Source organism: Anolis sagrei, chromosome 5 (assembly GCF_037176765.1).
Source record: "Anolis sagrei isolate rAnoSag1 chromosome 5, rAnoSag1.mat, whole genome shotgun sequence".
Lineage (NCBI taxonomy): Eukaryota > Metazoa > Chordata > Lepidosauria > Squamata > Dactyloidae > Anolis > Anolis sagrei.
Genome location: NC_090025.1, coordinates 146,661,458 through 146,805,636, shown reverse-complemented (window position 1 = coordinate 146,805,636; position 144,179 = coordinate 146,661,458). Strand labels below are relative to the sequence as shown.

The 144,179-nt window shown below is 39.2% G+C and overlaps 2 protein-coding genes across 2 annotated transcripts; one reads left to right on the top strand and one right to left on the bottom strand.

Moving 5' to 3' along the window:
* Positions 1-45,747: 45,747 nt before the first annotated feature.
* Positions 45,748-72,570, top strand: CSRP2 (cysteine and glycine rich protein 2). Its single transcript, XM_060777423.2, has 6 exons — positions 45,748-45,854; positions 61,052-61,170; positions 65,524-65,692; positions 69,220-69,349; positions 70,238-70,331; positions 71,437-72,570. Exons 2-6 carry the CDS (start codon positions 61,059-61,061, stop codon positions 71,511-71,513), a joined length of 582 nt encoding a protein of 193 aa, XP_060633406.1. The 5' UTR covers positions 45,748-45,854; positions 61,052-61,058; the 3' UTR covers positions 71,514-72,570.
* A 4,221-nt stretch (positions 72,571-76,791) lies between these two features.
* Positions 76,792-134,391, bottom strand: ZDHHC17 (zinc finger DHHC-type palmitoyltransferase 17). The gene is made up of 17 exons (XM_067469102.1): positions 134,261-134,391; positions 116,233-116,336; positions 111,778-111,900; positions 109,731-109,808; positions 107,884-108,028; positions 105,641-105,705; positions 103,958-104,120; positions 96,370-96,495; positions 93,925-94,067; positions 93,220-93,320; positions 90,313-90,437; positions 88,735-88,797; positions 87,201-87,294; positions 86,187-86,270; positions 83,322-83,479; positions 82,232-82,326; positions 76,792-80,076 (listed from the first exon to the last, which is right to left on the bottom strand). The coding sequence occupies exons 1-17, from the start codon at positions 134,321-134,323 to the stop codon at positions 79,938-79,940; spliced, it is 1,869 nt and encodes a 622-aa protein (XP_067325203.1). The 5' UTR covers positions 134,324-134,391; the 3' UTR covers positions 76,792-79,937.
* Between the last annotated feature and the right edge of the window lie 9,788 nt (positions 134,392-144,179).

The following is a 144,179-nucleotide window of genomic DNA, read 5'->3' as shown; positions in this document are numbered from 1 at the left end:
TTAAAAATTCGTAAAGCCTTGGCTGCATGGTAATAGTTGTTCTTAACTGTACCATAATGGCCATAATAACTGTACCATAATATTTCAAATTTTGTTATATAGTGTTATGAACAAATTAAACCTAAACCTTAAAGCAGAAATAACTGTTACATTTAATTTACAACATATACATAACTTTGAAATGAATCATGCCAAATTTTGAATGTTTTAAGGCTGAGGAAGGGAAAATTCATCATAACCTTTTTAGGTTTTGCGGCGATGCTTTCTTCTAACATCATACAGTCCATGTGACAGATTCTTTGTATTCCTGGATGCACACTGTAAGAAGATGTGTACCAATGTACACTCCATTAAGTACTATACACAAAGCATGAAACTACAGCGGACATATGACATGGTCAGAAGTACTAATGAATATTTTCCCATTTTATTGTGTTGCAGTTTGGAATTGCTGCTGTTCACTGAATCAATTTATCATGAATTTGAATTAGGTTCACCAGAGCCCCTGGTGGCGCAATGGGTGCCATCACAACTCTTGTGATGGCAGGATTGCTGACCGAAAGGTTGGCGATTCGAATCCAGGAAGCAGGGTGAGCTCCCGTCTGTCAGCTGCAACCCCATATGGGGACATGAGAGACGCCTCCCACAGAATGGTAACGCATCCGGGTATCCCCTGGGCAACGTCCTTGCAGATGGCCAATTCTCTCACACCAGAAGCAACTTGCAGTTTCTCAAGTCACTCCTAACACAGAAAAAAACCTTTGAACGCCAACAGAATACCACATATCTAATTATAAAACATTGCACTTTCCTAACATCAATTGAATACAGGTAGACAGAGAGAGACATTAGCATCATACATTTGTTTCAAATCCTCATGTATTTTGGAAAAGTTCAAAACTACCTCTATGCAGTTTGCTTCAGGATCCCTATGTAGGTTTATGAGTAGATGAATAGAACCTGTTCAAATGGTTTATGTAGAGATAACTAACTATTCAGAGTGTGTTTATTCCCTATAAACCCTCCTGAGTTCCACAAAATTCTTCACATTCTATCAATGCCTAACATATCTAGCTGGGTAGCTGTCTTTTTGAGGTTGTTAGATATGGCTTTCTCATGCAACCCTCTCCTGAAATCAATGAAGGAATTTGTTAAATTCATACTTGTTAGATTGGATCCCTTGTTGGCTGATAAGTTCGATGGAAGTATTTAGACTGACTGGAGAATTGATTTAAGTATTTGTTAAGCATTTCCCTGCTTACCATGGGCCCTACTCTAATCTATTAAAAAAGACATAAAAAACCATTTTAACCTGTTTGAGAAGAGATGAAAAACAAATTTCACAGAAAGTTTTCAGACCAGTTTTCAAAACCAAAGGCCAGATGGAATAATTCGATTTTAACTTTGAACCAGAAGTTTGAAAGAGATGGAGACATCTAGAAAATGAACTTTTGAATCTTCTCTTGGCCATAAAAGCCAAGGGCAAATCTTAGCCTCAAAGAAAAGCAGTAGTAAACCCACTCTGACCAAAACTTGTCAAGAAAGCTCTGTGATAGGTTCCCCCTATAATTACTCCAAGTCAGAAATGACTAGAATGTACACTACAACAAACAATAACAGCAACATGTTGTCAAAGGCTTTCATAGTCACAATCACTAGGTTGCTGTGAGATTTCCAGGCATATGGCCATGTTCCAGAAGCATTCTCTCCTGATGTTTCACCCACATCTATGGCAGGCATCGGCAGAGGTTGTGAGGTCACAATTTCTGAGGATGCTTGCCATAGATGTGGATTATACGTCAGGAGAAAATGCTTCTGGAATATGGCCATATAGCTCAGAAAACTCACAGTAACCCAGTAACAGCAACCTCTGTGAGATTCTGGGGTCCTTCACAATATACAATTGTAGTACAATATACAATTCCACTTTAACTGCTATGTCAGTATCTTATGGAATCCTGGGATTTGCAGTTTAGGAAGGGGTATTTAAAATTATCTGTCCAAGAGTCCCAAGCTACAAACCCAAGATTACACAAGTAGCCATAGAAGCTAAAGCAAAATCACAATTCTGCATTTGTAATTGCAGTTGTATCTAATGTGACTGTAGTTTTTCCCAAAATAAATTTTCATAAGTTAACCTAACTTTCCCTTGAATTCCATATGATATATCAAGGTAACCTCCAAGTAAGCTTTAGAATTATAGCATACAAATAGTCTTTGAATGTTTCTAATCAATTCTTACCTCACACATCCAAGTCATGTACATTTAGAGCCCGTTGTGTACTCAGGTACCATTCATTATATAATTTCCCATTTGGTGGGTTCACTCTAGATTCTATCTAATCAATAATATTGAAACAAACTAACAAAAAATAACAGAAAGAGGAAAACCTTACACTACAAGTTGAGACATGGAGCAGTGCAATGATGATCTTCCATAGAATGGAGCACAGAATAGGAAGTGCAGGTGTTGAACATTTGTCCTTGAGTTGAGCAAAACTTGAAAATCATTTAAAGATGAAGTACTTTCCAAACTAATAGTCATATTTTCCTTTAAATGTAAGCATATTAGGCCCTACATTAGAAAATGTCGACCATTTCCGCTACCTTGGCACCCACCTCTCCACAAAAGTCAACATTGATACTGAAATACAATACCACCTGAGCTCTGTGAGTGCAGCATTTTTCCAGATGAAGCAGAGAATGTTTGAGGACCTGTAGGGATACCACGGTGCTAGTTTATAAAGCTAATGTCCTCCCAACCCTGCTATATGCCTGTGAAACATGGACTGTCTACAAATGTCACACTCAACTCCTGGAACGATTCCATCAGTGTTGCCTCCGAAAAATCCTGCAAATCTCTTGGGAAGACAGGGAGACAAATATCACTGTGCTGGAAAAAGCAAAGACCAACAGCATTGAACTGAGGCTCCTACGCCATCAACTCTGCTGGCCTGGCAATGGTGTCTGAATGCTCAATCACCCTCTTCCAAAGCAGTTACTACACTCCCAACACAAGAATGGAAAACCTAATATTGGTGGGCAGGAAAAAAGATTTAAAGATGAGCTTAAAGCCAACCTTAAAAACGGTGGCAAAGATACCGAGAACTGGCAAGTCCTGGCCCTTGAGTGCTCTTAAATGGACGTCAGCTGTGACCAGCAGTGCTGCAGAATTTGAAGAGGCATGAATGGAGAGCGAAAGGGAGAAGCATGCCAAGAGAAAGATGTGTCAAGCCAACCCTGACTGGGACTGCCTTCTGTCTGGAAACCAATATCCTCACTGTGGAAGACCATGTGGATCAAGAATAAGGCTCCACACCTACATATCCACCACCAAAACACTACACTTGGAAGGCTATCATACTCAGACAATGAGGGGTCGCCTAAGTAAGTAAATAAGTACATTTCCAGAGATGTCTTTTCATGAATGGAAGTGCTATTCCTGATTTTTGTCAAGGGAAGTTGGTCAGGAGAGTAACCCAAAATCCATAGCAGCACCTATTTCTTGTGCAAGATGTTATATTAGGCTGAATGAACACAGAGGGTGCAACTACACCACTGAATTAATGCGGTTTGACACCATTTTGACTGCCATGGTTCAATGCCATGGAATCCAGAGAGCTGTAAGTTGTCAGGTACCATAATTCCATAGCACTGAGCTGTGGTGGTTAAAGATAGTGTCAAGCTACATTCATTCTGCAGTGTAGATGCACCCAAAGTCATTCTGAAGGTCATTTTGGCATCTGCCAGAATTTGTACTCTACAGCTTGCATATCTTCCGTTGCTTATTTCTCCCATGGCAACACATATAAACCTCCAATACTCTGCGGAACAATATAGCAAGAAATCTTCCTTTTTAGTTTAATGTCTTGCAGAAAAATTCACGGAAAAGTATTTAAACATTTTATACTTTTGTTCACAGTCCTTTGGATCTAAGCTATTATATTCTATAATTGCAATTCCGGTAATGTTTTGGATTCAGGCATTTGCTCTCATCCTGAACATTTGCATGATTTTTAATTTTGTACTCTGGTGGCGAAGGAATAACCTGCACATCTTTGATAGCGCAATGATACTGCAAAGTGAACAAATGGAAGTAGAATTGAGTGGTTTTTCTATGGTGGAACTTTTCATATAATCTCCTTTACATTTTGAGGATTTACAGCTAGCACAGAGAGTTGACGAATTACACCTTCATCCTCTATTACACAAAAAAGGTCCCTTCGTGAGAGGATTTAATGACTGCTAAGATTCATTAGCAAAGGTAATTTTAGCCTAATTAGCCTTCTAATGTATCTGTTATCCCTTGCAGGAAGATGCCCTCAGAAATTAGTAAAATAGGTTATAATTTATGTTAATCACCTTAATCTGATTTGTCTTTAATTATACATGGAATGTGGGAATCTAATTAAAAATGAAGGGTATTCTGGAAAGGTCCAAAACTTACATAAATGAGTGGTATGTTTTCTTTCCTTTAAAATCATGAAAAGGATTAGTTTCTGCATGTGTAAATGGAAGAATAGTTCAGTCGCAGAGAGGCAAAATTACTATCTCAAAAACTTTGGTATAAGTTCCTAAATTCATAATCCTATGTAAGATATGTCATTCACAGAAGATGAGGAGTTGAGCCATTGTATGTCCATTATCTTGTAATTTTGCTGTAATGGGATACAAATTCTGGTGTTATTGAATTTCTCAGTATAGCCCAAGTGTATAATTAACATTTCATTTCAACATCTGTGTAGCACCTTCTGGACTTTAACACCATTTTTCAAGTAAATAATTACAATACCATTGGCCATATTAAATAGATTTTATGAGCTGATAACTTTCGCATGGTCCCTGCAGACTTGTTTTTTATTTGCAGAGAGGAAAAAATAACTGCACTGATCCATTAAAGTTATTTTCAAAACTCTGCTGGGGACATTTGACCCCAAGTTAGGAGCAAAGCAGAAAACGAGCAAATTACTGTATATACTCGAGTATAAGCTTAATTTTTCAGCCCTTTTTTTGGGGCTGATAAAGCCTTCTTCAGCTTATATTCGAGTGAGGGTCCTGGCGGGAAAATGTGGGGATGACAGAAGCCCTTCATTCAGCCCCACACCTTCCCATAGAATCCTCACCTCTCCACACAGCAACCCTGTTGGGTCGCTGTGCCAAGAGAGGAGGAGAGAGTGCACTCCTTCTCCTCCTCTCTTGCATGCTTTCCTCTCCTCCCATAGTGACCCAGCTGGGTTGCTGTGCCAAGAGGGGAGGGGAAGCTGGGCACCTTCCTCTCCTCAGTCCTTCCCACTTCCCCTCCCACCTCAGTCCCCCCCCCATTTTCCAGCAGCCCTTTCCCACCCCAGTCTTCCCTTTTTCTAGTTTCCCCCTTCCTACCCCAGTCTTTACTATCCCCAGCCCCTCTCGCCCACTTTTCCAGCTCACTTTCCTTCACAGCCTTTCCCAGGTTCCAGCCTCTCTTTCCCATTTCAGTTTCGCCCCCTTTCTCACCTCAGTTTCCCACTTTCCCAGCCCCTCTTTCTCACCCTCCTCTTTCCCACTTTCCTAACCTCCTTTTCCACCTCAATCTTTCTCATGTCTCCACTTGCCCCCTTCCCACTCCCATATTTCCATCTTTCCACTCCTTCTTTTGCATCCCAGTTTTGCTCATTTTGCAGTCTTCCTTTCCCACATCCCAATCTTTTCCAGCTGCCCCTCTTTCCTACCCAAAATCTCCCACCTTTTCCCATTCTATCCTGGGGTCTTTCCCACTTTTCCAGCCCCCTTTTCCATCCTAACCTTTCCCAGTTTCCAGCCCCCCTTCCCACTCCAATCTGTCCTACTTTTCCAGCTACCCCCTTTCCACCTCATTCCCCCACTTTTTCAGTCATCCCTTCCCATTTATTTTTGAAATTCACCAGTAGTTGCTGCATTTCCCACCCTCTGCTTGTACTCTAGTCAATAAGTTTTCCCAGATTTTGTGGTAAAATTAGGTCGGCTTATACATGAGTATACACGGTATTTCTTTTTTAGAAGGAATGATAGTAAACATGGGACAGTAGCATGTGGAAACTTTAAAGGCGTTGAGAAAATGCTACTAGAGAAGGTGACAGACACACTTTTGAGGGACACAGTTCCTTTATGTTTCAAAGCACAAATTCAGCAAGAGTAGAGTTCCCTATTGCTGTATCCACACGCCAAGAAAACTTCCAACGGTTCTATGTACATTGTCACAATGATGCCATATGCACAAGGGACTTGCAAAGGAGTGGAAGAAAAAAGAACTTGTAGGCAGTCTTATAGCTAGCAGAAACCCCCTTTAAAAGATATATACACAATTGCTCAGTTGGATATATGCAGCTAAAGATTATAGACAACACAAAGGTCTCTTAGAAGAAGAAAAAAACCCTTCAGACAGGCAGGAAACCAGAGTACAGTCTTTCTTAAAACAACATTCATTGCTGGCTATTACTTTATGCTGGTTTGTGATGTGTAGTTCAGACAGGTCTTTTCCCTCTGTTGCCTGCATTTCGTATCTATCTCTGCCCATATTGATTTCTCGGTTATCTCTGTTAAGCTCAGTCTTCAGTGCAGGTCAGGAAAGGCCAAAGGCAAAAAGGAATGGCTGACTGTGAAACTCAAAAGTGTCTCTTGAAAGTCAACCATTCATGTCCCTTCTAGTAGTCATATTACCTTTTCTGCTTGCAAAACAATCTTGTATTGGTTAGAGGAGAGTAGACAAACTGAGAATCATACTGTGAAGTCAACATCTGCTAATCTCTTCAGGAGAATACAGAATACACAACAGGGAGTGTATCGAGGTTTGTACTCCAAAAGCTGATGTTGGGGTTTTTAAAGCAATCAAAAACAGAAAAGCAGAAAAGCAGAAAAGCAAGGAAGCGAGCAAGCAACAAGCAACCTACCCAACCCAAATTTGGCAGGCTTAGTTTATTTGTCTGTTTAGCATATGGTCATAATAAGATCGTGATTACATTAATTGTTGTCCAAATGAAACAGAAATTTGGTTTAAATCACATGACAAATATTTGTTTGTAAGGCAATAATTTGAGGGATGCTTCAGCACTTCTTTAATAATATTGAGCAAAGCTTAACTTTAATGACTTGGGCTATGATCCAGTAAATACTTACCTGGGAATAAGCACAACTGAATTCCGTGGGACTTACTTCTGAGTGCACAAACATAGATTTGTGCTGTCAACTATTTAAATACTGAATATGTTTCTCCAAATCAATTTCTCACAGGGTTGCTGTGAGTTTTCCGGGCTGTATGGCCATGTTCCAGATGCATTCTCTCCTGACATTTCACCCACATCTATGGCAGGCATCCTCAGAGGTTGAGGAGTCTGTTGGAAACTAAGTAAGTGGGATTTATATATCTGTGGAATTTCCAGGGTGGAAGACAGAACTCTTGTCTGCTAGAGGCATGTGTGAATGTTGCAATTTGCCACCTTGATTAGCATTTAATGCCATGCAGTTTCAAGGCCTGGCTGGTTGCTGCCTGGGGGAATCCTTTGTTAGGAGGCATTGTCAGCTGGCCCTGATTGATTCTTGTCTGGAATTCCCCTGCTTTTTGAGACTTGCTCTTTATTTGCTATTCTGATGCCTTCCATAGATATGGGTAAAACGTCAGAAGATAATGCTTCTGGAACATGGCCATACAGCTCAGATTGCTCACAGTAATCCAGTTATTCTGGCTGTGAAAGCCTTAGAAAACACATTGATTTCTCACACATCTTAATTTCTGCTTGTACAAGGGTTGAATGAAAAGTAATGCCTCCACCTTAGTAACTCCTCAACAGATGGCAGTACTGGTATGCGGCAGGTACTGGCTTGTTCAGTAGACTCTCCTCTACAGTTCCATTTTGGCGGGAAGTCTTAGCATTGAATGGTTGTGTTGTTAAAGTGCAAAGTATGGAACCCTGCGCAGACAGTCAGTCAATGCGACTTAAGCAATGTGCAGTCATTGAATTCTTGACAGCAGAAGGTGTCACCCCAAAGGAGATTCATCAGAGCATGCAAGCTGTTTGTGGTGATTGTGTTGATGTGAGTACTGTGCGTCGTTGGGTGAGTAAGTTTAAAGATGTTGAGGTGACACCTTCTGCTTTCAAGAATTCAATGACTGCACGTTGCTTAAGTTGCATTGACTAACCGTTTGCTCAGCATTCCATACTTCGCACTTTAACAACACAACTCTTCAATGCTAAGGCTTCCCACCAAAATGGAACTGTAGAGGAGAGTCTACTGAACAAGCCAGTACCTGCCGCATACCAGTACTGCCATCTGTTGAGGAGTTACGAAGTTGGGGGCATTACTTTTTATTCAGCCCCCGTAGATATCTATCTACAACAGCATTAACTGCCATGTTTTCTCTTAGCTGAATGTCTGTAACCACATGGATATGGAACACTGGTGGAGTTTGGGGAACAGAGACCTTGACATTTGTGAGTTGTTGTTGTTGGGATTTATAGTTCACCTATACAATAATATAGATGGGTTCCTGAATGAAATACATATAACAAAAATGCCACTTGTATAACATAAACAATGATATAATTCAACAACAGTATATAAACATGCTGCACTGTTAACCTCACAGCGACAACAAACAATATGGTGCAAACTTTTAGTACAGTCGTATCTTCTTATAAGTAGCTTGTGGATCAGCCGACCACGACCGGTTTCGGCCTACCTCAGGCCTTCCTCTGGTGGACTATAATTAATGTACAAATCAATGTTTTACTACAGTAGCATACACATAGAACATCTGTATCATTAAATATCATAAGTTACAATACACTTTAGTACTTCCAAAGTTATACACTTGAACAATAATACATTTGATAATACATTTGAATAATTACAAAATATACACTTGAAAGTATGTTCTCCTCGGGAGATACAATTTTTTTTTGTTGGTATCTACATAAAAGGAACGAAATGTGGCTATAATTTTTGTAAATTACTAGAATGGTTATTTTGTAGAAATATTACAGTATTTTACACATAAGAGAGGGTACTCACATGATACTCTGCTCTAAGTTGAGTTCTGGCTGCGAGTATGGGAAAGGTCTTTGGTATCCCTCCATTTAAAGGGAAAAGAACTATTTCAGGTGAAGCTCAGTTGGAGCCATAGGAGCAAGGGTTGTGAACAGCAACCACCAGATGGCACTGTGGGTGCTCTCCATGTATTTAAGAAGGGATGCATAGTACAATAAAGGTCCAGAAATTATGTGTATCAATTGTACAAATTTGGTTCATTCAAACCATGTGGGTATTCTGTCCTTAATCTAAAAATCCAGTATGCTTCTCTCCGTAGAAGTTTGTTGTGGAAATCAATTTGTTGGGAATGAGTGACCACTTCAAGGATATGGATCTTAAAGTATTCTGGGCTATGGTGTAAATCATCAAAGTGTTTGTAGAGTATAGACTCCCTGGAATGGTTTCTGATTTTACTCCTGTGTTCAATTTTGTAAGTATTCAAATGTATTATCAAATGTATTATTGTTCAAGTGTATAACTTTGGAAGTACTAAAGTGTATTGTAATTTATGATATTTAATGATACAGATGTTCTATGTGTATGCTACTGTAGTAAAACATTGATTTGTACATTAATTATAGTCCACCAGAGGAAGGCCTGAGGTAGGCCGAAACCGGTCGTGGTCGGCTGATCCACAAGCTACTTATAAGAAGATACGACTGTACTAAAAGTTTGCACCATATTGTTTGTTGTCGCTGTGAGGTTAACAGTGCAGCATGTTTATATACTGTTGTTGAATTATATTGTTGTTTATGTTATACAAGTGGTATTTTTGTTATATGTATTTATAGTTCACCTGCAATCAAAGAGCATTGTGAACCCCACCAATGATAGAATTGGGCCAAACATTCCACACAGAATCCCGATGACCAACAGAAAATACTGTGTTTTCTGATGGCCTTTGTAGAGCCCTCTGGCACCCCCCTCGCAATTCCCTCCTCAGGTTGAGAAACACTGCAATCGGCCTTTGCTTCATGTTGCTCTACAGATTATAATAAGCAAGTAAAACAAACACACACACACACTCCACAGCAAAATATATTTGTCATACTAATTATTCAAGTATCTCCTTACTTTTGTAGAAGTCAATTTGTTTCTATAATAATATCAATATCCATTAAAACATGCCATTTTAACAAATGTTCTTTCCATTTATTGAGGTTTTTATGGATAAGACTGTTTAAGTAGGTGCGATCAGATTTAGAATTGAAAGCATGAGCCCCAGGCAGGCACCAAGGTGACTTTGTACTTTCTCCAAGAAGTCAAATATGGAATACTCATAGTTCCAAATCTAATCACACCTCTGAAGGGAGTTTACATGAAAAGTTTCCACCAAAAAAATGCACTGAGTGAACTCAAAGACTGATGAAAAACTAGAATACAAACAAAGCAGTGATGTGGTGAATGTAACTGTAGATGGCATTTGGCACCACTGTTAATAGTCATATTGTTCTCCACTGACTAAAAATTACCACTTAGGCTCTGGAAAACATGTGCCTTTGGGAATCCATTTATTCCAAAGCATTATCAAATCCACTTTACAATTAGCGGCAAATTATCATTCACGCCTTTGGAATTTATTGTAAAAAAAGAAGATGATTATTAATAAAGTTCCTTGTAGTAGTCACAATACTACAGAGTTCCTATGACGTATGGGAATCCTGCCACAAATTAGCAATCTGTTCTGACAATGAATATGAAAGGCCAGCATTTACACAGGCAGCAACTGTGCTCAAAAAAGCAGTCCTGTGCTGTGATAGGGCTGTCAGTCAAGAACTTGGCAAATGGGAACCAATTAAACATCCCTTTACCCTGCGAGGTACATCTATAAGCAGTTTATCTCTCTAAGTGAATTAATCCCAGTGGTTAATCTGTTAATCCTGATGCTCTCCAGTCAGTCTGTGCTAAGCACATTGCTCTCCCATCCAGGACCAGTATTATTGGCATGCCAGGATGGGCTGAAGGGGCTTGGAAAAGATCCTGTAACAGCTACATACAGCAGTTCTTATGGATGGGGAGAATGGAGGCTGAGTTCCAGAGCCAAAATGTATTAGCAGTTAGAGAATGTCCTTCCAAATGGGCAGGAAGCAGATATGAAGGGATTCCATCCTACTATAAACCAGTGGGAAAAGAGCATTCTGGAACTGTGATATAAGAAAAAAAAATAAGCCTAATTAAATAAGCCTCTGCAATGCTGAATTTGTCCTTTTTAATTATCATCGGTATAAATGACATCACATCTCAGATTATTATTATTATTATTATTATTATTATTATTAATGTTGTTGTTTATTTGTTCAGTCACTTCTGACTCTTTGTAACCTTATGGACCAGCCCACGACAGAGCTCCTTGTCAGCCATCACCACCCCACCCACCCCATTCCTTCAAAGTCAAGCCAGTCACTTCAAGGATCACATATCCATCTTGCCCTTGGTCAGCCCCTCTTCCTTTTTCCTTCCATTTTCCCCAGCATCATAAGCTTTCCTTTCTTCTCATTATGTAGCCAAAATATTTCATCTTTGCCTCTAATATCCTTCCCTCCAGTGAGCAGTCAGGCTTTATTTCCTGGAGTATGGACTGGAGTAACCAATTTCCTGGAACCAGTCCCTGTATTGCAGTGGTTCTCAACCTGTGGGTCCCCTAATAGTTGGTAAACTGGCTGGGATCTCTGGGAGTTGTAGGCCAAAACACCTGGGGACCCACAGGTTGGGAACCACTGCTATAGTACAATGGTTCTCAACCTTTAAAAAAAAAAAAACAGGGACCAATCTCCAACATTAGTACCAAAGGGGTTATGAATCAGTTTTTGGTCAACTTTAGTTTGGTTATTTGGGGTGCTAACTCAATAAATTTCATTGGATAGACCACATCAGTTCTAGTTTCTGATACAGAACATATGCCATCCAGTAGTTGCCATCTACTCATTGACAGAAAATCATATTTAATAGGCCTCGGCACTATAAGAGGGTTTTGCAAGACCAGTCACTCTCGTTGCAACGGTGTAATAACAATGAGGCCCCAGACCATATTTTAGTTCTTGTGGACCACTGGTGGCTAAGGTGGCTCAGACTATTGGGAGTTATCGTTCAATAAGATCTGGATAGTGTAGTTAATAGTGTTTGCAGAAGATTGGGGAAGAGTTTTTAATAACTGGGCTTTTATTCATACATAGATATTATTCATACATAGTTATATTATATCCACATGTTATGATAGCTTGCTTTAAAATCTACATTTAACGCCTTCATAACATCATTACATTTAGCTTGAATTTCATGTACTGTGCAAGGGAGTCCATTTGTAAACAGACATGCACATTATGTGAGATAAGGTGCTGATAATAAGGGTTTCTCTCTGAATCTTCCTCTGTTTTTAGTTTCAGGGAAAAGGAGAAGAGAAAACCAACTGATCTTAGCTTCTAGAAAGTATGAATTGCTAAGTGTATAACCTTTTTGCCTTGAGTAGAAAACTAGACATCTCCTGGGCACACATTTACACAAACCTTCCTAAGTGACCTGGGGTATGATCTCTAGAAGGTGACATATCAGCTGAGCCTGGATAAGAAGAGATTGACACATGAGGAAGTTCGTGGATACCTTCTTTTTCTATAACGTTGTGTGTATATATATGGCAGGAATGTCACCAACAGGATTCCTGCCCAAATGATATATGCATGAATTGTGCCATCCATGCTTTCCATCAAAAATAAGTGATAAGGACTCCTAGCAGGAAACACGTGATTTTATGAGATACCTACTACTCTTTTGAATTAAGTTTCTCTCTATTCAAAACCAAAGCAATATAATTCATCATTGCATCGACAAAGATAATTAAATTGGGTTTATTAATGCAACACAAAAGTAATTTTAGCAGTTCTGAATAAGGGGGAGGGGAAACTTTTCTGATGTAGACTGCTTCTGTCAGTAATTTGATTAATGTGAAACCTACAAAGGCAACAATGTTCTCCAGAAATCTTGATTAGCTGTCACTGGTACCTCAAAGTTAATGACTGATAATGATTTATTAACAATTGTGGCTAACCCTAAATGAGTTCCTTTAGCAATTGGATGAAATTATATAGGAAATTACCGTGCTGTGGCATGTTAGATAATTGATTCCCCAAGTGTACATTTATACAGTAGATGAAAATTGCACCAGACTTTCAAAAAAGCATGGCAATTATTAGAACTAATGACTCTTGGAACTTATGATCTCGTTTACCTTTCAGTTTGTTCTTCTGCTGTAGACCAACCTAATAAAGACAGCAGCATCCTGTTGAGCAACATCTAATGATGACGATCAGCTTAGCTCATCATGTGTCTGTCTCATGACTACAAAAAGTATTTTCATATTACCTGGCCATTGTCTGATTTTAGGACAAGATATATCACTGCAGGAACTCTTTATAAATAATATTTGTGTTCTAACAGCAGCTGATGAATGGGATCGATAATTTGTCAGTTAGCCTGTGTACAGTGGGTAGGATACAGGGGCAGACGTCCAATGATTGGGGGGGGGGGGGAGTAATCTAGCAAAATGGAGGAGGAAAAAACTCTCCTCTCCAGCACAGTTTCTTGTTCACTAACAAAATGGTTTCTGGAAGATACTTGAACATTTCAACAGGAGAAATACCAGTACATTCTGGCATTACTCCCACAATATACTAATTATTTCAGGAGAAAGAAAAAGGATAGTGCATCATGGTATGCTCCCATATGAGCTTGCCAGAAATTTTAATTTTTTCAGAAGAGGCCCTGTTACATGCTCCAACATCTCATGAAGTTAAGTTGGTGGGCACATGGGAAAGGGATATCTCTAGTAGCACCATGACTGTGGAACATCCTACCCAAGAAAGTTAGGCTGGCCCAATCTCTTTCAAGCTTCCAATCAGCTGCCAAAACTGGCTTGGTATTCAGTATTTTAAATTGCTGTTTTTATGGATGTAAAACTGGATTCCAGGTTTGTTTTTAGACTGATTTTAGCAGTTATTAACAAGTATTTTACTATGTTTTTAAAATTTCCTTTATATTTTTATTATTTGAATTGATTTTTATTTTGTTCATTTCCTTGGAAGCTCTCATGGGCTGGGAATCAATACAAAAATCAAAAGCTAAAATCTGGGCAACTGATGTCCTTTAAATGTGGATTAAGGACATCTAGTGATCACTACTTGTGGTACATATAGGTATGTACATTATGGCCCTCATCACATTGACAATTAGAAAGCGGGGGAAAGCAAGAGAAAGTGGAGGGAACTATATTAATTTGTTACCTACCATCTTTCCTTGTCTTCTGGGATGGTTGGCCATCCCACGTCCTTTTCTGTCCTTTCCCTGCTTGCCAGCTCCTGATAACTGAGGACTCTTCTACACAGCCATATAACCCAGAATATCAAGGTAGAAAATCCCACAATATCTGCTTTGAACTGGGTTATCTGAGTCCACACTGCCATATATTCCAGTTCAAGCAGATAATGTGGGATTTTATTCAGCTGTGTGGAAGGGCCCTATGTCTTCTCTCCATTTTAACACACTGGCAACACGGATTCCCATGGGCAGCCACTGGAAGTGGCCGTGCATTGTGGGATGGCCTACAGGGGACTCCATTTTGCCAGCAAGACTACATGGGATGAAGTTGAATGTATATGGCATCTATATGGTTGTGAAAGCTAGGCAATAAAGAAGGCTGACAGGAAGAAGATCAACTCATTAGAAATGTGGTGGTTGAGGAGAGTTCTGCCAATAGGGTAGATTGCTAAAAAGACAACTAAATGGATCCAAGAGCAATTCAAGACTGAATTCTCCCTAGAAGCCAATATAACTAAACTGGGATTGTCATACTTTGGCCACATCATTGGAAGACACAACTCACTAGAAAAGTCAATAATGCTTGGTAAGGAAGTAAGAGAAAATCGAAGATTAGACTTTATAAAGAAAGCCACAGCTCTGACATGACCAATATTGTTGATCATTGGGGTTTATTGAGTTCATTCATAGCATTGCCTGAAATCAAAGTTGACTTGGCAGTAAACAACAAATTGGTACATGTGCCGCTGCTATACATTGTCACGTAATCTTTCACACTTACGTGGGAGTTAGCTCCATTTGAACAGAATAAGATTTATATCTGGTTGCACCTACATTTGCTGTCTTATACTACCCAAATTATTTTGATATTTTTATTCATTATTGTAGTTATTTACTATTTTTCCAATATTATTAGCAACTTTAGTGGCCCTATTTTGGATCTGAAAAACAGAGTAAAAGTAAAGGAACATAATTTTTGAAAAGTGCTACATAAATTGGAGAAAAAATGAATTAATATGAAAAGCATTAAAATGTCAGTCCTAAATAAGAACGATTTAACAATGACGTTTTTCACCATGCATTCGAGGCCTGAATGGCAAAATTTGTTCCCAGTTTTAAAGGTGAGTCACACAGGAAAAAATGTTCTAATTATTTAACCACTACAAGCAAGCATTGTTACAGCATGTCAGCTGTCGTTTTAGTGCGCACTCTTTGGATTCAGAATTTATGAGGGCTTCAAGGAAAACTTGCCTGAGCATACCAAAAGGAAAAAAAAAAGGCCCACACAAACTGCATTAAAAGTAAAAAAGAAACAAATGAAAATGGAACAAATGGGAATTTCATGGTGAATCAGACCAACTGTATGCTATTCAGCAAGCTTCCTTACAGCCCTGGGTCACTATTTTGGGGGAAAGGTAGAATATAAATATAACAACAAGAACAACCGAGATCCCCGCCTTGCCTAGTAAGTTAGCTACAAATGTGTAACTAAATGTGTGTCTACACTGTGTAAACTTAATGCAGTTTGGCACCAGTTTGGACTCTATGCCATGGGGGATGGGAATCATATTACCATGGTATTTAGTCCTGTAGAGTTACAAAGTACATTGTTCTGGGTTGTTGGAGATGATAGTCAGAGGAGATGATAGTCAGAGGTCATCTTCTGGACTCAGGAACTGGGATATAACTGAAGAAAAAAACCCCAAAACACGTGGAATTGAGGCTGTCAAATTTGCCTGGGTTGAATTCCTTCAGTGATCGGGAGTTAGGGACATTCATGGGTGGTTCCCTACCAAGTGGATCTTGGACTGGTGCTGATCCTTAAGCCATTGGCTGCCTGTTGGTTCCTTGAAAGTTTCAAAGAAAGAAACAACTATAGCCAATGTACAAAGTGTCAGTCATTGGCACATTAGAAATAGAAAATTTCTTGAGAAGCATTGGCCTAGTCCAGGCATGGGCAAATTTGAGCCTTCCATGTGTTTTGGACTTCAACTCCCACCATTCCTAACAGCCTCAGGTCCCTTCCTCAGGGGGAAAGGGAAGGGGCCTGAGGCTGTTAGGAATGGTGGGAGTTGATGTCCAAAACAATTGGAGAGAGGGCCCATGTTTGCCCATGCGTGGTCTAGTTTATGAAATATTGGTTTTTAAGGTGCTAGAAGATTCTAGATCGTTTTCTTTAATCTCTACAGTGCTGCTGATTTCTTGTGAGGATAACATTTTGCCTTTTACTAGTGTGTGTTTGTAACAGAGTCTGATTCAAAACCTATTCAGAGAATCATAATATTTTTGTGAAAATCCTGTGCAAATATCTATTGTTATGAATAATAAAGAGTGCCTCTTATAAACAATTATCTGGAAGCTGAATTGAACAGTAATGAATTGAACTAAATGCAAGTGATACTTCATTTCTGAGTAAACATAAAAAGCACTGTGAAAAAAGAGCTATAAATTTAAGAGGTTATACTTGTTATGGTATATCTCACATTTAAACAGTTAAGATATTAACTAGAGAATATTAACAATTTCATTTGCCTACCAGAAATGGAAAGATAAGGACATTATTATCAAGAAAAGAGTTTCAAATTAATGGTATACGAACTGCATTCCAGGAATTGTGATTTATTATAGTATGAATTCTGCTGCAGGAATTCATTTTGACTGAATGATGTGATTCTTGTTTTTATCTACCTATTTTATCTATTTTATCTATGTTGTACCCTGCCTCTTGGAGAGGCAGATTATTTATTTATTTATTTATTTATTTATTTATTTATTTATTTTACTGGCACAAAGACACAGTATGTCTATTATTATTATTATTATTATTATTTGATACACAACAAGATTAGTACACAGCAAACAAGATCACTATGCTGGCTTTTGTATTGGATCACACATCAAACACTTCCCAAGTGTCTAGGACTGTGTGATGTATCAGCAAATAAAGTGTACAGATCTGAGTAGAGTGGCCTTTTGCAGCTGACAGATGGTAATTTTATCAGCTCTGATTGTTTTTAAATGCAGGCCAAGGTCTTTAGGCACTGCACCCAATGTGCTGATCACCGCTGGGACCACCTTTACTAGCTTGTGCCAGTGTCTTTGCAGTTCAGTCTTTGCAGTTCAGTCTTTGTAACAGAGTCTGATTCAAAACCTATTCAGAGAATCATAATATTTTTCTGAAAATCCTGTGCAAATCGTGTGCAAATACGACTCCAGCCCACCTTACTTATCTGAACGTATCTCTCTCTATGTTCCACCTCGCAATTTAAGATCTACTGGGGAGGCCCTGCTCTCGGTCCCACCAGCATCACAAATGCGTCTGGTGGGTACGAGGGACAGGGCCTTCTCAGTGGTGGCCCCCGCTTGTGGAATTCGCTCCCCAGTGAGATTAGATCGGCGTCCTCCCTCCTCACTTTTAGGAAAAAACTAAAGTCATGGTTTTGGAGCCAGGCTTTCGGCTAGTGGACATAGCAGCACTTTAGACACTGAACTGGACCACAGGATTATGACAATTGATTTTATTAGACGACTATGTTAGTATATGAGACTGTGATTTTAATTACTGTAATTGTTAATTTTCTATGTATTTGATTTTATGTTGTTGTACTGATATAATGGCATTGAATTGTTGCCCATGTAAGCCGCCCTGAGTCCTTCCTCAGGGGTGAGAAGGGCGGGGTAGAAATGATGTAAATAAATAAATCCTCATATCATGTAAGCTTTTCCAGTTGCTTCTTGTCGATTCTGCTGTCACCTGGGATTCTTTGTTGTTGTTGTTGTTGTTGTTAAAAGCTTAATAATAATTTAATATTAAAGGATGAATCTGCACTTTAAAATTAATGCATTTGAGACCAATTTAACTGCCATGGCTCAATGCTATAGAATCATAAGAGCTATCTAGTGAGGTGTCAGCACTTTTTGGCAGAGAAGGCTAATGACCTTCTAAAAATACAATTCCCATTATTCCATAACATAAGCGATGGCAGTTAAAGTGGTGTCATAATGCATTGATTCTATAGTATAGATGCATTCCAAACAAGCCAAAATCAAAGTTGTCAGCAGATGAACTCTCAAAATGTTCATTTAAAACGTTTAAATTATATATATTTTTTAGTTTTGCCAGAAGAGCAGAGATCAAAAGGAGACCTTGCTATTTATGGTGAGAGTACTCAACAGTTCTGTGTCGGGATATGTTGACTTCTGGTAGGAATACATATGCTGTGTTGTTCTCAAAGCCATGCTCCTTAATGGTTTTGATGATCCTCAATACCTTGAAATTAGACAATATTAATAAGGGCTTATATTGACAAAAGTTTATTTCACTTAGTTTACCAAGTTTTTACCAAGGACTTATATAAGTGTGTCTATTATGCTATGGTTTCATTTCTTCTGCTTTTTTAAAAAAATCTAGCGTAATACTTTTCCCTCTTTTTACTGATTTTCTTGACTTAGCCTTGACATTTTCTTTATGTTTGTGTGTGCATGAATTCATTACTTATTGACAGATACAAGAGTTGTTTTGGTTTGGTTTTGAAATGTCTTATTTGATTGTTTTATCACATTGGACAATGTTACTACATTAAGTATGTTTACTTTTTAAAATTGTTTTCAGTCTTGATTGCCATGATAAAATTTCAAAAGAAAGCATTAATACAATTCACAGCCTTAAACAAATATTGAGAAAAGAAAAAGAAGAAACAAATACCAGTTACTTTCCCAAACACGTCTATTTTGATTTCAACAAACACAGGGAAAAAAATCAGCTCAAACAAACAAAAACAAAACCCTAATAGATACTTTAATCTGGCAGAAAAATACTGACAGCATCCAAGTGGAAGTCGCACGCCATTCTCTCAATAGTAGGAAGGCACCCCATACCTGGCACATAGTCAAAGTACATAAAATGAGTGACATCCACATTGATCACCAAGAGAAAGTTCAAAACAATGAGCTTAATTGGCATCAGCTTTTGGGAATTAAATCAAACTGACAGACCTGCAATGACAAGTAGCACAAACGGCAACAGTTACTGAGCCAGTGAACAGTACAATAGAGCAATTTGGCCAAAGAGCAGAGCCATAGACAAATGTCATCTGAGCTTAGATGTCTTCCAGAACACTCAAGAACTTTCTGCTAATAAGAAATAGGAAGTCTTTGACCAATCTGAAATGAAATCATTGCTCTCAAGTCCCAATAATGTTTTCCCCTTAAGGCCCTGGTAAACTATAATGGTCCATCCATCAACCTAATTACCAAGAAGTTACTTCCTATCCTCTTCTTGGATCTTCTTAAACCAGTAGTTCTCAACCTTCCTAATGCCGTGATCCCTTAATACAGTTCCTCATGTTGTGGTGACCCCCAACCATAAAATTATTTTCGTTGCTACTTCATAGCTGTAATGTTGCTACTGTTATGAATCGTAATGTAAGTATCTGATATGCAGGATGTATTTTTCTAGAAATAATGTTTGTAATCAAATTGGTGAATGCTGCAACTCAATCCATAAAAGTCAAAACTACAGATGTGGAGGAATGACTGTATTTATTTTAAGCAGAGAACACAGAAACAACAATTGCTTGACAAAGTCATTGTTAGTATCCTCTACCTAGAAAAGGGGCCTGTGGCATCACAAAAGACAGAAACACCTTGGATCCCAAAAGGAGTTACTGTGTTGCTGACTTTAAATCTTTCTGCCCTTTGTCTCAGTTCCTACATGGCTAAGAAAAGGAGTGGCCCTCCAGTCCATTTAAACAACAACTTATTCAAAATGTAATGTCATGTCCCATGAAGACCTCCATTATTTACCCCTAGTTATGACCTTTTTCATTAGAGAGATTAATATTTTATGTACAGTTTTTTGGGGGTCAGTCAAGATAGCCTCTTTGCATTTGAAGCCTCTGTTGCCCTGCCCCTTTAAAAAAAATCCCCTCAGGGGTGGAGCCTCAGGCAAAGCACTTCTGGTTCTTGGAAGAGTCTGCCTTTTTGTTACTGGAAGATGAAGAGAGAGGAAGGATGAAGGTCTACAAAATAGCACATCCAGAAGAAGTTGTGTGAGCTGCATTCAAGTCCAGTCAAAGTTAAATATTGAGACCATCCTAGAGACAGTTGAACACCATACAAGAAAGAGATGATAAGAAGAAATAAAGATTCAAGTGCCTCAGGTCGGCCAGAACTGTGTCGATCTCTCAAAGACCTTACCTTTCCTGAGTAGTGAGACTCAGGAGGAGAAAAAGTCTAAAATCCTTGACAGTTAATACATTCTTGTTTGATTCAACTACATAGTCTCCAAAATGTTCCCTGCACAGCTAGTTCACCATCCAAGTAGTTCTGATAGCGTGGGGGCGGAACATGTAAGCTTGTAATTCCATCACCAAAACTTTTCTTCTATATGATTTTTAACATCTGACGAAGAAGCCAGTAGAGCTGCAGAAGCGTATATAAAGTACTTTGTGCATTTTAGTGGGCAATCAAATGAACTTTCTGTAGTAGATTTTGTTTTATTTTGGGGGCAAGTTTCGTTCAAGCTTTCTAAGAAAGGGCCGTAGAGTCTCCACCATCTTGCTACACCATTTGTGTTGGCTGCTCCTTGGGTGAATAATATTGGTACCAGTCCTATAAATGGGAAGCAGAATCCTGCAATGTTCATGCTGGCCTAGAGCAACAGCAGTTTAAGATGTCAGGAAATACCTTAAATGAATATCTGATGCTGACAAGCAGTAGCAAGACTGACAGTTGCTACTTCTGAAATAATGAATATTGGCATTGTAATGAAAGTGGTGCGTTATTACATGTGATCTGAAAACACCATGTACATAAACCCCCTGAGAGCACAGCTAATAAAAGTACACCTAATACTATACAAGGGGCTATATTCACAATAGTAAAAACTGTAACTTATCAGAGCAAATCTAACATCAACAGAAAGTCAGAAACGGAACAAAGGAAACTGTTAAATAGCTGTGACTCATGCCAAAAAATTAAATGGAAGACTTTATCTGTTTTCCCAAAAGTACTCTGTTCTATATCTTGAGGAGTTCTGGAAAGTGTCTCATTTTTGCCAACAATAACAGACACCTCTAATCAAATGTAATCTCTTCACAGTGACTTATTATACTAGTAGTTAAGACAAAATACAGCAAGCAGATCTAGTTTTGTTCTATGACCTTAATTACCTATATAGTCATATTTAAATACAATAACTCACTGTTAGGCTTCACCTGTGTTTTGCATTATACGCTTATTTCTCCAGAGATTCTTAAGTCTTTTTTTATCTAAAATGGAAAGAGGGAATTCCAGTCTATCAATAAGTTATATATTAAAGAAAGAGAAAAATTAAGTGCTAAAGCAGATGTGAGTAAAGCTGAGACTCGATCTGAATTATTTGAAATGGTAAACTAATCTCCCTTTTTTTAGGTCAATAGAAAAAGGGAGTCATTCAAAGAGAAGAAACAGATAGGTTTTACACAGTAATCTGAATCAGCATTCAGAACAGGAGTGCAGGGGCATGAACTTAAATTAAGAATAGGTTTAGCTCTGAGAGAAAACCTTGGGACAAAGCATGAATTGCTTTCACATTAGAAGCTGTGATGTCTACTAAGCTCAGTAGCAAAAGCACTAAGAAACTCTCTTAGTTAACTGCAAAAAATGTGTATCAAGACCCCAGCAATAGTGCACATCAGAACCAATATACACCAGTGTGTAATGCACGTTTGTGCATAATGTTCATTGGGGTACAATTAGCACTGGAAACTTTGCTGTCTATGCAACTAAGAAACATAACAGCAGTCCTTTACTGGACACATGGTATGTGTTAGTAGACCATAAGTATACAATGTGGTGCAGAAACTAAAAAAGCCAACGCGATCATAAGCAGCAACAATGGGAGTACAGTGTCCATAGTCCTACTCTGTTCTGCTTGGGTCAGACCTCATCTGGAACACTATGTCCAGTTCTGAGCATCACAATTCAAGAAGGATGTTGACAAGCTAGAACGTGTCCAGAAAAGAGTGACCAAAATGACCAACGGTTTAGAAGCCAAGCCCTATGAGGAATGGCTTAGGAGCTGGAGATGTTTAGCCTGGAGAAAAGAAGGTTGAGAGAGAACATAATAACCACATTTAAATATTTTTAAAATGTCATATAGAAGAGGGAGCAAGCATATTTTCTGCTGCTCCAGAGACTAGGACATAGAGTAATAGATTCAAATTGCAGGAAGAGACTCAACCTAATCCTTAGAAGAAGAAGAAAAATCCTGACAGTAAGAGCTGTCTGGCAGTGGAATATGCCACCTTGGAGCATGGTGATCTCCTCTGGAGGTTTTTAAACAGAAGCTGTGGCCATTTCTCAGAAGTGCTTTGACTGTGTGTTCTTGTATGGTAGGGGTTTGGACTGGACAGCTCATTTGATTTATTCCAATTCTACAATTCTATGAATCTGCATTTACTTATGAACACTTGAAACTCCACCGGGATTCCAGCCATTATTTATAACCATGTTCCAGAAGTTGATTCACTTGTGGCTTCTGGTAACACTAACCAGTCTCATACAACTTGGCCCTCTTGTCTTGTATTAAGTAATTCTTAGATTTGTAGTCAAGTGAGATAGCAACAGAGCTTGAAAGAGATGGAATGAGGATTAAATCAGTATTTTACAGTGAAGACTCAGGGTCGGGCTGTAGTACGGCTGGTTAATCAGTAGCAGCAATAGATCACTGCTGACTCTGCGTCATAGTAGATGAAGAGACAGCACCCTCTGTGGCCGTAATCAAGTATAACCTCCAGGCGCCAAAGTTGGAAATGCCAAAACACCTCTATCTGGGTTGTTGTAGGTTTTTCACGCTATATGGTCATGTTCTAGAAGCATTCCCTCCTGATGTTTCACCTGTATCTATGGCAGGCATCCTCAGAGGTTGTGCGGTCTGTTGGAAACTAGAAAAATTGGGTTTATATATCTGTGGAATGTCCAGGGTGGGAGAAAGAACTCTTATCTGTTGGAGCTAGGTGTGAATGTTTCAATTGGCTACCTTGATTAGCATTTGATGGCCTGATGGTTTTTAAGTGTGGCATGTTACTGCCTGGGGGAATACTTTGTTGAGATATTATTAGCTGTCCCTGATTGTTTCTTTTCTGGAGTTCCCCTGTGTTTGAGTGTTTTTCTTTATTTACTGTTATAATTGTAGATTTTTTTAAAATACTGGTAGCCAGATTTTGTTCATTTTCATGGTTTCTTCCTTTCTGTTGAAATTGTCCACATACTTGTGGATTTCAATGGTTTCTCTGTGTAGCCTGACATGGTAGTTGTTAGAGTGTTTTCGAACATTTCTGTGTTTTCAAATAATATGCTATTTCTATGTTGGTTCATCATGGCCATATAGCCTGAAGAACATGACCATGTAGTCTGAAAAACCTACAACAACCCAGTGATTCCAGCCATGAAAGCCTTCAGCAATACATACATCTATCTGTCTTGTATGTCTAAAAAATGGCTTTGAATGTTTGCTGCATATGTGTGCATTATAATCCACTCTGGGTCCCTTTCGGGGTGAGAGGGGTGGAATATAAGTACTGTAAATAGTAAATAAATAAATAAATAATACCTTGGGAATTGCAGTTCAAGGAAGTGGGCTATAATTCTCCAGCAGATGATTCCAAGGATGTCACCAAACAACGATTTTCAGAAATCCTTATGATGAAACCATAAGATGATATCTTTTGGATCAATTATATATCACTTAATTTATATGGAATTGATATAACTGTGTAGTGCAGAGATACACAGCTCCTGAACTGTTTTATATTCTGGAAGACCTTTTGCAAATAATACACATCTTATTGTGAGCAAGTGAGCATCACATGTTTTAACCAGTCATTTTGAAAGAGTATGGTAAACTTGTATGTAGCATATGGCTGAGCCTCATTTCCCCCCAACCTCAATGAAATTGTTTGCAGGTCCAGTCCAGATTGGAGCCATTGTGGGCAGGGAGGGGAGGCCTAAATCTCCCCCAACCAAACAATTTTCCCTTTAAATTCCTCCAGTCCCTGTGCAGATATTAAAGGAGAGGAAAGACATTACTGAATCTTGTGGACAACCAGGCTGTTTCAGCAAAGTAGAGGAAAATTCCTCAAGCAAGAACAACAAAAATAGATGTAAGAATTCTTTAGGCATAACCTCCAAGTGAACCTGGCAAGAAGTATCTCTGTGAACACTTTTACTATACACTTGGGAGGAAAAATCTGACTAAGATAGGTAGTTTAACAGGGGACATAAAAAGTACAGCAGCAAAGATGGACTCCCACATGAAATGCTATTAACCATTGCCATTTACAAGCTTTAAAAAAGTGTGTAAGGGATATATGAGAAAATAAAGTTAATGGAAGGAGGAAGGCTATAAAACATGAAGATGAAGACAGTTAAGACCAAAGGAATGAGAACTGGGCTCTATCTATGATTGAACTGTCTATTTGCAAGCGCACGCCTGCTCCTTTTAAAAGCTGGCATTGATGCCACTTTCCGCACACTGTCATCCATAGATGTTTTGGCTCCAATTTTGTGTGGATTTGCTTGGTAATTCGTTTCACTGAAGTCAGTGGATGCCTCTTTCCCCAGAAGACAGTCTGAGGAAACCTTGGGAATTGTAGTTTAGTGAGGCACCAACATTTTTTGGCAGATAAGGTTAAAGACTTTAATGTTGATGCTGTCAGTCTGCATTAATTCCATAGTGAAGATACACCCTAAGTTCAATGTGGCTTGTTGCAAACTCCAGGGCTCTTCCAGAAGGAAACTTTGTAATTATTTGTATCAATTCCATTCTCTGCCACTTAATGCCATTTCTCTGAGTGCTAATTTGGGGGAAAGCAGAATATAAAGTTCTGTAGTATTGAAACTTACATAACCTGAAAATTTTAGTTAAAATTCTTTGTTCCACTTTTCCAAATGATGCAACCAGCATAATATGGTTTTTGCATAATGACTATCTTTCCATCTGTATGCTGTCACAATACTGCTTTACAGCTGAAAGATGAGGTTGGTCTTTTCCAAGGGTGGGCTAGGGGAAAAGGCTGCAAGTTTCCCATTCTAGTTACTCAAAAATTAATAGCTGCCACCTATATATTCTGAAATGGGTTTTCTTCTTTTCCAAGCGCGTGAGTGGGTGATTGTGTGCTATCAAAGGAATAAAAATGCATAATAAGTTGGCCAAGCAAAATACAAACCATACAAACCATTAGATAATACAGACCAGAGGCTAGACCAGAGGCTCCCAACCTTTTTTTTTGACCAGGGACCACTTGACCAGGGACAACTTTGACCAAGGACCACTCTCCAACATTAGCACCAAAAGAGTTACAAATCTGTTTTTGGTCAACTGTAGATTCTGGGTTGCTATAAGCTTTTGAGCTATATGGCCATGTTCTAGAAGTATTTTCTCCTGACATTTCGCCTGTATCCTCAGGCATCCTCAGACGTTGTGAGGTTTGTTGGAAACTAGGAAAATGGGGTTTATATATCTGTGGAATGTCCTGGGTGGGAGAAAGAATTCTTGTCTGTTGGAGCTAGTTGTAAATGTTTCAATTGGCCACCTTCATTAGCATTTGATGGCCTCGCAGTTTTAGGTGTCGCATGTTACTGCCTGGGGGAATCCTTTGTTGAGAAGTGATTAGCTGTCCCTGATTATTTCTTGTCTGTTTTTGAAAGTTGTTCTTTATTTACTGTTATGATTTAAATAGTTTTTAAATACTGTTAGCCAGATTTTGTTCATTTTCATGGTTTCTTCCTTTCTGTTGAAATTGTCCACATGATTGTAGATTTCAATGGTTTCTCTGTGTAGTCTGACATGGTAGTTGTTAGAAAACCCCATTTTCCTAATTTCCAACAGACCTCACAATCTCTGAGGATGCCTGCCATAGATGCAGGCAAAAAGTCAGGAGAGAATGCTTCTGGAACATGGCCATACAGCCCGAAAAACTTACAGCAACCCAACGATTCTAGCTATGAAAGCCTTTGACAATAACCTGTAGATTTGGTTTGATTATTTAGAGTGCTGCTTCAGAAAATTGCATTGGATAGACCATGTCAGCTCTAGTTTCTGATACAGAACATATGCCATCCAGTGATCTCCATCTGCTTACCCACAGAAAACCACATTTAATAAGTCCCAGCACTATAAGAGGATTTTGCGAGACCAGTGGTTCTTGTTGTTAGAAAACAACGGTGTAGTAACAGTGAGCCTGCAAACCATATTTTAGTTCTTGTGTACCACAGGAGGTCCATGGACCTCAGGTTGGGAACCACTGGGCTAGAACTTAAAAATTAAATAAGTAATGCCAAATAAGATCTTCATTGGCTGCTCATCATATGGTGTTATGTCACCTCCAAAAGAGAGTCAGTACACCTCTGTATTCCAGTTGCTGGGAAACATGCGGGATGCATGTTACTGATCTTGTGTATTTCTGTTTTTTTCCAGAGACATGTGGTTAGCCACTAAGGGAAACAGCATAGAGGATGAAGGAGGCCTTTGGCTCTACTAGCAGGGTTCAATTGTTCAAGTTTTATGCTTTTAAAATTAATAATTAGCTTGTTCACCGCAAGGCCTAAACCTTAGTCAAATAACATTTGAGTGATTTAGGAGCAAGTAAAATCTGTTTTCTTTCTCCGAAATGCTCTTGTAGAATAGAATAGAGCTGCAATAGATAAGCTCGTGGCACCATAATCATTTGTGTCTTATGAGTCCAGTAAAATGATTATAACAGGACAATTTAGTTTAGTCTGTTAAAGGTTGCAATGATAGAATGAACATAATTAGACAAATCTAAAGAGACTTTGGAAAATAGCTGACAAAGCAATATTACGCAGGAATATAGCTCACTTTTGTTGAAAGGGGCTACTCTGAATCCAAAGTGAATAAGATTACAGCCTCAAAATAGCATGAAAAACAGCTGAAGAAATACTGTAGATGATTGTTCTGGATTTTTCTTAATGGAAAAAAATGCAGAACGGGCAAGTCATAGCTAACAATATTTCCAGGAGTGAAAGCCATATTACCAAAGAGTTGGTGAAGAAAAGAGCTCTTATTTAAACTGTCAGCATTTATTTCAACTGAGAACGTCAACCCAAAGCCTGCAATACTAAGCGCACCCAGGGATTTTGAGGGAATGAGACTTTATTATGCATGTATCAAAAGGCTATTCAATGTTCTTTCTGCAAGATCAGCTTATATAAACTTTACATTTGCACAAATCTCTTTTTGCTTTTAGAGACTATTTTCTACAGATAAAGATAATAAAACTTCTATACATCAGTAGTTTATTTATTAAATCTTTTAAGGTGGCAATGAAGGTAAAGCGTGTTTGAGCAGTACAAAAAAATAGCATGGGAGAAGGATCAGATTTAGCCTATAGATGTGCAAAGTGGCCAGATGTGCAATAGTTCAATTGGGACATCTGATTCAGACTACTTGGGGGGTCCTGGAGCATTTCCTTTCTCTCCTGTTCAATCCTGGGACCCATTCACATTACACAATTATATTGCTCATATTCCATTTTACATGCTATAAAATGGTCTTATCTGAAACCCAGAAAATAGTAAGAATGCCCACATATCCCCTAGAGACACTTGGGGGCTGTTTATTGATTGATTTATATTGTGAGAACATATGAAACCCTCCAAGGTCTCCTAGTAGGGGGTTAATGAAGGGCCTTAGTCTTCCACAGTTGCCCATATTTAGCGTAAACTGTATATTGTACTTGCCCAGAGTGGATGGTTGAAGAAGGAAACAGGGGAGAGGCATTTGGAGTGCCCTGAGTCCCTTCGGGAAGATGGTGGTAGGATATAAAGATCATCAACATCATCATTATCATCATCTTTCCCAGCAATGAAAAGAAAGCAGGGAGGAAGCCAGCCTAACCTCCCACAGAAGGAAATTTCAGAGGATGGGAGCAGCTGCTGGGATGACTCTTTCCCGTCTTCACCATGTGGCCAAGAGACACTCCTCCCTTGTACATCTTAACAATAGGACTTCATCCCACGAAATAAGTAATGTATTGGGGAATGTTATTTTTCCCTTAAGTTTTGCAACACCCTGTTTGGAAATTAAATGAATTATTTTCCTACACTCATCATACTTTTCTTTTTGTCCAGCTTTCTTTTCAAATTATTCATTTGCCTTCCCATTACATGGAAGACACATTTCTCCTCTCACTGTCTCCTCCCGTTTTCTTTTACTTGAAAAAAATCCCCTCTGTGTTTGTTCTCAAGGAAGTACTTTTTAAAACAACATCATTAAATGGGATTTCTTCTATATTATTCTGTATTATATTTTTTCTTTATAAGTACAGACACATCTCAATTCAAAAGGTAACTCTATTAAATTTACATTGATAACAAAAATATACACATTACAATTCCTTCCTCCTTGGTCCCCAAAAGATTATGGCAGAAGAAAAGAATCCATACTGCCCATCTTGGCTCCTCTTTCCTGAATGATGTCATTGTTATGTTTACAAGCAGGCAACAGGGGAATTCCCATCACATGTTAAATTTAAGGTTTTTTTCACTCGTCTCTATGCAGGAAATTTCAAATGAAATTGATTACTCAGAGCTGCTTCCTTTTGCAACTCCTGTGATGGGTTGGAATGACAAAATGCTTCTGCCTTTTCCCTATTTTATCAAAGAAACTGGCTACAATCTCATTTATTATCTCCTGTGTATAGAAGCCAAGTGTATGGAGCCTCTGGTGATGCAGTGGGTTAAATCACTGAGCTGCTAAACTTGCTTACCAAAAGGTCACAGGTTTGGATGCGGGGAGCAGCATGAGCTCCCCCTGTTAACCCCAGCTTCTGCCAACCTAGCGGTTCAAAGACATGCAAATGTGAGTCGATCAAGAGATACCACTTCGTCGGGAAGGTAATGGCGCTCCATGCAGTCATGCCGGCCACATGACCTTGGAGGTGTCTACGGACAACACTGACTCTTTGGCTTAGAAAGAGAGATGAGCTCCAACCCCCAGAGTCGGACACAACCAAACGCTTTCTCAATAAAAATGCTTGTGTAGAATCAAGATAGGAAATTGGACCTCAGTTTTAGGGCTAAAGAAACAAAACATTACTTCTGTCTTAATTTTAACTTAGGAAGAACATGAGTGCAGGCTCCCTATGAAAAGGTTTTTTCTAAGAAAAATAAGGTTTCAGATTGCGGCTGGATTTAATTTGGGGTGGGGAAAACCTCACCTTCAGATGACTTCAACAATTCCTTGCCCAATCTCAAATGGTTTGGGGAATTGTAAACCAAAACAATAGGAGAGCTATTCAATGATGCACTTTTGAATTCTCCTAGAACATTAACATTGATTGCTTATGTAACAATTTGCCTAATTTAGATACTGGATCTATAGCAATGTATCAGGTAGAAAAGGTCAGATTTACATGAATTAATTCCAAAAAAAGGAGTGAATATTCTTGAATTAACAGTGACATTCATACCATTGGCAGGTATTCCCAAAGTAAATCAGTAGCTGCCCAGGGCAGTCAGGAATTTTTACTCATTTGGATACTCCATGTCCTGATCCTTAAGGAGCCACAAAAATTGACCTGTCACATAGTTTATTATGTAATACAGGAAATATTTGCTTTCTTTCCAAGCAAGCAAATAGCAGGATTGAAAACAACTAATGCTGTAAATGGGTCTTCAAATATTAGTCTGGACAATCCATACTGCTCCAAGCAGTAGCGTTTCCCAATATCCCTGGGTCATTTGGATAATATTTTCCATCTCCTGAACCAGATTTCAGTTACCGGGGAATTTAGTACCAACAGGACTAAAGTAACTCTAAAATGTCCAAAGAATAAATGTAAAAATGAACGGAGTTTGAATTGGATTTTCCTGCTACTTGGCAGGGGGTTGGACTGGATGGCCCATGAGGTCTCTTCCAACTCTATGATTCTATGAGTTTAAAAAGCACAGGGCTCCAATGTGGGGTTGTGTTTGGAGAGTTTAACTAGGACTCTGGGAGACCAGAATTCAAATCCTAGCTCAGCCATAGAAATCCAGTTGGTGAACTTGAGCAAGTCACTCTCTCTAGTCCTCAGAGGAAAGCAATGGCAAATCTCCTCCAAATAAATGTTACTACAGAAAATTCTATGATAGGCTTGCCATAAATTGGAGTTCACCTGAAGGCACAAAACAACAACATAAAGGGCTCTTGAGGAGCATAGCAGCACATTACAATTCTGCCATATTCTACTCTCTCAGCCAATTCATCTATTGCATGAACAGGCAGGAGCAGAGATCCAGTTTGATTCTCCTGACCCCAAGGGGATTGAACTCACCAATTTTGTCAAAAGTGCTCTTCATATTGCAGGCCCTTCTAGTCATTGTTTTGCCATTCTTGAACTCTTGAAGTCCCCGAAGAACTAATGAAGCCTTAAACTACAGCCCTTACGAGGTTTTGTTGTTGCTGGAAAACATATTTCTGTTTATTTCTTTTCAAACATAGGAACAAGGATTAGGGACTGGAGGATGGAGGACTGCCAAATATTCTTGGCCCTGGCCTAAATGACTGGAACACAGTTCCTGTCATTGCTTGGCTCAGATGATGAAGACATCAATGACAGCTGAGAAAATGGTAAATTTACCCAGACTAACACATTCTTCAGAAATAAATACAGAAAATACTGGCTATAACTTCTAACACTTATTCTGTCAAAAAAGGTACATGACAACAAAAGAACCATAAAAGCAGAAATAGATTGGAGTTAGAAAGAAAAAACAAACAAATTTAAAATCCTTCAAGTTTTGCCCTCTTGACAGAAAATGTAGTATGGAAGTATGATGTCTGATACATTTAGCCGAAAGCAATTAACCCAAGACCTGGAGGTACAATTTCAGACATTGACTTGGCTTGAGCTCCTTTGAAGGAGCAAAAGAATGATCAACCAATCAAAGCAACATGCATTTTTCCCCAAGGTAAGAGAGCAGGCTGGATGACTGTGTGAAACAAAGATTAGATTGAGATTATATGCAGTCTCCAGAGGAGTGGCCAATGCAATCTTGTTGCAACAAAAGCAGCAAAGATTCCTGTGCCCCATAAAGACCACCACATTTATTGTGTCATACATTTTTGTGACTTTGTCAGGTTATGTGCAATTTTTTGCACCTCATTCCTCCATTCTGTCACATATATTTCCATATGTTCTTTTTTTAAAAAAAATTAAGGTTTCACCCCACCCCATGACCTCTTTGCAAAGAGAGAAATACATACATTAAAATATGCTTTAAAAAACAAAACAAAATAAAGTGGTGTAATGGTGTATTGTAAACAGCTGGATTTTCTCTGATCTTAAAATAATAATTAATACAACTTTATTTATATGCTGACCTATCTTCCAGAGGGGACTCGGGGTGACTTCTGACATATAAGGCAAAACATTCAATTGCAAAAAAGGAAAACCATACAGACAAATTAAAATTAAAATAAACATAAAATAAACCTTGGACCAAGAACTGGCCCAAGGTATTTTGTGCTAAGATGTTGTCCTCTGTCCTGCGCCATTTACAGAAGGTGATTGAACTACAAGTTCAGTGCTGTCAATAAAATAGCCTCTTCTGTCACATCTGAGAGAAGTGAACCAATTTTGGGTGACAGGACAGAAGCCAACACAGAACTTTCCTCCAACATGAGCTGAAACATCTATGCCAGCATTTCTTAACATGGGGGTCAAGACCCCGGGGGGGGGGGGGGGGGGGTTGAGAGGGGTGGTGTCAGAGGGATTGCCAAGGGCCATCAGAAAAAAACAGCATTTTCTGCTGGTTATGGGGGTTCTGCATGGGAAGTTTGACCCAATTCTATCGTTGGTGGGGTTATTTGATTGTAAGTGAACTATAAATCCCAGTGACTACAACTCCCAAATGTCAGGGGCTATTTTCCCCAAACTCCACTGGTGTTCACATTTGAGCATATTGAGTATTCGTGCCAAATTTGGTCCAGATCTGTCATAGTTCACAGTGCTCTCTGGATGTAAGTGAACTAGAATTCCAGAACCAATGCCCACCAAACCCTTCCAGTATTTTCTGTTGGTCATGTGCATTCTGTGTACCAAGTTTGGTTCAATTCCATTGTTGGTGGTGTTCAGAATGCTCTTTGATTGTAGGTAAACTATAAATCCCAGCAACTACAACTCCCAAATGACAAAATCAATCCCTCCCCCCCCCCCCCCCCCACACACACACACACTACCAGTATTCAATTTTGGGCACATTGGGTATTTGTGCCAAATTTGGTCCAGTGAATGAAAATACATTCTGCAAAGCAAATATTTACATTACAACTCATAACAGTAGCAAAATTATAGTTATGAAGTAGCAATGAAAATAATTTTATGGTTGGGGGGTCACCACAACATGAAGAACTGTATGAAGGGGTCGCGGCATTAGGAAGGTTGAGAACCACTGATCTACGCTCTGAGGCAGTTGCCTCACTCTGCCTAATGGCATGCACTGTTCTGAATTTGAATATAATATTTCAAATTATATTCACTTTCCCATCTTTTGTAAAATTTCCAGAGAGGCTTCTGCAGCTGAAGAGACTTGCACTGTATGCCCATTCTGATCGGACTCAGAAAGCTGCCTTTGTACAGTGTCACAGGAGTAAGTGTTACATAACCTTTTGAAAGTGGCCAACAGTGCCGGGGGACAATTACTGAGCAAAGGGTTGAACACAGATTGTCATCCGTATACAAAAGAAGCTCTCTGTGTCCTTGTCCTTCCTCCATTACTTCAGCTCTCTTCACAGAAAGAGGGAAGAGTTGCCAAGGTTGTCCTTCAATTACTAGTCTTCTTCGTGCAAAGCCGCTTTTCCTTAATATCGGAGGCAAGAAGTAGAGCATGATATAATTCAAATAAACAAGAGAGAAAAGAGGTGGCAATATAGCATAGTGATTACTATACTGGGCTGAAACCTACAAAACCTAGGTTCAGATTATTCTTCAGTGGCCAATCAGGATCCGTTTTCTTTCTGACTTCAGACTAGACAAATCTTGATGTGTTCAGGATTGTAGAGCCCAGGGCTAAGAAGCTCCTGTAGTTTCCCAAGTGGTCTCCTCCAACTGTAAACTAGACCCAGCCCTGAATAATTTCCAAGTTTAGATAAAACTTGGTGTGTTTAGGGAATCATGGCTGCAGGCTAATCTAGAATATTCTCAGGTTGATAAAATCCGTAAACTGCCACGAGGCAGATTTTATAGCCTTGGACCTATCAACCTTTCCAGCCGTGATACTAGGGTTTGAATCCATACTCAGACATAGAAAACTGCTGAGTGACCTTGGGCAAGTCACATTATCTCAGGATGACAGTGACGTGAAGGCACAAAATTGACTTGACTCAAAGGCATAAAACAAACAATAAAAGTAACAATTAGAAACAAATCATTTATAAGCAGAATTAAAGAGAATTAATGTATGGGCCCTTGATATCCACCAGTATTTAGTTTTAATATCATTCAAGAATACCAAAATCCATGGATGCTCAAGTCCCATTATATACAATGGTATTGCTAAATGGCATCTCTTATATAAACTAGCAAGCAAGTCAAACAATTGCCAAAGAAAGCAGTACGTGTGAAAAAGATCTTAGAGTCCTTGTGGACATGTTAAATATGAGCCAACAATCTGATGCAGCAGTTTAAAAAGCCAATGGGATTTTGGCCTGCATAAATAAGAGTCTAGTGTCTAGATCAGGGGTCCTCAAACTTTTTAAACAGAGGGCCAGATCACAGTCCCTCAAACTGTTGGAGGGCCATATTATAATTTGAAAAAAGCATGAATGAATAACTATGCACAATGCACATATTTTATTTGTAGTGCAAAAATACTTTAAAATAATACAATAATTAAAATAAAGAACAATTTTAACAAATATAAACTTATTAATATTTCAATGGGAAGTGTGGACCCAGTTTTGGCTGATGAGATAGGATTGTTGTTGTGTGTTTTCAAGTCATTTCAGACTTAAATTGACTCTGAGTGAGGGTCGGGTAAAGGACCTTGGAGGGCCTTAGTTTGAGGACCCCTGCTCTAGATCCAGGAAAGTCATGCTACCACTTGGTCACACCATTCCTGGAATACTGTGTTCAATTCTGAGCACCGCAGTTGAAGGAAGATGTTGACAAGCTGGAATGTGTCTGGAGGAAGGTGACTAAAATGATCAAGTGTCTGGAGAACAAGTCCTATGAAGAGTGGCTTAAAGAGCTAGGCATGTTTAGCCTGCAGAAGAGAGGGCTGAGAGGAGAAATGATGGCCATGTATAAATATGCGAGGGGAAGTCATAGGGAGGAGGGAGCAAGTTTGTTTTCTGCTGCCCTGGAAACTAGGATATGGAATAATGGCTTCAAACAACAGGAAAGGAGATTCTACCTGAACATTAGGAAGAACTTCCTAACTGTGAGAGCTGTTCAGCAGTGGAACTCTCTGCCCCGGAGTGTGGTGGAGGCTCCTTCTTTGGAGGCTTTTAAGCAGAAACTGATGGCCATCTGTCAGGGGTGCTTTGAATGTGATTTTCCTGCTTCTTGGCAGAGGATTGGACTGGATGGTCCCTGAAGTCTCTTTCAACTCAATGATTCTATGGTTTTAAAGCCCAGGGGCCTGTGAAAAGATGCACAATGTTTACTTTTTGGACTTATGTATTTAGAGCTATTTTTAAGTCATAAATGGATGGGATCCATGGATACTGAATCTGTGGATTCCGTAGGATGACAGTATTATATTCAGACACATTAGCATATGAAGGCTAGGTGGTACCATATAACGGATATATGATCAAGTAACTATGACAGAAAACAAAGAGATTTATAATCAGAAATAGAAGTGACTTGTTTCTAGAATAGTTTCTACATTTTTATTACTCAATTGACCCTTTTCCTTTCTCCCATTTTTCTGTGGACTATTCCCTTTGTTGTTTGCTTGATCAAACTATTCTGAATACATTTGAAGGAAAGTCATCTGATTCCTCAGAAAAGAAACATCAAAATCACCCGACTCAAAAAAAGTAAAACAGGAAAGGAGTCAGTACTATCTGACCTCAGGACATTGGGCTTTGCTCCCAATGTATTTCCTTGCTGCAGAAGTCTATGGGGGTATATTTAAAGTATGGTGAGACAGTAAAAACTGATTGCCTACCATTTCCTTTCTTAAGTATACGCACTTCAAATGTGTTTATTATGAGAATAATTGCCATGGTGGTTTGGGAGTCAATGGCACCATGCCACCTCCCACTTCAAAGCAGGAGTGAGATTAGCAAGGTTTAAATTACACCACAAAAGAATTCGGAGATGCAGCTGTCTAGTATCAGACAATGCCAGAGCAATGAGTACCTGCATGTCAGCAACATCTGAAGGAAATGAGGAATTGCACAGCAAGAAACTGAGGGCCAGACGACGTGAAATAGAAAACACCTAGAATCTGTATTCTTCTGGACTAGGGCAACAAACATTTACTCTGGAATAGGGGGAAATTGTCCCATATATTTCCATGAAGTATTATTCTAATCAGACCTTAAATTAAATGTTGTGCAATAAAAACATACTCCTATCCGAAGGCTACTTTTACTTATCATGATTTGGTGTAAGAAAATTCCTGTGTTAATGACTCTACGGCAGTGGTTCTCAACCTTTCTAATGCCGCAACCCTTTAATACAGTTCCTCATGTTGTGGTGACCCCCAACCATAAAATTATTTTTGTTGCTACTTCATAACTGTAATATTGCTACTCTTATGAATCGTAATGTAAACATCTGATACGCAGGATGTATTTTCATTCACTGGACCAAATTTAGCATAAATACCTGATACCCCACATTTGAATACTGGTGGGGTTGGGGTTTTGTCATTTGGGAGTTGTAGTTGCTGGGATTTATAGTTCACATACAATCAAAGAGCATTCTGAACTCCACCAACAATGGAATTGAACCAAACTTGGTACACAGTACTCCCATGACCAACAGAAAATACTGGAAGGGTTTGTTGGGTATTGACCTTGAGCTTTGGAGTTGTAGTTCACCTACATCCAGAGAGCACCGTGGACTCAAACAATGATAGATCTGGACCAAACTTGGCACAAATACCCAATACGCCCAAATTTGAATACTGATTGGGTTTTGTCATTTGGGAGTTGTGGTTGCTGGGATTTATAGTTAATCTACAATCAAAGAGCATTCTGAACCCCACCAATGATAGAATTAGACCCAACTTCCCACACAGAACGCCCACAGAAAATACTGATGGTCTTTGGCTACTCCTCTGACCCCCTTACAACCCTCCCGCCCCCTGCCTGACCCCCAGGTTGAGAAACGCTGCTCTAAATCTCAAAACATAACCACAGAAGAAAGAACATATGCAATAGACTGGGGCGAAGTTGTAGTCTCAACACATACCTGTGAGCAGGAAAAGCCAAGAGGTTCAAAGTAGGCTGGCAAACCTTTCCAAGAGCAGAGAATTGTCAGGCGGCAATTCCTTCATGTGAAGGGCGAAAGGAGGGAAATGAAAAGATTGTTTTATACACCTTTGAAGCAGGTCTCCTGGCATGGAAAATGCTATCAGCAAGCCGACAGACCTGTGAGTAATCTACTTGGGGGATGAGGAAAAGAGCATTTAACATTGATGTTTCTTTTTCTTCTCCCCCCCCCCTTTTTTTTTCTTTTATTCATCTGTTTTGTTTCTTATATTCAGTATAAATTAATTAAAAAAAATAAGAAAACATTGCTGTTTCAAACTGCTCATATACAGTTGTTGTTTATTCGTTCAGTCATTTTGGACTCTTTGTGACCTCATGGATGAGCCCACACCAGAGCTCCCTGTCGGTGGTTGCCACCCCCAGCTCTTTCAAGGTCAAGCCAGTCATTTCAAGGATAACATCTGTAACAGAATATCTCATTATAATGTAAGTTTTGAATGTGTTTATTAATGTTGGTATATGGCAAGCACAGGCCAGCCTTAGCTACAGCTGATTGGTTGATGCATTGCCATAGTAGCGAAGCTCCTGCAGTAGAAATGTATCCATTTCAGAAGAGCTAGGAGGAAAAAGGGACAGAGGCAACAATAGAAGAGTGGACATTTTAAAATATGAGGCAGTCTTTAGCCGGGTGAGTTAAAGGGCTATGTGAGAGCTGGATCAAGGAGGTTCTTATTATAAGTTTAAGTCTTCAGCCTTGATATTTAAAGTGTCAGAGGAACCATTCTACATTAGAAACTAGCCTGTGAGCTAGGGGAAAGAATTCCCAGTATTATATTGTGTTTTCAGTGGCAGAACTGAAGTAAATAAAAGGATAATCTGTGCTTAACTATCAGTCAGTGGGACTGAGGAGAAAAGTGTTCTTTGATAATAAGCTTACAGTTAAGCTATTGATAAGAAGTAACTATGAGATTTAAGTGACCCAGTCAGGAGACTGAGAAAGAATTACATTAGTAAAAGGAAGATACTAAACCAAGTTGGCATAGGATAAGCCATCCTGAATGTTATATATTAACGGTTTCATGTTTTCATAATAATAAAAGTCAACTGTAACAATATCCAGGAAGTACTGTGAACAATTTTGGGGAGGGGGGGGGGGGCTTGAGGGGCTTCACCACCACCACCCCGAAATTCTCTGGGTGCTCCGCGAGAAGGCCTTACTGGTACATTATTTAAACTGTTATGTTTATTCATATCATGATCTGATCACCATGATCAATATATCCCATATGCATGGGGATATTGGGATAACAATACAAAAGGTTTGCTAGGGTAGATCCTCAGCCCCCCTCCCCAAAATCAAACTCAGCCCCCCCCCCCCCAATCAAAATCCTGGTTACAGGCCTGACTGTGAAGAAAATACTGTGTAACCAATACGCTTGGAGTGCCTGAGAATCTATAAATAAACATTTTTTTGTTCAATTATTATAATACAGACTTGTGTAAAGGCACTGAAGTGAAGATATTCTACAGGAAGATGGCTGAAGATCATTTCGAGTTGAATACAGTACAGTATTGGGTTGTACATTAAAGTGACACACACAAACAGCATTTTAAAAGTCAAGCCTCACACAAGCTCTCTCAAACAAACATAATATATATAAAATAACAAAGTGCTCAGCCACGTATCACACTCCACTCCTCTTTCTCCCCAAGCATTTATTGACTTCGTCGCTCCAACATCCATCCATCTTGCCCTTGGTCAGACCCTCTTCCTTTTACCTTCCATTTTCCCCAGCATCATTGTCTTCTCCAAGGTTTCCTGTCTTGGGTTGTTGTAGGTTTTTTCGGGCTATATGGCCATGGTCTAGAGGCATTTTCTCCTGACGTTTTGCCTACATCTATGGCAAGCATCCTCATTATGCGGCCAAAGTACTTAATCTTTGCCTCTAATATCCTTCCCTTCAGTGAGCAGTCAGGCAGTATTTCCTGGAGTATGGACAGGTTTGATCTTCTCGTGATCCAAGACACTCAGAATGTTCCTCCAACACCACAGTTCAAAAGTGTCTACCTTCGCCCAGCCTTCCTTATGGTCCTTATGGTCCAGTTACTACAGGGAATACCATGCTTTAACTAATCAAGGTGGCCATTTGTAATATTCAAACTTGCCTCAAGCAGACAAAAATTCATTCTTCCACCCTGGGCATTCCACAGAAATATAAACCTCACTTGCCTAGTTTCTAATAGACCACACAACCTCTGAGAATGCCTGCCATAGATATGGGTGAAATGTCAGGAGAGAATGCCTCTGGAACATGGCCATGCAGCCTGGAAAACTCACAGCTACCCATCTGCTCTCTCACTTTTTCAGCAGCTTTAAAAATGTTCCATTTTTCCTCTCACTTTGCACCTTTGTCCTCAATTCACCTCAATTGCTATAAACCAAATAAGAAGTACAGAAGTAGCTTGTTATTGTTGCGTGCCTCCAAGTCATTTCTGACTTATGGCAACTCTATCACAGGATTGTTGTGCCATAGTTGGTTCAGAATTAGTTTCCATGGCCAAATGAAGATCCAAATCCTGTTCTCCAGAGTTGTGATCAAACCACTATACCACATTAGCTCTCGAAAGGAGTTTGCACTGAACTCACTCAACTCAGAGTGCATCTACACTGTAGAATTAATTCAGTTTGACACTGCTTTAACTGCAATGTTTGGAATAATGAGGTTTGTAGTTTGGTAAGTCAACATCACTTTTTGGCAGAGAAAGCTTGTAAATATCTTGTAAAACTAAAAAAAATCCCGTGATTTCATAGCATTGAGCCATAGCAGTTAAAGTGGTGTCAAACTGCCTTGATTCTGCAGTGTAGATCTTAAAAAGAGTAACAGGACAGGAGGTGGAAGGAATCTTGCCCTTCCCTGTAGACTCAGGCCAAAGGAGATTGTTACAGCTTCTCTTACCTTAAACATCCAGAGTTTGAAATTAGGGAACATTGTGGCATAACAAGTTAAACCATTGTACTGTTGAATTGACTGATGCAAAAGTTGGTAGTTCAAAGCCACAGGTTGGGGTGAGCTCCCACTGTTAGCCGTAGTTCCTGCCAACCTAGCAGTTTGAAAACATGCTATAGGTACCACTTTGGCAAGAAGGTAATAAAGGCACCCATGTCAGCAACACAACTAGAAGTGTCTACGGGCAGCAGGTTCCTCGGCTTGGAAATAGAACAAGAGCACCTCCCCATGGCCAGAATTGAGCACCACCTCCAGAAAACCGAAGATGAAAGGGGAAACCTTAACTTTTGTTTGGATATGTCATTGTTATTTCACTGTATTAAGTGCATTGAATGTTTGCCTATCTGTTTATGTTGTAATCCGCTCTGAGTCTCCTTGGGGAGATAGAGCAGAATATAAATAAAGTGCTGTTGTTGTTAATATAGTCTTCTCCATAAAATGATCCATGCAGGCATTAAAATTCTCCAGAAACAGTCCTTCAGTGGCATTTGTATTTTACCAAGCCTTTCAGAGAGCTCTGCCCATGACACTGAGAACTTCGATTTAATAACCTCCTTATGTTGCTGGGCTTATCAAGTTCAGCTGCCATGATAGTATCAGCACCTGTGGTCTGCGCTGTACATTATTTCACTAATTACATTTTGGATTACATGTAAATAGTGAGCTGCTCTCATCTGCTTAGTGGGTTTTAGATGCACCTACTAAGTCAAGCAGAGTTTAAAGTGGTAGCAAGCAGCACTAAGAATGAAAATAAAATCTCATATCTCTGTGCTTTGTAATGGCTTAAAATAATTTTACGTGGTGTCAATATATTTAAAAAGGAGCTGGATTATTCATGAGACTGTAGGCCTTGCTTACTTAATAGGAGATTACAGCACACCTCTAAGGCTGTAAATCAGCATAGCCTGCCTGTGGTCTTGAACCACACACATCATTATATGGCCTGTGTAATGAATACTAGATACATATTAAGAGCATCATAGCAACTTAAGTTATGAAAAGCTATTTGGATCCAGCACTGTTTGAAAATTATTCACATCCATTACAGGGATATCCCTATCCGAAAAGCTTAGGACCTTAAGTGCTCTGAATTTCAGATTTCTTTGGATTTTAGAATATCTATATTGGCATATGCATTCATAATTAGATATCTTGGTACCCAAGTCTAAACACACAATGCATTTATGTTTCATATAACTCTTATACATATAGGTTAATTATAATTTTATATAATATTTTAATAATTTTATAATTGAAGCAAAGTTTGAATGGATTGAACTACAAAGAAGCAAGGGTGACACTATCTCAGCCACCCATGTGAAGTATTTTAGAAGTAATTCAGATTTTGGATTTCCAGAAAATGGTTGCTCAACCTGTATCAATATATTTGCATTGGCTTCATCAAGGCCAAGTCCATGCTGGCAGACTTTATGCTGGGATTCGTAGCTTGGAGGCTCCAGAAATACCTCATAAAACTACAGTTCCCATTATTCCACAGTAATGAGCCATGGCAGTTAGAGTGGTGTCAAAGTGTGTTAATTCTACAGTGTAGATGCACTTCAAGTCATTTTAATGTATAGGTACCAAGTTTGGAAGAGTGTTGAACTCAAGTGCCTATAAATACGGGTGTTGCTATAGGGAGCAAAAGAAGGGCACTGGTGTGATAGCATTCCTGAGCCTTTGGGAAAACTATATTGTCTGGCTTTACTTCAAGACTATCTGTATACTTTCTGTTAAGATTAAGACCCTTAGCAGACAGAGGCACTTTAGGCAAGGTGAAAAGATAATCAAAATGAGTTTACTGAAACAAGATGAATAAAGGGTTAACTCCACCCAGGACGATCATAAGGTAAGTTAAAACAACACATTACAAAAGGAGATCTTGCTGGTTGCAGTCATCTTTCTGGTATCTTCTGCCTCTGATGCAAAGTGATTGATTACAAGTTGTTGCTTATAAACGGTCTTAATCTTCTCCCCTGTGAAGCTTAGGCTGACCAAAAGCTTCTGTTATCCTTTGGACTGCTGGTATAAAAATACTGCTAAATGCAGCAGGTGCCTGTTTGGATTGTTGGTCAAGGGTTCCAGAAAATATTCAAGCCTCTGTAGCTGTAGAAAATGAAGGAGTCCAGCAAGAGAGCTCTATACAGGGAAATGGAATAGACCAATTAAGATTGGCCTCTGGGGGGATTTTAAGCTCCACCCAAAAACTAATACAAGGGAAGGTAACTACACTGTTGGGAAAGCCTATAAACAGGGGGAACTGAAGCAGAGGAGAGGAGAAGGCAGAGCCAAGACTTCACAACTGGGCCTCCAAAATAATGTTGCCTTGTCTGAAATGTAATTTGGTCCCCAAATGACTCGTATTGTGTAGAGTGGGAAAATAGTTCACACATTGGACACACGTTTGTTGTGTCTGCATTCTCTTGGTTATGTTGCCTGCCCCTTTTCTTTGGACTGTACTCCTGAAGGCTCAATTGGTTTTACCTTACTGCATTGCTAGAAATTTTGGGGAGTGAAATAAAAGTTTCATTGGAAGAGCCAGAATTCTTTGAGGGGAGCAATGCTATACTGCTGTACATGCGATAGTAGTATTTGGTGTCCTGCAATTCAAGCCTCAAACAGTACGTGTATGGTGGGAATGGGAACTAGTTCATTTAGTTTTTCAAATGGCTTGAAAAATGCCTACCTTAAAATGAAAACAATGGTTTTCTATTCCGGTGTTATGCCTGTGTGACAAAAGTATACAAAGAAGGCTTTGTGTCAGAAACACTCAGCTGATCTAAACACTGAACCTCTAAAGGTCTGCTGGCAGAGTCTCCTGCAAGATGAATGAGGGCCTGTTACTCTAATCGGGGAGATAACCTTGAGGAAGGCAGGTACTCTTTCTGTGTGTGGCACAGGGAAACCCAATTTATGCCCTCTGTTCCTTCATCAGAAGAACCCAACCCTAGCTTTCATAGAATTAATGTTTGAAAATAAACACACAAACATAGCAGTGTATATCCTGAGAGAGGAAAAAAATTCTGTGTCTTGCTCCAAGAATTTTATTTTGACTCCCCAAATGATATTTTATATATTTCATAATATTTGCACATCTAACAGGCCTTGCCTGGTTGCCGAAGGTCTTGCCTTGTTGCATCTTTCTTCCCTTCCCCTCATGCCCATCTTTCCCTGTGACATCACAAGGGACCACTTCACCTACCAACAGACAATCCTTAACCTAGCAACAGCCAATCCAGCGAAATCACAAAAGGCCACTGGATTTTCACCTAGCAAAAGCCTTTGTGGTACAGACAGACAAACTTTCATTGCCATAACTATAGATTATTTTAACCATAAGCTCTAGCACAGTGGTTCTCAACCTGTGGGTCCCCAGGTGTTTTGGCCTTCAACTCCTAGAAATCCTAACAGCTGGTAAACTGGCTGGGATTTCTGAGAGTTGTAGGCCAAAACACCTGGGGACCGACAGGTATTTATTTATCGTGTCATCAGCAACCATATCATTGTATTACATTTCTAACAGAACAAAACAAACAAACAGATTTTTAAAAACACAGATTTTGCAAACTTGGTAGTTGATTAAATGTCCTTTGACCAGTATCTGGCCACTTGGAGTGCCTTTGGTGTTGCTTCAAGGAGGTCCTCCATGGTGCATGTGGCAGGGCTCAGGGTGCATTGCAGCAGGTGGTCAGTGGTTTGCTCTTCTCCGCACTCGCATGCCATGGATTCCACCCTGTAGCCCCATTTCTTAAGATTGGATCTGCATCTCGTGGTGCCAGAGCGCAGTCTGTTCAGCGCCTTCCAAGTCACCTGCCTCATAGGAAACCTGCTACAAAATAGGAGCTTTTTTGTTGAGTTCCAGGGCCAGAGAAGCAGATGGCAGAAACAGAAGAACGGCCTGCCTCAGGGGAGTGTGCTTGCTCCATCCGTGTTCAACATCTACACAAATGACCAGCCACTGCCAGAAGGGACAGAGAGTTTCATCTATAATGATGATCGTGCCATTACCGCTCAAGCAGGGAGCTTTGAGATGGTTGAAAAGAAGCTCTCCAAAGCTCTAGGTGCTCTTACTGCCTATTACAGGGAAAACCAACTGATCCCTAATCCATCTAAAACACAGACATGCACCTTTCACCTTAAGAACAGACAAGCATCCCGAGCTCTGAGGATTACCTGGGAAGGAATCCCACTGGAGCATTGCAGCACACCCAAATACCTGGGAGTCACTTTGGACCGTGCTCTGACCTACAAGAAGCACTGCCTGAACATCAAGCAAAAAGTGGGCGCTAGAAACAACATCATACGAAAGCTGACTGGCACAACCTGGGGATCACAACCAGACACAGTGAAGACATCTGCCCTTGCGCTATGCTACTCTGCTGCTGAGTACGCATGCCCAGTGTGGAACACATCTCACCACACTAAAACAGTAGATGTGGCTCTTAATGAGACATGCCGCATTATCACAGGGTGTCTGCGCCCCACACCACTGGAGAAATTACACTGCTTAGCCGGTATTGCACCACCTGACATCCGCCGGGAAGTAGCAGCCAATAGTGAAAGGACCAAGGCAGAGACATCTCCAGCTCATCCCCTGTTTGGGTATCAGCCAGCACGTCAACGACTTAAATCAAGACATAGTTTTCTTAGATCTACAGAGACACTCGCTGGAACACCTCAGCAAGCGAGAGTCCAAAAGTGGCAGGCCCAAACCCAGTACCTCAATCCGTGGGTGATACCAGATGAGAGACTCCCGCCCTGGGCACACAGAAGACTGGACCCACAGGTTAAGAACAACTGCAGTCTAGCAGCTTTTTATTCCTTTGATTGCCATGAGTCCATCCTACAGAATCCTGGGATTTGTAGTTGCAGATGCGCTTAAGATTCCCTGCTAGAGCCCTAATAGTGCTGTACAAGCTGTCCCCAAGTTATGAGCAAGATAGCTTCTGTACGTCTGTTTGGAAGGTGAATTTGTATGTAAGTCAGAACAGGCACATTTTTAAAGTGTAACTCTAGGCATATGTGTGTGTGTGTGTGTGTGTATGCATATATGGCTCCCGCTAAGCTGCAAAATTTGCTGACTAGAAGCTTGGCAGTTCAAATCTGCAAGATGGGGTATGCTCCCATGGTTAGCCCCAGCTTCTACCAACCTAGCAGTTCAAAAACATGAACATGTGAGTAGATAAATAGGTACCACTTCTGTGGGAAGTTAACAGTGTTCCATGGCGTCATGCTGGCCACATGACCTTGGAGGTGTCGATGAACAACACCGACTCTTTGGCTTAGAAATGGAGATGAGCACCACCCCCCAGAGTCAGACACAACTAGACTTAATGTCAGGAGAAACCTTTACTTTTACTATGTGTATATATGTCTGAAGTTGCACTTTAAAAGTACCTGTTCTGACTTAGCCAGAGAGTTGTAGTTCGGGGAAGCACCGGCATTATTTCTTAGAGAAAGCTGAAGGCCCTATAAAACTCCCAACACTCAGGAGTCTGCACAGCACTGAGGGCCCTTCCAGACAGCCCTATATCCCAGAATATCAAGGCAGAAAATCCCACAATATCTGCTTTGAACGGGGTTATTTATCTGAGTCCACACGGTCATATATTCCAGTTCAAAGCAGACAATGTGGGATGTTATTCACCTGTGTGGAAGAGGCCAGGACAGCACTGAGCCATGGCGGTTCCAGTGGTGCCAGGCTGCATTCCCTGCCCAGTGGAGCCGGAGGGGGCCTTCCTGCCAGCGAGCAGAGAGAGAGGAAAGCCCTGCAAGGCTCGTCCCTGGTACATCCACTCCACCGGCGCCCCTTTGCCACCTTTGCTGGGCAGACAGCAGCGCAGAGCCAGAGCATGACTCCCTGCGAGCGTCAGTCGGGGCGGGATCTTTGCAAGGAGAGGAGGAGGGAAAGGGGCTGGGAGGAGGATTCAGTCCTTTCCAGCCCGGCCCCCAAGACCTTGCTAGATATATAAATCCTCTCCCGGACGGCTAGAGCCTCCCGAGAGCGCAATTGCGGTGAGTTTGGAGAGGTCTCCCTGCTGCGACTTGGTGCGCAAAGCCAGGTAAGACCGCCTCCTCCTCCTCCTCCTCCTCCTCCTCCTCTCCCTCGTTTCTTGCTTTTCCTCTTCTGAATTTGTCCTAACTTTGCAGCCTTTGTAGGGAAAGTTTGGGACCATTTCTTGGACTCTTCCATACAGCCCTATATCCCAGAATATCAAGGCAGATAACCCCATTCAAGGCAGACGTTGTGGGAATCCACAACGTCTGCCTTGAATGGGGTTATCTGAGTCCACACTCAGATAATGTGGGATTTTCTTCCTTGATATTCTGGGATATAGGGCTGTGTGGAGGGGGGCCCAGTGGAGTTCTTTCTCACCGCTTTGGGACTTTGGCACAAGATTTCCTGCAGACCTCAGGGTCGCGTTTTGGAGGCATTCTGTGCAGAACCCCTCCCTGCACATGCTCAGAGGCAAGCTGTAGTTCAGTCTTTCTATGGCTGGGCTCTAATGCTGACCATTCCTCATCAAAGGGCCCTTTCACACAGAATGGGATATAGGGCTGTGTGGGAGGGCCTGACAAAATCAACTTCCTCTCCAACCCCACCAGTATTCAAATTTGGGCATATTGAGTATTTGTGTCTCACCTGCAGGCACTGAAGTTCAACCAAAACTGGCCAAGAGAGAGAAGAGAGAGAGAGAGAGACCATGCCTCTCCCAGAATATCAAGGCAGGGCATCCCCACATTATCAGAGTGTGGACTCGGATAACCCAGTTCAAAGCACATAATGTGGAATTTCTTGCCTTTATATTGTGGGATATAGGGCTGTGTGGAAGGGCCCAAAGGGAGAGGCATGGTCTCTCTCTTTTCTCTCTCCTGGCCAGTTTTGGTTGAACTTCGGTGCCTGCAGGTGAGACACAAATTGACAAGTCTCGGCCATTTGAACCCATGTTTCTGTGACAGGAGGTCCAACAAGGCTTCAGTAGCTTGGACTGTTGTAAGAAGTCTAAGTTTTTCTTTCATCTAGCCCAGGCATGAGCAAACTTGGACACTCCCTCCAGGTATTTTGGTGTCAACTCCCACCATTCCTAATAGCCTCAGGCCCATTTCTTCCCCCCTCCCCCCAGCTGCTAGGAATGGTGGGAGTTGAAGTCCAAAACACCTGGAAGAAGCACCCAAATTTGCCTATGCCTGATCTAGTCATATTTTTAAATCACTGCTCTTCATTCAAAAAGTGATTTTTAAATCACTGGTCCATTTTCAGAAACATAGAATACCATTTCTAAAACAATGCTTAGGTAGAACTTCTTCCCTGAACAGTCTTTTTTAGCTTTCCCAGGCTTCAGCACGCTGACTTGTGGGTTATGTTGCACTCCCTGCACCAGTGCTGCAGTGGCCAAGTCAATTAAGTAAGTACCATATGCAAGTCAACCTCAAGTTGAGGTCGGATTTGGACCAAATTTGAATACTGGTGGGGTTGGAGAGGAGGCTGATTTTGTCATTTAGGAGTTGTAGTTGTTATTTGAGAGCAATCAAAGAGCATTCTGAACTCCACCAAACAATGGAATTGAACCAAACTTGGCACACAGAACGCCCATGAGCAACAGAAAATACTGGAAAGGTTTGGTGAGCATTGACCTTGAGTTTTTGTGTTAGCTCACTTACATCCAGAGAGCAGGAGGAGGGCTTTTGGTGGGAGGATTTGCCATCTGTTTACAAAAAGGATGAACAAGGTGGAGAGATCTTCAGCCTTCTTTGCTAAAGGGGTTCCTAAGACCATCAGAAATATGCGTTTTCTGATGGTTGTTGGTGAACCCCCCCCCCCCCCCTTGCATCCCCAGGTTGAGACACACTGACTTAAGCTCTCACATTCTGAGAAAGTGGTCAGACCTTTTTTTATATGTAAGAGTTCACATCCAGTACTCCAGTGGATACATGCATTTTTGGGTTGTTGTTTTTTTAACTAAGTTTCCCGACATATACATGGGTATATAGACTTCTGAAGAAAGTGCACAGGCAAGATATGAGAATAAAAGGGCCCTCCCACTTTTTTTTTCCAAGCAAGGGTTGGGTGTTGAGAACAACACCTCTCCTGCATCCTTGGGATCTTAGCACTTATTTATTTATTTACAACATTTATATGCTGTCTTTCTCACCCCGAAGGGGACTCATAGCAGCTCACAAGGTGTATATTACATACAATATATTATATTATTAGCATATTACAATATCAGCATTAAACGTTGCTATATTGCACCATACCACTATATTGTAATATTATTAGTAATATTACACGTAATATAAATATATAATTATAGTATCATATTGTTATTATTATATTGCATTACATTATTATATTATATTATATTATATTATATTATATTATATTATAGGAATAGCACAGGAGACAAGGTGGAACTGTCCCCTGGCCCCCTCTCTCTTCACTCTGGCCCAGAGCAACAGTTGGTGCTGGGGAGAGGGGTCTCCAGCTGATGGCATATCCAGGAGACAAAATGGAACTTCCACCAGGCCTGGCAGTGGCAATCAGTAACAACATGAAAGCTTGATAATCTTCTCTCTAGTAGAAGTTGGAAGATTTCCTTTTCTAGTCCACAACTCCCAGAATCTTCCAGACAGCACAGGTTTGGGGGTAAATCCTCACTGTACCCTGATACTACTACTACTACTTCATCATCATCTTGGCTCCATCCTGTAGAATCTTAGGATTTCTAGTTTAATGTCATCCTTTGAACTCTGCAAGAGAGTTCTGATGCTGTGGTGCAATGGTTCTCAACCTGTGGGTCCCCAGGTGTTTGGGCCTACAACTCCCAGAAATCCCAGCAAGTTTACCAACTGTTAGGATTTCTGGGAGTTGAAGGCCAAAACATCTGGGAACCCACTTAGGAACCACTACTGTAGTACATAGGTGTTTACAAGAGCCTTCGTTCTGTGTCTTCAGGTTGACTTGTGATTTACAGTAAACCTACAACAGGGCCCCCTGTTGGCACAACAGGTTAAACCACTGAGCTGTTGAACTTACTGACTGAAAGGTTGGTGGAACTCACCTCACTCTGGGGAGTGAGGTGAGTTCCTGCTGTTAGCGCTAGCTTCTGCCAACCTAGCAGTTCAAAAACATGCAAATGTGAGTAGATCAAGAGGTACCGCTTCTACAGGAAGGTAACGGTGCTCCGGCAGTCATACCGGCCACATGACCTTGGAGGTGTCCACGGACAATGCCGGCTCTTTGCCTTTTGAAATGGAAATGAGCACCATCCCCCAGAGGTTTACTTTACTGTAGGTAAAGTAAACCTTTACTTTACCTACAGTAAGTACGATTTCTCCCCAGGAGATTTCCATTGCATTCCTTTTAGGCTGAAGAGTGTGAGTAGAACCCTTTTCCCCCAGTGCCTTAGTCCAAAACCTGAACCATTACACCCTGTGTGTGTCTTCAAGCTGACTCACAATTTATGTCATCTCCATGAACTTCATAGTTTTCTTAAGGAATGCTCAGAGGTGGTTTTGTAAATTCCTTCCTTTGAAATACAGTCTACCATGCTTGGTAGTCCTTGTACCTGCCAAGCTGCAAATCCCAGGATTTCTTAGGATGCAGTCATGGTATTTAAACTGGTATCAGACTGCTATAATTGCATTGTGTTGATGCTCCGGTTCAGCTATATGATGTAATTACACACTACAGCCACCTAATGGGGCTGCAGTGGCACAGTGGGTGAAACTGCTGAGCTGCAGAATTTGCTGACCAAAAGGTCAGTGGTTTGAATCTGCAGAGCAGGTGTTGTTAACCTCAGCTTCTGCCAACCTAGCAGTTCAAAAACATACAAATGTGAGTAGATCAATAGGTATTGCTCCAGCGAAAAGGTAACAGCACTTCATGCAGTCATGCCGGCCACATGACCTAGGAGGCGTCCATCCCAACTGGACTTAATGTCAAGGGGAAGCCTTTACCTTTACTACAGACACCTGTTTGGTGTAGATACAGAGTTGCTCTATTGCTAAGAGTAAGAGAGTCCTTGTACTCAATTGTGTGAAACAACGTGGGATTTGTCGGTTTGGGCCTTGAGTACTCATTCCTATAGAAGATGTTACTGCAGGATTGTATATGGAACTCCGAGTACTCTGTATTGTTTCTATATAGCTGCTCACTGATACTTGGAACCTTTCCATCTCCCTGTACTGTAAAATGCCTCTCTAAATAGACATGGATTAATTAGGAAAAGTACATCTACCTGGTGTAAACCCTTTAACAGCAAAGCTAAATGATGTAGGTAATGGGGCTTAGTCACATGCCTTAACTTCAAGTCCCAATCACCTGCTTGTTAAGTGCTTAAATATCTTGAGCTTACACTTTGTTTCTTCCAGGTATAAGGTGTAATAATCACAACTTTGTTTCCCAAATAGGAGTTGGCATTTAATGAGAGCGCAAATAGAATGGAATTGCTGCAAAATGAGTTTAAATAGAGTGTCCCTCTAAGTTTTTAATCCCTGTGTTAAGCATGCAGATCTGAAGGCAAAAATATGCCTTGGCCAGATAGTAGTATATCCTAGCTGATGCATTCATTGTATATGTTTGAGCCAGTCCTTTTGTGAGTTCCCCTTGTTTGCAAGGCTTTGCAAATATAGGGTTTTTTTTTCCCTTCCATACTTTTCACATTTATTTTGTTTAGATTTCTAAATTTTTGTAAAATGTTCTTGACTAAAGGACATAGAGTATGAGATCTTGTAACAGTCAAAGATAGAAACAATGTAGGGATTCCTTCCATTGCTCCTACCAAAAAATCCCCTCCCTTTTTTTAGAATGAGTTCTCACTCTATGCCTAGTGCAGGTTCTGTCATGAAGAATTGCTAAAGACAGATGGGAAATGGAAGGCTGTTGCTTCTCAAAGGTGGAGCCAAAGAATTATACAACTATGCTTTCTGATTCACTGAGCTTGTTCTACAGCTTGGTTACTACAGAATATTACCTTTTCTGGATGAGATCTGCGGCATGTTTTTCTGGAGTGTTTATTTTTTATTTATTGTGTCAGAGGTGAATGGATGTTTATACATATCTGCAGAATGTCCAGGGTGGGAGAAAGAACTTTTGCCTGCTTGTGGCAAATGTGAATGTTGCAATTGGTCACCTTGATTAGCATTAGTTTTGAAGCTTCAAGGGCATTAAATGCTAATCAAGGTGGCCAATTGCAACATTCACACTTGCCTCAAGCAGACAAAAGTTCTTTCTCCCATCCTGGACATTCCACGGATATATAAACTTCACTTGCCTAGTTTTCAACAGACCTCCTAAACTGAGGATATCTGCCAAAGATGTGGGTGAAAGGTCAGGAGAGAATGCTTCTGGAACATGGCCATACAACCCGGACAACTCACAGCAACCCAGTGATTCCGGCCATGAAAGCCTTCGGCAACACATCTAATGGAGAACTTGGTCCAAAACAGGACTACAAAGTGGGCTTTTAAAATAATTTTCCCTCCTTTCCCCAAGTTACCAGTGAAAGCTCCTTTTCTGGGTTTAGAAGGAAGGGTTTCTATTGGGACCATAGACTTGGGGGTGGGGGTTATGAGAAGGAAAGTATCTCATCCGTACTTCAGATGGCATCAGACTTCTTCAGTAATCAATTAGATTACACTTGGTAATTACATTTGCACATAATTTACATAAATGTGGAGGAAAGTTTTGCTCATCAGCTGAATCACCAGCTAATTTTGATTACTGTACCAAGTTCACTGTTACACTGAAACAGGTTTTGCTGGAATTATGTCTCTTGGTAGGATGAGCTTATTGTAAAGGAAAAATTAGACTCGGTAGCATAATTATGGGACTAAAAGCATTTACAAAGACCTAGGTAAAACATATCAACATGTATTGTTAAAATATTTAACATGTATTGTTAAAAGCAAGTTCTTTTGCAATCATGTTGCTGATCTCTAGCAAAGGAAATTTTCATGGGAAAGGTAAATAATTTGGAAATGTTTGGTAAAAGTAATATAAAGAATTTGGAAAAGTTACATTTTAGAATAGGAAGTCCCACTACTTGTCAGACAGCATGGCAGTTGGTTATATCACCCAAGGAATTCTGGATGCTATAATCCATCAAAATAACTTTCCCAAGTTCTTCATTTGTGATCCCAGACAAGAGGAAATCCATCCCTACCTTACATACCTGTTTTGAGAGGATTGATTAAAATTGACCATGCTGCTGCTTACTGATCATAGCCACCTTATCTACTAATCCTAAACAGTTCAACCATCAGTATATTGCTGGGTTAGCATACCTAGAGGATGGGGTTATGAGGATCTCACAACAACCATGGCAGAATCTATATATATAAATTTGTTAGGGGCATCCAATGAGGAAACAAAACTCAAAAACCCCCCAACGAAACTTAACCAAAATTCCCATGCCCATAACACAACCCACAAGGTACAAACATACCTACTCAAAATGAAAAACAACACAACAACACACTCACAAAACGGCAAAACAACAAAACTCAAAAATCCCCCAACGAAACTTAACCAAAATCCCCGTGCCCATAACACAACCCACAAGGTACAAACATATCTACTCAAAATGAAAAACAACACAACAACACACTCACAAAACGGCAAAACAACAAAACTCAAAAAAACCCCAACGAAACTTAACCAAAATCCCCGTGCCCATAACACAACCCACAAGGTACAAACATATCTACTCAAAATGAAAAACAACACAACAACACACTCACAAAACGGCAAAACAACAAAACTAAAAAAAAACCAACGAAACTTAACCAAAATCCCCGTGCCCATAACACAACCCACAAGGTACAAACATATCTACTCAAAATGAAAAACAACACAACAACACACTCACAAAACGGCAAAACAACAAAACTCAAAAAAACCCCAACAAAACTTAACCAAAATTCCCATGCCCATAACACAACCCACAAGGTACAAACATATCTACTCAAAATGAAAAACAACACAACAACACACTCACAAAACAGCAAAACAACTGAGCATGCGCATTGGCGCCCAGCCGCAAGTTCCTTGGCGCGCGCACACAGTCTTCCGGCCAACGTTCCCTCTGCGGAAACCATGCCCACTCCAAGCCCCGCCGCGCCGCTTCCCGCACACACACACACAACCCCACGCTCCATCACTCCCCCCGCCGCCGCATACACACACGCAACCCCACTCCCCCCGCCGCCACACACACACACGCAACCCCACGCTCCGTCACTCCCCCCACCGCCGCACACACACGCAACCCCACTCCCCCCGTCGCCGCACACACACACGCAACCCCACTCCCCCCGCCGCCGCACACACACACGCAACCCCACGCTCCATCACTCCCCCCGCTGCTGCACACACACACGCAACCCCATGCTCCATCACTCCCCTGCCCCAATCTTACCTCCTTTTACTTCACGCCACCTCCAAACCCCACCCCGCCCTGTCAAAATCCAGGAAAGACAGGAAGGAAGGAAAGAAGGAAGAAAGCGAAAGGGAGGTAAAGAAAAAGGGGGAAGGAAGCAAAGTTAGAGGAAGAAGAAAATGAAAGAAAAGGAAAGATGGAAGGAAAGGAAAGAGAGACAGCAGAAGAGAAAGAAAAAGGGGGAAGGAAGGAAAGAGATAGAGAAAGAAGAGGAGAAGGAAAGATGGGAAGGAAGAAAGGAAGGAAGGAAGGAAGGAGGGAGGGAGGGAGGGAAAGAAGGAGAGAAAGAGGGAAGATTGGCCACAGCAACACGTGGCGGGTAAAGGTTGTTATTTCTATTATTATTATTATGCTATTGTTCCTCTGAGACCCTTTTAGGGGGGATGGGAGAGGTGTCAGGTCCCGGAGGCAATGCATTGCATTATTGTTATTGTTATGATGGTGGTGAAATAAAAGGAAATAAAAAGTGAAAGAAAGAAGCAAACAGGGAGGGAAGAAAGGCAAAGGAAGAAAGGGGGAGGGAATGAAGGAAAGAGAGAAGGATGAAACCAAGTAGTGAAAGAAGGAAAGAAAGAAAGAGGTAGAGAAGGAAGAAAGGAGAGAAAGGGGGAGGAAAAGGGGGAAGGAATAGGTAGGGACCTCTCTTTCATAATAGTCCAGATATCTACCTCAACTTTGATAAGTTTTACTATAGGCCACAGCAACGCGTGGCAGGGCACAGCTAGTACATACTGAAAAGTCAGGAAATGGGTTTGCTACTGTGCGCCTTCACGTCATTGCTGACATGGGGATTTCTTGTTGGGAAGGCTTGTTTTTGCCATTCTCTAAGGCTGAGAGAGTGTGATTTAGTTTAGTTTACCTAGTGGATTTCCATGTCTGAGCAGAGATTCAAACCTTGGTCTCTGGTCATAGTCTTTCTCTTTGTCAAAAAAGAGAAAGGGGGATTCTGGGATGCTCTGCATCTTGTTTTCTGAATGAGTAAGTGATCGTGCTATTAGAAGTTTGGCTTTTACTATCTAACTGTTGAGCGTTCCTCTTTGTAGTTAATTGCTGAGTAGCTGAGGGCCAGTCCCAAAACTTGGGGACTACTTTTTCTGTTAAAAGCAAGCTCCGTCATCTCTCATAACAAGAAACAAGTTTTCCACTAAGCTTTTGCCTAACCAAAAGAAGAAAGCAATTATTATAACTTGGAGTTTAGCTGCTTAATAGTTAAATATGGGCTTGTAAGGCGCTGCTGAAAGGTCTCTTGACATTGCCCTGCTGGCAACATCAGAATAACTCCATTCAGACTGGAGCAAATTACCATTGACTACAATTCAACACATATATATAGGCACTGTTGTGCCAATAAGAAGGATGAAGTGAACAATGCTTAGAACTCCGTTATATGAACACAGATGATCAAAACATCTGATAAAGGTTTAGTTACTCCTGAGCTTCCCGTACATATTTATATAGACATATCTCTACAGGAAAGGGATCGCCAGTGAAGTACCGACTGCATCTTCAACTAAAAGTTGAAATGTTTCCTGTGGTAAACCAACATAGTTAGAACTAGAAGCTTGAAAATCAAACATAAATCTACCAATGAGATGTTGGTGTTACAGTTAATGTTTCCTCACTACCCAATATTAGAGTCTAGAAAAAAAATAGTATTTCCTCCCATGTACTCCCTAGTTTTAAAATTATTTTTGTCCCTATAAACTAACATAATCAATGATAGCCACTATTTTGTTTGCTAGGAGCATTGTTTCCAAAAAGTGATGCATAGAAGCACGGAGTCAAGACACCTGAGTGCCTTGATCAATTGTATAACCAGGCAAGTCAGGAAGCAAATGTTGATTTCAGGCCAGAAATATATAAAGTCTTGTTCAGATGTTCTGTGTGAGATGTGTGTTTACATGTATAAGATTGTACTTTAAATTGGGAGTGGGCCCTTTGCCAAGGCTGAGAGGCCAGTTCCTGTACCTGCTGGCCCTCCCCAGTAGTATCTCAGGGCCCTTTCAGAAGGCCCTATATCCCAGGATCTGATCCCAGGTTTACTGTTTTGTTATATAAGTCTGCACTGCCAGATAATCTGGGATAAATTGGAAACCTGGGATCAGATCCTGGGATATAGGGTCTGTCTGGAAGGGCCCTCGGGCACCCTTTTGGTTGATCAGAAATGGTCACTTTGAGAAGTATTGAGGTGGGACTTAGTTGTAGGGTTACTAGAGTGAAATTTGGAGAGGGTTCCTAGAACTTTAACAGTTGTGTAAAAGAGAACATTTCAGTAGATGTCACTTATCATGTAACCAGATAATAAGCAATGCCTGTTGAAATGCCCTTTTCAACACAACTGTTGAAGATACAACAGGTTTCTCCAGTTTTTACTCTGACAAACCTATTTTCATGCAATTCCAGTAGCTTGCAACACTATTTTAAATTGTAAAAAAAATGCCCCCAGAGGCTGGAAGCCTGTTGGTAATTTCCACTGGCAGACTTTCACTTTTCAACATCCTTTAGTGTTGCAGTGCCTGGGGGGCAATGCAAATCCTACTCCTGCCAGGAAATAAAAGCCGGGCTGCTGGATCAGCAACTAGCATGGCAGCTTTATACCTCTATAGGCATTATTAATGTCCTCCAGTGTGACTCTGTGGTCAACACATTCATAGTACAAGCCCTGTATTCATAGAACCAGTACCTGTGGTTTAATTTAGCCACATATGACACAATATGCCATATCTAGGCATTTCCTAGGTAGCTGGATGACCTAGGACAGTAGTGTCCAACCTTTGGTCCTCCAGGTGTTTTGGACTTCTGCTCCCAGAATTCCTGACCAATGGGCAAGCTAGCTAATACTTCTAGGAGTTGACCAAAAGGTACACCAACCTAGGAAATGCATAGATATGACATTTTGTGGTACTGATCCCATGAATACAGGGGTTGTTCTCCTTTTGGTATCTGGTTTTTTGAAGTGGGAAGAAAAAAATTATAGCTTCATCTATGACTTAGGATAGCTTCCAAGTAAGGAATAGCAACAAAAAAGTGACGGCGCGAGTGGCACCACCTGTGTGAAGAACTTTAAAGTGCAAAGGTTTAAACTGTATAACATCCCCAAACTTGCCTAGTTTGTAAATGTATAGTTGGATTGATTGGTTATTTATAGCTGTCAATCAATGTTGTTTGCACCAGTTATATTGCTTCCTCAGCTCAATTGCTTGGCTCCACCTCTTCCTGGAGGAGGGAAGAGCCTTTCCTTTTCCATTCTACCATCAAACTTTCTATCAGATAGACGTGAGAAAGAGACTTGGCTCTAAAGCCCTTAATTAAGTTACCTCTCATCACCAATTCTAAGGTTTTTACCTTTGGGACTCATGCTTCATGTCCAGATCACCCTGGACAATGTTGAGGAGACCCAAGCACCTTCAAATCGGTCCTTTGGCATCAAGAGGAAGACTCTGTGCCTTCAACATAGGCCATTGGACTGGGGGCTGTGTTTGTTCCGACCTTCACAGCCATTGAGAAAAGAGGGAACAGGAAAAGCTTCTTAGCTGTGAAATCTCCTTGGACCCAAGACAACCAGAGACTGTAATGGATATTTCCTTTACCCTCTTTGAAACTTCCAGCTTATTGCCTTAAAGCAAGGGTCCTCAAACTTTTTAAACAGATCACAGTCCAGGTCACAGTCCCTCAAACTGTTGGAGGGCAGGATTATAATTTGAAAAAAGCATGAATGAATTCCTACGCACACTGCACGTATCTTATTTGTAGCTCAAAAAACACTTAAAAACAACACAATAAATAAAGTGAAGAACAATTTTAACAAATATAAACCTATTAGTATTTCAATGGGAAGTGTGGGCCTGCTTTTGGCTAATGAGATAGGATTGTTGTTGTGTGCTTTCAAGTTGTTTCTATGTCTGAAATAACTTGAAAGCACACAACAACAACAACAACAACAACAATCCTATCTCATCAGCCAAAAGCAGGCCCACACTTCCCAATGAAATACTAATAGGTTGACCCTGAGCGAGGGCTGGGTAAATGACCTTGGAGGGTCATATCTGGCCCTTGGGCCTTAGTTTGAGGACCCCTGCCTTAAAGGGATAACTCTTTGTGAACAATAAAACCTATTTTGAGTTATCTACAGTGTTTTGGTCCTTGGGAGTTCCAGTTCTTTAAAGGAAGGCAAGAAGCAATCCCTTGGGGGAAAGATGTCACATCTATGTCTCTTTCACTAAGAGTTATAGCCCCCAGGCGCGACGGCACAAAATACTTTGTTTAAATGATGTTCCTCTTCTTTGGGAGATGTTTTTAAATCATATCATCTTATAAGACACATGGTTTGGAAACAGAACGAGTTGCCGACCCTTCTTGGATTCTGTTTGCCTTGCATGATGTCAGTACAGCCAGATCCTTGAATAAATGTAAAGAATCCTGACTTTGTAGATGCCGATGGTGCTAATAACGGCAGAACAAAAATAACACATACTATATTAAGTAGCCCTTCAGCCTCATCTTGAATTATAGAGTTGGAAAGGGTCTTAGGGGCTATCAGGTCCAACCCCCGATAAGTGAACACTGGATAATACTAAAGCATGCATAAGCAGTATTAAACTTCTGGGAATTGTAAAGGCATGTGCCGAGTAGCTAAAATTGGTGTTGTTACCCAAAACTTAGCTTCTAGATCAGGCATTTATCATACAGTGGACTTTATAACTGCTGTGTAAAGACTGCACAAATGTCCTTTTTTGGATTAATTTTTAATCTCATTTTTCCACATTCCAAGAATAGCTGCCTTTGAACAATGGTCGTTTTGCTCTTTAGCTACCCTTCCTTGAAAGGCTTACTCCATAACAGCTAAAACTAACCTCCCTTCCAAGTCCCAGCTGTCTAAAGCCAGCAGAACAGCCAGTGCTTTATTTAAAATTATTTCAACATACCCTTCAAGGAATTGACTGTGAAGAGGGAAGTATTATGCTGATTCCAGATTATTAGGAAATGGGCCAGATTCACATTGTACCCTAAAACATTTGCGCCTTCCTCTTTCTTGTATGAGAAGCTTTGTTTCTGAGGGTAGTAACTCCAATTTTCTGTTGTACAGCTGATTATTTTGAAGCCAACAGAATTCATAAAAATCATTGCCGCAGAGGCATGATCTCTAAACTGCCATGTTTCATGTTGGCTTGATTAGCTGTGGATTAGTCTTGTAAATGATGGAGTTCCCAACAGAACATTAAAGCCGAAGTAGGAAGAACTGTAATGTAAAAGAGATAGACGTCTGTGTTACGGCTTCTGAATTCAAATGAGAGTGCTACTTCATCCTTAGAAAGTTGTGAAAAACCACATACAGTAACTTGTTCCACTATATTATCCCGAACATTATCCCATCTCTTTTAAAGTCAAAATCTAAGCAAGGCCAGGAATGGTTCCTATAGGGATATGCATGTTTCAATTATTCATTCTTTCAAGGGGGTGAGCACATACATAATTTAGTCAACATAATTGGAAACAGTGAAATTTTCAATAACTTTTTTTTTCACAGCAGGGACAAAATCTCTCCTGACTCATGCTTTTCCTGCCCTCCAACATCACCTTGGAGTAGATGGAGAGCAGTGAACTATGTTCTGGTAGCTGGTAAAACTCAGGAGGACCATTAGGATGTCCTGGCAGATGCTTGAAGTATTGTGCATAGGCTGTCAGAATGCACCTGGCTAGTAGCATGGCCATGTGGTGGATGGCTTGGGGCAGTCAAGTGAGGATTATGGTTATGCTGGACATTACCAGTGATGGTCCTCAGTTGACTTTGTGTCCTTACCCTCCAAAGGTTGGCCAAAATACACATTTGTAGATCTGGAAACACATGAAAACAGGCAGTGACACCTATTTGTTGCACATCCAGTGGCCTTGGCAGGCTTAATTTAGTGATCAATGTCAGGCAAATGATGATCATTGCTGCTGGTTGTGTTTTGATAACTTCCAGCACACAATGATTTGAGTATCCTCAGAGTCCTGGAGAATGATATCACTGTGTTGTGGAACAGAGGTGGCAACAATCTTTGTCTCCCATCTTTCTTTGGACCACTGCATGGCCATGTGGGTGAGAAGGAGGAAGAGATAAGGGATCAAAAACAGTCCTGGAGTCTAATTGAAGACTGGGAGGTGGGAGAATGGAAAAGGGGTTTCAAGTGTCTTCTCCTCATTGAGGTTCTCCCAACACTCAACTTCCTTTGGTTTCCACACCCTGAGCAAATTGGATACTTTGTTGGTTATCAGGAATGGCTAGGTTGAAGTAGGAGAAAAATCTTGACTTAAACCCTGGAGAATCAAAGTTGACTGGTCTGTCTTGGCATAAGGCAGCTTTCTATGTTCCTGATGCCTTGAGATGAAGAATTTGAAAGTTAGTGCAGTTTACAAAAGTACAATGCTTGTATTTAGTATTTCTCAAACGTTTGAGGAAGAAAAACATTGACAACAAAAGTCTCCATGGTTAGGCACTGCAGAATAACTGAAATAAGAACATGTATGTTTTCTTCTTGAGAAAGACTTACTGCATGGCAAAAAGCGAACTACAGCCAGTAATGGACACATCTAAAACTTAACAAGATGTCAGCAGTCATGTTAGATATTAACATCAGTGGTGAAGCAAACTAAAATTTCAAATAGAAAAATGGATTATAGCAAATCATATGATCAGTCTCAGTGAGATGGAAATAACTTTAGTTCCAGTAATTGCAGCTATATGAAACATGCAAACAAGATTATACCATACTGTAGCTGAAAGGGAGCAGGAAAAGGCTGTTCTTGTTGATGACAGTGAGATTAGGAAAATTTTGTACCCAAGAGGTTTGACCTATTGCCCTACTATTTAAGTAAACACTTGGAAATGGTCTTCAGCGGATTTTAAAATTTTCTTTTATAGAGTTTTTTTCCATTGATGTTTTTTGTTCTCACAGTTAATATATGTGAGACTATTATAAGCTGCTTTGCATGTTCACTTTAATAACATGAGTTTTAATTAATCAGTGAATATCTACAAAGTAAAGTATTAGTAAAGGCATTGTCATACATTATGTTTGAAGAAAAAAACATTGTGCTTTTTCAAGATCAGCAACTCAGAAGTTTAACCCGCTGCACCACCGAAGGCTCCTTTTAGATTTAGTATGCTAGTAAAAATAATGTTTTTCTATAGTTTTAATGCAATAATGTGATGCGCCCTTGTCTAAAAGTAACACATTATTAATGGTATTGTAATGTGTTACTTTTTTTCAAACTGCCTGTCCAAAACATTGGAAACAATAAGCAACTTGGTATTGCACTTGGCTTTCTTTTTTCAGAGGAAAATGGACTGCACATGTTTACTTCTTACACTTAATTGAAAATTGTGATGGGAGCAAAGACTTATTGTTCTGACCAACAGAAAGGGCAAAGATAGGAGTTATCCACCTGCTCTTGAATTGTGATGGCATTCTAGCAGTATCTCTCCATATTAGTGCAATATTCCAGCAAATTCCCCCAAGCCTGTTTCTATCGGTTTGATACAACCATTTTTGAGTGGATTAGCTTGCTTTTCTCATTCAAATATCTATGGATGTACTTTTAAAATGTTGGTTCTCTTAAACATAACTTAAAAGTTTCAATATTCTATGAAATGTGTTAAGACTTGCTTCATCCTGCTCGTACTCTAGGCTATGATGGAGGAGAAGGAAAATGACCATCAGGCTAGATAATTTAGCTAAATGCTTCTGTAATTTGTTTTCTTCCCCAAAGTCTTCTTCAGAATGGTATGTAAGAGTGCATTTCCCTGTTGTAACTGCTGACATACTCTTTTACAGGCTCACAATGCCAAATTGGGGAGGTGGAAACAAGTGTGGAGCTTGTGGCAGAACAGTGTACCATGCAGAAGAGGTTCAGTGTGATGGCAGAAGCTTTCACAGATGCTGCTTTCTTTGTAGTAAGTACTTACTGAGCTCTTATCAGTCAAAAAAAAACTTAGCAAAAGTGGTAGGAACACAATTTGATGGTTTAGCTCTACAGGGTATAATTTTACGTCTAAGGTTATGAATGAATATTCACAGAGTTCAGAATACCAGGTGGTCCCCATCACCCTATATCAGGGGTCCTCAAGCTTTTTAAACAGAGGGCCAGGTCACATTCCCTCAAACTGTTGGAGGGCCAGATTATAATTTGAAAAAAGCATGAATTCCTATGCACACTGCACATATCTTATTTGTACTGCAAAAACACTTAAAATAATACAATAATTAAAATGAAGAACAATTTTAACAAATATAATTTATTAGTATTTCAGTGGGAAGTGTGGGCCTGCTTTTGGCTGATAAGAAAGGATTGTTGTTGTTGTTGTTGTTGTGTGCTTTCAAGTCATTTCAGAGCGAGGGCCGGGTAAATGACCTTGGAGGACCGTATCTGGCCCTCGGGCCTTAACTTGAGGACCCCTGCCCAAGTTCCACATCCATTGATTTACCTGTGAGATATCTGAATAATAAATAGTGCTGGTTCTTACCTTTAAATCCCTAAACTGCTCGGGTCCCAGGCTATTTGACAAACTGGATCTCCCACTATAGACCAACTTGGACACTGCGGTCATCAGAGGAGGCCCTCCTTTCAGTCCCACTCCCATCCCAAGCGCGGCTGGTGGGAATGAGAGAAAGGGCCTTCTCCATGGCTGCCCCCCTCCTCTGGAACTCCCTTCCTAAGGAGTTAAAGATAGCCCCCTCCCTCCCTGCTTTCAAAAAGCAGCTCACTGGCTTATGAGGAAGAGGAGTAGTTGGTAATACTACCATTATACGTCTGACTATTAGCTACCATCCATATCTGTGCCCTGCTCACCTCACCAGCTCAATAGATATCTTGAGCAATGATCAATCTATTTTCCCCAAGGAACTGGGAAATCGATGTTTCTGTTTGATATTTTGTCTTATGTCTATTGTAACAGGCTGTGTTTTTTAATTTAATTTTAGTTGTTAAGTCATAATTCATGTTTATATGTTGGGCTGTTTAAATTTTGTTAGTATGGATGTATTGTTGTTGTATTCGGGCATTGAATGTTTGCTCTTTATGTTTGGAATCTGCCCTAAAAATCCCTTCAGGGAGATAGAGCAGAATATTTATTTATTTATTTATTTACAGCTTTTATATTCCGCCCTTCTCACCCCGCAGGAGACTCAGGGCGGATTACAGTGTACACATATATGGCAAACATTCAATGCCAATTTTGACATACAACATATACAGACATAGACAGAGACTATTTTAACTTTTTCTGGCTGCCAGGGGAGCTGTCGCTTTCATTGTCCATCTGCGACACTGGTGAAGTACTTCCACATTCCCTGCATGCTTTTTGCTGGAGTGCTTGCTGGAGTCTTTTTTTTTATGGCCTCATAAATTAGTTAATTTAGCCTCCCCACACTTTAAGGTGGCACCTAATTTTCCTACTTGACAGATGCAACTGTCTTTCGGGTTGCAAAGGTCGACAACAGGCTACACAATTGGTTGGAAACCCACTCCAACCCGGGCTGGCTTCGAACTCATGACCTTTTGGTCAGAGTGATCTTAATGCAGCTGACACTCAGCCAGCTACGCCACAATCCCTTTGTATTATTATTATTATTATTATTATTATTATTATTATTATTCTGTTAAGTACATTTGACTCTGTAGGGAATGTGTTTTCAGATAGCAAGAACTCTTTTGTGCTTCCTACAATTCATCTTCGTAACAGTTAAACCCCAAAATCTACAGGGAGGCAGATACCTTCAGATACAACTGCACAATAATGCACAAGCTGTCAAATTTTCTGGAACTCTTTATGAGTCTGAACCAGCTCCATCCCAATAATGACAAAATTTTGTCCATGTGGTCAATTCTGACTGAAAACCTGGATTCCAGTTGATTACCTGATTTTTAAGAATCGAACATTACAAAATACGAAGAACAGCCCATCAGAATGGCAGTTTTTAGTTCTAAAAGCTGTTTGTTTTTGTGAAAAAGTATTCACTAGTTGGATCTCTTCCCAAATAAGTCAATTAAATGATTTGGTTGTTTTTCTGTTTCAAGAGTATAGGAGCCAAAACTTTGTTAGGCTTTGGCATAGAAGCCCATGGATTGTCTTAAACGAGCAGAACCCATGTGATTATGCTTTAGCCTAAACAGCTTATTGAAGCGTTGGATTTTTGTACTAAAAAGCTTGTTCATTAGAAGAGGCTAAACAAAGGAGCATATGAAAATAATTGCTTGGTAATGCAACTGCAATTAAAAAAAACAGCACTATCATGAGATAAAAATGCAGATGGTAGCACATATGTAAAGAAGTGTTGGGGATGTCGTCAGCTAGAATCTTTAGTAGCTGTAAATTAGGAAAGGTAGGGAAGTTGTTAACAACTGTCTAATATGCCAGTAAGTAAGTCTGGGAGTGGAACGTGATTAGTCTGAGAAGAGCAATCTCAAACTTGTTATATCTTTTCAAGCTTCTTTCCTGCTGAGGTACACTTCTGTGAATTATGAAGGAATAGATTTCTAAAGATAAATGGAATACTTGGTGGTAAATGGGGATATGTAATTACAACTGTCCTCTGAAAATGTGGCATGAAAATGCAGTGCCTCGTCCTCATGGCTCCTAGTAGATCTGAGGTCTAAAATCTTTATTTTCAGAAACCAAATGATGCTTTGAAGAAGCCTGGAATGTATTACTAAATTGCTTTTATCCAAGAATGAAAAGTTAGATCTTGTTTCATATGGCGGATTTACTTTTGACAAGCAATGGTAGTGGTCACACTAGATGTAAAGACGGCCCCCTGTTTTTACATTTTTGCAAATAGAAGCAAAAAGAGTTGTGTTTCACTAGTGCTTATTACATGCTTTGATGTCAATTTGGACTTGCAGAGACTCCCTATTTTGGTTTTCTTAGCAATATTTACTCCGGAGAGGTTTGCTATCATCTTCCTCCTCAGCTCAGAGAGCGTGCCTTGTCCAAGGTCACCCAATGAGTTTCCATGGCTTGGCAGGGATTTGAACCCTGTTCTCCTGGAGCCTCAATCCCGCACTTAAAATAGGTGTCCCGCGCTAACTTTACATGCAGTATTAACTGTAGGAGCCCCTGGTGGCGCAGTGGGTTAAACCCTTGTGCTGGTAGGATTGCTGACCAAAAGGTCGGAGGTTGTAATCTGTGGAGCGGGGTGAGCTCCCATCTGTCAGCTCCAGCTTTCCATGCAAGGACATGAGAGAAGCCTCCCATAGGATGGTAAAAACATCCGGGCATCCCCTGGGTAATGTCCTTGCAGTCGGCCAATTCTCTCACACAAGAAGCGACTTGCAGTTTCTCAAATAGCACCTGACATGAAGGGGAAAAAAAGTATTAACTGATCCCAATTACCACACTTCTCAATTATGCTATTTGCCAATACTTTCAGAGTAAAAACTAAAAACAAATAGATAAAAAGTTATGCTTAATTTTTTTTCTAAAACTGAATTGGGATTTGCATCTGTTTAGATTTATACACAATTATTTTTGGGGAAAACAATCTTGACAGTCAAAACAATGCTGATCTTGAATGTTTGCCTTTATTGCGAATTTAAGCATGTTGCCCTGAAACAGGTAGTATTTTAGATTTGTATGGATAGTAATCCATTGAGACTTGGCTGTGAGAGTTGCCTGTGAAAACAACCATCTTTCTTTGTAATGGGGATACACTGGCCTCCTTTCCCAGGCAACGAAACAAACAATTGGAAATGGAAAAAGCAGATATAGGTGAGACAAGAGATTGCCAAGAGTTTTCCAGGTGTAGCTTAAAGTTGGCTTAATGCTCAACCACTAGATTTTAACTGGAGACCCAGACATTTTAATCCACTGTGACATCTATTTATGGATACTTTCATCAAGTAAAAGTGGGCTTGGGAACTGTTGCATAACTAAATATGTTGGCACTAATAGAGATGGTAATTCTTCTGTGTGATTTTAAAAAGCAGGAGGAAAAATTGCTGACCTCAGCGCTTGGATTCATTGCAGGCTCACTAATTAAACAGGATCAGGCTTCTGTTCTGTAAATGTCAGTCAGGAAGGGGAAGGGGAAGGAGAGAAAAGTCCTTTCATAGACCAGAATATAATTCAGCGGAACAAAAAAACAAAATCCAAATCCTCTTTAATCTTATAATTGTTCTGTATAGTTTACTGGGAACTGCCATAGGCAAGGAAAGAGAAGTGAGAACATCTGGCACGTGATCTTTCTTTCTGTTACAGAATAGTAAACTATAACAGACCCACTTTTAAAAGCAAATGTTCTCTCTCCAGTGGTCTGCCGGAAGAACTTAGACAGCACAACAGTAGCCATCCACGATGAAGAGGTGTACTGCAAGTCGTGCTACGGAAAGAAGTATGGTCCCAAAGGATATGGCTATGGCCAGGGTGCAGGCACTCTCAACATGGACAGAGGGGAAAGGCTGGGCATCAAGCATGACAAGTAAGGACAGAATTGGTTTGTTTCTAGCTAGCTAGAACTTGAATGACAGCACTCCAGCAGGAAATAGCCATCTCTTCAGCTTTTGAGAACTGCCATCTTCATACTCTCATAACCCATATTAGGTACCAAATGCCAATCACGTTAGCTTTTGTAAGCAAAAGAGAATAATAGCCCTAACAGTTTTGGCTGAATTTATTTGTCCGGATGTATCTCCTTCTATGAGCCAGTTAGTGTTAAGATCTGCTGGGGAGGCCCTCCTCTTGATCCCACACCCTTTGCAAGTGTGACTAGTAGGGACGAGAGACCGGGCCTTCTCAGTGGTGGCCCCTCGACTATGGAACTCCCTTCAAAGAGACATCAGACTGGCCCCCCTCCCTCCTGGTCTTCAGGAAATGTTAATGACCTGGCTTTGGACTCAGGCATTTGAGGAGTAGTGCAATATGGAATCTGATTTGAATGTAGCAGCACAAATAACGATTATGGAACTAGGCACTATGATTTTAATCTGTTTTATTGTATTTATATGTTTTAACTGTTTTATTGCTTGATTTGTTGTATTTGTTTATCTGTATGTGTTATGTGGCATTTAATTTTGCCATAATTGTAAGCTGCTCTGAAACCCCTTGGGGATGAGAAGAGTGGGGTGAGCTTCTGTCTGTCAGCTCCAGCTTCTCATGTGGGGACATAAGAGAAGCCTCTCACAGGATGGCAAAACATTCAGGAGTCCCTAGGCAACGTCCTTGCAGATGGCCAATTCTCTCACATCAGAAGCGACTTGCAATTGCTCAAGTTGCTCCTGACATACAAAAAAGTTAATTTGAGGCTGTTCAGAAAATAAACATCATTAAGAGAAAGTCAGCCATCTTGTGTTCTGCCTGTAGTAGTGATTATAGCTTTAGGAACATTGCCAAAGCCACTGCTTGTGTGTAGTTTCCTGTTGGATGAAGCTTGCTTGACTTGGGAAATTAGTGTTTAAAAAGATGTTGAGTAGGAGCTTACATCTTAATCATGCTGAAGTTGACGTGAACTTCATAAATACCAGTTTAATGCTGGATCGGGCAACAGACTAGTCAGTTGGGATGCAAAACCAGACTGTGGCTTGGCAATATTGAATGTGTGCTTGTGTGCACTTCTGTTCTTCATTTCCTTAGCTTTAGTTACTTCATCTTCCACCCTAACCAGCATAGGTTGGCTCAGGAAAGAACAATGGTGGCTTAGTATCACTACAGATGAAAATAAATATCACAAGAATATAATTAAGTAGAAGTATTACAAGTATTACAAGGTCCAGCACCTTATGTGAACAGATCAAACTTGTGTTTGCTGACCAGTTACTTGTGTTGAGATAGGCCTCACAGCTGTGGTCGTGTATCACTTGAGTTTCTCACCCCCACAGCTGTAAATAATGTGAAATGTGGAGTCAGGATCCTATTGGTGCCTTCTCTTAGGCAATCCCTCATTGTCCAAGTATGATGGTCTTCCAAATGTAGTGTCTTAGCAGTGGATACATAGGTGACTGTGGAGCCCTATTCTTGATCCACATGTTTTTCCATAGTGAGGACACTGGTTCCCAGGTGGAAGGCGGTTCCAGTCAAGGTTGGCTTGATGCACCTTCCTCTTGGTACGTTTCTCCCTTTTGCCATCCATTCTTGCCTCTTCAAATTCCACAACACTGTTGATCACAGCTGACCTCCAGCTAGAGTGCTCAAGGGCCAGGTCTTCCCAGTTCTCGGTGTTTATGCCACAATTTTTAAGGTTATCCTTAAGCCCATCTTTAAATCCCTTTTCCTGTCCACCAGTATTCTGTCCTTGAGTTGGGAGTATAGTTACATTACCATAGCTAGTGAAAGGAAGAGAAAAAAAATTGGAAGAGCAGTTGGCCCTAAAGGCACTTGAGAAATAGGCTACCTAGGTATGGATTCTCCCTGCCTTCCCTTGCCACCCCTGCAGTTATGGAAATAGCTGAACTGCTTATAAACATGATTCCATCCAAAATATTACCTCTGAAGCATTATATTTATTTTTAAAGTGCTGTGCCCCTGGTGGCGCAGTGGGTTAAACTACTTAGCTGCTGAACTTGTTGACCGAAAAGGTTGCAGGTTCAACTCTGGGGAGCAGCATGAGCTCCCACTGTCATCCCCAGCATCTGCCAACCTAGCAGTTTTTTAAAAATGCAAATGTGACTAGATCAATAGGTATAGTTCCAATGGGAAGGTAATGGATCTCCATGTAGTCATGCCGGCCACATGACTTTGAGGTGTCTACAGACAGTGCTGGCTCTTTGGCTTAGAAATGGAGACAAGCATCAACCCCCAGAGTCGGACAGGACTGGACTTAATGTCAGAGAAAAACCTTTACCTAAAAGTGCTGTACTGGGGTAGCTCATCATAGTCTCTTTGACACAGGGGAATTTAGAGTTACTCAGCTGGTGAGAATCCTTGCCTCCAAGAGTCTCCTTCTTCACATGGTAGGCATAGAAGAGAAAATTGGTACAGATGCTCATCTTCAAAGATTGCAGGAATGTTGCCTCTATCTTGACCACATCAACTACAAAGGAGTATTTATGCATTTATGACTTTTAGCACCATAAACTCTCAAGCTGCGCTGAAGTTTAAAAATCCCACTGAATCATTTGTTTAAATGATTTTATTTTAATAGGGCATATTTGAACTTTTAGCTTAAACGAAGGGGTTTATTTGAAGATTGCTTCCAAATACTCTGAGATCTCTAGTGTCAGATAATGGAGTATGAAATCGTAAAAACAGCATTATGTATATTCAGTGGAGCAGCAAATGAGAGGTATGGCTGTGGATTAGCATGGATCTGAGCCAGTGGTCTCAGCTAAGAGCCGTCATGTTCTGCTCTGCAAAATACTCAGGCTGAGCATAAAGGCTCTAGTGGTCTTGTGCCATCTCTTGCCTATTGGTGCCACCTGTTACATCTTATTACATGCTCTGAGTTTCATTTAGTTGATAGGCAGGGGTGGCATCACTCTCTCACAGTTGCAACAAATGATGTTGTTTTCATTGTACAGGCTCAAGCAGCTGTTGGCCAAAGCTGAATAGATTCAGGATGTAAGACGTAAGGTCTGTTGGGAGCAGGAAGAAGATATTGATGAATTTGAACGAGTTGTGCCTCAGCTTAGTTGGCTGTTACGCTAAAGCTGAGTTATGAAACCTGGATTTCTTTAAATCCACATACAAAGTGACAGTCCTGTTCTTCAGGAGCTGATTTCTCTGTTGAATGGCAAGACTACAAATAGAAGCCCAAATCCAGTTGCTGGTTTCAATTAGAACAGACGCATCAAATTAATAGAGCATGATATATGTTGGCCTACTGTGTTCCCATTGGTTAGTGGGTTACTCATATTGGGAATAACAATTGGAATCAGGTCAGACTTTTTAAAACTAGCAAGCAGCTCCAAATAGAACTAGATGCTGCATTGAAAATACTTGTTGGGAGTGGGATTTTTGTAAGCTGAAAGAATGAAAATAAGATATTAATATGAGGGCATCTGTTTGTTTTAGCACACCATCCCATCGACCTACAACAAGTCCAAATACTTCAAAATTTGCCCAAAAATTTGGAGGAGCAGAGAAGTGTTCCAGATGTGGTGATTCTGTATATGCAGCTGAGAAAGTAATAGGAGCAGGAAAGGTAAGAGTCTGTTTTGCTGCAAATGTCTTGCCACATAATACTAAGCTGACAAGATCGCAATATTGTTGGAGTAGGATTGTCTGTGGTCTTAACCAGCTTATTAGCAAAAAATAGTGATTCAATCCAGTTTCTGATATAAATATTTGTATTTGAGATTTTTTTTAAAAATTAATGAGCAGTCTAATATGAAAATAACTTTATAAATACTGGTTTGCAATTTATACTACTGGTTGAGTACCAGTAGCCTGTGGTTAAACCCTTGTGCCAGCTGTACTGCTGACCTGAAGGTCAGTGGTTAGAATCCATGAAACAGGATGAGCTCTTGCCTGTGAGCCCCAGCTCCCATGCGGGGACATAAGAGAAGCCTTCTGCAGGATGGTAACACATCCAGCCATCACCTGGGCAACATCTCTGCAGATGGCTGATTCTCTCACACCAGAAGCGACTTGCAGTTTCTCAAGTTGCTTCTGACATGATTTTTTTAAAAGCCTTTTTCTGGAAATCAAAAATGCTTTTAATTCCAAAATTGTCCATATATTTTGGATGGTTTAATAATACATCAAAATATAGTTTGCTACTATCTATTTTTAGATACCACAGAGGGTCTTGGAATATATCCGCATAGATATGGAGGTTGTACTAGATAAAGTATACTTGAAATATGAATTTTGTGTTTAGACTTGGGCCCCATCTCCAAGATATCTCAATATATGTATGTATGTGTGTGTGTGTGTGTGTGTATACATACACATGTATATACTTAAACCCATCCCAAAATCCAAAAAAGGCCTGGTTCCAAGATACTCAACCTGTCCAGCATATTGAAATAACAACATGATTTTTGGATTATACAATAAGAACATCTGAAATCAGATCCTTTCTTTTCAGCCTTGGCACAAAAACTGTTTTCGATGTGCCAAATGTGGCAAAAGCCTTGAATCAACAACTCTGACAGAGAAGGATGGTGAAATTTATTGCAAAGGTAAGACCATAGAAAATTAGATAGCAAGTTTTCATCTTATTAGAATATAGTCATCACTGGTGGGGAGACAATTATACTAGTTGAGAACATTTTATTGCATTTTATTTGCCCTCCAATGTTCCCAATTTCCCTCTGTAAACATGAGCAACGTTTAAACAAATTTGGAGGTCATCCTTGGCCTTTTTGGAAACAGGAAGTGATTGCTTCTTCTTATTATAAGAAGACTTCTCTTCTCTTGGGCCTTAAATGGTCCAGATGGATTTTAAAATAGCGTGAAAATGCCCACCACACACCTACTAGAGCAGTGGTTCTCAACCTGTGGGTCTCAATATGTTTTGGCCTTCAACACCCAGAAATCCTCATTGTGTTGTTGTTTATTTGTTCAGTCACTTCCAACTCTTTGTGACTTTGTGGACCAGCCCACACCAGAGCTCCCTGTTGGCTGTGGCCACCTCAGCTCCTTTAAGGTCAAGTTAGTCACTTCAAGGATACCATCCATCCATCTTGCCCTTGGTCGGCTCCTCTTGCCTTTTCCTTCCATTTTCCCCATCGTTATCTTCTCCAAGGTATCCTGTCTTCTCATTATGTGACCAAAGTACTTCATCTTTGCCTCTAATATCCTTCCCTCCAGTGAGCAGCCGGGCATTATTTCCTGAAGTATGGACTGGTTTGATCTTCTTGCGGTCCAAGGCACTCTCAGAATTTTCCTCCAACACCACAGTTCAAAAGTGTCTATCTTCGATCGCTCAACCTTCCTTGTGGTCAGGCTCTCACATCCATAGGTTATTGCTGGTAAATTGGCTGGAATTTCTGGGAGTTGTAGGCCAAAACACCTGGGGACCCACAGGTTGAGACCCACTGTGCTAGAGGTTGTTTGAAAGTACCTTTCTTTTTTGTTGAGTTGTGATAGTCCTGCAAGGTCTTCTGGGATGCTTATCCAAATCCCCTAGCCTTCTACAGTTGCCCATTCCTGGTGTGAAGCCATGCTTTAACCCTAGATGAAAATCTCACATTTCTGACAATGATTTTAGTTTGCTTGCTTTGCTATTTCAATATACATGTGCACAATGGAATTGAACTAACAGTTAACTCTTTATCCTTGCAGGTTGTTATGCAAAAAACTTTGGCCCCAAAGGATTTGGATATGGGCAAGGAGCTGGAGCTCTTGTTCATGCTCAATGATTCTTCATTCCCATTCCACCAAGATGGTTCTTAGTTAGTCAATACAAGTTAAATGCTTCTAATTAGTATGAAACGGATACTAGTTTCCTATGCTATTGCTTTGTTTTAAAATCCTGCCTATTTCCCAGCTCTACACTACACTTTTACATACAGAGGAACTGGGTTATTGGAAAATTAATGTGTTGAACATTCTAGAGAAAAATAATTTCTACGGTCTGAAGAACTACAACACTATTGCTTCCCTCAAGACTCTGAAGTATGGTATGAATAGTATTTATCTAGTGGGAGAGTTTGTTAATCCGGTATTGGATTATTGGGTATTATCAATGTGGGTTTACAGCGAAAGTGTCCCTAATATGTTTCTAGCAACCGGTGTACATCTTCATCAAGCGGTGGTATTCTACAGGGATTTAACTTCAGTTGAAGGAGAAACGTGATTGCTTGGCATTAGCAACTGCCAACCCTTCACATGTGTGCATAACGTAAAAGATCTTTGCCTTAAGCAGGTATATCTTTAAACACACTTCTGAATGATATTATGTGAAATAGTCCTTAAAAATTATTAAGAATGTAAATACTAATCCCATTTAGCTCTAGTTAACTGCTAGCAGTGAGAAGCTATGTCTAGATAAGATTTAGAGGCAAGCCATATGTTGGGAAATATGATACAACTTCATTGCATAGGAACACAGCCAAATGGCTGGTGTGTGTGAATGATTCTCTGTGGGAAAAAGTCATGAGCATTTTAGGGAAGCCTTTGTAAACTGTCTTTGCCAAGGACCATTAAAAGAAAAGGCCAGGACCTGTTGCAAGCCCAGTATTCAGATTTCTTAAATCTCTGCATTAAAGACTAAAACACAAAGATACTGGAGGTAAATGTTCAGATAAAAAATTAACTCTTTTTATTTTGCTTATGAATAGTATCCGGTCACATGCCCAAGTAGTGTTGGAAATTCAAGATTTTTGGCAAGGGTATTTGTCCAGAATGATTATTGTATACGAAGTGACCTACTTACCACATCAATGTTTATATATGAAATAAATAGATACCAAACTATCTTAAAGTCCTCTTGTTTCATTGTTCCTCTTATTAATCTAGGCAATTGTTCTGCTGATGTTTTCCCTATGTCTATCAAATACCCTAATATATTGTAGTATCCTGCTGCCTTCCAGCATTACACTCTTTCCATTCTGCTTTGATGTGGAACATTACCATCCTTATTGACATGTGGAACATTACCATCCTTAAGTTTTTGTGGGTTTTTTCGGGCTATATGGCCATGTTCTAGAGGCATTTCTCCTGACGTTTCGCCTGCATCTATGGCAAGCATCCTCAGAGGTGAGGTCTGTTTGGTAACTGGGAAAAGGGGTTTATATATCTGTGGAATGACCAGGGTGAGACAAAGGACTTTTGTCAGTTGGGCTAGGTGTGAATATTTCAACTGACCATCTTGATTAGCATACAATGGACTGACTGTGCCTGGAGCAAACTCTTCTTGAAAGGTAATTAGATGTCCCTGCCTGTTTCCTCTCTGCTGTTTTTACCATCCTTATTGACTTAACAATAGGTTGGGAGGTCTGTTAAACAGTTCCTAATATTGTGTGAGGGATTGTTGTCTTTGTACAAGTCAGTGGGTTTGGTCACTAAAACGCTTTGGACCTCAACATTCATAGGCTTCAGCCAGTATTTGAGTTGTGGGTCAAAATATTTGGAGGATCAGACGATCCCCTCCTCTAGTCCAATTAATAAAAATTGACACACATGGGCAAGTAGTCAGTTTTCATTATAAACAATCCATCATGTTAGATAGAATATTTTATATACAATAAAGTTTGCCATGAATTATCACTTTTTATGTTGATTTTCTTAAGTTTGTACGTGTGCCTTCAAATCATTTGCCGACTTACGGCAACCCAATTATGTGGTTTTCTTTGGCAAGGAATACTACACTTAGAGGTGATTTTGCCAGTTCCTCCTTCTGAAATATAGCCCCACAGCACCTGGCACTGAGATTTAATTGCATGCTTGTAACAGTTAGTTGGGTTCCTCCTGTTCTGACTCCTGTTATCTGCCTCCTGCGGCACTTTTAGTCCCTTTATGAGCTGTATATTTCACAGCTTACAAGGGGCAGGATTGATTTTTGGGGACCAATTTCCACTTTTTGTGTCTTCGAGTCATTTCTGACTAATAGCGCCCCTATCCCAGGGTTTTCTTGGCAAAAATTGTGCATAGAGGGTTTGCCCTTGGCTCCTGTTGACTTGTCAGTAATGTGATCACCCAGGAGTTTCTTTTTCTGAGTGAAGATTTAAACCCTAGTCTCCTAGTCTAATATTCAAGCCACTAGTCCACATTGATGTTCCAAATTTACCTGCCCATGAAAAAGTTCAAATTTTAGCACTGAGGAAATCCATAATGCAATCCAAGCCATAATTTCTCCAGCCCTTCATCAAAGTGAACTTTCCCAGTCATGAGTACAGATGTGCTATTGAATGCAATGATCTTAACGCCTTCAGCAGCTCAGCTAACTTCCTAAACTAATTTTTGTTATGGGGGTTGGGCTTTAGCACAACTAGTTAATCACCTGCAGCAATACTTCTTACCAATTGAAATACTGGCAGTTTGAAGCCCGGGTTGGGATGAGCACCTGCCCAGCTTACTGTCCACCTAAGCAGTTCAAAAACAGCTGTGAACTGTGAGTAGAAAAATTAGGCACCGCTTAAGTGGGAGGTATTTTAAGGCACCATAAAAGAAATGCCAGAAAATGCCAGCAATCAAAGGAAGTCTGTGATCAAGGCTCCTCGCCATAGAGGATGGAGTGACAGCACCCCCTGTGGCCAGAATCAAGTACAGCCTCCAGGATGCCGAAATTGGGGGGAAATGCCAACATACCTCTATCTGTTGTCTGTTCTGTCTGTTTAATGACATTGAATGTTTGCTGTGTATGTGTGTTCAGTGATCTGCCCTGAATCCCCTTCAGGGTGAGAAGGGAAGAATATAAATGCTGTAATTATATAAAATATGCTAGAGAAATAAATCAGGTTTACAAATATGTGGGATGCAAATTTAATCTAACAGCAAACTTATTTTCCTTTCAACATACTGCCAGTCACAGACTAAACCTAACACAGTGGGGACAAGCATTTTGTCCTCTATGCAATATTGCAACTCCTTATCCAGTTTACTTCTCCATAATTTTTAATAATCTTTCAAGAGTTAAGAAAATCTTTAGGGGGAGAAAACTCAAAATAGCCCTCAAATTGTACCCTTGTCATGATAGTATGATTTTTTTTTTTATTTCAAGTAAAGCTTTGCTCTTGTTAATATTTGAAGCCTTGCTAGTATGCTTATGTAAACCATGTGGATAATATTGAACTAAATTTTGTTCCAAGCGTATGAAGCATGATGTCATTACAAAGCAGATGAAACAAAGATGTAGGAAATGAGCATGTCCTGACAATAAATGGGTTGACTGCCAATATGAGTTCATTTCTGCTTTGAAAATCAGTTTTGTGAGTAGAACAGTTTTTAAAAGGATTACCGAATCAAGAGTGCAACCCTTCAATTGAATTGAGTTTACATTGTTATTAACCAAGAAGTTCAACTTTGTCAGAAGGCTCAAACATGAGCATTTGAAGAGTAATTACACTATTATAAAGTCTTACAACATATTATTAGATCTTTAAAAAAAACTTTGAATGCCTTGCTGTTCTTACAATTGAATTCAAATTGAAAATGGGCATTACATGTATAGATGTTAATTCTATATTATAGTGTGGATTTTTAGTCTTTTTCACATAACCATGTATTTCCACTAGTACTTCTTATGTCACATTAGTATTTACGTTGCAAACATTACGAATGCCTAAAGTCAACACAGTACTGTATTCAATTTTCTTTTTCTGTACGGTTTTTAAACATCTTTTGCCTGATGGAGAAAGTTGTGGAGATTCAAAACCTTGGATGATATATTTTGTGTAATAAAGGTTCTCTATTATGGATTTGCTGCAGGGCCAACATAGTATGTTTTGTACAAGGTTTGTATGAACCAGTTTCTCTATGCTTCACCTTATTGTAACCCTTTTTACTGCCAGCTCTGCTAATACAAGTTGCAGCAGCTGTTTCCATCTCCTCATGGGAGGGTGTTTGTTCCCACACAATTCGAGTTCCACTGGAATTGGGCCAACAAATGCCAATAGAGAAACCTCTGAAAGTGGTTCTGCTGGCAAATATGTTAAGACTGAAGTTTTTTGGATTCTACTTGTAGAAACGTATTATCCATGGAGATTACCTTGCCTCAAGGCTAAACAGAAGAGCTCTATAATCACATTTTCAGAATACTGTAGAGCACACTTACACAGTATGATGACACTTTCCTGCATTTGACTCAAGGGAGTTGAAACATGGACAGAAGAGTCAAAGTTTGTCCTGGAATCACCTGTAGATGCAACTGCTTTCCAATCCAGCTACAGTACTTTTTGCTGTTCAGAAATATGTTTTAAGAATGTGGTATGAATAAACCTCACTAGTTTGCTAGAGCAACAGCAGACTTGATATAGAGGAAAAAATGGAAGCAATTTCCTAAACAAAAGGTATGAAAAATAGGTATATATACTTCACTTGCTTCCTTACCAGCATCAGACCCTCTGAAGATGTGATACAGGGTTTTTTTTGTGTCAGGAGAGAACTGAGAAAGTTGCTTCTGGTGTGAGATAATTAGCCATCTGCAAGGACATTTCCCAGAAACACCCGGATGATGTTTTACCACCCTTGTGGGAGGCTTCTCTCATGTCCCTGCATGGGGAGCTAGAACTGACAAAGGGAGCTCAACCTAGGAGATAATGCTTCTAGAACATGGCCATATAGCCCGAAAAACCTACAAGAACCCAGAGCTCAACCTGCTCTCCCCAGATTCGAACCGCTGACCTGTCAGCAGGCCTGCTGACACAAGGATTTGAGCCACCGGGGGATGGTGAAACCAAGAGAAAATGCTGCTAGAACACAACCATACAGTCCAGAATCCACACAACACTCCGATGAAAAATAATAGTTTGTGGCAAATGTTCAAGGAAACTATGAAAATAAAATCAATTTGATGCTGATGAGGAAGCAGTCCACCACATCTACCTTGAGAAACACTCTTAAAATTGTCTTCCTTTTCAAGGAGAGCCTACCTTCGAACAGATAGAAAGGAAAACATTCCAGTGTTCTGCACCAAGGTGATTGTGATAAGTAGGGAGGGAAAAGCAACTTGTAGAAGCCAAAACACATACTACCATGTAGGAGACAAGTATTTATTTGATTAATAACTTACAAAAATTGACAGGTTTAATTTAATGTAAGGAGAGCTATTTTATTAAACATTTTACAGATTCTGTTCACAATGTAATACACCAATATCTTGACAGTAGTAAAATAATACTTGGCACAATTATAAATAAGGTAAATAAAAAAGTTTAAACAGATGCACTTTTATGCATATTAATTGTTAAAAACAAAACAGGGAGGAGGGGGTAGGATGTACTGGAAAACCTTCAAAAATAGCTTATATAGCAGACTCAATTTTTTGCTTGTTCTGTATCAGATCAAATGGACGCCTAATTCCTAATCTATTTGAATTGGGTTCATACATCGGCTAGAATGACAGGCAATACATTGAACAAGTTTCTTGGCAGAAAAAAGCTGCATAGTTTTCCCCTCTTTTTCAGATTTCAGAATATATTTCAGAAATTCTGACAACTAGAATCATTCTAGATGCCCAAAATGTTCCAACAAGTCATTCTATTTCTATTGTTATACTTTTCCTTCACCGCTTCAGCAGGGCGCAGCCAAGCAGGTTTACACTACATAGATTGTATCCAGATTTCATAAATGAGCTGGTAGAACAAAATTGCCCATGCCTCTATCTGGAAAGGCTACCGGGAATATCAGGGGGACTTTTGGATCATGTCTCATGAAGGTCATATCCTTGGGCCAACTAAATGTATTTAAATTTAACTGAAATAAGATTTCTTTTTCTTACCAAAGCCTCTATTTTTACAATCTTACACCCAAGGGGTCTATAAGGTACCTTTTACTGTAAAATGGCAAAAGAAATTCAGATGCATTTTGCACATATTTTTCTGGAGCACAAATATATTCAGCAAACAAACTGCTGTGGTCTTTGAACCAAAGAGATTGTGTGGATACTTCCACAAGATATTATCTATATTGGTAGAATGCTTCTAAACAAAAATCATCGAGAAGTAAATAGTCTGATCTAAGTGGCATTTATTCTTGGTTCATCCACCTTAGAATGAGTTTAATGAAAGGAATGGATGGCTCTGCCCAAACAGTTTCAGGTTGAAAATAAGAATTCCTAGTAATAGTGTAACAATGGTAGATTTGTAACATTTCTAAATTGTTTTTGTCACAACTGGATGGCCTTTTTTTGCCATGCCTCTGGCCAACTTTGCTCTCTTCTCCCTCAACCATACAGTTGAATTTTTCCAGTATTAAATATTCAAGTTACACTAATGTTGCATTTCTGCAAATCTTGATATCTGGTACTTGCAAACTATGCACACCTGGCATTCAAAGGAACAGCTAGAGGGGAAAAAATGTCTACTTGCAAATACTGAACACCAATTATGTACAGTTTCACTGCTCCTCTTACTAAGGCAAGGGGCGGGAATACCACTAGATTGCTTTAAGACCTGTAATCTGCACATTACAGGAAATGCTAGTTTATCAAGCATCGAACATGCAGTGAAGTTGCTGGGTACAGTGCCTATTAACAGCAATATTGACCATTAATAAAAGCCCATTAGATATCTTCTTATATTTTTTTGGTTGGATAAAATTAAATGAGCAGCTTTTAAATATACTAATACACGCACGCACACGCTCACAAAGAGAGAAACTATTTGATAAATTATTTATATACAGATACACATTCTTTACACTGGTCTCTTTATCATCTGTATTTAAGGTTCCCCTTCCTAATCCCCCTCACAGGATTCTCGAACCACAATGTTGCTACAGCACTTTAAAAAAGGAGAACTAAACAGATTTCAAGTCTCTGTAAACAATAGTTAAGGAAGCAGTGAAGAATTCACAAGGAATATATTAAAACGCCTTAAGAGAAAATCAGTGCATCACATTCAACAGCAACGAGAAAAAAAAAACCCTTCTGGAATGAGACTTCATACAACTCCTTCCTTACCTTTCACATATATCTGGGTTTGCTAACTTGAGATGAAGAGAAGAGTGTTTCCCCACTTACCAACATATCAGATTCTTCAAGAAGCCTTGTTATATTTTTCACTGACATGTGCTACAGAGAAATTATAATGTGCTAGAGACTGAATTCATCCTAATTTTTTTTTCTATGCAATCTGCTTCTCCAGCAGTTGAAACCAAAGCAATTATAGTCACAACCTTTCTGTTGTTCTGTGTTGGCTCTTTCGTGCCCATGTTTCACACTTGTGTGACTTTGAGCTTTCCAACCATCCAATGACTGTAGCACAACATGCCATTGGCAGGGGGTCTCCATTATTTAATAAGTCCACAATATTAGTGGATCCCCACTACTTAGGTGCTACAGTTATAATGACTGCACGTACCAGAAGTTTTCATTGAGTTATACTGAATTAAATATTGTGTATTATGCCATGTTTCATTTTGTGATCTAATCATAAAAGTATAACCGTGCACTTAAGTGGAGCTTTATATTGATAGAGGAGCTGTACTTCTTTTGTGCAACCCTTTCCCACCAGAATGTACAACTTTTACACATAGTTTACTATGAGCAACTCCTTCTTTCAGAAACAAGAAAGCCATAAGAGAAGACGCTACGACATTTAGGTAACAGGTTTTCTGACCAACATCCTTCCATGCCCTGCTTTTCACTTAAGATGGATCCCTTATAAAACATAATTCTTCAGCGTATTAAATGCACTTTCAGTGCACCTAATACTATACCAAATTGATACGAAACCCTATTGCAATAAATATAATACATTGATTCCCAAAGTCTGGCTGCTTCATACAATTTACCTTTAGTTCCTTTGCAATTGTCCAAATTATAAAATAAATACTGAAAGTTCAGTACAGCATGACTTCAGTATTTCTTTTTCTCTAACAACCTCATGCTCCATTTTGAAAGCAATTGAAAAGAAAACGGCGTGAATGTGTCTGTGAATAATTCCTGTGGTAAGAACAGTTAAAATCCCTTTTTCCTTCTTCCTCCTCATTATTAGGATAGGCAGTTTATTCTGTCCTTTTTTCAAACATCTGTTAATAAAACGGATGTAGAGAAGGTACCGAACGATTCACCGTTAGCTCTACTCATTGCATGCTACTGTTCAAGGGATGTGGATTCGAGAAAAGAAACAATTTTCCAGGCACCATTCAGATATGATATGCTCACAGGTTGGAGTTGGGTATTACACCAGCTGGTAGCCAGTCCCAGACGTTTGGTCATATTCTATTGTATACTGCCTTGTCCAGTCCACAATAACAGGACGAAAAAGACCACAGCATCTGAATTCAAAGAAGTCTATAATATTTCTTATACATCCATGGCTAAAAAGCAAAAAAAAACAAAAATGAAGTTAAAAAGGTAATATTGCATCAATAATTCCCAAGCTAACAGCACAGTCCTGTACTTTTGGCCCCTTTTCTGATTTTACCCCATTGGAGAGTGTACAATCTAAATTCTTAAGATTGGCCCTCCAGGTACCAAGGTGTGTCTCCAATGCCACCCTATGTCTGGAGACTGGCTTCCTGAGAATTGAGACCAGGGTGTGGGTGGTTATGCTGAACTATTGGCTTAAGACTATCCCTCACTCCCCTTGGCCTTGCACCTCTTACTATGTTGAATGACTTTCAGTCCAGATGGGAAAAAGCAATAGCAGCCAAAATTTCATCTTTGGGCTTCTCTTCAGTACTGCTAACCAGTATGGGTTACGATCAAGCCAAATCTCTGATTAAACAACGAATCACTGACATTGAGTGGCAATTAGACTTAGCCAATGCCCCATCCTTTATTATTGATGGAGTCAGTATGTTTTGTACCTCCTCTATGAAATATCTAACAATGCCCTCCCATCTGCCATAATGGAAGGTCATTACTGGAAGACCCCATACGGCGAGAGACATTGTGACTCTGGACACAACAGAGATATTCAATCCCATCTCATTACGCCATGCAATACAAACACTCAGGACAATTTTACATCTCCTTCCTGCTTTCAGATACAAACTTGGCTATAACTTAAAATGTCCCCAAGTTCTGCACAGCAGCAATTAAAATCCAGCAGTCAATGACTAATAGCACTAGCTAGTACTAGCAGAAAATTGGGATTATAGTCTTTTAATTATAGTATAGATGTTGCTTCTTCCCTTCTGTTTGACTGGACTTCCCTTCCCTGTGCCACATGAGCACCGCAACTCCCTCCCTTCAGACTCCTTTCCTTTTATTTCCATTAATTGTGTTGGGTTTTGATATAATCCTGTATATGGCTTTTGGCTTAGATTCTTGGGTTAACTGTCTCGATGTCCTAGCAATGATGCACTTATATTAAAGTTTTAAAGTTTTAAAATCTCTCAACCCTTAGACCTGATGTATTTGTGCGGAACTGTGTCCCTCTTCTCTTGAGCTGGTCATAACCGTAATAAAGTGAACTACTACTCAATGTACTTTTAGGTGCTGATTTCATTACTAATATTTCAATACTAATTTCATTCAGTCACATCTTAAAACACAGAAAGTTAAAGCAAACTGTAAAACTATTGTCTGTGAATGAGCAAATCTGGCATCGTTTTTGGATTTAGAATACCAAATTCCTATAAAATCAACCTCCCTGATTTTAAAAAAAGGTTTTATGACCCTCAACTGAACTAAGAGGAATGGCAAGCTGTGTGACTCCTTAAGACACATTTGTGGAGCTTCTTTCCAAAAGGCACCAAATCCATTTGAACAAATTTGACAGAAATAGAAAAATACGTCCCGAGGATATGCATTTTTTTTCTATGAAACGCAATTTGCCAAGCACCTGAACCAAAGTGATTTGATATATTTTGGTACTTTTAATATTTATATAATACTCTGCTCCTAGTCAACAATGTGCTGCCACCTATAATTCATTTTTCATTTTATTTAATTAACTCCACATTTATTATGCTCCTTCAAAATATTCCCCAAGATTGCTTGGCAACATTCTAGGGCAGTGGTTCCCAATCTGTGGGTACCTCGGAGTTCTGGCCTATAACTCACTGAAATCGCAGCTAGTTTACCAGCTGTTAGGATTTCTAGGAGTTGAAGGCCAAAACATCTGGGAACCCACAGGTTGAGAACCACTGTTCTAGGAGGATAAAAGCTAATGAGATGTAGGGGAAACCCTGATCCATCTTCCCAGGAGCTCTTTCTCTGTCTTAAATTAAAGTAAAATTGTAATCCAGAGGTGACAAATGTGTGTGGTTGGAATGAACTATCATTAGCCCCAATCCACAGAGTCAATACCGATGGATTGTGGGAGCTGCAAACCAGTGTTATCAAAGAGATTGTCCCTTCCGGCAAGTCTTTTTCTGATTGGTACCATACAGGGAAATATAAGACATATTTCAGGAAAGCACAAAACACGAAGACTGATTTTGTTTATATGTCTCCCATTTCTATGAGGCTACTATTGTATATAAAAATATACATACATGCATACTTATCCATTCACGCACTTACTTAAATGGGCTTTCAATGGATGTTGTTGTCACTTTAAAGTGCTTATATCGTCTAGCGTTCATTCTTTCATTTGTAGTGATACCTAAACAAGAAATCTGAAGAAAAATGAAGAATAGCAACCAATCATTTAAAATTCTTGCAGTTATCACACAGTAGACCTAAAGCAAAATCTCTAAATTTCAGTTTAGTGGATAAGGGTGCATTTTTACAACATTTTATAGTTTATTTAAAACAAGTTATGACAAATGAAATTGCATTCCTACAGTACATACTAGTGTACATTCATATGTTTCTTACTGCTCACAAATGCAAAAAAACCCTCTCAGTAGAACCACTAAGTAACTTGTCTGAAGTATACTGAACAAGATAATAACATCAGGATTAAAGTTTCTTTTGTCAATAATTATGAACCTGACAAGAAAATGCTTTATTTAGCAAATTCTCTGATTTTCTGCCATTTTTTTCTTCCAGGAAGAGCTCCAGCTTTCTTTCGAGACCATTTTGAGGTTAATAAACAATCTCAGTAGCTATTACACTAGAAAATTGTTTTTCTCTATTGAAACATATCAATATGAATAAAATGAATAAATATTTTTAAATGGGCTATAAATTATGAACCTCCATTAATAAAATACGTAGAAAGACACAATCACAGACTTCCAAAACACTAACAACATGTCAGATTAATGTGACCTTGCAGGCTGAGAACTAGGTTGAATAAACTTTACTGACTGTTTAAAAACCAGACTGAATTTCAAAAATGTAATATTTTTTGCCAATAGAACAGCTGCATCCAATGCAACTCCCTGGGTTCTTTCTATTCTCCTGTATGATTCTACTTCTCATGATAATTTATAATAACAGATGTATGAAAACAGAGTTGAGAAAAGTAGTATCATTTTTTTATTCTAAAACTAACCAAATTCCACACGGCAGTCTTCAAATCCAGCACCATAAAACACCTTTGAGGCATTCCATGGAAAAATGAAAAAACTTTGGGATGGAAAGGTGTATGTAGAGCCTCGACTGTGTCAATGTTCTAAACGTGCAACAAGAAGACACCTGTGCATTTATAGTAAAAGTGTCTTACCTGATACATCTGACACATTAGCAGCACAGCTACCCAAATGAAATGAAACACACTGTTCAAAAACATCCAGAACATCCAAGGTGAACAAGTGGCTATCTGTGTAACATACGTCCAGAAACCATCTGCAGCATAACTAGTGTGGCAGTGGATTCCCCAATCTGGAATAAAAGACATAAACATATAACTCGGGTTGAAAAAAGTCATGCCTCCACTTCTATTATTCAGATACAAAACGACATTAAATTTTTATTCTTATATTAGTCCCCTCCCCGCAAGAGCTCAGAGTTAGTGTGTTCAAAGGTAGGGAGTGTGATAGAGAGATAATATGTTTGTATGTAGGTATCTCCCTATCTACCTATTTATCTACCGTAGCTATACCAAGATGACTTCCACATCCAAAGAGTCCTGTGACTCCCACCAGCAATGGATCTGGACCACACATGGCACACCCCACCCACTGTGACCAACTTTAAGTACAGGCAGGGTTTGGGGAGAATTGTATCTAGATGTTGAGAGTTGTAATTCACCCACAATCAACGAGAACTATGAACCCAACTGAAAATTGATCTGGACCAAACTTGGCACACATATCCGAAATGACTGTCTTAAAATACTGTTGGTGTTTGGGATGATCCTGGGAGTTGTAATCCACTCACAAACAGAAAGCTCTGTGAAGGAAAAACAAGGAGGCGATAGGGCCTCTTCGAGGAGAAGATGGGGCAATGCTGACAGGGGATAGGGAAAAGGCAGAACTACTTAATACCTTCTTTGCCTCGGTCTTCTCACAAAAAGAAAGTCATCTTCAACCTCAGCAAGATGGAATGGGTGAGGGATTAGAGGACACCCAACCCCAAATTGGGAAACAAGTCATCCAGGAATACCTGGCTGCTCTAAATGAGTTCAAGCCCCCAGGGCCAGATCAACTACACCCAAGAGTATTGAAGGAACTAGCGGAAGTCATTTCGGAACCATTGGCAACCATCTTTGAGAGTTCTTGGAGAATGGGAGAAGTTCCAGCAGATTGGAGGAGGGCCAATGTGGTCCCAGTCTTCAAGAAGGGAAAAAAGGATGACCCAAACAACTACCGTCTGGTCAGCCTCACGTCGATACCAGGCAAGATTCTGGAAAAGATTGTTAAGGAAGTGGTCTGCAAACACTTAGAAACAAATGTGGTCATCGCTAATAGTCAACATGGATTTATCAAAAACAAGACATGCCAGACTAATCTGGCATGCCAGACTAATCTGGCACTAAAGTCGCCCTCCTCGTCCAGAGGAGGGCGACTTTTTTCGATAGAGTTACAAGCTGGGTAGATGCGGGGAATGCCGTGGATGTAGCGTACCTGGATTTCAGTAAGGCCTTCGACAAGGTCCCCCATGACCTTCTGGCAAGGAAACCAGTCCAATGTGGGCTAGGCAAAACTACAGTGAGGTGGATCTGTAATTGGTTAAATGGACGAACCCAGAGGGTGCTCACTAATGCTTCCTCTTTATCTTGGAAAGAAATGACGAGGGGAGTGCCGCAGGGTTCTGTCCTGGGCCCGGTCCTGTTCAACATCTTTATTAATGACTTAGATGAATTGTTAGAAGGCAGGATCATCAAGTTTGCAGACGACACCAAATTGGGAGGGATAGCCAATACTCCAGAGGACAGGAGCAGGATTCAAAACGATCTTGACAGATTAGAGAGATGGGCCAAAACTAACAAAATGAAGTTTAACAGTGACAAATGCAAGATACTCCACTTTGGTAGGAAAAACGAAATGCAAAGATATAGAATGGGGGATGCCTGGCTCGAGAGCAGTACATGTGAAAAAGATCTTGGAGTCCTCGTGGACAAGTTAAACATGAGCCAACAATGTAATGTGGCGGCAAAAAAAGCCAATGGGATTTTGGCCTGCATTAATAGGAGCATAGTGTCTAGATTTGGGAAGTAATGCTACCCTTCTATTCTGCTCTGGTTAGACCACACCTGGAATATTGTGTCCAATTCTGGGCACCACAATTCAAGAGAGATATTGACAAGCTGGAATGTGTCCAGAGGAGGGCGACTAAAATGATCAAGGGTCTGGAGAACAAGCCCTATGAGGAGCGGCTTAAGGAGCTTGGCATGTTTAGCCTGAAGAAGAGAAGGCTGAGAGGAGATATGATAGCCATGTATAAATATGTGAGAGGAAGCCACAGGGAGGAGGGAGCAAGCTTGTTTTCTGCTTCCCTGGAGACTAGGACGCGGAACAATGGCTTCAAACGACAAGAGAGGAGATTCCATCTGAACATGAGGAAGAACTTCCTGACTGTGAGAGCCGTTCAGCAGTGGAACTCTCTGCCCCGGAGTGTGGTGGAGGCTCCTTCTTTGGAAGCTTTTAAACAGGGGCTGGATGGCCATCTGTCAGGGGTGATTTGAATGCAATATTCCTGCTTCTTGGCAGGGGGTTGGACTGGATGGCCCACGAGGTCTCTTCCAACTCTTTGATTCTATGATTCTATGAATCCCACTGACAATAGATGTGGACTAAACTTAGCATACATACCCTATATGACCAATTTTAAATAATGATGAGATTTTGGGGGTGGAAAATTCATCGAGGATCATGGGAGCTGAAATCCAAACACCCATATGCATCCTACATCCAAAGCACTATGTATATTTCTAATGGGACTTTTCATAAAATCGAAAATCAAACAATGACTATGTCTAAAAAATAGTGTTACGAATGACCTAACCTGGGCATCACCAAGTACTTAAACTTGTTAAATATAAAAATGCTTTTAATGTTGTTTATTCAACAATATGTTATAAAATGACAACATTGATGTATTGCAAACTACAATACCACAGGAGTTAGGTATTTAGCACTATACTCACAAGAGATACATCCATAAATCATCCAGCAAATCATGAAGAGTAAAAAGAATAGATATCCCATGAAATAACGATGATTGCCTGCTCCTGACATGGAAAAAAGGGGGGAGGGGAGAATCAACATAAATGTTTTCAACATAATTTTAACAAGACACTAGAGAGTGATCATACAGTACATAAGCTTAGCTCTCCTGCTGTAATACTAGAACTGCACAGTTACATGCTTTACAAATAAATCAAAATCCTCCTCTAAGGAGAGTAAGTGTTCAAGCTGTGAAACAAATGTATAGATAACATTAATATAAATAACAATTTAACACAAACCCTCCTGCCTGGTAGCTTTTTTGTCTTCAAAATTAACTCATCATCCCCTACACACATAAATGGGATACAAGCATCATCTCTGAGATGCCAATTCAGTGCAAGAATATGGCTGGAAATGTCTGAAACACAATGTTCACAAACAATGAACTAGTTCAGTTGAGGAGATGCAATCCTTGTCCACTTCCTGCTCTACTGCAAAAGAACAACTTCCCACACCGTTCCCAAACATTCCAGAATTGCAGAGGCCATAAAAGATGCAGAGGTAGGGAAATGCTCTGAAGTCTTTCTGGACAGAGAGACCTTGAATTTCTGGAGACAAACTCTGGACAAAGTTTCACAGTTAACACCATTTGTGATCCCACCTCCTTCAAGTTCGTGCTGCCAAATAGCCACCTGAGGAATTTCCGTTCTCATGACAGCAGGCAAAATACTGACTAGGACTTTACAAATAATTGAAGTTTAAATAAGACTGTTCAGTATCGTGACTGCTATTGGGATTTTTGGTTCCAATCTCTCAAAGCACCTCATTGCCTCTATTTTTCTATTTGAGTTTTTTTTCACACTTGTTTTGCCAGGACATTGCTGAGTTAAGCCTGTCATATCAAAAAGAATCAAAAGTATCTTAGTGAATACCAAGTTCTATTTGGCCTTCATCTGAACAGACTCATTTTAACATGACTAATTAGTACTTACCCACGCAGTTACCGACCCATGGACAGTGATGATCAAACTTGGCTATACATCGATTGCATACGCCACAATGTTTGGACCTCACAGGTTTCCGTATCTGTTTGATAGATTTTAATGTATAAACAATATAATAAAACTTCACAGACAAAAGTACATATGAGGTTTTACACACATTATTATATTTATATTACAGTTGTTTATTAATGTTTAGATCACAGGCCATTCACATACAAATAAATACAATACAAAAGTGCAAAAATACAAAACAATATAAAAGTATTACATAAAACTAACAGCTCAATGGTAGCCACCATTTTGAAGACATCGTCTTTAAGCATGATTTTGAAATGCGTGTCCTTTGTGCGTATGTTTTGTGCATTTTAACATGTATTTTATAGAAATACGTTTTAATATGTAGCTTTTATAGAAATACATTTTAATATGTGTATTTGTAGTATTTTTACAAATGTTTATGGGTTTTAATTATTCTGTAACCTGCCTCAAGACACGAGGAAAGGCGGGTAAGAAATAAAATTATTATTATTATTATTATTATTATTATTATTAGTAGTAGTAGTAGTAGTAGTAGTATTGTGTCATTCTCCGCTGACTTTGATGCTATTGGGAGAGTTTGTGCTAATTGGGGGGGGGGGGGGGATTAACCCAAAAACAGTATCTGGAGCCCTCTGATGTGTTTCTTTTCCCTCAGCTACACAATGATTTTTCAAACTTAATTTTTTTAGAGGGGCAGCAGGGGCTGGGTGGCTTTGTTACTAGTTATCTCAAGAGCCACACTTGGAAAATAGGTCCCTAAAGAACTGACATATTTTTTGTGCAATACAACTTGCTGAATATTGTGATAATGGAAGGTCTTACCAATGGAAGCTAAATAGTGAAATTTGTTCACTTCATACTTGCAAATGGGGCATTATTTGAGTCGGACACAAATAAGTATAAACAAGCTTCATATTTATGAAACTTTTCTTTTATACCCGTCTTGAATGTTTATGAAAAGTATATCTTAAAGTTTATTCTTCAAGGAGTTGTGCACAAAAAAATATGGTTGCCCAGATGGAATTTTTTAAAAAGTTTGCACGTTGTCCCAAAAAGCGCCTGTCAGTAAGGTCCATCAGGCTGGTTTTCTCTACAAAATGAGGTATGTGAGTCTACAAATTTTAATTTGTCTTTTGGAACACCCAAAAGTAAGCGATAATGGATTATATCCAACAGGGTCCCAGGAAAAACAGACGTCTAGTACACTAAGATAAAATGAGGAATCCTGATTACTCTTTGTTTTCCTGAATCTATCTCAACAACAGGGTACACATTGCTTTTTTCTGTATTAGTAAAGGACAAAAATAATATTTCTAAATCCTGGTCTTTCTGTTGTCAGATATTTCTGTTTCTGTTGTCAGATAAAAGACCTCATTTATATCCTTTATGGATATCTGCTCTTTCTAAGGATATATTCATTCTAAAACCAAACATGACATTAAATTTTTTAGTTTAATTACATGTAAGGAAAAAAGCATACTACCAAACAGGTACTGCAGAATATACTGAGGTCCAAACTTCCTGTCTCTGCAAGTTCCACTATTGTCTGCAGAAAAAGAGAAAGATTTCATCTTTAATATTTTAAGAACTGAACTCAAACATGAGATCTCAATTTCTGTAACAGTTAGACCATGTCAAGCACTGACAAGCCATGTTGTGCACCTGAATAGCCAAGCAATCAAGATCCCTAGAACTAATTATGTAGTAGCAAACTGTTGCTTGTTCACTTCCAAACCCAATCCTTAAGATTGGGTAAGAAAGTCCATTCTTAGGCCTTTCAGAAAAGTTCAAAAGGATGTGATTCTCTACAAAATGATTCTGGCTCTATGTTGGGTTCTAAAGACATTGCTGTTAACATTAGCTTCTAAGTGTTTGCTGATGGTCACAGTGCATTAACTTCTGCTGCAATCCTATCGTTCAGTCTTGGTTTGTTTCAAAGTATTATTGGTGTTAATGTTTGTATTTTATCTTGTATTTTCACAGAATAAACTGTCATGACAGAGTGACTTACCACTGCCAAGCAGTGAAAAACTAACAAATTAAAGTAAAAAAGAAAGGAAACTTCAGCAAGAACCTGAACAGAAGTACCCTGCTATCTGAGCGCCAGTGGGGATACAAAGTTGTGGTTATTGTTTTATTTAGCATATATTAACTATATGTATTAATGAAGTTAAATCAGTAGTCATGTATTGCATAATATTTTTAAGTATATTAAATACTGATTCAATAAATATCATTAAACCAGAAAAATGCTAGACTAGATCCTACCCAGTACAACTACTGAAAAAAAATGCTGATTTTGACGAGAGTGTAGAAAATGAAACTGATACAGAATTGTTTGGCCTATATTTGGGCTGGGCTACGAGATAGAAGTACTGCCCACCTGTACTGGATACTTCTGGCACTAATTCAAGGATATGGTTATTATTGCTAGAAGCCAGTTCAAGTTCCCACATCAGCTTCAGGCCTTTCTTCATATAGCAGTTAAAGCAGATTCTAAACATAGCCTTTTTAACACTAAAATGAATTATTTGGACACACTGCATAGAATCACCTAATTTTTAATGTGATTTTTTATTACCTTCTAAAACAGGGGTCCTCAAACTTTTTAAACAGAGGGCCAGGTCACAGTCCCTCAAACTGTTGGAGGGCCAGATTATAATTTGAAAAAAAACATGAATTCCTATGCACGCTGCATATATCTTATTTGTTGTGCAAAAAACACTTGAAAACAATACTATAATTAAAATGAAGAACAATTTTAACAAATATAAACCTGTTAGTATTTCAATGGGAAGTATGTACCTGCTTTTGACTGATGAGATAGGATTGATGTTATTGTGTGCTTTCAAGTAATTTCAGACTTAGGTTGACCCTGAGTGAGGGCTGGGTAAATGACCTTGGAGGGCCATATCCGGCCCCCAGGCCTAAGTTTGAGGACCCCTGTTCTAACAACTTGATAGTTTGGATGGGTTTTCTTAAGATTAATTTAAGTGGATATACTTTAAGTAGCTATGCAGATATCTATCGTCATCTGTCAAACAAGAGTCCCCCTCTTTACCTTTTTCTTTTGTTCTTCTGTGGCTTTGATTATTCCTGGATCTGATTTCCAGGATTTTCCAAAATTGTAGAAAAGTGCAACACTATTGACAAGAAATGGTAGGTGGATGAACAGAAAATTTAGATGTACTAAACATTAAGGAATATAGAGCTGAAAATTTCAAATTAGCATTCATTTCCTGAGGTTAATTAAACAATACACTATAAGTAGAGAATGATTTTGCATTATATTTTTCTGTTGTTACTTAAATCTTTCACAGGGAAGGTACTAAATGCTTCTAAGATCTCAATGATTAGAGTATATAATCATCACATATAGAACCTCCTTAATTTGCTTCAGAAATGCTACTTGCAGTAAAACATTTTGTATATTTACCCGGTCAATATATTATTATCATTTTTTATTATTATGTTTATTTTTACCATGCCTTTCTCCTCATGAGGACTCCAGGCAGCTAACAATCTACTCTAGACAAGTTTAAAAAGAGCAATACAAAAGTTTAAATACCATTAAATAGCAACAGTGTGATAAAAACAGAATTAAATTGCAATTATTAAACTAAAATACCTTTAAAATTCATATGCATTTCAATCCTCAAGAAAGCAGACATCAGAGACTGCAGCAACCACAGAACCATTGCATTCATGCCCCACAAAATCAAAGCAATGCTCGAAGTTCTACAAGTAAAAAGTTTTACCATTTATGGAGTGAGAAATGCCAAATGACCAAGCTGAGTTCAGGAAAGGAAGAGGCACTAGGGATCATACTGCAAACACAGGTTGGATAATGCAGCACACCAAAGATTTTCAGACGATAATTAGGTGTTTTATATATTACAACTAAGTCTACAAAGAGTAAAGTGTCATGTTATCCAGATATATACAAGAATTGATATACAAACAAAGGAGTATATATCTACAGCAAATTCTCAATATCCTAATCATGGGGATTTTTACATATATGCACCAAGCACAAATGTACATATTCTTATAAAAAGTATTTTTTATAAATGCAATTTCCCATTAAAATCAGCTTCCTGGACCAAATAAATTAGAAATTAACACATTTTAATGTGAAGAATACCACTAAAATATTCTGCATATTGTAAGAAACAACAACAAATAAAAGTACTTTAAAATCATACACTGTAATATTTTTCCATATATAATTATGCTGAAATTTTAAATGTCAGTTCTAATTATTCATATTAAATCTTCTGAGACCCTTTCCATTTCTGATGAAAATGTATGTCCAGTAGCAGTTCTATGAAAGGAGACATTTCATCAATAAACACATTATTCATCTTGCAGAAAATAAAAAGGTACTGTTCTCCATTCAAAATAGTTTCCTATGGCCATAAAAAGGAGAATAAATTATGATTGTCACAATTCTTCTCCTTCATTTCTCCCACTCCTAAAAATTAGTTTTAGCCAAACTGAATGACAGCAGCATCTAAATAGCTAAAATAAAAAAGTTTACAGTATTAAAAAAATAAATGAACATATGATTTAGAGGTTATTTTTGGTAGAATTCCCATAAGCAACTGTAGCATGTTCACAATCTGTTGCAATGCTTAAAATGTTCAAGAACATTGATTACAGAAAGTGTTAGTAATGGAAGGATAATTGGAACAGCTACAAAGAAAACAGACTTCAGTACCAGCATGCAGGGCTTAGGAAAGCAAAATGACTGAAATCAAGGGCCCAAGGCATTGAATGTATTAATGGGAAGAGGGCTTTAGGGCCAAGATAGCTATGAACTCAAGACAGGCTAGACTTGGAAAAAGAAAAATTAACAGAAAGCTTATCACCAGAATACTACTTTCTGAATTATTTTTCATTTTGCTATAAATCAGATAATTCTTCAATAATTTTGTGCTTTGGTGTAATCCAAATCAATTATTCATATTTTTGGTTACCGATTAAATGTTACCCAGTAAAACTAGATTCGCATACTCTAGTAGGATAATAATACAGTACACCTCCTTCATTGAATGCAATTTCATTTATACATGATTTTTGAAAATGTTTGGAGGATCTAGCAGTGCCTAGAAATGTTTTCCCTAAGGCTCCAATATGATTCTATAGCCAACTTTAGCTGGGGGTTCCACTGGAAGTTTGACCACAGAATTGCACTGGAGGCCTAGGGAGAACATTTTTCTAGTTATCAGTAGGTCCTCCAGAGCGATTTTATGGTAGATGGAAACCCAAAGAAATAAAGGTTTTGAAATTATATGTGAAAATTGTATTACACGAAGAGTCCTGGAATTGATTCCTTGTATTATACATTCCTATATTTACAGTTACAGGAGCAATGAGAGGGGAGCTAACAATCTGTGGTTGCTGCATTCATTCATCTCCACATGGAGAAGCCTTCCTAAAGCTGAAGCAGAATGTATGACTGCTTCTTCAGCATTATTTGTGGTACTGTGAAGGAGATGAAGGACCCAAGGAAACTAGGATACTTTTAGAAAGGCTGAAAAATGAAACAAGAGTGGATGTCATTTCCTTACCATTAGTGTCAAAGTAAGGGACTAATTTTTAAGAGTCAAGGAGCAGCCTCCCTGGCTGGCATAAATCATATCATGTGATAATTCTTATCATAATATGGTTTATTGTAACTCGTATCGACTATGCCATTCTGCTTTGTTTCCATTTATATATAGTGCCCATCCTCATTCCTTTCCTGTTTTGTTGCCTCTTGTTTCAGCAATATCATCATTCCTTAAGGCTTTTCCATGACTCCTTCTAACCATATCCTTTTCAAATTCTGTACCTTTACTCTTCTTAAACCCATTCTGTCCTTACAAGTCTCAGTCTCAGTATTTTAAAGTCAGCATTATGTTAAACAATCACCAAGATGAAAAGATTCAAAAGGCAAAACTGTTGAGGACACTATAAAGGATATCATTCCAAAACCAGAAAAACCACGTCACATACATCCAGAATTTCGTTGCTAGGTAGATTCCAAGTGGCAATGCGCTATGCATGGAGTGATCAAAAAATGATCTGTGGAGCAACAGAGAAATGGTATGAGAGTACATAGATTCAATAGTGTGTCCAGTCTCACTGTATCTATCTGAACCTGTTCAAAAAGCCATATTTTAAAACAAAAAAATAAAAAACAACCCAGAACACTAAATTAAAACATGCACTCTTTTATCTGGCTATGAATACTTATTTGTTTAGTAGTAAGTAACTTGAATTGAATTTAATGTGAAGTATGAATTGCATATAAAGGGACTTCAAAGTTTGTTTGTTAAAAAGGAAAGTTGTGTCAAAACTCTGATCGAAAAAGCACTAAAAGTCACCCAAAAAGGATAAGGCATAAACTGAGTTAACCGAATATTTAATATTTTTTGCTTAGACCTGCAATATGTATGCTTCTTTCATCTAGCATATAATGTGAGAATTAAACTATTGAGATGTCAGAAGTCCAAAGCATCAAACATATTTTTCCTGTCTATTATTCCTATATTTGTGATGCTTTACTATCCTAAATAATAAGATGACACACAAAAAATGACTAAACAATTCATTCCTTTTATCTATCTGATATGTAATTAAATTATCTTTCTTAAAAAAAAAAAGCAATTTCCTAGACAGTACTTACTTGGAAAGAAACTGAACCATAGCCCAGACACCACCATACATTAGTCCTTTAATGAGCCATGAATCGATATCAAGGTCGGCTATAAACCCAACCAACCAAATAACTAGGAAGGGTGTTCCTAGCATCACTTTCTGCCGAAATTCCTACATTAAAAAAGAACATTTATTTAATTAACATCACTATTGAAAATAAGAAAATATAAAAATAAAAATCAGATGATAAAAAGTAAATTCATCTGCCTCACAGATAAACTGATTTGACTACAATCCTGAAAATTCTAATTCCAAAATGTGACAATTGCATTTTCAAAAAGATATCTGAACATTTGATTTAATTATTCCTTTTATATAATAGCATTAACATCAGATCAGTTAATGGAAGGGCAATACAGTTTTTCTTACATACTACAGAAATTCTAGCTGCTGAGATCAGCTTCAATAACCATCGCTAGAGTGCACAGACTTCAGCTGATAGAATTACTTAGATTTCCCCCATTTTTTTAAAAAAAAAACAGAGTGAATCTTCACTCTATAAATGTCAACAAGTCTAATCTATTAGATCTTTATAAGAACTAGCTAATTAACATTTCTCTAGCTGTGCAATATGGAAAATATGCTGTTGTTTCAATTGCCCTTCAATTTTTCCTCTGCCTTTGTTAAGTAACCATGGATCTTCCACTCACAAAACTGCTTCAAGGACAGTTCCTCTATTGTCTCTACTTGTTTTGCATGTGAATAGAAGACATTTTTGGTGTTAGTCCTTGACCAATTAGGTAAAGGTTTCCCCTTGACATTAAGTCTAGTCGTATCCAACTCTGGGGGGTGGTGTTCATCTCCATTTATTGTCATGTCAGGAGTGACTTGAGAAACTGCAAGTTGCTTCTGGTGTGAGAGAATTGGCCGTCTGCAAGGACGTTGCCCAGCGGACGGCCAGATTTTTTTTATCATCCTTGTGGGAGGCTTCTCTCATGTCCCTGCATGAGGAGTTGGAGCTGATAGAGGGAGCTCATCCGTCTCTCCCCGGATTCAAACCTGCGACCCGTCGGGTCTTCAGTCCTGCCGGCACAGGGGTTTAACCCACTGCGCCACCGGAGGCTCCTATTTCTAAGCTAAAGAGCTGGTATTGTCCATAAACGCCTCCAAGGTCATGTGGCTGGCACTATTTTATGGAGCGTCGTTACTTCCCGTCGGAGCGGTACCTATTGATCTATTCACATCTGCATGTTTTTGAACTGCTAGGTTGGCAGAAGCCTAACAGGAGGATCTCACCCCGCTCCCCAGATTCAGACCGCTGATCAAAACAGATCCAAAATAATAAGAATGGGAATCCTAAGGCAATATCATCAGTTGTTAGACTGAAACATTCCTCACCAATGGCTATATCTTGGGCTGTGAGGAGTGCAGTCCAACAACAAAAGGCCATATGACTCCCACCCCTGCAGTGTAATGTTTCCCAAAAGCAAATACAGACCACATTTTTACAGATACATGATGGTGGCGCAGTGGGTTAAACCGCTGAGCTTCTGAATTTGCTGACTGAAAGATTGGTAGCTTGAATCCAGGGAGCAAAATGAGCTCCCAATGTTAGGCCCAGCTTCTGACAACCAGAAGTTAAATACATGCAAATGTGAGTGGATCAACAGCTACCATTTCTGCGGGGATGTAACGGCTCTCCATGCAGTCATGATGGCCACATGACCTTGGAGGCATCTACGGATAACACCGGCTCTTTGGCTTAGAAATGGAGGTGAGCACCACCCCCCAGAGTCGGACATGACTAGACTTAATATCAGGGGAAACCTTTACCTTTACTATGATGAAAGAACAAGTTCCATTTTGGACATACTCTTCAGCTGAGCCACTTCCACCTACTGCATATGTCATAATATTTGGGAAATAATAACAATGTAATCATGCCTCTCCTTCATTAACAATTCATCCTTGTTAATGCTATCTTGAGATATTCATGCTACCATTTAAACTTCCTACAAAGATTTTGCTGTTCCTTTGATCTAGGTTCCTTAAGCATCAAAGAAATGGTAATTAACAAGTAGTAATATATTTGGAAATACATTTTTAATGCCAGCTAATTTCCCCATCCAGGGCATGATCAGCTTGAAACTATCTTTCCAGATCTATTAATATCTACCAAAATAGTTTTCTGTAGATTAAATTTGATCAACATCATCCATTAAGTAACACAAATATATTTCATTCCAAAAGTCTGACATTTAATTTTCTTCTTTCATGTTTTTTTTAAAGATCAGTTACTTAAAAAGTAATTAGTAAACTAATAATTGTAAGGGCTGGAAGAAAAGTAAAAATGCCGAGGTTACCAAGAAGCCCTGGTATTGGAGGCACACATTTTATCAGGCTCTCAACTTATATAAGGATGACAACAGAAAATAACAGTCGCTCAAGATTTTCACTCAAGACTTCATCTCACCTTATCAGCCCTCAACTTTCTGAGAAATGATGGATTGTCATATCCTTTTGCCTGCCTTGCCTCCTGTAAATGGTTTATCATCCAAACATTTTTTCTTTGTTTTGCTAAATCAAGCGGCGATTCCCCCTATTAAAAATAAGATGAAGATCAGCATCTTTTTAAAAAAGAACAGTAACTTAAAATATATACAATTTCTCAAAACATACATTACTTTGGTAAGGAATTTAATTTAAGCTACAGATAAAATTACTTCCTTCTCAGTTGGCTATTTCTGGATGCTCTTGAAACAGGTTTCAAGTTTGTATTTTGACAGATATTAGAATCAAAGCCAAAAGAACACAATTAATATAAATTCATCTTTTAACAGACATGTTTATTATGTTATTATCACTGCCCTCTTTAGATATTTAATCTGTAAATGTAGTGGCGTGCTAACAAATGTGTCATTAAAATGGGAATCATGACACTGTTACCTTATGTATGGCGAAAAATGCAAAATGCACTGGCCCACACCATTCCATAGCATTATGTCTCCATTCTGAATGTAATGCTTACATAAATACTTAAATAGTACCCTACAAACCTGAAGTGCTTCTATGAGCCACCCCTTGGAGAGATGGTGGCGGGGTACAAATAAAGATTTATTATTGTTGTTGTTGTTATACTATTATTATTATCATCATCATCATCATTATTCTACACCCATTAGCATGTTCTGAAAACATAACTTTTATCATCTACAGTACAACCCCCACATATATAGAGACTCCTATATGTCAGGATTTGGAAATTACCTGACATTTTCTAAGAAAAAACAGCAGAGTAAATTTGTCTGGCATAACCACATGTAAAAGAGTTAAGCCACTGTAATAAGGGTGTGGTGGTTAATGCAATGGAAGTAGTATATAAGTTGTAGTTACTGAGTAAATCTGATGAGGGTTGAAGAGAGTGAATTCATATTAGAAAGGGGCAGAATGACACAACTTTCTGGAGCAGAATAGCTGGGTTTGAGTAGCAGAGGAACAATTGGGTTTGGAGAAAAAGAAAAAAAGAATGGAGAAAAAAGTGTGTCTTGAATGGAGAGTAGGCTAGGAGAACGATTTTGTCTACTTTGCAGGCACTCAAGCAGTCCGAGACCTTTCAGTTTTTCTAGACTGCAGGAGTAACTTCTCTTCTACTGATTATATTCTGTACTGATTTCACAAATGAAGCCAGTGGCTGTTACTTCCAACCACAGGGACTGGACTGAATGCCTTATTTCTTCACTCCTTTCCTAAACATGCTTGAGTCTCTTTGATAATTACAGTGGTATTTCCCTATCAATAGTTGATTGGTTCTAGGACTCCACTTCTGACAGACTAAGGCATCTACTTTCCCCCCACTTCAATACCAAGTGTTTGTCTAGGCCTGAGCCCCTCCATTCTCTGGAGGGTGAGCTAATATGCAGCCCTCCACTCTTCTAAAGAAGGTAATTCACCTCCTAAACAAAGCATTCATGGAGGGTTAAAAAAAACAGCTGAATACTCCATCATTCAACTCTTAAAAAACCTGAGACAAGTACTGTGTAAGGAGTATTCAGGAGAAATAAGGCATTCTAACCAGAATTACACATTTAATTTCTACTGAAGAGATTTGCAAATCAGAACATCGTATTCTAACATGGAAATTTCAGCCTACAAATTGCTGTTAAGAAATTCAAAGCAACTGAAACCAGGCAACAGTATTTTCTGGTTCAGAAGGAGTTTCCTTCCACTTTCACTGTGTACTTTCTCAAGCTTAGCCCACAAAACATCTTAATGAAGATCAAAAGATCCTGTTTTTTTCTATGGACCTCTCTTGCCAAAGGAAATCCTTTTGAAATTAATGAATTTGTCCCAGCAGAGAAGCAAATGGAATGAGCTCAAAAGGAGATGAAGCCTTGCAAGACTGTTATGCACCAGTTTTCTTGGGGAGGACGGCTTGAAAAATTAAACACTCCCTTGTGCTTTTAAAATATCTTGATAATACAGGCTAAGCATCCCAAAATTTGAATTCTGAAATATGAGAAATAAATCCAAAATTGTACACATGTATGGCTAAGATAGTGATACTTTTGCTTTCTGATAGTTCAGTGTACACAAACTATTTCACACACAAAAAAGATTTAAAATCAATATAAATAAAAATGTAATGTTCATTTGTGGGATTAACGTAACTCAAAAACCACTGGACGAATTGACACCAAATTTGGACACAATACACCTATCAGGCCAACAATTGACCATCACTCATAAAAACACTGAAAAGCACAGTGGAAAAGACTTATAAAGCATATTTGGGTCCTAATAATGATGATGATGATCATATCCTCAGCTGTTACAAGAAAATCACACAGGCTTCAAACAAGAGGCACAACTCTGTGGTCCAAATGATTAACTGGAACTTATGTCACAAATACCACCTACCAGCAGTAAAGAATTGGTGGGATCATAAACCTGCATAGGTAGTGGAAAATGAACACGCAAAAATACTGCGGGATTTTTGAATCCAGACTGACAAAGTTTTGGAACACAATACACCAGACATCATGATTGTAGAAAAGAATAAAGTTTGGATTATTGATGTTGCCATACCGGGTTACAGTTGCATTGAGAAAAAACAACAGGAAAAACTCAGCTGTTATCAAGACCTCAAAATCGAACTGCAAAGGCTCTGGCATAAACCAGTACAGGTGGTCCCAGTGATCATCAGCACACTGGGTGCCGTGCCAAAAGATCTCAGCCAGCATTTGGAAACAATAAACATCGACAAAATCACAATCTGTCAACTGCAAAAGGCCACCTTACTTGGATCTGCGCTCATCATTCAAAAATACATCACGCAGTCCTAGACACTTGGGAAGTGTTTGACTTGTGATCTTGTGATACGAAATGCAGCATATAGATTTTGTTTGCTGTGACATACTGTGTTTTTGTGTCAGTAAAATATTAGTAATAATAATCATAAACTTTATTTAGACCCTGCCACCATCTCCCTAAAGGGGACTCAGGGTGGCTTACATGAGGCCAAGCCCGAAATATATAACAGCAAGATAAATACAGAATGACAAAAAGTACCATCACAATAAAATAAGTAAAACATAAAAGTAAAATAGTGCAATATAACAAGGTGAAAAATCAAACAAAATGGGCGGGCCAAATGTATGACATAAAATGATAAAACACTGGATGAGATAAGAATGAGAAAGGTATATATGAAAGGGAGGAGCTCGTAAGGTCCTAAGAGGACTCAATATCCACAGTTTCACTTATCCATGCTCTTAAAAAGGTACTCCTGCAGAAGCGTTTATGAAGGTTTTCCAGTGCTATTCTTTGGTATGCTTGAGACAGAAGCATAGCAAAGAATAGCAGTGGTGGACATAGAAATGTTTTTTTTAAAACACTTTCATTTCTGGGCCTTTCTACGTCCTCCAATGTCATGCTTGGGATGGAAGAACATGCATAATTTTTAATTTGATATTTTATATTTTAATTATTTTGTTTTAAATCTAAACTGTTATTATAATTGTCTTTGTTTGGGCATCTAATAGTTGCCGGTTGTGAGGCCGCCCTGAGACCCCCTCTAGGGGTGAGAAGGGTGGGATATAAATGTATGAAATAATAATAAAACATCAAAGAATAGCTTTGAAGGATCTAGAGATGGAGGACTACAGTAACCCTCCACCTCTAGAGAAACGTAAGTAGTTCTTGTACCACAGATTCAATATGCCAGATGGAGCTTCTTCATGTTAAGTGATTAAATTAGCTTTAAAACAAAACAAAACTGAATATAAGTTCCTTTAATCACACAAACTGATAAATACCTGACTCCATAAACAAAACAAATGTTTTCAAAATGATTTCAATATTGTAAAAACTGATCTCTTACCAAACTATCTTTAATACTACCTTTTAAAAGTAGGTTACTTCTATTCATTTCAGTGCCCCAGTTTGCAACAAAAACACAGTTACAGCCTATCGAAAATCAAGTTTATGTTACCAAAGTGATGCAATACTTGCCTTGCATTGAAAAAAAAAACCTTTTTTTCTTCTTCTTTTGAATAGCTACATAAATTTAGAAGACTCCCTCAGGTAGATTCCAGAAAAACAAATGACTTTGTAAATATGTATAATTTATCATTCAACTTATTCAACTCCTTTCAAGAAGCACACAAAAATCCCCTAAAATGGCTGAAATTTGAAAATAATTTTATGTATATGCTTTCCATGTTCAACTGTGCAACCATAATAAACACTTTACAGGGTTGTTAGAAATGTAATGATTGATCTCATAAAAAATCATAATCCACTGAATACAATATTAATCCTGCCACAACTGTCTCTAGAATGCTCTTCTTCTTAAAAACTGCAAGAATTTACATTTGGAAATGAAATAAATTGGAGAATTTAGTATCCATTTGAAGGCCTTGCGACAGGCAAGATGCTAAAAAGATACTTAACAGAAAATCGGTATCACATTGTTCTATCCAACAAAGCATATCAATTAACCCTAGGTATTATGTACTTCTACTGCCATAGATAAGCACATCCCTTAAAGCATCAAAAGCAAGCAGTACCTTCTTCACAGAAGGATACTATTCTTATATAGCTAAATATCCGATTGTAAAGGTTTGCACTGTGAGCCAGTGTGGTATAGTGGTTTGAGGGCTCACTATGGAGGTCAAGGTTCAAATCAGTCATGGAAACCTACAGGGGCATCCGTAGAAAGTCACATTCTCCCAGACTCCAAATAAGGCAAAGACAAATAACTTCTGAACCTCCTTGCCAAGAAAACCCTGTGACAGGGGTACTTTGTGATCACTATTAATCAGAAACAACTTAAGGTCACATAATGAAAAAGCTGCGCTAAACTACAGAGGAAAAAACGCAGAAATGAAAAAAGTGTTTCCTGAACAATAATATCCACTCAGGAAGATATTTTCTCTAGTACATGGCATTCAGGCGATGACAAAAAGGAATTACCACACTTACATACAGGAATGTTGTAACTTAACCAAGAATATAACAAGACCAAACACTTTCAAATTGTCTTTGAAATGACAAGAGAAGTAGATATCTTTGATAAGTGAGCTTGCAAGAGAATTAAAAAGCAGTAAGGTTTTCTCTTTCTGTTAATTTTAACTTGTCTTGACCCCAAAAAACAGAAGACCATCCCTGCCCTTCTCTTGCAAATTCATCTCTTTCCAAAATCCCAGTTATTTCATGTAGTATGGGAGGAATCTCTGCACAATCTGATACAGTGCTAGGGAAGGGACACAAAGTAAAAATAACCATGATGCTTTATCTTTTATTCTGGCAAAATAAAGAGATAAGAGTTAAGAAAACAAGTCGCAGATATGATGACTCATCTCAGAGTCTGAATCTGGCTGGCAGTCACTAGGTGACTCTATCTCTATCCTACAGACACTGCCACCACAGGTACATTGAAACTTGTATACTTCCATGTTCTTAAAAGGTGATAACATTCAGTTCTAATCTATTAGTATAAAAATCAACAGGAAACAGAGCAGGAACATTGTGTATAATCCACCCGGTAAACATGAGGTGCACAACTGAAAATCCACAACTGAAAATATTCCCTCTACCATGATCTCTAAAGGAAAAAGAGAACACAAAAAATGAACCTGACCATAACATTGAGTAAAAACAAATTTTGCTAGTAAGAGCAAATGATCCCCACCACACTGTGGAGTTAAACCTCTTCTATTGGAAGATATCATGTCCTTGTTCAGTTAAAATCTTCTGTTTCCTGCTGTAATCTTAAGAAAGTGGCTATAGTCCAGACTTTCCTAAAAATCTCTGCTTCAAACACTGAAACACATTAATCTTCATAATTACACCGAAAGTATAAATATGAGTTTTCCGTTTAGCTCTTTTGCTACCTTTATTCATGTTCCCTCTTCTTTAGTAGGTTTTTCTCTCTACTACTTTAATTTTCCAAGATGTAGGAAGCCAGCCTGATTAATCTTAGTCTCAAGTTACATCAATATGTTTATATCATATTTTTCTTTCTACCTTCACGTTGGCCTGTAGCATTCAAGGGGAAAACATGTCTGAAGAAAGGTAGCATGGCCAACTGTTGCTTGCCATTATTGAAAAGAAAACAGAAATGTCAGACTGGAAGAGCTATTTTTAGATAAATCTATATTTTCTTTGTAAAATAATAAATACATGGAAAGAATGACAGGAGCATTTTTGTCATTCAAATATTTATGCTCTGCTCTATTCTTTCATTCACATTCAATTTTAACAACAACAGATGGCATATACTGGGGAAGCAGAGAATAACTGGAAGAGGTGAGGAGTCTAATGTTGGAGCTTAGCCTGTGATTGTGTTCCAGGATTAGGGTGCTTTGGATGTGGGGAGTGATGTCAATAAGTTTCAAGATGAGTTTCAACATGGCAATGGTTTGGTCAGTGATATTGATACAGAGAATGACTAGGAGATCCCTGTTCAAAGTGTAGTTTCCCATGAGAATGTCCCTGAGGGGTGTGGGGATGATGGTGTACTTTCTAAATTGTTACCAGAGAGTTCCCATGATAGAGAACATGAAAACAGCTCGGCACCTGGCCCAGCTGCAGAAATTAATGAGCAAATAGATAATGAGCCAATAGATAGACGCGAGGAGATTAGTCAAAACAGGAGAGCCGAACAGTGGCTTTGACAGTCTGCCAGGCTCTGAGATAAAAGATGAGAAATTCTCAGTTAAAACGAAACCAATTTCTGAATACTAGAGACTTAGCTAACAAGGAGATAAAAGTCCCAAGTATAGGATATGTAGTCAGATGAAGCATCGTTTGGAATCAAGTCAAGTTCTCATTCTTGTTCATGGAAGCTTTGCTTGGGAAATTCCTGTTTTAAGTGCCTTTGTTTCATGGTTTTGATTCCTGAATTTCATGCTTCTATATTCATGTCTTAGGTTCATGTTTCCTGATTTTTTGCATTATCTTTGGGAAGATTTCACTTCGTTTTTATGGACTTTGCTGGACTATTACCCTGGATTACTTTGTTTCTGCTTATCTTCTTTCCTAATTGGATTTATCTATTTCTTTAAAGTGTTTTATACCTTACTGCTTTTTAATTATCTTCAATAAAAATATTGTTTTCCATCCAACTGTGTGGTGTTTAAGAGGGCTTTTCCTGTCCTGGAGTGCAACACCTAAATACCCTAAAGGCACTAGATTCTAGATCCTGCCTGATCTTGAAAGCAAAACAGAGCCAGCTATTATTAGTACTTGAGTTGAGACGATCAACCAATACAAGATGGTTTAGGTTATATTTCAGAGTAAGGAACTGGCAAAACCATCTCTGAGGATTCTTTAGCTAGGAAAACCGCTATAAAATTATGGGTTGACAGGTAACTTGAAGACACATGCACAAGAGGCATGAAGCTGGTGCAATTTGGAAGGGAAGCTATTAGCGCAGAACTGATGAAAAGGTAAAGGGAAGGAAATAGAAAATTAGGCATGGAAAAACGCAAGCGTCCATGAGCAAGAGTAATCTGCTTGTAATCTCATATTGAGCAGAAATAATACAAATATAAATTTACCTTGATATTTTGAGCATCCACATTAGCTCCTGCTTCAAGGAGGAGACTAATTACTGTTGTATTTCCTGCTAGTACTGCCCAATGTAGTGCTGTGTTCTTATGATATTTGTCTCCCAGATTCACAGAAACATTAAATGTAAGAAGCAACCGAGTGGGGTCCACGCTGGAATATAAAGGCAATGTTAATTGTAAATAAGCAAGAACTTATTCTTCTCTTCATATTGACCCTAAGGCACTCAAGGCAAGGAGGAGAAATATGTGGCTCTCCTGATGTTAGATGCCATTCTTAGCATCTTTCATTAACCAAGAAACATGGGAGCTCCTGTCCATGATTATCTTGAAAGCCGTAATTTCCCCATCCCTACATTAGAGAATATTCAGATATTATTTTATTTTACTGTATTAAAAAAACGAAGAACCATTTTTTTCATTGAAATGTTCTACATATACTATAGACTACTAAATGAAATGAGCAATAATGATCAGATTTTTATTCTATGAATAAAATGTTCAATAGAAAGAATCGGTCAACAGTAGTTTAAAAATATATCTTTAGTGATTCTGACACAAAAAAGATATTTAATATGTTCTTTATACATTAACACTGTTGTCTCTCTTTGACCCTCTCTCTCTCTCCAGCTAAGGTTTCCCAAGGTGTAAATGTAATGCAAAATTAGAAAAATGGCAGTCAAGCCAATACCGAAGTATTAACAGACAAGGTTAGAGAAGGTATGAGTTTGCATCTGCTTTCAAGAAGAAATGCCTGTTTTTTTCTGAGTATCTATACCCTAAATAAACTATTGCTATTCAAAGAACACAAAGGTTCTAAAGCAGTGGTACCCAACCTTTTTTTGACTAGGGATCACTTGACCAGGGGCCACTTTGACCAGGTACACTTGAGCAGGGACCACTCTCCAATATTATTACCAAAAGGGTTATGAATCAGTTTTTGGTCAACTTTAGATTCGGTTTGGTTATTTGGGGTGCTGATTCAGAAAACTGCATTAGATAGACCACATCAGTTCTGGTTTCTGATACAGAGCACATGCCATTCAGTAGACACCATCTGCTCACCCATAGAAAACCATATTTAATCATCTAGAGCTGATGTGGTAGTAATAAACTTTCATGGGTAGTCAGCCTCTCCACTACCAACATCTCTGTTGCCTCGGCACTGTACGAGGTTTTGCGAAACCAATCACTCTAGTTACCGTGTGGTTTCAATGGTGTAATAATGGTGAAGCCACATACCATATTTTTGCTCTTGCGGACCACTGGCAGTCCATGGACCACAGGTTGGGAGCCACTGTTCTAAAGAGTTATACCCATTTCAAACTTATCTGAAGGGAAATTTAAAATGAGGAATTTTTCTTACATGAAGAAAGTGAATTGACAGAAAAATATTGTGATTCTGTCTCTTAAGATTGGAAGCAGATGGAAAGTACACAGTAGACTGAGGACATCACACACTTTAATGCAACTATAAACATAAAATAAATGTTTTAAACATAATGTTTAAAATGACACTGTTTTAACTCTAGACTAATTCACTTCCGGAATTAACTCTCTTTTTATTCTAATGGAATTAGAAGTATTAATAAAGTCCAACATAGACATTTAATTGTACAGTTTACATTCCACTTCACTTCTGTATTCAGATAGGTATGGTTTGAAGGAGATTACCTGTGTGTTCTATAAGCTGCCCACATTAATGGAGTCATTCCATTCTGATCCATCATATCTACATCCTAACACAAAGAACAGCAGTAATGAGACATGCAATTTTCAATTGAAAAAAACAAAATTAATTTGAAGGGAACACACATGGAACATTGGTACAACAGGAAAAATGCCGCAACAAATGGTTTTATCTCACACTGCAGAATACATGATATATGATTCTGTATGAATGCAGTGAAAGCCTAATTGGTAAAGTATACTAGAGCACCATCTGCTGTTACAAATCTGTCACTTTTTGCAGATAACCTGCCCAAGTACAATATAGGAATGTTCTGATCACTATTAAAGAGTAAAAACTCTGGAGCACACTGGATGAGATCCCGAGAAATGCAGGAAAATCTATTTCGGAAGCTGTGCCATTCTCTAAACTCAGCATCAGCAAGGGTTTGGGCTATTTTATCTACAATAACACAGTTTACAAATGTTTGAGAAATAGAAACTAAGATTCCAAAGAATGTATTCAATGCAGCCCGTGAGTAGGAATAAATATTGTGAAGGTTTTCTATACTAAGACCATGTTACTGCAATAGATTTTTTTTACTTCAGAAGTCAATATAAAATGTATTATGCTCAAAGTATAGAAAGCAATGTTGGTTCTTACCTGTGATATGTCTGTTTCCAACAGATAAGGGATGAACCTCTTGCAGACTGGCCTTGCTCCAGAAAGGTAGAAAAAAAAGACCTTCTGCTGTCCCAACGTGGGGGAGCAAGGCCAAGAAAACCAATATTTTTCTTGTATACCATTTTTTTAAAAAAATCTTCAAACCTTTCTTAAAGCTTTTACCTCTTCCATTTAATTTTTTTAAAAAAATCTGCACTTTTTCTTTCACCCTTTCTTCTGCACTCCCCCTTTGCTTCCTCCTCCACAACCCCACCTTCATTTTTGTTCTTATCAGGGCACATAAAGAGAAGCACAGCATGGCAAAGGCTATGAGAATGACCCCTTTTCCCTGTCTATCTGGAGCAAGTGGGAGGAACAAACAAAATCTACAAGAGGTTCCATACTTATCTGCAGGTAAATTCAATCTATTATCTCTTCAACAAAGCATCCACAGCAAATAACAACATTCTGCTTTTCAACAGACCAAAATTCATTTTGAGCCAACACACACACAAGATTTCCAATTACTGATAACAACTGAGAGACAGCAGGAATGAATGAGGAACTCTGCTCCCGCCCTTGCTGTGCTCCAGAATATCTACCTAAACCACGATTAAACTGTATTTTGGAATCAACACAGATCAATGTTAAAGTTCAGCAGAATTTTTATATATCAGAATTATATTTTAAATACTTATTGATTCTTGACAGTGGTCAGAAGCAGAAGTTACCTTTAACTGGGTTTAAGACAGAGGGAATGTGTTGCTTCAGATGAGGGGCTCTTCTATTATCAGAAGAGCTTCTTCTATTCATGGACTGGACTTCAAACCAATACAGCTTTGGTTCCAAAACTTGTGGATCCCCAGGTGTTTTGGCCTACAACTCCCAGAAATCCCAGCCTGTTTACCAGCTGTTAGGATTTCTGGGAGTTGAAGCCCAACATATCAGGGGACCCACAGGTTGAGAACCACTGCAATAAAGGCTCCTACTAGAGCAGTGGTTCTCAACTTGTGGGCCCCAAGGTGTTTTGGCCTAGAACTCCCAGAAATCCCAGCTGGTTTACTAGCTGTTAGGATTTCTGGGAGTTGAAGGCCAAAACATCTGGGGACCCATAGGTTGAGAACTACTGTACTAGAGGAAAGGAAGTAGACAATTTTCTTTATTTTGCCTCCAGTCTCCTATGCATAGAGAAAACGACTCTGAAGCACTGACGGAAACTTTACTGCAGAGATTGGAATCATGCAATTCTCCACAAATCTCAACATTTCTTACTACTGGCAATGCTGACTCGGGTTGTCCAACATCTGGAGGGCCTCATTCTGCCACCCCTACCTACTGAATCTAAATTCAATCTAGAGATAGAATATGTTATGAAATAATCATTGATATCCAATGGCATAGCTACTGTATAGCTGTCAAACGTTAGGGAGTTTTGGTTCAATAAAAAGAACAAAGAATGCAATTTGAAGCATGACTCTCCCAGACAGGCGAGCTACTAAAGTTTTGTGATGGGTAGATACATATTTAACCATTAACAGCTAGATGGTACTATTAAAAGCAACAGAGAATGCAAGAACATACATACCTGCCCCTTGGCTATTAGATACGCAACAATCGAAGTATGTCCAAACTGTGCTGCCAAGTGAATACAACTGCACCCTTCCCCATCAATTAAAGATGGATCTGCGCCATATTTCATTAGCTGTACAACCATTGATAAATGACCCTGTCTAATAGGGAAAAAAATCAAGTTTGAGAAATTTTCATAATAGTATTTATGTCCGAGATTTTTTAAAATTACACAGATGCATAGAAAGAAACCCAGAAGGCATCTAACTCCATCCCTTGCTACATGACTCAGCCTTCTTGTCCTTTCCCCTATGTATCAGTCCAGAAAAGGGACTGTCCCATCCTAGGTGAAGTAAACTGAAAGATGTTATAGGTATGTGTATGCAGGAATTCCAAAAACATTGTATCTTCTTTGAAATCTTCTGGGAATGTGCTTCTTCAAATATAACTAACTGGCCTGTTTCATTATACAACAACACTGAAAAAGCTTTATTCCTGGTACACCTAGACTGCTTGTTGCCAGTCCAAATTGTCCTGAAGCTATGGAAGACAGTGGAAGACATTCTGGTCTCTACTGCTACTGGTCAGAGGAATATAATCATCATCATCATCATCATAATCATCATCACCACCACCACCACCATCATTCGGAAGCTGCAACCTCCCCGCCACCCACCCCTTGAAGAAAGTCACAGCAAAGGAAAATCTAGCCTGCTGAATTCCAGATTGAGAAATCCCATCCATGTTAGGGGAAAACATCTTGTAGTTCTAGCAGTGATAGCAAGTGATACTGCAACCAGGACAACAAGGGTGTATATGACTGTGATGTATTGTTCATATTAGTACAATTGAACAGCCTGTTTGGTGGTGGTGATAATTACATATTTTAAGCATTTGGGAGTTGAATGATTCCACATGTTTATTCTGTTCATTCTATGGCCCTCCCTCCAGGTGTTTTGGACTTCAACTCCCACAATTCTTAACAGCCAGTAGGTTGTTGGGACTTGGAAGTCCAAGATACCTGGAGGGACAAAGTTGGCCCATGCCTGATCTAGAGGAACACAGGCACAGGAGATGCCAAAAAAACTGGGAAAGAAGGGGAAAAAACAGTGCTTTCAATTAAAAACCAAAATAAGTGTATAATACAGTAATATTGTATTACATTGCGTTAAGTGTCTCCTTATTGATATATGACATTTTTATACATCTGAGACATTGAATTTTGCCATTGATTATATTGTGAACCACTTTGAGTCTCCCCATTGGTGCGAAAAGCAGTATATAAATGCAATAAATAAATAAATTAGTCCTGAAATTGCCAATTTACCATCTAATTTTTATCAACTGAAAATTAATCTGAAAGCACTCAGAACTGCTTAATGCATATCTATTCTCTAGAACATACCTGTATGAGAATGCATTAAAGTTTAATTAAGTCACACTGTACTCTTAATAAAAATGATCAAATAAGATATTCTGCACTAGAGATTTAAACTGAGTTAAACCCTTACAACTAAGTCCTACAAAAAAGCAATTTCAATCAACTCTATTGCAACTAAAAGTATAGATGGGGCTAAATGGATGTTAAGTCATCTCTGGCTCAATGTCCTCAATTATTATTTCTTTTTATTTATTATATTTATACTATATCTTCTCCAGAATGATATTCAAGAATTGTTGGTTAAGACCTGCCTTGGACTTGGTATGCAAATGCAGTGTTTATTTCAGAAAAGATGTTTGCTGAGAAAGTTAATTTATTCTTGCACAGAAAGAAAGTTTTCATAGAGCAATCTGTGTAGATAATCACCAACAGATCTCCTGTCATAAAAAGCTGAGGGTGCAAATGGAGAAGTCTTTCCTCACCTTGTTGCCCAGTGTAGTGGTGTGGAGTTTAGGTCACCTCCTAGTTGGTCAACAATAGCACCTTTTGATATGTAAAACCTGTAGGCATAGAAGAGAATCAATATAATAATTGATAGATAGAACAAGAGAAGTATACCACAAGAAGCTCCTAGGGAAACATAGTTTGACACCAGTTTTACATATAGTGTGCATATCAATGAAGTTCTCCTTTTCAATTGGTTAAAAACAAAGGTATAAATCCAATCATTAATCTCAACTAGAGCAGGCTCATTGAATGAATGCAACCTATTAATTTAACAATAAATCTACAATCGTAGAAGAAGAAATTATATACTTTTCAAGAGATTAAGTAATTTGAATATTTTCAAGTAAGGTTAGGAAGTTGCAAAAAAAAGTGCTATACCAGCTACCAATTTCCACCTAGGGGAAATTGTTTATGGACACAGAAACAAATCCATATTCACTGCAAGGGATAAACAGCAGCTACAACACAACAATTCAAGATATATTGTAGGCATTACAGGTAATGCAAGTCAGCATCCAAAAACAAAGTATTCATATGTAGAAGTCATCATCAGCACATTCACTTGACTACCCTCATGAGTAAAACATCAAAAATTGGCAAAAGGATATTTAACTATGGGGTTGTTGTTGGGTTTTTTTGGAGGGGGGGGGGTCAGGAGCAACTTGAAGAGTCCCGGGTAGCACAATGGGTTAAACCCTTGTGTCAGCAGGACTGCTAACCGAGAGGGTCAGCAGTTCAAATCTGGGAAGAACGAACTGAGCTCCCTCTGTCATCTCCAGCTCCCCATGTGGGGACAGGAGAGAAGCCTCCCAAAAGGATGGTAAAACATCAAACAGCCTAGCATCCCCTGGGCAACGTCCTTGCAGACGGACAATTCTCTCACACCAGAAGCGACTTGCAGTTTCAACTGTGGTGCCCATTTGTCAAATTCTCTCCCCAAAGAGGGCTGCCTGATGCCTATACAGCTGTCTTTTCAGGACCATAGACAGAACCTTCTGCTGTTCCAGGCCTTCTAAAAAGTTTTTTGATCTCTTATTTTTTTAATCCATACTAGTTCTTTTTTAAGAAATAGTAATAATACTTTCAGTTTTATCTTTTAACGTACCCAGACACATTATTTACAAAGACAACAGAAACTAGGTTTTCAAATACCTATTTATTTATTTTTTTGAATATTTGACAGAAAGTTCCTCAGAACATCTTAAACGAAATATACCAGAACACACTGTAAAACATAAGTGCCATTAGCACCACCTTGTGTGACTGTGGAGCAGAACAGACAACTCCACATCTGTATGCCCTGCCTCATGTACAGAGGAGGAACTGTTGGAGGCTACAAACAATGCCGTTGCCCATTTTTGGACAAAAGATATTAAGCCACTTGTGCTCCTTTTATTTTTATCATTTTTATACTAATTTATGCAATGCTTTTGATACAAAATAAATAAACCAAAGTAATTCACACTCTATATAATGTCTGCACTTCTGAAGCATTAGAATCACACTGTAGCTTGCATTAAAGTAATTCAGATCTGCTTTAGTTTTGGCCCTGAGTGATATAATTTATCTGTATCAAATCCAAGCGTTCCATGTAAGTTTCACAACATACAAATTAACGGTATTTAAATTTTGGGCTAAAATTCCTATTTTGACATTAATATTGAATGCTGATAAAACTAAATAGATGTTCCATTTAGTTGTAGATCTGCAGTATGTTGCTCAGAAGGCTGTAAAGATAAATAATTTAAAAAGCATTTCTTACAAAATGAACTTTTGGCAACCCTTATGAATGAGATGCCTCCGAGAGTTGTGATCATCACCGTAGCCATGGCTTCACTATTACAATGAATGTGGGGGAATGACACAACTGGTATAGTAAATGTTATCACTACTTAAAATTAGATGAGAATGAATTAATGTACATTACATCAATGTAATACACATTAATTCATTCTAATCTTGCCATGTTGATTTTAGCAGTTTTAACTACTAATTGGGCCTAGATAGTATATAAAGACTTACTTCACTAAATCTAATCTGTTGTTGATTGCAGCCCAATGAAGAAGTGTAACATTTTCTTTATCTGGTTGCCGCACATCATACCCTGCTTCCACTAACTCTCGACAACGTTCGTAAATCCCATACCTTGAAGAAAAATGTCATTAGTATAGCTAGTAATTCGTGGTTAATAAAATCAAACACATTTGAAACTTAAATGACCCGTGGTATTACAGTATCTCCATGACCATAAAAACAAAAGACAAAATGAAAGGGGGAAATCAAGTGGGTTATTCACACAGCTTAGGGAAGGACAATTCTCTGATTTTCATTTATGTTTCTTCCCCGGATAACACAACATAGTTTGATGTGAATGCACAAAGCTGTTTCATTCACAATCCACACCTTCATATCCCTCCCAGAATCCCCCTCCAGCTCTCAAAGAATTTGGCCCATAATTAAAATGTAACACATTAAAATGCATAAAAACAATATAAAACAAAATAAAACAACAACGTTATAGCAATATATAAAAACAGGCATAAAAACCAACAACCAATAATAAAATTCAATGTATCATCACAGGCAGGTGGACTGGTGCAACAACAATTAGAGGATAGAGCTAACGAATAAAGTACAGAGGTCATATGACAGTAGTAGGATAAGAGCAATATAAAATAGGTCATTATAGCTTTTTGATACAAAACAACAAAGTGTGAGGACAAGATTTTGAGTTCCAGATGGGGCCAGCTATCTAAGGAATTGTCTATGTGAAAGCACAGCAGAATATTTATTTATTATTTATTTATTTGCAGTATTTGTATGCCGCCCTTCTCAACCCCGAAGGGGATGCAGGGCAGTTCAAAGTTTTGGCAACAATTCAATGCCATTGATAAAAATACAGTATAAAACATCAAAATTGACCCTCCCCTGATAAAACATTAATTATTATTAAATACAGCACATAAAATTACATATCACACAGAGACATAGGTCACTGCACTGTCCTAGGTCACTGCACTTTCAACTTCACTTTAACTTTAAATATTCCTATGATGGGCCAAAAACTTGGTTCCACAGCCAGGTCTTTAACTGTCTCCTAAAGGTCAGGAGGGAGTGAGCCAACCTTTAGATTTTGCGAAAAGCAGACAAGGAGGATGCTAGCCTAATCTCCCTGGGGAGGGAGTTCCAGAGCTGGGGGGGCGGGGTGTAACCAAGAAGGCCCTTTTTCTCGTTCCCACCAACCATGCCTGTGATGGAGGTGGAAGTGAGAGAAGAGACTCTCCAGATAATCTTAGAGATCATGTGGGTCCGTAGGGGAAGATGCGGTCATGAAGATAGGCAGGTCCCGAACCGTTTATCTCTTCCAACAAAAGCTTCCAAATATAAATCAAGGTTATTTTATGTGTTTTACTGAACATACACCAAATTTGGTGATTAGACAACATTATCAAATGAATGATAGCAAGCACCTGCATTTTATGAAGCTCATTATGCCCGAGTATAGTCTTTTGGGGCCTATTGGCAGACCTGTTTGTTACTCTGAATATTACCTGTCTGTCTTTGGTCATTTTGAGACCATCTATACCAGGGCCATGGCCAAGCATTACTGTTTCCCATGTATTTGGCTTTCTTTGAGAGACAACTTTTGCCATCTGATGGCAAGCCATCTTTCCTAAATGTTTTTAAGTAAAATTATTTCCTGAATATTTGTTTTCTTGAAATTAAATTGCATTTGGGTTTGTAAGACCAAATGTAGGTTTTCATTTTTGGGACTCAAGCATAAACTTCATCTTCAACATTTTCTCAGGCAAGTCCTTTGTGCAAAGTAGACCCTAGAAAGGAGACATTTAGTGGTGGTGCCTACAACTGTTTCTCAGGATTTCAAAATGCAGCTACAGACTTGAGAAGGTTGGAGACAATTATCTGTGGAATCAAATATAGTTTTCTCAAAGTTGTTGGGCGGGCGAGGTATGATTCAAGGGTAGAAAGTAGGCTTGGGTAACCACGGAAAAATTTGGTTCCAAACTCGTTTTGTTTTTAGGGGGCCCTTGCGTTTCGTTTTTTTTAATAATTCCGAAATTTTCCTTTTAAAAATTTTGAAATATACGAAATTTCGTATAATTACGAATCGATTCGTTAATGGCGGACGCGATTGCGCAATATGCTAAAAAAACCTCCAAATGGGACAGGGGGAACTTCTGAAGCTTCCCTCTCCCTCTGTTGTTGACTGTTGGTGTGATAAAACAAACAACAACTATAAAACTTGCACCAGACATACGAAAATAATTACGAAATAATTACAAAATAATTATGAAATAATTACGAAATAATTACGAAATAAATTGAAAAAATTGTTTCGAATCTAATTTACTCCTCACACTATTCCTGCATGGCTCAATATTGGATCGTAAGCTAATTTAAATACGAATTAATAATGAATTACGAAATTAACGAAACCGCCCAAGCCTAGTAGAAAGCTACTTCTCTTGTATTTCTTTTTCTTAAAAGGTTATTTGTAGACTGATCAGTAGGTGGCACTCACTCCCAAGCTTCTCTGAAATATTTTCTTCAGAACCACAAAGGAAAACAGCAGCATCATTACCACTTCCCTGAAGGCTTCTTTCCAAGCCAATTTAACTTACAACTTAAGCTAGATTTGGTGTACACAATCTTGGGAGTGGAGGGGTTTAGTCAATGTTATTTTCCCCTTTCTCCGTTATGATTTGAAATACTATTTGTATCCAGGATCAAAAATATGGACAGAATACTGCATATTCTGTATGAGATATGACATATCTCTTCTGCTGGATCTGCCAGGCTGAAATCTAGGAATCAGTTCCACTTATCTCGGCAATGAATATCTCACAGAATTAGTTCACCGCATTCTTCTCATAATCACTTTTGTGGCTCTTTCATAAATTTCACAAAATAGCTGCCACATGACTTATAGCTCCTCCAAAGACGCAATTACAAATCCAAAGCATGACAAATAAACAAAATCAAGACTTAATTACTGCTACCTCAGAATAACTTTTAATCTTTTTTTCAAGATTTTAGACTCAATACTTTATATTATGGAGTCAAGAGCAAGAACACGTTAAAAAACCACAATATTTTACTATTTAATTAACTGAAGATAATCACTTAGCCCAGAACCCTCCTGGTTCTGTGATCCTAATCTTATATAATTCCACTATGGTCAGGTTTTTAATCCACCTGAAGAAGACTTTCCATTATATCTACAGTTACTATAACTCATGTTTATTACAAGCTACTATAACCCACCCAAAGACAAATAGAAATGGTTAAACTTAGCGTTTAGCATTTAGCAAGTCATGTTGTTTCTTCTGCAAGTATCTGAAATATTAATTAATATCTAAAATATTAAGTTTAAATCCCAGTTTGCAAAAGCCTTTTTTGAACAGTCAACAAAATAATTGTTGATCCAGGGAAACAGAATGACTTTATGATTTTAACAATATATGCGAATAGGCATAACACAAATAGTTGGAGACCATAATGCTTGAAATTAAATTCACTTTTAAGTAACTTGTTTTACAGTCTCTATGAATGGCAGTCTTACTACATTACCAGTAGTTCCCAAACATGTCATTAACAGTTTGTAATTAATATGTTGTTTGATTGCTTGTGGCTACAAGCAGAAAAGTATAACACTTCACTGCTTGCTGCTCTTTTTAATGTTTTCCGGCCCTGATGGAATAAGCCCTAGTTTACAAATTGTCACAATGGTTGGCTGTTGCCATGATCAAACTCATTATGTATTGTATGCACAAGTAACTTGCTCCTGTAACCTGTAAGTTTTATGTTCTACTATTTTCATAGTACACTGAGATGGTAGTTACTTATCCAAGCCTCTTCTTTGTTTTCTGTGAGTTGTTAGAGCTGCTGCAGTTGCACAGCAAAGAGTTCCTGCTATTTTCATGTTGGCAAACAACTGGTAGAAAAAGAAGCATAGGCAACTGATGAAAGATGATGAGCAGGACAGGAAGGAATGTATTATAACTGAAAGTTGAACAGTGCTGCAAATACGTCTTCAAATCTGTGGTGCCTTTATTTTATGCTTGCATCAATGGATTTGTTAGCAAAAACTACCAGTATGCAACTGGAATTTTTGTAATTATTTCCTCCACCACCATTTGAACTGATGATTTAGGGACAGGAATGAAATAGTGACACATCCCCTCTATATCTGCTCCAGAGGACTAGAAAAAGTTCAGAGTAAATTTACACTTAGAACAGATAACTGGGGCCTGGACAGGTAGAACTGTGAGTAAAGGGGTGTTGTATGGGGAGGAAAATAACCTCTTCCTAGATTCTCCGGTAAAGCTTCTTTTGTCGTCAGAGTGTTCATTTAGAACTTTGGCTCCAAGTCTCCAAAATAGTTCACAACAATAATGAGATGGTCGGTGTCTTTCATTAGATGCCAATATAAATATAACAATTACAACTACTTACTGTGTAGCTTTGACAATATCCCACGTGCTATAATCATCAATGTGGCTTTTGCGTCCAAGAGATTCACTGTATCCATGATTATAATGAGCTTGAGTCTTGATTTCCTACAAAAATAAGTTTTTTTAGATTGTTAGAATCATTTAAAGATTTTGAAAACTGGAGTACAAAACATTTGCTTCAGAAAATTGGCTGGCCTTGTACTGCACCATGTGTCTCCCAGCAGAAGTCCTCTATTCCAAGGAAGCTTGCAAATGACATGATAGCAACTGCCTTCTCCTGCTCTTCTTTCTCACAACTTGGTATTCAGAGGCATGTTATCTCTAAACCTGGAGGTTCCCTACAGCCATTATGACTAGCAATACCAAGTCTTTTTTGAAAAATCTGAAAGAAGCAGTTATTTTAACCTAGAAAATCAACACGGATTCCTAAAAAACAAGTCATGCCAGACTAAACTTATTTCTCTCTCTATTTTTATAGTTACAAGCTTAGTAGAGAAAGAGAATGCTGTGGATATAGCATATCTTGCGACAAGCTCTCCCATGATAGTGGGTTGTTGTAAGTTTTTTTCAGACTATATGGCCATGTTCTAGAGGCATTCTCTCCTGACATTCTCCCATGATATTTTCATAAAGAAGCTAATGAAATGTGGGCTAAACAATGGAGCAGCCCCTAACAGCACCCCACAAAGTTCAACGAACTCCAGTTCCTTCCTTTGAAATAGACCAGCAGCATCAATATGAAGATCTGATGGCATTCAAAGCATTTTTATGACAATGAAAAGAAAAAGTGAGCATGTATTACTTGTAGATTAGATGTCTATCAAAGAGCAGAGTTCTCTGGTTGTCTCTCATTTCTTATTCATTTTAGATGGATTGGGAATTGGTTGACTGGCCGAACCCAAAGGGTGCTTATAAATGGCTTCTCGTCATCCTGGAGAAAAGCGACCAGTAGAGTGCCACAGGGATCTGTCCTGGGCCCAGCATTAGTCAACATTTTTATCAATGTCTTGGATGATGGAATAGAGGTCATGCCTACTAAATTTGCAGATGACACCAAATTGGAAGAGGTAGCTTATACTCTAGAGCAGTGTTTCTCAAACTCTGCTCCTCCAGGTGTTTTGGGTACCTCAGCTCCAACAATTCCTAACATCTGGTAAAATTGCTGGGATTTCTGGAAGCTGAAGCCCAAAACACCTAGAGGAGTAGAGTTTGAGAAACACTGCTCTATAGGATCAGAATTCAAACTGACCATAACCAATTAGAGAGCTGGCCCAAAACTAATTAAATAAAATTTAAAAGGGAGAAATGTAAAGCAATACACTTGGCAGAAAAAAAATTAAAATGTACATACACAGGATGGGTGACACTTGGCTTGAAAATAACACATGTAAAAGCAATCTAAGGCCCCTTCCACACATCAATAAAATCCCACATTATCTACTTTGAACTGGAATATATGGTAGTGTGGCTCAGATAACCCAATTCAAAGCACATATTGTAACATTTTCTGCCTTGGTATTCTCAATTATATGGCTGTGTGGAAGGGCCCTAAGAGTCTTAGTAGACCACAAGCCAAACATGATTCAAGAAAAAAGCCAATGTGATTCTAGGCTGCATCAACAGGAGTAATATATCTATATCAAGGAAAGCAATAGTACCACTCTTTTCTGTTGTGGTCAGACCTCACCTGGAATACTGTGTTAAGTTCTGGACACCATAATCCAAGAAGGATATTGACAAATTGGAACGTGTCCAGAGAAATACAACAAAAATGATTTTTTTTAAATGTCAGGAGCGACTTGAGAAACTGCATGTCACTTTTGGTGTAAGAGAATCGATAAAAATGATAAAAGGTCTGGACACTTTTGGGCCTGGAGAAGAGAAGATTAAGCAAGGGCATGATAGCGTTTTAAACATTAGAAAGGACATCATATTGAGGGGGAGGCAACCTTATTTTCTGCTGCTCTGGAGATTGGGGGTGCATCTACACTGTAGAATTGCAGTTTGACACTTGAACTGCCATTGCTCAATGCTATGGAATTATGAGATTTGGAGTTTGGTGATGCACCATCGCTGCTTGGCAGACAAGGCAAAAGACCTTGCTAAACTAGAACTACCATGAATCCATAGTATTGAGACATGGCAGTTAAAGTAGTGTCAAACTGCATTAATTTTACAGCCTAGATGCACCCTAGTGCACAGAACAGTGGATTCAAATAGGAGGAAAGCAATTCCACCTAAACATTAGCAAGAACTTTTTAATGGTCAGAGCTGTTCAACAATCAAATATGCTGCCTTGGAGGGCAGTAGAGTCTCATTCTCAGAAGGTTATTAAATAGAGTCTGAATGGCCATCTATCAAGAGTACTTTGATTAGATGTTCCTACATGGCAGAGGGTTGGATCGAATGGTCCTTGTGGTCTCTTCCAACTCTATGATTCTAGATGATTTACTTTAACAATGTATGGATTTCCATGTTGTTTTTCTAATTTCAAACTATCACACAAGCCATGGCAATGGCAACCATAAATAGAAAAGAGTGTGGGTATGTGTATATAGCTTTCAAGTGTTGACAGGCTATACACTTGTATAAAAATAATTGGAGCATTTCTGAAATAAATGATACTATTTTAAAACACCTATTATTACATGGAGATAGTTAATCCTTAAGATTTCCATATTGTTTGTTTTGCAAAAACATGATAAGGTCTTCAATCAAAATGACAGCCATAACAATAACAAATGTTGGCAATAAATTTCACAAGACTAAGATATTAACTATACCTCACTAGCCACCTAAAGGAAAGATTAACACTGAATTGGGCAATGAATATATGCAATGTGGAGCAGTAGTAATGAATGCTTCTGTTTTGTGTAACCTTCAGTGATAAACAAGCATGATAGGTAACTTAAAAGGTGATCTGGCGTTTCAGATATCTGGAATGATAAACGCTTCATTGAAGATTATAACTAACTCTTCATAATGAGAAATGAATTTGGACCACAATCCCTATTAGTACTAGTGTGAACATTCAAGGGTGTTGAACTGTGGGAATTCTAACCTAACAACTTTTGGAGATCCACACTAATCTAAAGTCTACTACAAATGTTGTAATTCAACTAATGGATATTAGAAATGTCATGTAAAGCTCAATTTAGTGATAAATAGTATAATTTCTCCAAAGGTGTAGGGCATAGACATCCTGTGATAATGCAGCATGTCTAATTAAGAGCCACATCCACTGTTTTAGCATGGTGAGATGTGTTCCATACTGGGCATGTGTACTCAGCAGCAGAGTAGCAAAGCGCAAGGACATCTTCTCTTCTCCAGGGATCACTGTATCTGGTTGTGATCCCTAGGTTGTGCCACTCAGCTTTTGTATGATATTGTTTCTAGCACCCACTTTTTGCTTGACACTCAAGCAGTGCTTCTTGTAGGTCAGAGCACGGTCCAGGGTAACTCGCAAGTTATCCTGATCTCTTGTTCCCACCATTAAAGGAAGGGTCCTTGACAAATCTGAACTGTCTACATGATCTTCCACACATACTATCTGCAGACAATATGATGATTCTGACTAAAACATCACCATTCCTACTTGCTTCCTCACACTGAATGCTTTTAAGCCAGTTTATCTGGTGAAGAAAGGTTGATTTCAAAGCTAGCACCAAGATGTATATGCATTCTTGTTGGCATAGTAATGGCATTACCTCTGGATAATATGATTGCTGTAAATCTTTTGAATTAAATGGAATTAAAATTAGATTAAGTTTCATTTACTGTAGTTGTATCCATGTGCATGCTTGTTAAATTATTTGGAATGATGGTATACTATGAGCATATGCACATAATCTAGTCAACTACATAATCTAAGCCTACAAACTTAAAAGCTGATATTCTAGTGACAATTTATTTTTCTTGCCATCTGCTATAATCTGATGGCTCTTATAGATAATTAATTTTTTATGTTGACCTTTTGCATGTAATTAGTAATCTGCCTTGAGTCCTGGTTTGGAGGAAAAGGAAGTGTGTAAATAAAGTAAATAACAGTTTATTCTGTGTGGTAAAATGCTACTTTTGTACTCTGAAACTACATGCACAGGAAATTAACAGTTGGTTATATTTTCATCTTATTCATATTCATATGTTTAAAAAAACTGTCAAATGTTGAAAACATTTTTAAAAATCCGAAAGTTCACTATCAAGACTACTGCAAATTTCAAGTTAGGATTCTGATTTGTCTAGTTTTAGTTTCTTGGCTCCAACATGGCTACTAGTTTTCAAAAGTTAATTTGGAAGTGTAGATCACAATCTAGCCTTTGTCAGAAAAGGCACCACTAAGGTCACCCTGCTCCTTTGATAAAAGACCTATCTGAACCCTCTTCACCTCTCTCACTTTTTAGGAAGTCCAGTTCTTATCTAAAAGAGAAGAATGGTCTGCCTCAGGGAAGTGTGCTTGCTTTATTAATGTTTAACATTTACACAAATGATCAGTCACTGCCAGAAGGGACAGAGAGTTTCATCTCTGCTGACGATTGTGCCATCACTGTCCAAGCAGGAAGCTTTGAGATGGTTGAACAGAATCTCTCCAAAGGTTTAGGTGCTCTTCCTGTCTATTACAGGGGAAACCAGCTGATTCCTAATTCATCTAAAACACAGACATGTGCTTTTCATCTTAAAAAAAGACAAACATCTTGAGCTCTGGGGATTACCTGAGAAGGAATCTCACTGGAGCAATTAAGCACACCCAAATACTTGCGAGTTACCCTGGACCATGCTCTGACCTACAAGAAGCACTGCTTGAATGTCAAGCAAAAAGTGGGTGCTAGAAACAATATCACACGAAAGCTGACTGGCACAACCTGAGGATCACAACCAGATACAGTGAAGAAATCTGTCCTTGTGCTTTGCTACTCTGCTGGTGAGTACGCATGCCCAGTATGGAAAACATCTCACCATGCTAAAACAGTGAATGTGGCTCTTAATTAGACATGCTCCATTATCACAGAATGTCTATGCCCTACACCTTTGGAGAAATTATACTGTTTAGCCATTCCTGCACTACCTGACATCCGCCAGGGAGTAGCAACCAATAGTGAAAGGACCAAGGCAGTGACATCTCCAGTCCACCCCCTGTTCAGATATCAGCCAGCACGCCAATGCCTTAAATCAAGGAATAGTTTTCTAAGATCTACCGAGATAGTCGCAGGAACACTTCAGCAAACAAGAGTCCAAAAGTGACAGGCTAAAACCCAGAACCTCAATCAGTGGCTGATACTAAATGAGAGACTCTCTTTTGGGGACACAGAAGACTGGGCAACTTGGAAGGCACTGACCAGACTGAGCTCTGGCACCATGAGATGCAGAGCTAACCTTAAGAAATGGGGCTACAAAATGGAGTCCACAATATGCGAGAGTGGAGAAGAGCAAACCACAGACCACCTATTACAATGCAGTCTGAGCCCTGCCATATACATAATGGAGGACCTTCTCACAGCAACACCAGAGGCACTCCAAGTGGCCAGCTACTAGTCAAAGGGCATTTAATAATACAAAGTGTTTGAACTTTGTATTTTTTAAATACATTACAACTGTATCCTCAGTTCACTTCTGAAACGATAAATAATACATCTAAAAGCCAGTCAAACACATGTACTTTTGTTGGAAAATTCTGAACCACAAATACTGGAAACCTCCCTCTGGAGAAAGATATGCAATGGTTTAAGACCAGATATCTGAAAGAACATCTCTTTCAACCTAAGTTTGTGCATACTTTATAACTTTCAACTGAAATCCAGCTTTTCTGAGCAAGAAACCCCTATCATAGGGTCATCCTCAGTTGGAAATATCTTGAATACAACAATTATTGCTACTATTACTTTTTAAATGGCAGTTAAATTGTTCTTAACCTTTGCACTTTGCATCACCTTAATGACCAATTTGTTGAGAAACAGTAAAAATACTTTTACAATTTACCATTGCAAAGGTATCTACATTAACCATAAGACAAATTCCATGATCCATAGTGTGATGATTCTTTTTTTTTTAGGCTAGTCAAAAGGCCACAAAAATCTCTATGCAACTTTCAATGCCACACCTCTCTACATCAGGAAAAAAAACCCAGGATAAAGCAAGCAATAAAAGTATCATATTCAGCTATTGCTTGAGAAACTCACTGTTCTTTTCTCAAAGGAAGTCTGTAAACTTTGCAAGAAGATAGTGCTGTTAGTTTTCAAATAAATTATTTTGCATTCTCAAAATGGAAAACAAAACCTGTTGCCCTTGATTCATCGTTTTATTGCCCTTGTTTTATTAAGGCAGTTTTATTGCCTTTCCTGTTCCTAGCAAGCTTTTAGGGTGTAATCTGATAACTCTAATTTGAGCTCCGCTAACAGGACGAAGACAATAGGTGTTCTCTGAGTGATTGGTTAAGAGATTGCCTAAGGTGAGCTTGCAAGTTTTGTGTTAAATCTGACTGCTTGATGTGCTGCTTGGGAGGCTTCCTTGTGTTTTGGGCCATGTGTTCTGCCTGTGTGCATGGTCTAAGCAAGCAGGTGAGATGCCTTAGTGACCTGCAACATTTGGGGCTCTGTTTGTGCTGGAGATATAAGGAGCTATACCTCCAGCAACTGCATGTCCACATAGGCAGGGAAGCTTACAAGGGTAGATAATTTTTTTTTTCAGAAAAAAGCAGAATCTCCTAAAGACAACATTCGGAAAAATGACAATTTCCAACACAGGAATCATACACTTGGGACAATGTATTACATAGAAATAAAAGCAACATGAATCATGCCTGTGAGCTGGGAGCTAAACAACTGATTCAAAGCTGAGCCCTTAATCAGATATTATGAGGCACTGGAACAGGGGCTGTTTCAGTCCTCAGAGTCTAGAGGTGGCCTTAAATCCAAGGTCTCCTATCGGCTTCCACACAAGATGTGTGATGAGTGTTGTTACAGATTATCTAGGAGGGTGGTGGAATGTCCTTCATTAGAAGTCTTTACACAGAAGTTGAATTCCAACTTTCAGGGAGTGTGGTAGCTGTGAATGCCTGCATGGCAAAGATAGCCTTTGGGAACAATTCCAGTTCTAAGATTCTGTGATGAGGCAATCAACAGTTCTTCTGATACACATCTAAGGACTCATCTAAGGAACTTGTTGGTTTCCAAACTATTCAGTTTAAGAAATAAGAAGTTCATCCCCATGAAGAGATGTACACCAAGCAAAACGACAAAGATGAAATTTGTCTCAAAGTTCTCTATCTCGGTATCACTAGATATCCTGTTAGAAGCCCTCCCAAGAAACTTTTATAAGGAAGAACAGACATTGCAAATTTTGCTGCAAGTACTGTACATGAATAATACATGGCCCAAAGCTACATTCTTCTACATTCATGAGGAGAAAGGCAGTACTACATACAATTATGGTAAAGATAATAGGACAACAAAATTGTATTTTTCAGACATTCCAAACTAATTTTTTAAAAGGAGGATTTTATTTTTAAGTCATTCATTTGATTAACTGATTAATCCTTTATATTCTATTTCTATGTTTCTGCAGTTTTTACATAACAAAGACACAGACAGATGTATGACTACAACCTTTAATCCAAACACTGTATTTTGAGGCCAGAAAGATCATGTGACTTCATGCACAGCTGGCACAGAATAAGTTGTTGCCAATTCCAAATGAGAAAAAAACTGTGATTAGTTGAGTTTTAATTCATTCAAGCCAAAATACTAAGGCATTAAAATCAATGGGCTGTTCTCTGTTGAGTTTCTTGTTCTCAGATTTCACCTTCCATGTCAATCTGTGTTACAGAATTTATTCAGTCCAATCGGGGGATGCTATCCCTAAATTATATAAAAATCTAGAATATCACAGTTATATTTCTACCATTATATAACATCTTCAGTCATTACTCTGTACTGAGATAACATGTCATTAGAATTTGATTTAGTATGCATTTAAATACATTTTGATCACATGGCATGGGTTTAAATAGCAACATATTAAAAAGTACTGTGACACATATAACTGAGCATAACACACCACGCAGTTAAATAAATTTAAGTTCCATTGATTTCACTATGTATTTTACATGTGCTTAATTACATGATCTATTGCTCATTTCTGAGCAGAATGTCAACCCAAATTTGTTAGACAAAAATCTTACAGTAATTTTAGAAGTTCTGAAAGATGGTGAAGAGTAGGATGAAGAACACATCACTATTTATCAAAAGAAATCAAATTCTCCTATGCAGTTGTAGTATGAAGTCCTTGCTTCCATCTCATTTGACCCATGAAGTCACAGCTGGCAACCTGTTCTCTTTTATCTTACTCCAGTCTTCACATTCAACCTGAGGACAGGAATACTAGCCTCACTGACAGCACCAAGCGTTCTGAACACATTTCCTAAGTACTATGTTGTAAGGTGACAGGCAACTTTAAGGAACACATATACACAATATAATTATTTGAAAAAGGAAAACACCTGGTAGTACCTTTGTATAAACACTCATACAAGCAAGTATCAAGTATCAAAAAGATTCGTGTCATTCTGTTATAAATCCTAAAGCTGCTAAGAAGAATACATCTGAAATTCGCCCCCACTGTTCCAATGGAATAATTAGCACAAAATGTACAGCAAATTTTTCACAGGTGAAACAGCACTTTGGGATAAAAAAAAAATTAAAGTATTTGAGAATTTACCACATTTACCTAAAACCAGTTCACATATTCCTACATAAAGGTACTGATTTGAAGGAAGAGGGAAGGAAAGAAGAAAAGCTACAGATATTTTATGGTATACGCTGTTTTGTATGGTATACACTGTTGATGGCAACACAACATTGTATACCATACTGAGTACTGGGCAAGTAAATACACTATGGCTGAGGTCTAAAACACCTATGCAAATTATCAAATTGAAACTACGGTGTTTGCCATGTGGTGTTAAAGTGATAACTTTACATAAGGGTGAGAAATTACACCTGTCTGTGAGTCCATTTTAGGATCCTATAATTCTCAACAACAGTCCAGTTCCACTGGACTGGCCACACTGTCTGAATGCCTGATCACCATCCCTCAAAGGAGTTACTCTACTCTCAACTCAAAAACAGAAAAAGAAATGTTGGTGGACAGCAAAAGAGACTTAAAGTCAATCTTTTAAAATGTGGCATAAACACTGAGAACTGGAAAGTGTTGGCCCTCAAACATTTTAATAGGTCAGCTATTGCCAACAGTGTTGTAGATTGTGAAGAGGCATGAATAGGGAAAATTTATGTCCTCACTGACAAAGACCATGAGGATCCCGAATAGGTCTCTACAGTCATCTGCGGACCCACCACCAAGACTGCACATTTGGAAGACAATCATACTCAGCCACAAGTAATAGCCTATGATGATGATAATTATAACATAATATAGGAAGGTGCTATTTTTCTATTTCTCAAGAGCAAGCCTGCTAAGCCTACACGGATATATCTGAAACCTGCAGCTGTTTCTCTTCCTTTCACTAACTGGCTGAAAGACCTAACTTTTCATAGATTTAACCATGGCTAGTTTTAAAAAGTGCATAAGATAGCTAAGAATGAGGCAAAATGTCAAAGGAAGTTACCATTTTTATTTTGCCTCATTCTTAGCTATCTTATGAACTTTGAAAAACTAGCCATGCTTAAATCATTCATGGCATATAATTAAAGATCCCTTGGTTATGACTAAAAAACAAGGATCAGTTAATTTTGGACTGAAGTATTTAGGTATTTAAAAATCTTCAAAAGCAAGCCTTAGTTCTACACTTTACAGTCAATGTGTTTTCTGAAATACCAGAAATTAACAACATAGAGTGATATCATGATTAGATACTATGAAGCACTACTTCAATATTATTAAGTATTTTCCTGGTTGCAACTGAGGCATAATTCTTTATTCTTTTTCATTCTTTCAGTAACAGTCTATTGCACATCCACATGTTTATAATTTTCTGCCTCTCACCTGGAAATTCAAAGTTACTCTGTAGTTTTAAGAGTAGAACTATAGATTAATTGAATCTAACAACTCCCTTAACCATTCTCCTCCTTATGGTTCCCAGGTGAAAAAAGGGGCAAAGCTCTTGTCTCTTTAGCTTAGGCAAAATTTGGCCCTCCAGGTGTTTTGGACTTCAATTCCCACAATCCCTAACAGCCGGTAGGCTGTTAGGAATTGTAGGAGTTGAAGTCCAAAACACCCGGAGGGCCAAAGTTTGCCCATGCCTCCTTTAGCTGTTGCATAGAAGAGGGAATTCCGTTAGGTGATAAATCCCTTGCTGTTATCCCTTCTAAGATACAGGGCGAAGATTACATTAGGTAAATAAGGGAGCCCTGCCTCAGTTCTTCTGATAATCCTACTCCTATTCTAAATAGAATTCTGACTTCTATAGATACCTGTATTTAAATAAAGATTACACCTTAATGCTCATAAAACATCAAAACAATCCAAGGGACTAAGCACTCTTCCATACATATATATCAACATATATAAAGTAACCTATAATGTATATAGCACATATCTATATTTTCACTTGCTAACCTGTTTTAACATCAGTACTGCAATAAACATCCTAAAACAACTAGCAGATTGAGAATATCCACAGAAAGTTTTCCTTTACAGGATTATTATAAGAATTAAATACATAAATCGTTTACTTTATTTATTTATTATTTACCTTATTTATATACCACCTTTCTCTACCCCAAGGGGGACTAAAAGAAGCTTACATACAGCACCCTCTGCAATGCTATTAAAAACACAGAATGTTAACTTAAAATAACTTGAATTAAAATTAATACATAGCAAACATGATTAAAATACATTCCAAATGTTAATCACGCCATCCAGGGTGAGAGTCTAAGGCCATTTATCATTTATTATATTCTGCCTTTCCTCCCCATACTGGGACTCAAGGCAGCTGATAAAAATAAAACAATTTCAGATTAAAATACTTACAAAGACTTAAATAAAAAGTAGTTATTTTAAAAAAAATCAACAATCCATAGAATAACTATTTTTTTTAAAAAAACAAAACCTAAAAGCCAGAAGATAAAAAACAACAAAACAACACACCATTAAAAGCCCTCTTCAGTCATCTGGAGAAGAAGCAAGCCAAAATAGAAATGTTTGCACTTGTCAGCAGGACAGCATGGAGGCAACCATCTTACCCTTCCTAGAGTAAGGGTTCCAATCTCTGAGAACAACTCAAAGTCATAGGCAGAAAGCAACATGGAAATGCATTTGATCATAATTCAACAACAAACATTTTCCACAATTCTCACATGTGTGCAATCAAGCAATGATACAACACACTGAGAGAGATATAGTATTTGTCTCTTCAGAGCTGCAATTCTTCAACTAATTACCCCTGACTGGTCCCTCAGGTCCAACCATGTCTCCTCCCCTCAAGAACTCAGTTAAAAGTTATGACACCATTGCAGCAATGTTTCTGATCTCACATATTCATTGAAGACCCTAATGGAAGTAAAATTATGAATCGAAATAAAATTTGATTCAACTACATATATTTTGTAATACCTATAGATCTATGCCACAACCAAAAAATGTATTCCAAATTGTCAGATTTCTAAGCATCTAACATGAGAATCTCATACCTGAGAACTGTGAGCTAATGGGACACAGGAGATACAATGGCAGAAGAACACACAAAGGACCATGATAGAGGCACCAACAGAACACCCTCAATATACCAGCAGTAATCTACTATGGCAAAAATATGCGGAAAGAATACTTAACATATGGGGAGGAGCTGTGGGCAGAAGGTAAAGGGAACAAATTTTTACCCAATCATATACTCCTAGAGAACAAGGACACAGTCTTACTAATGGTTCTACTTACATCAATCCAAGGCCTGGCACAAAATTTCCCTACTGTTTACTCCAACGGGATGGACAATTTCAAAAATTATGCTGAGATAAAATATTGACCAAGGAAACCTAGACTTATATCCTAACTTACCTGAAAAACTCACTTTGTGCCTATCGTCAATATCTCTCACAGGTAAAATTTAAAGATCTAGTTTGGATCAGTGCGCAGTGGGATTTTATAGCAAAGTTATTATGAGAATAAAAATGGGGAGGAACATATATATTGCCAAACCTTCTTGAAGACAAGGTAGAATATAAACTTAAAGGAGTCATCTAAGTGCTGTGCTGTAGCATCGTTCCTTCTGCCCATTAGGGAACTGTGAAATAACAATAACTGTGAAGCTCACGAGAGAATACAGACACAAGCAGCCTTTCCAGGGACATTTTTTGCATGCCTACTTCTATAAAAACATTTGGACTGTTGTGTCCTAGTCAAAGCAACCAAAGGACGCTATTCCAAAAACAGAGTAGCATCAGTCTCTTTCTACCACAACCTCAGCATAATTATAACACAGGATTGTTCAGTGGCAGACTCAAGTTTGTTTTGTATTTCTAGCCATTCTGTTTATAGTTCTGGTACTATTTGATTTCACAATAAATATATTTATCATAAAACAGAGCTGAGCAAAGTTCAGCCGTGAAGCCACAAGCAGGCTTTGACTGCCTCAGACACTTAATCAGTCCTTTTTCTGACTAAAGCAAAACTTCCAGATGTAATTCACTTTTAAACAAGTTACTAAAGTTCCTGCATTGCTTAAGACCTTTTTTTAAAAGAAAAATCAAAATCAGGGGTCTGGACACTTATACTTTTGATATATTCTTTATGGGGCATTCCTGTCAGTGTGAACTCTTCTACAGCATAACATTGTTCAGGGACGTGCCACAGTTGCCCATCCCTGTTATAACCTTTAATTACATAATTGCCACTGTGGACAACAATATAGTTTTATATATGCGTACTCAGAGATAAAATCCATTGACTTCAATTGCATCTACTTCTAGGCAAATAAGTACAATTATAGCCTAAAGGAAGGATACTAAATTTAAGATTTTTGTCTCAGACAAAATTTCAAGCTGTTGACTCTTAACACAAATGCCATCTGCTCTGTGGGGAAAAATAAATCCAAACACCCCCTGATATTTGGCATGTCTTTCAATGATAAAATCTTTCATAACAAACTAAAGCATTCCCTACCTCATACTAGGTGGGAGGCAACTAAAAACCAACCAGAATCGTCTTCTGGGATATTTACAATAACCAGTGGAATCTTATGGAAATTTGAAGGCTAAGGCAGGAGAAATAAACTTTTAAATTAAGACAATAAAGATTTTCCTAGACAGATAATCATAATATAATTTTAATTCCACATATTAGATGTTCAATTTGAATTACGAGAGGTGGGGACTGTGTTTCTCAGGAAGGAAAACCCAAGTTTTTGGAAGCTGAGGATGACAGAGAACAAAACTAACATTGTTCTCTGTCATCCTGTTCTGAAGTTTAATGGAAGATCAAGAACTGATGCAGACAGCATGGAGAACCATCCACTAAGGTGCTCTCAATATCACTGCAGTCATCTTCCTGACCAAAACAAATGAATGACAAGTCTCTCTTACTCAGGTCAGGGGGTAAAGACTGGCACAAAATAACTTGCTTTTTCCAATAAACTGAATTAAGACTGTGATTGAAGGAATTTTTCCACAGATAGACGCCAAGGCATTGATAGAGGCCACACTAGGCCCCAATTTGTACAACACAAGAGGAAAGGCAACAAAGGTAGATCAAGTAACTCCAAAACAACTACAAGGGAGTTTGGTTTATGCTCAGGTTTTATTCTAGGTTTCATATAGCAGGCACAGAAAGTTAATATGTAATAAGACCCAAAGCACTGCCCCATCTTAGGGTTTCCTGGACTGAGCAAATTGGGCTGCAATTAGGATTCAAACCCTTTTATGGGGAGGTGGCTTTTAGACACTGAGGTGAATAACTATTGTAGAGCTTCTCCAAAGGGATTTAATTTTCTGACTTTAAAAAAAAGTTTTAGCAAGCAGCTATGTTTGGGGATGAATCTTCACTGTAGAATAGATGCAATTTGATACCACTTAGCTGCCCTGGCCCATTGCTACAGAATCCTGGAAGTTGTGATTTCACAAGGTCTTTCGCCTTCTCTGCAAAAATGTGCTGGTGGCTCATCAAACTACAAATCCCAGAATTCCATAGCAGTTAAAGTGATGTCAAAATGCATTGATTCTGCAGTGTAAATGCACTATAATTGCTGTAGGGCTCCTTCAGAGCAAGTTAATACTCTGACTTTGACAGGCAGCTAAGAATTTGCCCTTTTTCTGTGAGTGTATCTACCCTATCATGGCTTGATAGCACTTTTTAACTACCTGGCTCGGTTGTATGGAATCTTGGGAATTGAGTGTGGTGAAGCATCAGCACTTTGGGGCAAAGGTTTTGTTGAACTACAACTCCACAATTCAACAGCAGGAAGCCATGGCTGTTAAAAGAGATAATAGAATCATAGAGTTGGAAGAGACCTCATGGGCCATCCAATCCAACCCCCTGCCAAGAAACAGGAAAATCACATTCAAAGCACTTCCGGTAGACGGCCATCCAGCCTCTGTTTAAAAGCCTCCAAAGGAGCCTCCACCACACTCTGGAGCAGAGAGTTCCACTGCTGAACAGTTCTCAAAGTTAGGAAGTTCTTCCTTATGTTCACATGGTATCTCCTTTCCTATAATTTGAAGCCATTGTTCCACATCCTAGCTTGTTCCCCCCCTCCCTATGACTTTCTCTCACATATTAAACATGGCCCTCACCATGTCTTCTCTCAGTCTTCTCTCCTACAGGCTAAACATGCCCAGCTCTTTAAGCGGCTCCTCATAGAGCTTGTTCTCCAGACCCTTCCTCATTTTATTTGCCCTCTTCTGGGCAACTAAAATTATTTCAGCTTGTCAACATCTTCCTTAAATTGTGGTGCCCAGAATTGGACATAGTATTCCAGATGTTGTCTGACCAAGGCAGAATAGAAGGGTAGCATGACTTCCCTGGACCTAGGCACTATACTCCTATTTATGCAGGCCAAAATCCCATTGGCTTTTTTAGCTGCCGCATGACATTGTTGGCTTATGTTTAACTTGTTGTCCATGAGGACTCCAAGATACTTTTCACACATACTGCTGTTGAGACAATTGTTCCCCATTCTGTATCTTTACATTTCATTTTTTCTGCCTAAGTGGAGTATCTTGCATTTGTCTCTGTTAAATCAGAAACAGTCAACTACAGAGAGGACGAGGGTCTATTTTTACTCCCAATACTAGTTGTACTATCTGACTTTCAGCTATGGATTGACTAATGTTCAGGCGGAATCTCCTATCCTGTAATTTGAAGCCATCGTTCCACGTCCTAGTCTCCAGGGCAGAAGAAAACAAGCTTGCTTCCTCCTCCCCAGACCTTTGATCATTTTAGTCACCTGCATGTGTCAAACTGCAGTGGAGAGCTGAAGTTGACTTGGTGATGAACAGCCATGACTTAGCATGTATTTAGATTGCCGAATCAATGCAGTTTGACACCACTTTGTCTGAAGGTAGAATCATAGGAGGTGTAGTTTAGTGAGGCACCAGCACTCTTTTAAAGAGAAGGCTAAAGGCCTTGCAAAACTACAATTCCCATGATTCCATAACAGTGAGGCATGGCTGTCAAAAGTGGTACCAAACTGTGTCAAATGATTCCGGCCCAGCTTACCTGTCCGAACATATCTTTCTCTATGAACCATCTAGTTTAAGATCATCTGGGGAGACTCTGTTCTCAGTTCTGCCTTTTTCACAGGCACAACTGGTGGGGACGAGAGACAAGGCCTTCTCAGTGGTGGCCCCTTGGCTGAGGAACTCTCTCTCTAGGGATATTAGATCAGTCCCTTCCCTCCTGACCTTCCACAGAAAAGTGAAAACACAGCTTTTTGAACAAGATGTTGGGAAATTAGTGCAATAGACAAACACAGAACTTTGCAAAATCGAATACGGGAACAGCTTAGACAATGTTTTTGGATGACGAGGCTAATAGCAAAGGTAGTGGTTTATATGTTTTTTAAAGGTTTAAATCAGGGGTCCCCAAACTTTTTAAACAGAGGGCCAGGTCACAGTCTTTCAAACTGTTGGAGGGCCGGATTATAATTTGAAAAAAAAAAACATGAATGAATTCCTATGCATATGGCACATATCTTATTTGTAGTGCAAAAAACACTTAAAATCAATACAATAATTAAAATGATGAACAATTTTAACAAATATAAACTTGTTAATATTTCAATGGGAAGTATGGGCCTGCTTTTAGCTGATGAGATAGGATTGTTGTTGTTGTGTGCTTTCAAGTCATTTCAGACTTAGGTTGACCCTGAGTGAGGGCCAGATAAATGACCTTGGAGGGCCACATCCGGCCCTCAGGCCTTAGTTTGAGGACCCCTGGTTTAAATGTATGTGTTGTATAATTCTCTTTTAAATGTTTATTGTAATTTTTACATGGCTTTAATGACATTGAATAACTACTTATGTTGTAAAGCCGCCTCGAGTCACCTTCAGGTTCGAGAAAGGCGGGGTAGAAATATCATAAATAAATAAATACAGTAGAGTCTCACTTATCCAACATATACGGGCCGGCAAAATGTTAAATTAAACGAAAATGTTGGATAATAAGGAAGGATTAAGGAAAAACCTATTAAATGTCAAACTACATTATGATTTTACAAATTAAGCATCAAAACATGTTTTACAACAAATCGACAGAAAAAGCAGTTCAATACATGGTAACATTATGTAGTAATTACTGTATTTACGAATTTAGCACCAAAACATCGCAATATATTGCTGTGGATCTGGGCAGGAGGCAGACTGTGTTGGATAATGCAGAACGTTGGATGAATGAAGGTTGAATAAGCAAGACTCTACTGTAAATACTAATTCAATAGTGTAGATCAGGCATGGGCAAACTTGGGCCCCCTATGTGTTTTGGGCTTCAACTCCCACAAATTCCTAACAGCCTCAGGCCCCCTTCCTAAGTCGCTGAGAGGGAAAAGGAAAGGGCCTGAGGCTGTTAGGAATTGTGGGAGCTGAAGTCCAAAACACCTGGAGGGCTGAAGCTTAAGTAGCTGAGGGGGGAAAAGGAAAGGGCCTGAGGCTGTTAGGAATTATGGGAGTTGAAGTCCAAAACACCAGGAGGGCCGAAGCTTAAGAGGCTTGAGGAAGAAAAGGAAAGCGCCTGAGGCTGTTAGGAATAGTGGGAGTTGAAGTCCAAAACACCTAGAGGGCCGAAGCTTAGGTGGCTGAAGGGGAAAAAGAAAGGGCCTGAGGCTGTTAGGAATTGTGGGAGTTGAAGTCCAAAACACGTGGAGGGCTGAAGCTTAGGTGGCTGAAGGGGAAAAGGAAAGGGCCTGAGGCTGTTAGGAATTGTGGGAGTTGAAGTCCAAAACACCTGGAGGGCCGAAGTTTAGGTGGCTGAAGGGGAAAAGGAAAGGGCCTGAGACTGTTAGGAGTTGTGGGAATTGAAGTCCAAAACACCTGGAGGGCCGAAGTTTAGGTGGCTGAAGCGGAAAAAGAAAGGGCCTGGGGCTGTTAGGAGTTGTGGGAATTGAAGTCCAAAACACCTGGAGGACCAAATTTGCTCATGTCAGGTGTAGATGCACTCTGAATCTGCAAAACAACATAGAGGAAGAGGGAGGAAAGGAGAGAGCAAGGCCTGTGCTTTGGGGTGAAGGGGCTGAAGCCTGTCCCTTCCGGCCTGAGGACTCCCTCCTGCCATCAATCAGCCTGTGAGGGAGGAATCCTAATAAGGAGGCGAGGCGAGGTTGGGCCCCCTCCTTCCCCGCCTGCAGGGACAGCACTTAACGGGCCGCCTCTCTGCCTCTTCTCCCCAACCTCTGCGACTTGTTCCCAGGCGAGGCGTTGCCACAACCGCCGCCTCCTCCCACCCTCCCGGGGAGTCCTTCGGGCCAGCCTCCGCCCCCGCCCGCGAAGGGAGGCCCGAACACACCCCGCTGCCGGCTGGCTTTCCGTCGGCCTCCCCCCGCCATTCCCCGTTCTCCGGGAAGGAGTCGGCAGAAGCCCCGCCAGGCCTCTCACCTCCGGGTGCAGGATAGGGACACAACCGGCCTCTTTCTCGTACTCCTCCAGAGGCGCCGCCATCTTTGTGCGAACGCGCCGCCCGCTGCATGCCGGGAAACGCGCTCCCTCGCGACCTCCCTCGGCTCGCCTCCCCCTCCCTCTCCGAAGGGAGACCGGCCAGAGGAGGAAGAGGAAGTGGAAGAGGAAGTGGAAGGAGGGGGCTTGGCCAAAGCTAGGCCAGCACTGGCCCAATGGCAGAGGAAGCAGCCAGACAGCTAGTCAGAACTCTGTAATGGGATGAACATTCCCCTTCTAGCTATGGGGAAATCTGCTTTCTGAAAGTCCCAGTGCAACTATTTCTCTTCTATGTGCAGGAAGGATCTGGACAACAAGCCCTATGAGGAGCGGTTTAAAGAGCTGGGCATGTTTAGCCTACAGAAGAGAAGACTGAGAGGAGACATGATGGCCATGTATAAATATGTGAGGGAAAGTCATAGGGAAGAGGGAGCAAGCTTGTTTCCTGCTGCCCTGGAGACCAGGACATATTAACATGGAAGAGATACAGGCCCCATTTAATGCAATTTGAAACTGTGTGTGTGTGTGTGTGTATGTATATATATCCGTCCCCAGCCACGCGTTGCTGTGCCCCACATGGGGGTTCTGTGTGAGAGGTTTGGCCCAATTGTATCATTGGTGGGGTTCAGAAGGCTCTGTGATTGTAGGTGAACTATAAATCTCAGCAACTACAACTCCAAAATGACAAAATCAATTTTTTGAGTGAAGGACATACATTGGGTTGTTAGGTGTCTTGTGTCCAAATTTCGTGTCAATTCGTCCAATGGTTTTTGAGTTCTGTTAATCCCACAAACGAACATTACATTTTTATTTATATAGATATATACCGTATATAACTAGCTGTCCCCAGCCACTGTGGCCCACATGGGGGTTCTGTGTGGGAGGTTTGGCCCAATTCTATCATTGGTGGGGTTCAGAATGGTCTGTGAATGTAGATGAGCTATAAATCCCAGCAACTACAACTCCCAAATGTCGATATTCTATTTCCCCCAAACTCCACCAGTTTTCACATTTGGGCATATTGAGTATTCGTGTAGAGTTTGGTCCAGATCCACCATTGTTTGAGTCCACAGTAATCTCTGGATGTAGGTGAACTACAACTCCAAAACCAAAGGACACTGCCCACCAAACCCTTCCAGTATTTTCTGTTGGTCATGGTAGAACTGTGTGCCAAGTTTGGTTCAATTCCATCGTTGGTGGGGTTCAGAAGGCTCTTTGATTGTAGGTGAACTATAAATCCCAGCAACTACAACTCCCAAATGACAAAATCAATTTTTGAGTGAAGGACATACATCGGGTTGTTAGGTGTTTTGTGTCCAAATTTGGCGTCAATTCATCCAGTGGTTTTTGAGTTCTGTTAGTCCCACAAACGAACATTACATTTTTATTTATATAGATGAAATGGGCAAATTTTGGCCCTCCAAGGGTTTTGGACTTCAACTCCCACAATTCTTAACAGTCTACAAAATGAAGTCATGCTTGCCAGAGAGATTAAAACCAATAAAAAGGGGGTTCTTTGGTTATCATAGAGTTGGAAGAGACCTCGTGGGCCATCCAGTCCAACCCCCTGCCAAGAAGCAGGAAAATCGCATTCAAAGCACCCCTGAAAGATGGCCATCCACCTGCTCATTGAAAAAGTGTAGACAACCAAGAAGATCCTAGCAGACTTCTGGGATGCCACCATCATCGCCCTTGTCACAAAGGGAGAAAGGACAGACTGTGGAAACGATTGATATATCGCTTATATTCTAACCTCTGTTGAAAAAGTCCTTTCAAGAATCCTTCCAAACTGCCTTCTACCTATTTCAGAAGACATACTCCCAGTATCCCAGCAAACCTTCACCTGGATATGATCTTCACTGCACAACAGTTTCAAGAAAAATGCAGGGAACAAAATCAACCTCTGTACACTGCATTTATTAATTTGGCAAAGGCATTCAACACAGTGCTCGCTGGAACATCCTCCAAAAAATCAGATGCCCTGTCAAATTTGTGAACATCCTGTGGCTCCTCCAAGATGACATGATGGCATCAATCTTGGACAACATGTTGCCCATTTAAGGTGGAATTAGGTGTCCAACAGGGATGTGTTATTGACCCAACCTTATTTTCCATTTTCATTGCTATGATACTGCACCTTGTTGATGGGAAGCTTCCTCCCAATGTGGAAATCATCTATTGGACAGATAGCAAGCTATTTAACATAATTGCAATGATGAAACTCTCAACATCATAATTATAGCTTATCATAGAATAATTGAGATGGAAAAGACCTCATGGGCCATCCAGTCCAACCCCCTGCCAAGAAGAAGGAAAATTGCACTCAGAGCACCCCCAACAGATGGCTATCCAGCCTCTGCTTAAAAGCCTCCAAAGAAGGAGCCTCCACCACACTCCGGGGCAGAGAGTTCCACTGCTGAACAGCTCTCACAGTCAGGAAGTTCTTCCTAATGTTCAGATGGAATCTCCTTTCTTGTCGTTTGAAGCCATTGTTCCGCGTCCTAGTCTCCAGGGCAGCAGAAAACAAGCTTGCTTCCTCTTCCCTATGACTTCCTCTCACATACTTATACATGGCTATCGTGACTCCTCTCAGCCTTCTCTTCTTCAGGCTAAACATGCCCAGCTCTTTAAACCGCTCCTCATGGGGCTTGTTTTTGTTCTCCAGACCATTTTAGTTGCCCTTCTCTGGATACATTCCAGCTTGTCAACATCTCCCTTCAATTGTGGTGCCCAAAATTGGACACAATATTCCAGGTGTGGTCTAACCAAGGCAGAATAGAGGGGTAGCATGACTTCTCTGGATCTAAACACTATACTCCTATTGATGAAGGCCAAAATTGACATAGCATCCTTCATTTTGGAAAGACTACCAGAAACAGCCACAAAACTCATAATCAGAAAAGGATTTCAGTATTTCACAGATCAGAAGTTTGAACTTTCTTAACAGTTAGCAAATCTTGAATTAATTCATTTGATACGCACATGACCTTTTATGTTCATTCTAGGTGCACAGAAACCTACATTTGGAAGAAACCCAAGGCTCCACCAGCAGCAGCCAGCCTCGGCCAAAATAACCGAAGCCATGGATTCAACCATCCATGGATTCAACCATCCATGGATTCATGGATTCAACCATCCACAACTTGAAAATATTTTCCCCAAAATAAAAAAAATCCAGAAAGCAAACCTTGATATGCCATTGTATATAATGGGATTCAAACATCCATTGAATTGAAAATCCACGGGGATCCTGGAAACAAAATAACAATGGATATCAAGGGCCCACTGTATTCCACATGTCAAGAGGTTGCACTTTCTAACAGCAAATTAGCTTTTGAAAATCCCAGTGGATCCATTCATTTCAAACATGGACAGAAAAACCCACAGTACTTCATGTTTTTGCTGGGTGCTCATTAAAAAGGAATCCTGCTTTTGGAAGAGAGCCAAGGCTCCAACAACAACCTTGCCAAAAATCACTAAAAGTGACAAAAACTGGAGAGCACCCAACAGAATCCACAGGGGGGAAAGGACCATCTGCTAAAATAAAACCTTAAGCCTTGAAACGAACTCTTCCACTTCTGAGTTTTTTTTCCATCCAGCAAATGAAATGGAGTTTTTATCTCCCGTAATTTCTGCTATTAAGACTTCATATTGCCCCTGAAGAAGATCACTGGAACAAATACATAGGCTGCAATGTGATGAGCTGTTTCAAAAGTAAAAATAAAATATCAATTGCACACTTTGAGATATATCTCCCTCCTTTGTTTTCCTGCAAATTTACCAAAGGTAGCCACCCAGCAGTCTCAGATAATAAGTGCAATATTTCACAAGTCAGGGCCAGCTGTATCACTGAGTTGTGTGGAGGGAGATACAATAACATCCAAAATCCATAGAACAGTTATATATTTATTAGGTCAACCAAAAATGCATGAAATACAGGATACCAGCTTTTGAAGCACCATTGGCTTCTTTCAGGAAAATGTGTTTAAAATCTCACAGAAAAGGGGAGAGTTTACAATGTTGAAGTCATGGGCCTTCATTTTGTCATGTACTGTAGTTGTTTTTGTTGTTTAAACTGTATGGAGAGATATGTAAGCTTCTCAACTATTTGTAAACTTCGGCTGTATTAGCTGATTGCAAAGGGGTGTGGAAATTATGCAAAACCACTGCAGGGTCAAAAGGTGTGCACTTTATCTTTCTCTATGGTCCATAAGGCAATAAGGCAGCAACAGGAAGCCCCCGGTAGCGCAGTGGGTTAAACCCCCGTGCCGGCAGGACTGAAGACTAACAGGTAGCAGGTTCAAATCTGGGGAGAGCGTGGATGAGCTCCCTCTAACCAGCTCCAGCTCCTCATGCGGGGACATGAGAGAAGCCTCCCACAAGGATGGTAAAAACATCAAAATTTCTGGACGTCCCCTGGGCAATGTCCTTGCAGACGGCCAATTCTCTCACACTAGAAGCGACTTGCGGTTTCTCAAGTTGCTCCTGATGCGACAAAAAAAATGCAACAGGAAACCTCACCATGCCAACTAGACTGGATCCAGTGCATTGAGATGGTGCAACAGTGGATTTTAATGTTAAGATAAATCTTTTTAATGTTTATGTATTTGTAGAATCTATTTATGCATTGAATGTTTGCCGTTTATATATTTTTACTCTGCCCTGAGTCCCCTTCGAGGTGAGAAGGACAGAATATAAATGTTTTAAATAAATACATACATAAATAAATTTCCAATCAATTTTCCTATGTTTCTGTTCCAGTGTTGGTTCTTGTTGTGGCTTTTCCTGAATACTTTCTTTCTACCTTAATTTCTAGGTTTAGTATGAAACATAAATTCTAGTCCTTGTTGTATAGTCAAGTTCATTCGCATCACTTTGCCCTTTTGCCAGCTTTAAAGCTACCGTCCTGTATCCATGTGGCCCAGCTTTACAGTAAGCTTTACTGAATGAGGAGTTAGTTTTGAATGAACACTGTTTGACCTCTACCCTGAGTCAAGCAGATGGTGTCTCTTTTATCCCTCTCTCATCTTCAAATACTGCTCTGGTCAATTTCTGCATGTCATGAATTTTGATTATCCCTTATAGCTATTTTGAAAACCAGGCAACGTTGCTTTGAACCCAAGTTCAAACCCTGCTTACCCATTACATTAACTGAGCGACCTAGGTAGCCATGGACTCCTAAAAGGTTTAAGAAAGGGCCGTAATTCAGAGGTAGCTCACATGCTTTCATAGACTGAGGTCCAATTAACAGAAGGAATAACCCTAGAAAGCCACTGTTAGTGAATATTTTATAGCAAAACATGCTTAGATTGATAAACCAAAGGTTAACAGTATAACCTTATTGTGAGGGGAAAGAATGATTTATGTTGCCTTTTATTTTAATTTTAAAATAAAATTAAAATAAAAGGCAGCATAAATAATATTATGCAGTCTCACAAACATGAGAACCAAACATGTTCTACACTGTAATCTGCTATAATTCATCAGGAAAGCAAACTGATGAATACAGTTTTATTTCTTTACTTATTTATTTGCAACTTCCACCTTGAAGTGAAAGCTAAAAGGCAGCTTCTATCAGGTGTGTTTAAGTCTCTCTTTTTGAATTAGTGGAGAAATCTGAGGCTAACTTTTGTTTTTTGGTAACATCTTTTGCATTTCTCTTACAATGGAAGATAACACTAGAAGCCCCTTTGCTTGTTAATGAAGAGAAGAAAGAATAGCAGATTTTAGCCCTGTTTCCAGAGATAAATGGGAAGATATTTTTAAAAGTAAAAAGATGGTTCTCCTTTTGTTCAGGGAATAGTACATGATGTTGGGTAATGTTTCCTCAATAGGCGCTAATGACAGGAGGGGGATCACTAGAGATTTCTCGAGATACATTTTTGTGTCGTTTCCTTAAGGAGACAAAAAGTAGAGATAATTTAGGTGTGACACTCCATTTTTAACAATAGTAGCAATGGTAAAAATGTAATAGGCCACATCAGTTCCCCAAACTCTACCATATGCAGAGTGAAGCAAGAGATTGTGGGTGTCGTGAGAGGACAAGAAATTTTTCATAATTTTATTCGTTATTGCTGTATTTTGAATGTCATGGATGGAGTTTTTAGATCTCTCCAGCCACTTCTCTCAAATGTAGACACAAGATTATTGAAAGTAGTCTATAGAAAAAGAAGGAAGGGAAAAACTGGTAGATATGCAGCAATCTTCTCAATGCCATGGATACTCTTGAGAGTTGTCACTTTTAGCATTCCAACAGATTCTTGTTCCAGTTCAGTCTTCCAACAGCCATAGCATCATGGCATTTCATACACAGAACAATTTAACTCTCTTCAGCCTTTCAAATCCAGGTCCAGGCTAGACTATCTTGCTGCAATGCAATTTGGTAGTAGTCCTTGTGTTTTCCAGAAATGCCTGGCTTCTTGAAAACATATCATGGAAACTTCTTGGCAAGATTTAGTCAGAAAAAGGTCTGCTATTCCTGTTATCTAAAGTTGAGATAATGTGTCTTACCAAAGGTCAAGGCTGATTAGGGGTTCAAATGCTGTCTGGTCTAGTACTCGAGCCATTACGCACACCATGTTAACTTCTAACTCTCTTTCATCCCCACATAATCCCTACATTGTTGTGTATTTCAAGTCATTTCTGACGTATGGCTATCCTAAGGCAAGCCTATCACAGGATTTTCTTGGCAAGATCTATGGGAGGGGGGCATTGTGTTCCAAGGGGCCAGAGTAGCACAGCGGTTAAACCTCTAGCTGCAGGAAAAGCTGCTGACTGAAGGCTTAGCTACAAGTCAGGGTGAGTTCCCGACTGTCAGCCATAGCTTTCTGCCAACCTAGCAATTTGAAATAATGCAATGTGAGTAGATCAATAGACAACACTTAGGCTGGAAGGTGAAAGGGCGCCCCATGCAGACAGCAGACTCCTCGACATGGAAAATGGAACAAGAGTACCTCCCCGTTGTCTGGAGCATCACCTCCAGACACCGAAGATGTAAAAAGGGGAAGGCCTTTACCTTATCTCTGTATTGTATGTTGTAGTTTGTTGTGTAAAAGACATTAAATGTTTGCCTATATGTGTACTGTAATCCACTCTGAGTCCCTCCAGGGAGATAAAGCAGAATTTAAATCAAGTGTATTATTATTATTATTAGGCTGTGAGTGTGTGATTACTAAGGTCTATGGCCAAATGAAGATTCAAACCCTAGTCTCCAGAACAGTAGTAGTCCAACATTCAAACTGCTAAACTATGTTGTCTCTCCCCAAACATTATATCCTCATCCCTCTTAGTTTATAGCAGAGTTTCTCAAAGTGGTGTTCCTCCAGATGTTTTGGACTTCAGTTCCCACAATTCCTAACAGCTAGTAAGTTGGCTAGGATTTCTGGGAGCTGAAGTCCAAACACCTGGAGGAACACAGTTTGAGAAACACTGGTTTATAGCCAGGCTGAAGTAGTTGTTCAGGCATTCTGGGGATTGAGACTTTCCTTCCCACTCAGCAAGTCTTAGCTAATGGATGATTGGGGTCATAGTCCAATGTTCAAACCACCACACCATATTCACTCCATCACAACATTATCAGGTACCATCTGTCTTTTTTCATGTCTAAACTCGTATTGCCCCAGGGCACTTACATTGATTGCCCAGATTGTGTAAAGACATTTTGCTGCCTGAGACAGAGTGGCACATGGTACTCCATCTGATCTAAATCAAGATACATAGCATTAAAGTATGCTTTAATGTGGGTTTTTTTTTTACTGTTCAAAGAGTCAGCAGACTTAATGTCATTTAAAATGAATCAGAGGTTTCTCCTAGTGCAATGTTTCTCAAACCGTGCTCCTTTAGGTGTTTTGGACTTCTGCTCCCAAAATTGCAGTCATCTTATCAGCTATTAGGAACTCTGGGAGCTGAAGTCCAAAACATCTGGAGGAGAACTGTTTGAGAAACTCTGTTCTAGTGCATAATGCAGCATACTGCTACTGATAGTGCAGTGAAAAGGGATTTTATTAATCTCATTTTTTTCTAAAGCCCCAGAAGCTGCTAGATTACTTCTGGATGGTGATGGCATACATGGTTAAGGACTCCTGGGGATGTTGTAGGGTTGTTTGGAGGCTGTTTCTGTTGCTTTGTGTCTTCAAGTCATTTCTGACTTATGGCGAACCTATGACCAGGATTTTCTGGGAGTGAGAATGTGTGATCTGCCCAGAGTTACCCTGTGGCTTTTCTTGGCAAAGCTGGGATTCAAACCCTGGCCTCTAGCATCATAGTGCACTACTGAAAGCATTAAAAAAAAAAAAAAACGAACTACACTAGTAGCACTAATAAGGCCTAGAAGTAACTACTGCCTTCCTCACAGCTATGCATAAGACGAACAGCTATAAATCTTAGAGAGATAACATCAGCCATGAAATTATTGTTGGCAAATGGTGGCAGAGTGCTATGAACGAAGTTAAGATAAGATAGACATCTTCTTCAGATTAATGACTCAATAGGTGTTTAACAGGAAAGTAAATATTCTGAAATTTTAGTTCTACATTGAAAATTAATAGGAAGGTAACAAAATCCCTTGTAAACTAATAGGAAAAATAGTAGTCTAGAATAATTCTTAGAAAAGGTGGTTGAGAGGTGGGGTCTCCTTCTCTGGATATCTTCAGAAAGCTGTCTGATTGGGATACTTTGGTTGGGGATCCTACACTGAGCAACAGGTTGAACTCAGTGGCCCATGAAGATCCTTCCAACTCTATAATTCTATTATTGAACTAAGGGCCCATCCAGACAGATCTTTAAACTAAGACCTGTCTCGGTTTTATCGGTAGAGTCCAAATGATACCTTTGGTAATACTGAATAAATTCAGATCAAACCAGGGTCTCCAAATGAATTAGATACCCCATTAGATCTGAGCCTTTCTGAAAGGCCCATGTCTAATGGGGTATTGAGTATGTGGGTACTCACCCCCCCCCCCCCCGTAGTTCCAGAACCAACCGGAACTACCCGGGGATGAGTTACCACAGCCACCTCACACCTTTTGGGCTTTCACCCATCCCCTTCCCCTTAAGCCCCCCAAAACAAGCCTTACAATTTTAAAAAAATTACCTGGCCACCATTAAGGTGGTCCTTGCGTCTTCATGGCGCGTCGAAATGACACACAAGGAGACGGGGTAGGGGCCCTTTTCACCCTGGGAAAGCCCTGGTTTTGGGGGGTGGGGACAGAAATGCAGACCAAAGTTTTCCTGTTTGTTTTCCTGTTTGTCTGGATGTGTACTATGGTATCTTCTGCCTGAAACAAGTCCTAAGAAAATACACAGTGTTCATCCACTCTCGTATTTTTGCTATTTCTTTTTAAAGTGGTAGCATTTTTGTTTGCAAATTATGTTCACTTAAAGTGAGTTTCTACCCCAAATTTTTCACTTGGTGTCTACAAATCCAACATGAACAACATAGTTATTCACCTTGATATGAGAACTGTGCCTCCAGCTCAATTTACAGCATGCATGACAGCACTTTAAATGTTGAACTGGACTGGAAATGGTTATATGACTATAATAATGTTTTAAATTGTTTTTAACTTACTTTTTAATGTACTGTTTTAAATTGTTGTTATATCTCTTATAATTGTTTTGTATGGTGTGGCATCAAATTGTTGCCAGTGTAAGCTGCTCTGAGTCCCTCCCTCGGGGGTTGAGAAGGGTGGGGTAGAAATGGAAATAAATAAATAATAATAAATGCATTTATTGTGGTGTAATGGTTAGAGTTTTGGACTAAGACTAAAAAGATAAAGGTCCACACTGAACCATGAAATTCATTGGGTGACCATTGTTTAATAATTCATTTTCAACTTCATCTACATCACAGGGATATTGTGGG

Coding starts and splice junctions, on each gene's coding strand:
- CSRP2 (XM_060777423.2), top strand. CDS start 61,059: ATGCCAAATTGGGGAGGTGGAAACAAGTGTGGAGCTTGTGGCAGAACA. Junction 65,693..69,219: donor CTGGGCATCAAGCATGACAA/GTAAGGACAGAA, acceptor TGTTTGTTTTAG/CACACCATCCCATCGACCTA. Junction 70,332..71,436: donor TGGTGAAATTTATTGCAAAG/GTAAGACCATAG, acceptor TTATCCTTGCAG/GTTGTTATGCAAAAAACTTT.
- ZDHHC17 (XM_067469102.1), bottom strand. CDS start 134,323: ATGGCGGCGCCTCTGGAGGAGTACGAGAAAGAGGCCGGTTGTGTCCCT. Junction 116,337..134,260: donor TCCCTATCCTGCACCCGGAG/GTGAGAGGCCTG, acceptor TTATTTTTGTAG/GAAATCAAGACTCAAGCTCA. Junction 88,798..90,312: donor CAGAAGAACAAAAGAAAAAG/GTAAAGAGGGGG, acceptor CTTTTTCTGCAG/ACAATAGTGGAACTTGCAGA.